Source organism: Anabas testudineus, chromosome 1 (genome assembly GCF_900324465.2).
Source record: "Anabas testudineus chromosome 1, fAnaTes1.2, whole genome shotgun sequence".
NCBI lineage: Eukaryota > Metazoa > Chordata > Actinopteri > Anabantiformes > Anabantidae > Anabas > Anabas testudineus.
Window position 1 is genome coordinate 6,153,444 of NC_046610.1, and position 114,202 is coordinate 6,267,645.

At 41.1% G+C, this 114,202-nt stretch overlaps 9 protein-coding genes and 1 long non-coding RNA gene across 15 annotated transcripts; 6 read left to right on the top strand and 4 right to left on the bottom strand.

The window, feature by feature from the left end:
* The first annotated feature begins 8,631 nt into the window (after nucleotides 1-8,631).
* On the top strand, nucleotides 8,632-18,999 carry si:ch211-14k19.8 (mucin-6). Its single transcript, XM_026359042.1, has 11 exons — nucleotides 8,632-8,921; nucleotides 9,203-9,577; nucleotides 9,953-11,791; nucleotides 11,871-11,953; nucleotides 12,059-12,117; nucleotides 12,488-12,651; nucleotides 13,518-13,683; nucleotides 13,797-13,988; nucleotides 15,571-15,792; nucleotides 17,553-17,712; nucleotides 17,801-18,999. The coding sequence occupies exons 1-11, from the start codon at nucleotides 8,879-8,881 to the stop codon at nucleotides 17,873-17,875; spliced, it is 3,378 nt and encodes a 1,125-aa protein (XP_026214827.1). The 5' UTR covers nucleotides 8,632-8,878; the 3' UTR covers nucleotides 17,876-18,999.
* Nucleotides 19,000-21,645: 2,646 nt separating this feature from the next.
* On the top strand, nucleotides 21,646-25,514 carry actb1 (actin, beta 1). The gene is made up of 7 exons (XM_026359105.1): nucleotides 21,646-21,764; nucleotides 22,772-22,897; nucleotides 23,006-23,245; nucleotides 23,783-24,029; nucleotides 24,122-24,313; nucleotides 24,467-24,648; nucleotides 24,841-25,514. The coding sequence occupies exons 2-7, from the start codon at nucleotides 22,775-22,777 to the stop codon at nucleotides 24,982-24,984; spliced, it is 1,128 nt and encodes a 375-aa protein (XP_026214890.1). The 5' UTR covers nucleotides 21,646-21,764; nucleotides 22,772-22,774; the 3' UTR covers nucleotides 24,985-25,514.
* Nucleotides 25,515-26,765: 1,251 nt separating this feature from the next.
* fbxl18 (F-box and leucine-rich repeat protein 18) lies at nucleotides 26,766-31,410 on the top strand. The gene is made up of 7 exons (XM_026359065.1): nucleotides 26,766-26,917; nucleotides 27,658-27,855; nucleotides 27,974-28,323; nucleotides 28,734-28,869; nucleotides 28,987-30,065; nucleotides 30,485-30,703; nucleotides 30,788-31,410. Exons 1-7 carry the CDS (start codon nucleotides 26,864-26,866, stop codon nucleotides 30,942-30,944), a joined length of 2,193 nt encoding a protein of 730 aa, XP_026214850.1. The 5' UTR covers nucleotides 26,766-26,863; the 3' UTR covers nucleotides 30,945-31,410.
* Nucleotides 31,411-32,826: 1,416 nt separating this feature from the next.
* On the top strand, nucleotides 32,827-36,737 carry ptcd1 (pentatricopeptide repeat domain 1). The gene is made up of 8 exons (XM_026359070.1): nucleotides 32,827-33,415; nucleotides 33,510-33,650; nucleotides 33,811-34,029; nucleotides 34,130-34,231; nucleotides 34,436-35,086; nucleotides 35,455-35,571; nucleotides 35,729-35,911; nucleotides 36,005-36,737. Exons 1-8 carry the CDS (start codon nucleotides 32,963-32,965, stop codon nucleotides 36,248-36,250), a joined length of 2,112 nt encoding a protein of 703 aa, XP_026214855.1. The 5' UTR covers nucleotides 32,827-32,962; the 3' UTR covers nucleotides 36,251-36,737.
* A 543-nt stretch (nucleotides 36,738-37,280) lies between these two features.
* On the top strand, nucleotides 37,281-43,450 carry zgc:112980 (uncharacterized protein LOC503706 homolog). Of its 3 annotated transcripts, XM_026359075.1 has the most exons (20): nucleotides 37,281-37,365; nucleotides 37,779-37,925; nucleotides 38,006-38,114; nucleotides 38,209-38,302; nucleotides 38,701-38,851; nucleotides 38,978-39,095; nucleotides 39,193-39,318; nucleotides 39,403-39,465; nucleotides 39,578-39,700; nucleotides 39,846-40,001; nucleotides 40,108-40,161; nucleotides 40,340-40,566; nucleotides 40,650-40,729; nucleotides 40,888-40,968; nucleotides 41,077-41,154; nucleotides 41,246-41,350; nucleotides 41,581-41,677; nucleotides 41,947-42,019; nucleotides 42,242-42,302; nucleotides 42,909-43,450. In XM_026359075.1, the coding sequence occupies exons 2-19, from the start codon at nucleotides 37,787-37,789 to the stop codon at nucleotides 42,258-42,260; spliced, it is 1,893 nt and encodes a 630-aa protein (XP_026214860.1). In that variant the 5' UTR covers nucleotides 37,281-37,365; nucleotides 37,779-37,786; the 3' UTR covers nucleotides 42,261-42,302; nucleotides 42,909-43,450. The 3 variants fall into 3 exon arrangements, with proteins under 3 accessions (XP_026214860.1, XP_026214861.1, XP_026214862.1); XM_026359076.1 differs by lacking the exon at nucleotides 41,947-42,019; XM_026359077.1 differs by lacking the exon at nucleotides 37,281-37,365 and having other exon boundaries at nucleotides 37,900-37,925; nucleotides 38,217-38,302.
* A 99-nt stretch (nucleotides 43,451-43,549) lies between these two features.
* On the bottom strand, nucleotides 43,550-52,009 carry smcr8b (Smith-Magenis syndrome chromosome region, candidate 8b). Of its 3 annotated transcripts, none has more exons than XM_026359050.2 (6): nucleotides 50,962-52,009; nucleotides 48,825-49,237; nucleotides 47,936-48,684; nucleotides 47,132-47,569; nucleotides 45,535-46,021; nucleotides 43,550-45,197 (listed from the first exon to the last, which is right to left on the bottom strand). In XM_026359050.2, the coding sequence occupies exons 1-6, from the start codon at nucleotides 51,151-51,153 to the stop codon at nucleotides 44,750-44,752; spliced, it is 2,727 nt and encodes a 908-aa protein (XP_026214835.1). In that variant the 5' UTR covers nucleotides 51,154-52,009; the 3' UTR covers nucleotides 43,550-44,749. The 3 variants fall into 3 exon arrangements, with proteins under 3 accessions (XP_026214835.1, XP_026214833.1, XP_026214836.1); XM_026359048.2 differs by having other exon boundaries at nucleotides 47,132-47,572; XM_026359051.1 differs by lacking the exon at nucleotides 50,962-52,009 and adding an exon at nucleotides 49,934-50,026 and having other exon boundaries at nucleotides 47,132-47,572.
* Nucleotides 51,430-55,856, top strand: LOC113161515. The gene is made up of 3 exons (XR_003298749.1): nucleotides 51,430-51,519; nucleotides 55,529-55,639; nucleotides 55,764-55,856. It is a non-coding gene; the product is annotated as an uncharacterized LOC113161515 (long non-coding RNA).
* Nucleotides 52,506-61,099, bottom strand: mief2 (mitochondrial elongation factor 2). Of its 2 annotated transcripts, XM_026359102.1 has the most exons (8): nucleotides 60,920-61,099; nucleotides 57,991-58,150; nucleotides 56,990-57,155; nucleotides 56,789-56,886; nucleotides 55,758-55,934; nucleotides 55,491-55,654; nucleotides 55,025-55,177; nucleotides 54,281-54,767 (listed from the first exon to the last, which is right to left on the bottom strand). In XM_026359102.1, the coding sequence occupies exons 2-8, from the start codon at nucleotides 58,126-58,128 to the stop codon at nucleotides 54,281-54,283; spliced, it is 1,383 nt and encodes a 460-aa protein (XP_026214887.1). In that variant the 5' UTR covers nucleotides 58,129-58,150; nucleotides 60,920-61,099. The 2 variants fall into 2 exon arrangements, with proteins under 2 accessions (XP_026214888.1, XP_026214887.1); XM_026359103.1 differs by lacking the exon at nucleotides 60,920-61,099 and having other exon boundaries at nucleotides 52,506-54,767; nucleotides 57,991-58,128.
* Nucleotides 61,100-61,586: 487 nt separating this feature from the next.
* alkbh5 (alkB homolog 5, RNA demethylase) lies at nucleotides 61,587-65,431 on the bottom strand. Its single transcript, XM_026359108.1, has 4 exons — nucleotides 64,064-65,431; nucleotides 63,893-63,973; nucleotides 63,692-63,814; nucleotides 61,587-62,959 (listed from the first exon to the last, which is right to left on the bottom strand). Exons 1-4 carry the CDS (start codon nucleotides 64,780-64,782, stop codon nucleotides 62,800-62,802), a joined length of 1,083 nt encoding a protein of 360 aa, XP_026214893.1. The 5' UTR covers nucleotides 64,783-65,431; the 3' UTR covers nucleotides 61,587-62,799.
* A 939-nt stretch (nucleotides 65,432-66,370) lies between these two features.
* Nucleotides 66,371-106,031, bottom strand: myo15ab (myosin XVAb). Its single transcript, XM_026359127.1, has 77 exons — nucleotides 105,767-106,031; nucleotides 105,002-105,139; nucleotides 102,624-104,871; nucleotides 101,995-102,338; nucleotides 99,025-101,241; nucleotides 98,317-98,436; nucleotides 97,892-98,209; nucleotides 97,444-97,641; nucleotides 97,081-97,313; nucleotides 96,305-96,698; nucleotides 95,981-96,063; nucleotides 95,368-95,431; nucleotides 95,144-95,253; nucleotides 94,923-94,997; nucleotides 94,584-94,674; nucleotides 94,455-94,460; nucleotides 94,266-94,369; nucleotides 93,086-93,149; nucleotides 92,660-92,773; nucleotides 91,625-91,786; nucleotides 91,384-91,497; nucleotides 91,236-91,294; nucleotides 90,781-90,904; nucleotides 90,584-90,679; nucleotides 89,775-89,906; nucleotides 89,030-89,155; nucleotides 87,823-87,900; nucleotides 87,425-87,576; nucleotides 86,701-86,746; nucleotides 86,405-86,529; nucleotides 85,774-85,891; nucleotides 85,510-85,685; nucleotides 84,766-84,850; nucleotides 84,650-84,682; nucleotides 84,420-84,501; nucleotides 84,110-84,240; nucleotides 83,854-83,949; nucleotides 83,604-83,732; nucleotides 83,407-83,513; nucleotides 83,132-83,310; nucleotides 82,827-82,899; nucleotides 82,492-82,683; nucleotides 81,757-81,830; nucleotides 81,599-81,672; nucleotides 80,818-80,926; nucleotides 80,624-80,692; nucleotides 80,466-80,530; nucleotides 79,973-80,380; nucleotides 79,282-79,363; nucleotides 79,046-79,141; nucleotides 78,786-78,846; nucleotides 78,557-78,650; nucleotides 78,295-78,406; nucleotides 76,785-76,900; nucleotides 76,609-76,668; nucleotides 76,293-76,368; nucleotides 76,071-76,186; nucleotides 75,865-75,983; nucleotides 74,692-74,833; nucleotides 74,314-74,425; nucleotides 74,138-74,212; nucleotides 73,167-73,372; nucleotides 72,971-73,089; nucleotides 72,571-72,640; nucleotides 72,408-72,480; nucleotides 72,119-72,192; nucleotides 71,884-71,966; nucleotides 71,662-71,792; nucleotides 71,470-71,564; nucleotides 70,674-70,751; nucleotides 70,476-70,572; nucleotides 69,673-69,833; nucleotides 69,451-69,584; nucleotides 67,704-67,837; nucleotides 67,330-67,463; nucleotides 67,050-67,190; nucleotides 66,371-66,918 (listed from the first exon to the last, which is right to left on the bottom strand). Exons 3-77 carry the CDS (start codon nucleotides 104,812-104,814, stop codon nucleotides 66,817-66,819), a joined length of 13,233 nt encoding a protein of 4,410 aa, XP_026214912.1. The 5' UTR covers nucleotides 104,815-104,871; nucleotides 105,002-105,139; nucleotides 105,767-106,031; the 3' UTR covers nucleotides 66,371-66,816.
* Nucleotides 106,032-114,202: the final 8,171 nt, after the last annotated feature.

Sequence of the window (114,202 nt, forward strand, 5' to 3'; positions counted from 1 at the left end):
GTTGCATATTTAGTGGTTTTAATGTCAAAGTAAATAATTTGTTCTGAAAATGTACAGCTAATCATTTAACTCTCCATTAACCAGCTGTCATGATGTCATATGATGTGGAAAGCAAAAACCAACCACAAGGTTACTATTCACAAACAACACATGTACTTTTATTACACATGTTAATAAAATACATGCAAAAGGTTTCTGCTGTTTTTTCTACCACAGTTTCCCGACCTTGAACTTTTTTTAAATTCTTAGCATGGATGTTGCACAGATAAGTTGTATAAACATGTTGGAGGTTTATTTAGATAATATAGTGCCAGAACACATGACCGACCACCTTGTTTACTTGGATTAAATGATGTACAAATGACGCCAGGCTGCGGCAAAATAACCACACACCCATATATATAAATATCTCAGCCTGGGCTGTTAGAACTTAGTATTCTCATGAACTCTGCCCACGCAGAAAGAAGCTCTGATCTCTCATATAAGTTGATTGTCACTGGTAAAGGTTTTTTTTTTTTTACATTTATACATCTATAGTGTTTATTAATGTAACCAAGTCTTTTATTTTCTTTGGAAAACTGTCTGTGTAACTAATTTTGTCTTTGTGAACCGACCGGATTTTCACTCTGCACAAATGTTGTATTGTATGATGCATGGTCCTTATAGACAAGTATATATATATAGTCTGTGTTTTTTATTTCATGTTGCCATACTGAGTTGTACTGAACATCAAACATGTCAAAGAAAATCTACATGGTCAAAGAAAAACGCAGATAAAGAGGTGGTGTCACTGTACTTCACAAAAAAGCTATTGTAATCAAACTACATGTAATTTTATGTGACTAAATTACAAATTAAACAGTCCACTTTCAGTATTTAAAATAAAATATATTTCTGGAGATTCAGTGTCTGTGTCGCTATGACACATTTAGTAAAACAGCAAAGGGCTCAGTAAGAGCCTCCCCAAAACCAGGAGAGAAATATACATTTACTAATTACACTCAACAACAGCCTTTCCAGCAGCGGTTGTGTTACACTCAGAGTTAATCAATTCATTTATTTATTAATTTAAATATTGTCAGTACTTATTGAAAAGTTTCTGAATTCAATAAAAATGTTGTGACAACAGTGGTTGTCTATGTCACAGTGGAGGGATACGAGGTCAAAACAGAGACCATCACCAGACAAAGTCCCTAATAATCCCTAATAATTACTTTCTAACAAGTACCGTCTTATTTCGAGACATCCAAGTCTGTGGAGCTCTAAGTATTTGTATTGTTATTTTTACGGAGACAAAGCCTGTCATGATTGTGAGACATGACATGTTTGCTGTCATCTACAGGTAAGTGGGTCCACACTCTTCTTCTGTCTGCTGAGAGGCACAAAGAGCTGAATAGGTGAAGTGCAGTGGCCTGAAGAGGTAATGGTTTTTAATATGCATGATAAAAGTCAGGAAATCTAAAGTAGGCCACAGTTCACTAAACCACAGATCTTGTTAATCTTCATTTATAACGAACAGCAGATGATTAAGATGCACTGATTTTCTTTTCTGCTTTCTGTCTTTCTCTGAAATATTTCAAGGCTCCCTTTGACTCCAGCCATGTGCTCCTTTTTAGCTTCACCTCACTTCTATCTGAGCCTCCTCCTATTTCTATTGTCCCACTCCCCTGTTCTATCCTGTCAGACTGGGACCCTCAGCCAATGTGAGTCCGCTCCCTTTGTACCAGGATACAGACTGGCGGGGCAGGGCTATGACGTGGTCACCTTGCAGCGTAAAGGAGCCTACATAATTGATGCAGAGACGTTTCTCAGTCCAAATGGCACCTGTACACTCTGCCCCAACTCTCATCAAGACAACAGGCTGCAGAAGGTATTTTAAATCAACAGGAGACAACGAAACACCTTTACTGGCAGCTGTACATATTATAAACCAGTAAACACAAATCCTTGACGTCTCACCCATTTCCCCAAACATGCTATTTTCAGGTCAAAATGAAGCTCTCCACTCAAAACCATTTACTAAACCAACACAAAAGACACAACCAATGTAAACATTGGCACATTTTTATTTATTCATGTAGTGCACAGTACAACACACAAAAAACAAAACAAAACAAAAAATATTCCACCTCAGCATCCTGTCTTTGATCTGGGTAAAACCAGCTTTAGTGACAGCTCAACAAATCTACCTTATGCGTTAAAACAGGAGTGGTGTTTAGAGTTTAGGGAATTATGTGTGCTTTTTGATAAATGGTGTTATTTATTTGAAATTTTAGTTCAAAAGTCCAGTTATGGTGTTTTAGCAATCTAGAAAAACTGTAATGTTTGCATGTTAACTGTAGTGTTTTTACCTTCATTTTTAGCTGCCAGAATCTGCAGTGGACTGGCATACGATCAGCCGATGTGATACTGGAATCTCCCACAAAGTACACACCTCTGTCGGGTATTGTATTACCGTATACAGCATTATGATCACTGTAATGTATTTATTTTTTAGATATTGTATTGTATATGTATGTATTCCCAGTGCCTCAAGACATGTCAGTAATTAAATCTAAGACAATTCAGTCTTTGTGATTTGATTCCTACCTAAATGTCAACGTGTACCTGGACAAGACCCAGAACCCTGAACCCTTGCTACTTCAAATGAGCCACATGTCCACAAAGAATTTCATATCCATTACAGCTGAAAGTTTTCTTTTGTATATTCGAAATATTTGTAAGATTGAAAAACAGAGTTTTTGAAAAAAACATAAAAATGTCCCTTTATTGTGATTCTTTTGTATTATAATTGTTTCCGCAGCTCACTGATTAACAGCTATACCGAAGAGGACAGTGACTGGAAGGTACGCATCTCACAGCAACCACTTATAAGATATGTGTAATAATAATAATACAGTGGTATCCATATAATATTCTGGCTTGCACCACCAGTAAACATTAGTTGATAAGAGGTGAGATGAGGTGATTCTTTTGTTTTGGAGAAACAGCCACATCAAAGACAGAAAAAATTTCCCCACTGTGGGACGAATAAAGGTTTATCTTATTTTATCTTATCTTAAAACTATACTATAAAACCATATTTCCAGTCAGTGAGGCTGATATAATCAGCTTTTAAAGCATGTGTTTGTTTGTTTTTTTACACTTTTATAAGACTGACATTCGTGTGGCTTCCGGGCATCATGTTGGAGGAACACGTTCCAAAGTTTATGACTTCGCTTCACAAAGGAGCAGAGAGGACCGCTACACCTTCAGCACACGTGAGGTCGTTTGCAAACATTACAGGTAGGGTTTAACAATCTCTGCGTCACCGCTAAGGTCAGATTGTTTCACTTGAGTGTGATTTGGTCTGTCTCTGTCCAGTTACCGTGTAAAAAAACAGCCCCCGTCTCAGTTCTGAGTTCACTAAGGATTTGGCAAAGCTGCCACGTGCACACAGTTTGTTTTATGTACCTTGTGTCCATACCTCACTGTTTTCACTGTTTTTTTTGTCCTTGCCTTGTCCCCTTGCTCATGTTCATAACTCCCTGCTTAATTTCTGTCTTCTCTGACCTCTTTTATCCAAGTTTGTACTGGTGTCTGCAATTTTGTAAAACTTTGACGTGTGCAACCAATTGTGTTTCATTTTGTTTTTATTATTACTGTTTGTTTGTTTGTTTGTTTTTGCCTTAACAACATTGTACTTCATTTCAGGTTCACCTTGGGGGGCGATTCAGGCGACAGCTTTTCGTACTTGTTTGTCAACACTGAATGGGCTGTCCTCAGAGAAAGTACACAAATCACACTCACCTACGCATTATTTATTACAACGTTTGTACACAATTAAAATTAACCAACTGGTATTGAGTAGTGGAATAACTGAATACATGAATAATGTCCAGAAAATGACTGACACCCTTATCTTTGGCATATAGTCATCTTTTGGTTTAATAAACATAGGAATCTAACATAAATTAATGCAGTCATGACACAATATACAAGATACTGATAATATATTTGACAATTTTCATGTTTTTTTCATAGATTTTCTTTGTTCTACTTATGAACACATTGGTCAGAAGGGAAAAGGTCATAGGAGTTTTATAACTTCTGGATGTATTATACAGACTTGGTATTCAATGATCAAATTATTCAATTCTATTTCGATTTTGCGTTAAATGTTTACTTTTCCTTAAAGTCACTTAATTAAAAAGCTAATTTAATTTATGCAGTGCACTATTATGTACGATAATATTTACTGTAGCTTTATGATCTGATTTGTTTCAAATATAGTTTGAGATTTCTTCAAGCTCTCTCCAGAGCTGGTTAAGTTTGGCTGGTGACTAGTTGAATGTTAACTTTTTTATTATAACTATTCATCGCTCTTAGTATAAAGATACTTAACATTCTGATACTGATAACACTGATAATATAATAATATAATATATATTATTAATATATACCCCCCTTCTGTCCTCTAGGTCAACAAGTGTGTACAACTTGGTGTCAATGTAGCCCTGGGGCTGGTGACATTACCTAGTGATCAGTCCTGCAACAATGTGCTTCATAACAAGGACGAAGCAACCGGGTATAGTGGAGGTCTCCACCAACACTACACAGAGGTGACAGGAGGCACTGGCTGGTTGGGGAACTTTGAACTCAACCAAGATGTATGCCAGGGCTATAAGAACTGGCTGAGTAGCCTTAAGGACCACCCAGACATTGTTTGGTACTCCCTTAAGCCAATGTTCGAGCTGATGACAAATGAGAAACAGAAGGAGGCGATGAAGGATGCCATAGAGCAATACATAACACAAAGTGTAGAGGAGGACTCACTTAAAGAACCTCAGTGTTCAGGGAACATTGATAATGTGGCTTCCAACTGCTGTCCTCAGCAACCCTGGAGAGGGACACTGGAAGTAAAGATCATCCGAGCCTGGGACTTGTACGGAGACTGGGCCGGAACGACGGATGCGTGAGTTGAATAAAGTTGAATGTGGCTTACTTTTGTGAACCACTGCGTAATTATAACATTGAATGAATGAATGTTATTGACCATCTGCAGTTTGTCACTTATTTAACTGTAAACTTAGAGGCAGCAAAAACTTGAAAAGTGTCTCTCTGTTCATTCTTGAATTTATAAAGCAAATTAAATAAATATCAAACTAATATGTCAGTTTAGTTTTAGCTGTTTTTTCTTGTTTTCTCTAATTCACAGGTACGTTAAAATGTCGTTTGGCTCCACCTTCCGCAGGACTGACACTGTCACGTCAGACAACCCCTATTGGTTTACCCGCTTTGATCTGGGCACGGTCAGTAAATTACCTCATAACAAATCAGCTCAAAAGAAAACAGAATAACTTTTAACCTAGTGTTTAGTCTCATGGACCGTAGACTACAGCAACCATATCTATGATATTTGTGTAGCTATAATTGATAAAAGGTTTTTAAAGGGCTCAGTTCACTCAAATTAGTTTTGGATGTGGGTTTTAAGCAGCAAAAAAAAACAAAACAAACAAAAAAAAATTATCCTGCATACAGGTAACAATCCATGCTACTACAGACAATCTAACTGTGAAGACTTATTAAAAGACCAACAAAAATAACATTAATTATAGATTATTTGTTGGGGTGGGGTGGCAAGAGTTTGTGTGGGAACTAGAGAGCAGATGGGCTGCAAACACTGCAATTGGAAAATAACGATGTTTAATGTTTGCGTTTGTGCAATCCTTTCCTAAGTAGCGTTAGTGCACTTGATTTATTACAAAAAACATCATTCACATGTTAACCTTCATTGGACGTCGATGTAAAACACTGTTCAAAGTAGTCAATGGCTATGTCTAAATTTAGCTTATTTCATTAACTAATACTGACATTTAAAATAAAAAAGGTCGGATAAGTTAAAATCTGATTAGATAACCAATTTATTTTTATTATTTTAATGAAGGTGGACACAAGCGACAGAATGAAGATTGAAGTCTGGGACGAGGACACGAGCGAGGACGACTTTCTGTTCTCATGTGTGATAGATCCAGAGCAGGGTGAACACTTGCACACTTGCAAGACCTCAGCAGGGGGTGTGCAGATCTGGTGCTCTCTGACCTGTGACCATCATCTGACTGGAAAATATTGTAACTGATACGAACCTTCCTCTGTGGTGTCATTCTTCCACCGATTGATTACAGCTATTCTTTCAGATGATTAGACAAAGTAAAATCCCTGAGAGATGATGATTAATTTCCTAACACTAAGAAATTACAATTGCTAAATGTACAATTAATTATTTTAGCTGTGTACATTTTCCATAGAAATCTTTCTTTATATTTACAGTGAGCCTTTTGTGTAGCATTCAGCCATATTCATGTGAGCACAAACACATGTTTAAAAACAAAATAGCAATGAATTCACTGAAATTTGTGAAAATTATTAATGCAGGTTTAGAATTTTTGTTATGGGATAGTTAGTTTGTATTTGTACTGCAGATTGTTTAACTGGTGAGGTTCAAATTTTGAGAACTTTTAACTCCATGTTTTCTCAATTATTGTGACTTTCTCATGCATTTTGTTTTGCATTTTGGTGAGGGGGTAAAATTTACACGGATAACTGGTTACACTGTATAGACTATGCCTTACAAGCTGTTAGTTGTTATTATTTTCTCATTTTTACGGTTAGAGCATAGTTTAAGATTCAATTAACTTTATTATTTCTGCAATTTGTTCAATTTCAATTTGAAATTTGTGTGAGGTCATCAGATATAGACAAAATGTGTGAGCTGTGTAATTACTGTCTTTAAATTTACAGAAAACTATGTAATTACTTCTTTTCTATACATGCTAAATATTGTGTGCAAGTAAGAAAAATAAACTGTCATCTTCACAGGTTTTTAAGATTGCTGTAGTCAACCTCTACTCAAAAAGTCTCTTTTTGACTCAGCAGTTTTCACCAATTAAAGACGTCGGTGAAGATTCCAGGTGGAGTTATTTGGAAGTTAAGTCATGGCAACTGGACTTCCTTTAGTTAAGTCCAGTCCAGTTGCCATGACTTAACTTCCAAATAACTCCACCTGGAATCTTCACCGACGTCTTTAATTGGTGAAAACTGCTGAGTTTTCACCAATTAAAGACCAATTAAAGACCAAAATCTAATCAGTTGTTAATTAGTCAAGTAATTATCTTTAAAATCCATTAAAAAGTACTTCTAAAGCAATTATGTTACCACATGCACAGAAATATCCTGTACAAGGATTTCCAGTCAAGAGTCAGAGTACATCATAGTAAAAAAACAGCACTTCAAAGTCACTAGTGATCTTCTCTTAGCGTCAGACAATGGACTGGCTACCATCACTTATGCCCAGCTAAGCTTCACTGACCACATCTCCTGCATTTCCAAGGCAGTCATATCTGTTGTCTAAAACATCAAAAAGATCCAACCCTACATCTCTGCCACCAACTTGTGCAGACACTGGTCATCTCTCATCTAAACTCCTGCAATATCCTGCAAAGAGGACTCAGCCCTCTTTCTGTACTGGTTTGTGGTGGCTGCACTCATCAAGTTCAAAGCTTTGACACTCACCTACAGAGTGGTGAACTTAATTTCACCATCCTACCTGAACACCCCTCAAGGCTGAGGAATGGCACCTGGTGGTCCCTACACCAAAAGCCACATCCACTCGAGCGCATTAATCAACCGTAGACCTAGTTAAAATTTATTGGAGAGCTTCAAAATCTATTCCATTTTTGTTTGTAAGTGTATATCTGCTCTGCTCCTCTTCTCCTGCAGTCTCCTTCTGTCTTTTAGATTGATGAATAGCACAAACAGGTTATTTAAACAGGGTTTTGGAGCTGTTGGGTGGCAAAGTTGCTAAGTTTGACAATTTGGAAGATTAAAAGATGATGCACATCAGAGCTGTCACTTGATGTCATGTAATTATGCCCCCATGTGGCCAAAAACTAATCCAGCTCAATAAATAGTTTTACAATTGTATTCTACAGTGATGTGACAGCAGCTAAGTGTTGCTACAAGCCCACACTGCATGAGTTACTAGGCAGAAGTTACCAATCACAGTGGGCAGGGGCCCCACACTGGGAAGGAAGTTCAAAAAGCTACAGATCCATCGGTCTCCAATGGTTGCGGAGAAATGTGTTGATAAAACGTCTTTAGTTAGAAATGCGTAAAGTTATTTGCATCAATGTGGTGATGCATTATGATCCATCTGGCCCCTTTCTCGTTCCTGCATAAAGCTGCGTTTAATCAAATTCCAAACTACGGTATATTACGCATTATTTCATCACCAGCAGGTCTGGTTGCACAGTATTTAACTCAGAGGCGGGGGTGGCACACTGCACATTTTAACCCTTAACAGTTTGATCCAGCCACGACCCTGACACACAGCGGGGTGTGAAGGTAAATGCGTTAATGAATGGCCCCCGCTCTCTCATGTTTTTCATGACTCCTGGGGAAGAAGTTTCCTGTGTACTGTTGTTGCAGCGCGTAAAAACAGGCTCCAGCAGCGACCACTGGATTCCTCCCTCTCATCTTTAGAAATGCCGATTGATTCAAAGACAGAACAGCCTGGGGGCGGTGTAAAAAGCCCCCCCTCCGTGTCTCTCTGTCCAGTCCAGCCTGCATTACAGGACGCGCTGTCTGGCACACGTGTATCTCATTTAGGTGACTGCGCGGCGCTGTAGCGCTGACAGCACCGCGGTTTCCGTTACAAGGAAATGATGGAGAAGGAATGTTTCTGACGCCTCTGCGTGTAGCTGGGACTGTCCGCAGGAAAACTGGAGATTATTTTCGTTTTGTTGGCTTCGTAGTAACGCGCAGATCCTGGAAATCAGAAAAATCTGTATGGATTTGGGATTATTACGGTTTCCGACACTGAAATGTCTCAGGATTGGAAATGCAGCTCCACGCCTATCTGTTCCTTTTTATCATTACAACAGGTAAGGAAATCGGCCATTTGACTCTGTATTAAAAACAGTTTTATTCGAGATTCCATTGAAATTAGAAAGTAGAGAAGGCTCTGTTACATAAAAACATTCATGTGTGATTTAATTTTCTCCTGTCTTAAATAATTTGTATTTATTTTATTTATCTTTGTAAACCTTAAAATTAGATGATCAAGAACTGGCTGAACTGCCCACTATTAATTAAACAGTTTTTACTAGAACATCAACGAGATGTCACAGATGTTTTTTAGCAGCATCTTATTTTCTTTCCTCAGATAAAACATTGGCTCTGTCGCACCATCACTGTGGTGGGAATCTCAGCCTGGAACAAAACGCTGCAGGACACATCAATCTCACTCTACCTGGACTTTATACTGACACCAACATCAACCAGACAAACAACCAACCAGATAAAAACCTTTCACTTTGCACTTGGCTGATAAATATTCCTCCGGGTAGGACGGTACATCTAAAGTTTGTGCAGTTGGAGGGTGGTTCGAGGATATCAGTGCGCTGTGTTTGGACCAAAGAAGATCATGAGCAGGTCCTGGAGAACGGTGGGATAGCTCTGCTCTCTGGCTGTGACAGAAACAAAGCCACTCTCACTTGGACAGGCTCCGGACCCTCCTCAATTCAGCTGGTCTATTTTGGTGAGAAGCCATTTTACTGAATTACCCAGTTTAAATGATTGAGTCGGCGTGGTCGACCCTGATCACAAGAGTGTGATCTAATAATCATAATAAGGTTTGTTTCAGTCTTGTTTTGGAGCCTGTTTTTGCTCTACGTATTTTTGTTTGTTTACAATAGAAGAAGATGGTTGTGGTTGCTTCGACTGCACGGTGGGTAACTGTGGAAACATGCTGTATTGTTCAAAATGAGCTGTGAGATATAAATCTGCCAGCTGGAAAATTCTTATCACACTCACTGTGGTGTGAGAGACTGAGAGATGTTATGTTGTGGTTTCCACTCTGTCTCTCTTCACTCTGACCCTCTCTCTGTTTTTGTGTTTGTTCCTGGTGACCCAGTCCAGGAAGATGAGAGGAATTCCACAGAGGACCGCACAACCCGCCAGCCAGACCGAGTCCTCATAAGTCAGACAGGAACCAGCTTTACAAGGACAGCTCCTGTAAGTCAAGACGTGGAGAGAGGGAAAGAAGGGGGCAGGGGTCGCCTCCACGAAGGTTTAGAGTGGAGTCATGGACCTCAGTCTGGGTCTGAACCGTCCTCTCAGGACCTGGGGCCACCGCACCCCACCACACCCCTGCAAGGTCTCGCTGTGGCTGGAAGAGCCGATAGGGAAACTCTCCCTCTTCCTGAGGAAGGACCAAACAATGGAGCGGATACATCTGGACCTGTTCACATCACCGATAGTCCCAAATCAGCCAGAGAGGGAACACACCCCTATTTTCACACACGGCATACTCTCAGTACAGACACATCAAACACAGTGAACATGGAAACAAAGTCCAGCGACGAGCTCACTCTAACCCAGATGACACTGACAGATGCGACAGCCAGTAATTCCAACACTACTCTAACCACAGATATCCACAAATATACAGTCACCCACACATACAAACATGTAACCACACAAGCTCCACCCACTGTCTCCAGCCTCAGCATCTCACCTTTGACCTCTTCTCTACCTGAGCTACCCTCCCAGACAACTAGGAAAAGTGGAACTGTCCTTCCTGCAAGTGGTGGAGCTGTTGGTGAGGAGAAACAACCACATTCCTCAAGAAGCACAGGCACATTTAACTCTGATCTGACCTCCGGTGTCACCTTTGACCCTTTTAAATCACACACCAAACCTCCGCAGGATGACTCAAGCAGTGCAAACACTGAAACTGAAGCCAGCGCATCGGCATCCTCCTCGCTGGGCCCCAGCACGGCTGAGTCTTCCACCACCCACATCACTGAGTTCCTCACTGGTGTTGGAGCTGTGACCGCAGCGGCACTTCATCCAAACACAAGTGGAACTGACTCATTTGAATCTACCACATCAGACGTTGCCAGTCAAACTGCTGCGTTTGAATCATCTGATGGGTTTGACAGCACCACGAAGCTTCACACTCCCACTTCTTCCACACAGGGTCAAACAAACTCTCTACAAAGTACAGAGAGCCTCAGACACTCTACTCACGCATCCACGGGTTTCGCTGAAACAAGCAAAGACTCACAAACAGTAACACAAAGTACTCAAAGGAATTTCAGGACGTTGGGAGAGGTATTCAATACCTCAGCTGACACAGGAACTACTGCTAAACCTTACAGACTGCATCCCACTCGCATCCACCCATCCACAAATTCACAGACTCCTCTCCCTCCTTTGCCATCCAGCACATCCATCCACCCATCTACGCCTTCATACACGCCCCAAACACACACAGTGTTATCTGATAGCTCCCACACCACTCACACACCCCTGCCTTTAACCCCCTCTTCCACTGTATCTGCAGCACAGACAGCCGTCATCAACCACAAAACCGTGCCTGTACCCTCACAAACATCCAGAACCAAACCTACACCTTCACACACACCGAGCCACCTGCTGCCACTGTCTCCTGCTACACCTAAACAGCTGCCCGACTATATTACTACTACACATATTTCTGTTTTCTCACTCACAACTGCAAAGTCGAGAGAAGTAGAGAAAGGCGATGACTCATGGCAGTGGTTTCCCAGCAGCACAACCACACACAGTCCCACAACTGGACCGCCACCTCCACCCGGGCCAACCGCACATCCCAGCCAAGAGACACCTACATCTGCTGATTCAACTTCTACACTCTTGAGGAGCTCCACGACTACAAGTCAGCCACCCAAGTTTTACATTGTGCCAGACCAGCCTGCAGCCATTAAAGGTAAAGGTTGTGTGTAATTGAATATCCAGGTTGCGTGTCTAGTCTTGTGGTAATTAAATTATTTGCTTGCTCTGTCCAGAGGAGACAATTAAGTTGCTGCTGCAGATAATTTTAGAAGACTCAGCTACTGCTCCTGGTTTGGAAGAAGACGCCGCTGCCTGGGTTAGGGGACTATGTTCAGTACACATACAACAAACTTCTCATTATACAATATTGGGACTTTTATTTAGAAGCTGTTGCAGAGCTCTTACTTCCTGTTTGTTTCAGGTGGGGCCATACCTCCAGAAAGCCCCGGGGTTTAGCAGGCTGCTGGGAACCTGGAGCAGGTGAGATGGTATTGATAGATGGAAGAAAGAAGGAATACAGGACAAGGTTAGGTGGCAGTTCATCCCGTTTTTGAAAAAAGTACAGTTGATATCTAAAAGAAATTAGGCTTACTGTTAATACTTACTATAGCATTTATATATATTTAGACACTTAAATCTGTTCCAAAACTATTTAACCATGTAAATGTAAAGATATCCATCAGCTACATCGTAAAAAAAAGCATTATATTATGTCATTATACGTGCTAAACTACAAGCAGTAGTTTTATTTGGGATGCTTCGCCCTGTGACTTGATAAAAGACAATGCAGTCTGTGGTCTATGTGAGGACATGTCCAGAAGATGAATCTTCTCTGCTGTCGTTGTTCCAGTGGCCATGCAGTGCAGAACCTGGTAGAGTTTAAAACCAGCGGGGCTCTGCAGTGGCTCAGCACGACAGGATCCAGATCACTGTTGGAACGTACAGGACTAGCTCAGGCCGTTCGTGAAGCAAAGAGCTTCAGTTCATCTAAGATCACCAACATCACACTAGGAGGTGAGTCCTGGTGGCTGAGGGCTTTAAGACCAGTCCAGCTGGTGAAGTTTGCTGTCATTCTCCTCCTCTGTGTTGTTTCTTTCCATCTCTTTACTGTCAATCCTTCATTTGTTCAAGGCTCAAATATAATGAAACTGCCAGGTCAGCAGTCAGCCACAGTGGTCAGGACATTTACCCAACAGGGAACGTTCTGTGTGGAATTTGCATGTTCTTGCTGGACCAGAGTGGGTTTCCTGTGGAGACTCTGGTTTCCTCCCACAGACCAAAAACATGCAGGTCAAACTGCCCATAGGTTTGAATGAATGAATGAGTCTCTATGTTCCATACTGGTGGTCACCCAGTCCAGTGTCAGCTGCGATTGCCTGCAGCACCCCTGTGAGAGTGAAAATCTGTAAAGATAACAGATGGATGAATTCCTCTTGACTTACTTACATATTTAACTAAGTTGCAAGCAGAGTCATGTAAACATCATAACTCAGTTAGATTGACTCAATTAAGCTCACTATCCAATTCTGAGAAATCTGATCAATGTGGCTCTGCCGCACTCAGACATACAACTTGTTGCTGTGGAATGTAATTGTCTTATCACGTGCACAGAATTAGTGTTGTGGCTGCATTTGAACTTGGTGGTAAGGAACAAACTAACCTCTTCTTTGTAGCAATAGGGCTACTGTTTGGATCAAATAGCGCAGTAAAAACAAAAGTCTGCCTGTTAACGCATCCCCAAACTAAACACTCTAACAAACCTGTATATTAGGATAATTTCCATGTAATCTGTGACATTATTACTATTATTAGTATGAGCAAATGTGTGTTAATCCTCAGATGAAACCACTGTACCACTTTTTTGATTGACATTCATCCAGGTCAGCAGGGTGAAGTGTGTGACTGGTTACTTCAGTGCCCATCTGGCTATAAATGTGTGTCCCAGCGGGGCTCGGCAAACTACAGCTGTTCTTCTCTCTGCCATTTTGACCACTGCCACCACCACGGCATCTGTACGCACCATCCAGGTCAACTTCCAGTTTGCCGGTAAGAATGTGCAGACACACAGAGGAAAAACATGCACACTAATTTCTCATATTTTAAATCCATCAAAGAATGTTTTGTGCACAGAAACATCTATTTGTTTGCGTATTCATTAGCTGCCTCGTGGGAGAGGACTTCTGGTACATGGGTCGGAGGTGTGATGTGAGGATGACTCGGGCACGACTGGTGGGCGCGTGTCTTGCCATCTTACTCATCGTGGTGACAGTCATCGGCCTTTTGGCCATTGTGGCAGTGCGACGCTACCGAGCCATTCTGATCCAGGCCAAAGTGGATCAGACACGCAGCAGGTACACACTCACTTGTTGATTCACGTCTCACAACATGCAACCTGTGAAACAAAGATTAATTCACTACAACACTGGACATAATACAAATAACAACATTTTTAATAGCACATGAAATACAATTCAATGCCAGCAGCATATAACCTTTAATTATTTCTAATTAATTAAAAATATTAAATAATTTCGGTTCAGTTTTTTACTGAAGAAGCACACACCCAGTATAAGATAACTTAAGATGTTTAGATGATGATGTAAGTAAGAGAAATATGATGGAAAAAAATAGAAGAGTGTGTGATAGTATGTGGTGAGCCACATGAGCTGAAAATAACACTTATATGGTAAACAAATGACTCTGGGGAATTTGGTATACATGGCAAAACCATAATAGGCACACAGGATGTGTTTTGTGAAGGGAAAATCACACACTGAGATGAGTCTGACTGCACCCAGAGTAAATGTAATTACAGGAATGTCCACCAGGTGTCACAATTCGGCTGCTGTAACACATACTGAAGATGAAGGCAGTGCTGATGACAAATGTTGAGACAGTCAGGGTGAATCTAAATGTCTGTCCTCCAGACTCACAGACAGCCTTCATGACTTTGGACATATTTGCTGTAAGAGCTTCACTGTCGTCATGCTAGTCTGTTAGGCTGCTGGATCCACAATAGTATAGTAACATGTTAATATTTTCTCTCACCCATCCCCAGTAATTCTTCTGAACTATTTTCAGGTTTGCAGACATTTGCATTCATGCATAAACCTCTCTAAACATTAAACTTACATTAAAATATAATAGCTATCATATAACAAATAAGTTCTAGTTCAGATGACTTGACTGAACTAAATTATCCTCCAAGTGAACTCTGGAGAAATCTGCATGCCAAAAGTCTGTTTGGAGCCTAATGGATTTGGACACTTCTTCAGCAAATACACTAAATAAAGATATTCATATTCAGCCTCTTATAACCACACTAGCCAAGATTTGTGTTGCCCCAACTTAGAGTAAATAGTGAAACTACGAGAGTGAAGAGTCACTCTTATGAAAGAGTTTCATAAGAGTGACTCTATTAAATTCTAATACTGGGTAATGACACAGACATTGAGAGAGTGACAGAGAGTGATCAATCTAAAGTTAAGCCTTAAATCCACAGTGTGTAAAAACCAGGCACTGAGCGTTCTGTGCAAGAAAGTTGGACTCATAAGATCAGAGCTTTACTTTCTCCAGCAGCCTCAGTCAGCAGGAGGGTACAGTTTACTGAAGTAACTTCTCATGACATGGTGTTCAGTAGCAACTGGACTTGCTTTAAGTTGTTTAAAATGTGTCCAGTTGCATCTTAACAGCATTTTTTTGGGGATGAACATGACCTGGATGACTGAGAATCTTCAGAAGTTAACATGACATAACTGTGGCTGCATGCTTGGGGTATTTGTCATGCAGAACAGTGAATTTAATGGTGAACATGATGGATAAGAATCTAAACATGTGTCTAAAACCTGCACAGTACTGCATATATTGGACTATAAATTAGGTCCAATTGAAGCAGGTACAACAGATACTTCATGCTTCGTTGTGTGTGTGCAGCTATCGCAGGTTCAATCATTTTGATGAGCTGTCAGGTCGGTTCTGGTTGCGGTCGTGGGCGGGATCAGCGGATTCACTGGACAATCCTGCCTTTACACGCTCTGATGAGTTACTGCACCTGCGGGCGCTCGACCGCCCCTGCTGTTACCATGACGACACGCTGTCACTGGCTTCCACCTGCCCCAGCCACGGAGCACGCATCAATACAATCTACCCCCACAGGTATACACACACTCACGAATCTCATATTAGATTAAATGCTGTGTGTTGGTGGAAATATGCGAGACAAATGTCATGTCTCTCTTTTTTTTTATCTCACTGAAATTTGGAACATATGCTGCTACACTGCTACACATACGAAGCACCATCAGATTTAAAGGATGAGTTTGGTCATTTTCTGTATTTTTGTTCCCACCAACAAATTCTATAAAGGGACTGAAATGTACACTGAACTGTTTCTACTCACTGTAATATCTGTAAATTCAGGACCTTACTTATTTGTCTCTGCCTCTGACTTCCACTATAATCATATTTAAGAAACATGTCACTCAGTGTGACTCACTGATGTGTTTAGATTCATGTTTAGTCTGTGATTTCTGGGAGTGGTGAATTCCACAAAGCCTGTCTTTGACAATACAGCATTCACAAGCAAAAATGAATACATGAAAAGCTAAACACTAAAACTCTGACCACAAGATGCAACACTGGTTGAGATTAACCACAGCTTTTTTCTAATGCAGTTCTTTCTGTGGTTGCTGCAAATTATTTACAATGCAAAGTATATTTGTGGTTTCCAGGAAATGTGAATACCAAGCTTAAATTATTTAAACTGCTCAAAAAAATCAAGATAACACTCAAACAACACGTCCTAGATCTTGATGAATGAAATCTTCCAGTTGAAAATCTTTATTCATTACACAGTGGGATGTGTTGAAAACAAAATAACATAAGGATGATCAATGGACACCAAAATCATTATCCCATGGAGGTCTGGATGTTCCCCTGAGGGATCTCCTCCCACACCTGGATCAGCATTATTCAACTCCTGGAAGGTCTGTGGACCTCATTAAGACCTGATGTTCCAGAGGTGCTTGATTGGATTCAGGTCTGGGGAACGGGCAGGCCTGTCCATAGCATCAATGCCTTTATCATGCAGCATCTGCTGACACATCCCAGCCACATTAGGCTTAGCATTGTCATGCATAAGAAGGAACCCAGGGCCCACTGCACCAGTATATGGTCTTACAATGGGTCTGAGGATCTCATCCCGGTACCTAACGGCAGTCAGAGCACCTCTGGCTAGTACATAGATGTCTGTGTGGCCCTCCAAGAATGCCTCCCCAGACCATCACTGACCTACCGTCAAACCGGTCATGCTCTCATGAAGTCTGTTTCTGACAGTTTGAGCAGGTCCTGCTGGAGGCCATTTTAGTGCTCCCAGAAGTGTGATGGCCTGGGACTTACATTGAAATTATTTTGTGTTCCTTTTATTTTTTTGAGCAGATCTTAACAAATCACTGGAAAACACCAAGTACAACAGGACACGTTTATAATATTTATAATACTATTGCCTCTCATATTATTACCTAATCCTAATCATTAGATCCATTGCTGATTAATAGAGCAGCTTCAAATACACAGTTGAATACCTCGGATCCAATTAATACAAAAGCAAAATACAAAGGGGTCAAACATTAAAGGTTTAATATAACAACAAAATAAACATTAAAGGTCAGTTGGTTAATAGGATTTGTATTAAAATGGTGATCATGATTGATTTTCCTAAACATACACTTTCCTTTTACTAGTCTTTATTTTCAGTTATTACTCCTTATAGCTCCCCTTATTGTTTTTCCTATCGAAAATATCATTATAACTGTTATGTATTATAAGTATTATAACACAATGACTGGTTAATGCATGAATAGTAATAATAATAGTAACCTACTAATGGCTACTGTGGCTTTCTGTGTTCCCTGTAGTTCTCAATACGCATGGAGGGGGAGTGAAATGAGTATGGGTGATGGTGTGCTGGATTCAGGTAAGGCTAGTGACCTTTCAGTGTGTAGCTGGCCTGTGGAACCTATTCAGTGGACTCCCTTCCCCCTTCTGCAGCAACTAGCTTCACACAGGACGCCAAAAGTGAGTGTTTGACTTTGTCTTAGAGAGTCTGGGAAAGGTGTGTATCTGGTTTCATTATGTGATGAGTTCTGTTCTCCCATGGAATTAGGTGAGGGTGTCCAGGCCGCGGTCCTACTGTGAAGGTATGGAGCTCGTAGACCTGGAGAAAAGCTGGACTGCATGACCCACACGAAGAGGAATTAAATCTGTTCTGACGCTGGTTTCTGCAGATCTGTATTGCATTGTAAATCTCCAATGTTCTTGTTTGGTTAATAAAACTTGGAAAAAAGTAAATGTGGATAAATTAATTTATGTTTTCAGTTTTAATCTACCATCTGAATAGCTCATTCAGATGGTAGTAAACGAAGATATGTTTGCAAAAGGCAAAATAGATTAAATCCTTAGATAAACATAAATCACTCTCAGAGGAAGAATATTGGATTGGATAGGATTTAAAAATGTTCTTGTAAATTTACCATACTGAGGTTGACAAACAAGGTCTGCTTATTTTCATAGCACTCAAACTCCCTTTGTGTATGTAAAGTGCTTCACATTGTGCTGTTTTTATTTTGCAAAAACCATTAACAGGGCTGCAATGTAACTTAATACATTTAGTCAGACACTTTTGATTCCATTACATGTCAGAAGGAAATATTGTCCTGAGAGCTTTGGTTTATTTAAAAAATTGTGTTTTTTATATATATAAATCATTTCATAAGCTTATTATGAAATGTGGAAACAGACATTATTAGATGTTTACACTGAAATGTAAAAAAATGGGGACTACGAAGTGAGTTAACTTTGCATAAAGACAACAGAAGAAACTGTGTGCCTGGCTCTGTCACAAGTCCAGATTAAAGATAAAGCATCATTTAGTGACCCTTAAGGTGCTGGTGGGAGGATCATGTTAAGTTTAGACAGAGCAGAAAGCCAGTTTCCATCTGTGTCAGTAGCTTCAGATTTCCCTTAAATAAGAGTGACATTTATCTTCTGTTACCCTCGTTAAGATTCAGTCTCATGTATGAACAACATGCAGCATTAACATTTGTAACCTGTGAGTTTTATAGACTTTATTTTCTGGTAAGGTTGAAATGTTTTCTTTGACCCATCTGGCAGTTCTTTAAAACACTCAACCTTTATTGTTCTGGGCTTACTCTCAGCACTTTTATAGAGTTGTTTGTGTCGGTGAGCACAGTGGAGCATTGAGCAGTTGATGCCAAATCAATGCTAATATTGTTCCATTTGTGTTTTGTGTGTAAATAGGCAACTTAAAATGTGAAATTTCAATATAAATTTGAGTTGTGATCACAGCTTGTTTCCTCTGATTTATATGGCCAATAAATTAGCAAATAAAGTCATAATTAAGATAGAGATAAGATAAGATTCTGAGAATTTTGCTTATGCAATTAGCTCTTCTCTGTTTTTGAGGGGAATTTCTGTCTAGAAATGAGCATCTTCCGATAATACATGTCAGAGTGTTTCACATACCCTCTTCCTCTCATCTCTCTCTCTCTCACACACACACACACACACACACACGAGCCACACCTCCTCTCAATACTGTGTATGAAGCTCAGCTGGAATGTGATGCCTTAAATGACTAAGAAGACTGGTAGAGAGTGAAATAGGCAAATATGTACACTGACCTTCTATTGAACTTCTATTATTGCCCCTGCCCTGGGACAATTAAAAGGGGAGTGATTCGCTCAGGAGAGATGGGAAGAAAATGAGGCGAGCGAATGTGTGTTTGAAAGCGAGCTGGAGATGGACGAGTGAAAAGTGGACAGAAGCTACCTGATAGCTTCTTCCATATACGGTCTTAGTCAGAGCCGAGAGCCAGGCCTGTGAGTTTCACTGTGTGAGTGAGCAATGCAGGGAGGGACGGTGTGTGTGTGTGTGTGTGTGTGTGTGTGTGTGTGTGTGTGTGTGTGTGTGTGTGTGTTGTAATGCATGAGTCATGCACGCGGCTGAGTTTTGAAATGTCTTGAAGAATGGTATGAGTGTCCAGTGGAAACACAGAAATTTCTGGAGAAGTTAGTAGATACAAATTCAATAAAGAAAATAAATGTTGATGTCTTTAAGTGAATACTAATCTGTGTTAACAGGTGAGGAATACAGAAATCAAAGGTTGAGAGGGAGGCAATATAAACCAGCATTCACACACACACACACTTACTTACTCACACACACACACACACACACACACACACACACACACACACACACACACACACACACAAATGCAAACAAGGCCTTAAAAAGGGAGATTCATTCATTTCCTCAAACTGGTCACATGACCTGAGCAGTGCATTCTTCCCCCCATGTGACCCGCTCCAATATCTCCTTATATGGACGTCATCCAAAGGAACTCTTAAAGGGATGGTTGTACTGCCATGGCTCTGTTCTTGGTGTGTGTGTGTTTGTGTGTTTGTGTGTGTGTGTTTAGTGTCTGTCTGAAGCAGGATAATGCCTGTCTGAAAAGCTAATTCCCTGATCAGTTCATTCTATGCCATGCTTAGTTGCTCCATACCTAATGACATATGGATGTATGTGGGTGGGTGGGTGTGGGTGTGTGTGGTCGCTTCCTGCATGCATCTGCAGAAGTGAGGCTCTGTGAAACCTACTTCCTGTCTCTTTTTGAGAGCCTGCTCCCATATATCCATATTAGGAACACATAGAGCCACTTAGAATTCCCAGTGTGAGTTTATGAGTCTTTGTCCGGTGCCCTTATTGAGTTAAAACAGCACCTCGACCCACCCACTAAGTATTTAGTCAGCTTTTTTTGCATAAGCTTTGCATGAATGTTTTTCAAGAGTGATATGATAAAAATAAATATTACATCTAAACAAGTACTTTGGGGTAGAAACACACAAGTTCCACTCTCTGACACATGAGGTGTGCACTAACAGGTGTGGCCATGCATATCTAAGCTAATCTCATTCCTGAATAATCATTTTATTAACACACCAAATATAGGTTTATACCGGAAACGACACACCTGTCTATTACCTTTGTAACTAAGCCAAGCAAGGGTTGCTTTTCCTCAGGCACTCTTACTTACACACATCATTTGACAGGTGATGAGAGATAAGAGATTCACAGCCTGTTTCATGTTTGCTGTAAACATACCTCAGCTTAACCACATGTAGTATCACTGTCACTCCACTCTGCATGTGTGTGTGGTGTGTGTGAGACGCTGCTATGCTGCGGGCAGACGTGTCAATCAGTGTGTTAACAGCTATCATTGACCCCGAGATTGTAACCCCCCCCCCCCACCCTCATGACCTGGCACTACCAGCCACGGGTGTCAGCGATGAGTGAGAATATTTTGCCTTGCAGCCGATGCAGTTGCACAACGTTCAGCCTGTTGCATTCCCTTGTGCCCTTCACTTAAATTAGATGAATTATAGATATGTTTGTCCAGTGCACAAAGACAATGAGCAGACTATAGCATTGATTTATTTAACCAAATGTGGTTGAGAGGTTGTGTAACGATAATACTATGTAGGCTCTTTCTTAACGTGGATGATGTCAAGGATTAAAGCTATTCAACTGTAAAATAAATCACATCAACATGTGCTTATTAACTCAGTGCACAAATAGCAAATGCATAAAAAAAGCACATTTTTCTTGTTCTATACTCTTGGACTTTGCTGTGTTTTGCAGCAAAAGCCCTGCGGTTTATTAACAATGTGTGCATCAAACACATAGATAATCACCGTTAAGATTGTAATAGTGATGCAGATAGAATAAAATGTGTTTTACTGAGCAGTAATCGAGCCCCTGTTGATGATTTTGATGGTGAACCGGTTCGTCTCCACGCTGCTGGTCCTCACTGTCCTGACAAGAGCGCAGCCGGTATCTGCATGCGCCACACCCAGTGGATGCGGCTGGACCAATCAGAAGGCGCCGTGCGGAAAGTTGTCCTTATATGGAGAGGGGCTGCAGCACGGGCTCCAATAAAACCCCGCCGCCCGTCGGCCTCCATTGCAGTGAGTGTCGGACCGTCTCAGTCCTCGGAGTGGAGCCCTCAGTCACAGTCGTCTCAACGCCGACAACCCTCCCTCATACAGGTGAGACAAGCTGCTCCAAGCTGCTCAACCGCTTTTATTGCATTTCTTTAACATTGGTGTCATCACATTTGGCGATGTGAGTTTTTTCTCTGTGCTGCTTGACTTCAGGTTAAAGCAGCCGTTGGGACATGAACGTCAACGTTACACCGACATTTCTGTTTTATGCTTAACTTAAATGCTTTTCACTTCATAAGAGAAGCCGCCAAGAAACTGTCATTTATAACTAATGTTATATGTGTTCAGCACGCTGTCGTTTATGTTGAACTAATAGTGTGGATGGCTCATGCTGTCATCGGGTTGAACAAATCCGACAGCGCTGAAAAGCTTCTTGACCTTCTCGCTTCCATGGAAGCATCTGACCTCCGGATCTGATGTCTCCTGTTTCACATCCACACACAGAGGATGATGATGATGAGATTAAACGGAGGAGACTCGCGAGTCTTTAGTTATTAAATTGTACCAGCTGTGATGCTAATTTGGCAGCACAGGTATAGTTGCATTTGCACAGTGTGACTTAGAAGTAGACTGTTCACCTTGTCACGACATAACACCTGATGACCGACAGGACATAGGGCAGAGAAGTTCATCCACTGTTACTACTGTCCACTGTGTGTGTACTGTTAAAACGGTCTTAAGAGAGATGTTGGCGATTTGTGGATGCTGGATACCGTTACGATGATCTCGGTGAAGGGAGTGGCTGGCTGTCGGTGTCATTTAAGGCTTAATGACACATGGAGTGGCTCCATGGGCCGGGCTGCAGCCGTCTCTAAGCTGCTCTCTCTTTGCCATATATGGCAATGGCCAGACCGACTGAGGAACCGCTATTGTTTCCCAGGTCTGGATTTGGACTAGATCCTGCGCCACTGCGACCTCCAGTGTCCAATCTCTGTAATGACGGGGCTCGAACTCGAGTTGATGTTTGCCAGATGAAAGGCAAACCTGTCACAGACCATCAGTTTTAAACAGTCTTCGCCCTTATTTAATCTCTCTTCTCCTTCTCTCTCCAGAAAATGGAAGACGAAATTGCCGCCCTTGTTGTTGATAATGGATCCGGTATGTGCAAAGCTGGCTTTGCAGGAGATGATGCCCCCCGTGCTGTGTTCCCCTCCATTGTTGGACGTCCCAGGCATCAGGTACAGTTTCCTCCAACAGATTATATACATCCTAAACTATAAATGTCCTATATTTTTTTACACTTCAGTTTTGATTTTAATTCGTAATCACACTTCTTTCCTTCGTAGGGTGTGATGGTTGGTATGGGCCAAAAGGACAGCTATGTTGGTGATGAGGCACAGAGCAAAAGGGGAATCCTGACCCTGAAGTATCCCATTGAGCACGGTATCGTGACCAACTGGGATGACATGGAGAAGATCTGGCATCACACCTTCTACAATGAGCTGAGAGTTGCCCCCGAGGAGCACCCAGTCCTGCTTACAGAGGCCCCCCTGAACCCCAAGGCAAACAGGGAAAAGATGACCCAGGTAACACTGGCTGACAACCTGACAAATCTCCCCAATCAGGAAACCTACTCAGCTCACCCACAGGGCCCAAAAACAGGACAGTGTATTGCTGCCCAGGCATTTCTTCTCTCGCAGTCTGTCAATTTCCTCCTGCTCCTTTAATTTCCAGGTTTCCTCTGCCCTGAGCTGATCTTTTCATCTCTGCGGATGCTTCAGGTTTCTATCTCTCTGCACTGTGATGCATAAGGAATGACTAGTTACAGCATGGTCGCTGCTGGTTTTTAATTAGGCTTGCTGTAGACTCGATTAAGGCATCTAACAACACTGGTGAATGCATGATTCAGCAGGTGATGGTAGAGCAGGTCGCAGCACTCCATTATGTACCATCAACATCTCAAAACTAAAGGACAGATTATTGTAATGATTAATTATAATATCATGTTTATACTCAAAACAGGCTGGTGTGTTGTGCTTTTCTTGATCTGACTATACTAACTCCTACAGCTTACTTCAAGTTATTTTGGCTCATTTAAGGACCGTCTCTCCTTTCTCCTCCAGATCATGTTTGAAACCTTCAATACCCCTGCCATGTATGTGGCCATCCAGGCTGTGCTGTCCCTGTACGCCTCCGGTCGTACCACTGGTATTGTGATGGACTCTGGTGATGGTGTGACCCACACAGTGCCCATCTATGAAGGCTACGCCCTGCCCCATGCCATCCTCAGGTTGGACCTGGCTGGCAGGGACCTCACAGACTACCTCATGAAGATCCTGACTGAGAGGGGTTACAGCTTCACTACAACAGGTTGGCACACAAATGCTGACTACAAGACATGCACATGTTTGAAGCCAGGGAAAAATTTGGAAGACTAACTGAAATGTTGTCTTCTCTTACAGCTGAGCGTGAGATTGTGCGTGACATTAAAGAGAAGCTGTGCTATGTTGCACTGGACTTTGAGCAAGAAATGGGAACTGCTGCCTCCTCTTCATCCCTGGAGAAGAGCTATGAACTGCCTGACGGACAGGTCATCACCATTGGAAATGAGAGATTCCGTTGCCCTGAGTCTCTCTTCCAGCCCTCTTTCCTTGGTAAGTTACAAGAGGAAAACGTAACTTTTAAGGCAGTAAATTATTTTAACAAAATCTAGGTAAAAAATGCCTACAATAAGACTTGAGTTTTAAATGTGCACAATGTTTATTGAGCACAGATGTAATATTTGACTTTACACCCTTTTTCCTCAGGTATGGAGTCTTGTGGAATCCATGAAACTACCTTCAACAGCATCATGAAGTGTGATGTGGACATCCGTAAAGACCTGTACGCCAACACTGTGCTGTCCGGAGGTACCACCATGTACCCTGGCATTGCTGACCGTATGCAGAAGGAAATCACTGCCCTGGCACCCACCACCATGAAGATCAAGGTAAAACCACAGTCGCATCCTCACTGAAGCAGTGATTCAGAAATGTCCCAGAAAGCTTTTTACCTCTGCTGCCACTTGGTGGACAAACACTGCTAATGCCACTACTCAATCAAAATTTAGATAGGATCAAGTGTACCTACCCACAGATGTGAACTGACTTAAGAAATAATATTTTTATCTTGCCATCTACAGATCATTGCTCCCCCAGAGAGGAAGTACTCTGTATGGATTGGAGGCTCCATCTTGGCTTCCCTGTCCACCTTCCAGCAGATGTGGATCAGCAAGCAGGAGTATGATGAGTCTGGTCCCAGCATTGTCCACAGGAAGTGCTTCTAAACAGACTGTCAGTCCCTTCCCCAAAACACACACTGCTACAAATCCAAACGACTGGCTCTGCATACATGCCTACACCAACACACTGGTGTGTGCTGAGCCCACAACACCTCTTCCATTTCCCTCATCACTATGGCTATGGCACCATGCCCCCTGATGGGGAGAAACTCTGCAGGAAGTACAGAGCATCCCAGGCGGTGTGAATGTGAGGAACATGATGTCCATTGTCGTGTTTGTGTAGGTCATTCCAGATGTCTTTGTTCACCACCTTATTTGCCTCTATGAAGGTTTATTCTCTGGTGGGCTCACCGCCCAACAGACCTGTAGTATTGCTTAATATGTAAATTATGTAATCTGAAACTTGTTTTGTTTTTGTACTTTCAGCCTTAAACAATACTTGGTCCAGTTTGTTTTTGTCATTATGCAAAAGACAAAGCTTCTACCTTGTATAGAGGTATTTGAAGGTTTGTGCATTGGGCTTCAAGCCTCTGGTGTACACAACAATCCAATAAAGCGCACATGTCTGAGTCTGACTACTTGGTTTTTATTTGTCGCACAAGTTAACCAAAGTACAGTGCCCATCTGCAATTTGTGTGTAGGTTAGACAGATGCTGCTTTAACCTCATCACTACATCAAAGTACAATACAGTGCGTTTCACCTAATTGAGCTATAAGCAGGTCTTTTATGAAGGCAAATTGACATGTCATGCCATTAGTTGCTATGGTTGTAGTGTAGTACAGACCTGTGATTTTACTGTTAAGGCCTATACTCAGGGTGAATGTAATGTCTAATTTATCAGTAGTTGCGCTGTCAACTAAGTATTGTCTATACACCAAAAGGTACAGCCTGTGCCTGTGATGTATCATTAAAATGTTAAATAATTTACAATTCTACCTTCTTACAGTTATTCTCTTAAGCTGAAATGAGTATCTTTTGTATAAATGGGTTAGACTATCTCAAGGCAAAGTGAGCATAGCTGTGACAACTGAAACAGAAATCACTTTACCTGTGATCACTGCAATTAAGGGCCACTGAAAAGCAATACAGAGTGAAGAGTGGAAGCCACAGATTTAAAACTTTGGCCTGAAGCATGTCCCATTTTGTCCAATGTAACATGGCTCCACGTGGCTAGGAGATGCCTGAGCAACTAAAACAAGGGAACATCTACAGGCTACTGAACACAGACCTAAATGCAGTGTAGAAAGTGACATTGTAACATACATAATAAATTACACCACATTATCAATTAGCTGTTTACACAAACGTGAATTGAATAACATAGGTGAGAACAGCTCTAGCTTGTTGCATCCTCTGCACATCCAAGCCAACCTGTGGGTTAATTAATGTGACATTATTATTAATTACCATGTTGAATTATTCACTTCCATCAGTCATTTTTTGATTTGTTGATTGATTGATTTGTTTGCAGATCAATCTGCAAAGTAACTAATAATTACAGTTGTGAATAAAATGTGGGCCTGGAATATTTCCATGTAAAGTGTAAAGTACAAGTATAAAGTATAAAGTAGTCATTCATAAAATGGAACAAGTACATGTGCCTCTAAGTTGACTTATATAGGCTACAGTCCTGAAGTAAATTTGTTTAGTTCATTTACACAACTGTTACTAAATACTACTTTTATGTCTGTACTGATTTCATTCAATAAAATTAAATAAAATTGTAGAATCATGAAACAAAAGGAAAAAAAATAAAAACAATGTTAGAAATTACTTCCACAGGAAGTTTGTCCGTCGCTGACCGCTTCCGTCATTGTGCAGCAGAAAATATTGTCCGTCAAGTTAACGCTTGGTTTAGAGTTGAAGCAGGTTATTAAAACATGGACTATTAGCGCAGGATGATAATTTAATGTCCAGCTTATCATGAGTGGGGCTGTCAGAGGGGTGGCAGAAGACATGGATCGACAAATTGTACAGGTTGGTGAAACGACATTTCTTAAAATTAGTATTTTCTTAACGGTAACATTAACGCTGAGCACAGCAGCTGAACTAGCTAGCTTAAGTTAAAGCTAAGTAAGATTAAACAAAGATTAAATTAGACAAATTTCAGTTCATCTGCAAACCAAGTTGGTCCAGTGTAGTACAGTACCATATCCCAGGCCTACGTTAACCAACAGATTAACAAGATTAAAAAATACAAATGTATAGCTCAGCGGTCAGACCACAGACTGTATATAATTGTAGTCAGACGTTGACATCTTTGCTGGTGATATTAATGCCTGCAGTCCACGATTTTGTACCTTGCTGCGAATTGATTTGCATTAGGATGCAGAATCTATATCTATATATTATTGCATTTTATTTCATTTTCCTTTAAATAATATGTTTTTCCACATAATAATGCATCAGCTATACTTAGCTAGTAAACGAGCGGTATCTAACCGAAGTTATCTGAGCTGAAAAGGAGTGGTGATGAAAAATATAAACTGTATGGTCTTACAGTATAAATAATCCTGTTACCAAGCTGTAATCCAGTCTAATGTAACAGCTTTGTTTCCGTGCTGGATGTTGACAACAAAATACCAAAAATTAGCAAATACTATCACACATTAACAGAAGGTTTGTGTCATATTTGTCATTGTGTTAATATTTTTAAAAAGCTGACTGTATATACAGAGGATCTAAAAGCTCCTACTATTGTTTCCTCTCCGTCTAAGGCTGTGTGTGACGAGGACACAATGTCTTCCACCTCGGTGGGAATGTCAGATTTGTCAGATGAGATCCTGTTGTGCATCCTTCGCCATGTTCCAGTGTGTGATCTGCTGCTAAATGTGGCAAATGTTTGCCACAAGTTGCACACACTGTGCCATGATAAGACCCTGCTCACAAACATCAGTCTGTCTGAGGAGTACATGGTAAAGCTACTGAAATAAACACTTTATTATCATATGTACTGACAAGTGATAGTTTTCTATTAATCTTTACATTATTCAGTGAAACATCAAATAAAATGCAATGTGTGTTTTCCTCTAGGCTGATGACCTGTTGGTGCAACACATATTAAAGCAGCTAGCCAATCATGTGCAGTCTCTCAGCTTGAACGGTTGCTATTGGCTGTCTGGCAAAACTATGGAGCATCTTGCTCGCTGCAGGATGGTGACGCACCTCGATGTCACCGGCTGTCGTCTTACCTCACGTCGTCTGTCTCGTCTCCTCTCCTCCCTCTCTTTACTAAGCTCACTTGCTTTTGATGTGACACCAAACTTCGACTTTGCGGATTTGACTTCAGAGGCAGTGGATTCGCTGAGCCGTCTGTCAGAGCTCAAACAGACACTATTGACGCCAAGCTATGGTGTGGTGCCATGCTGTGCTCAACTCCGCAAGTAAGAATCTGTCAGATCCATGAAATTCAATGAGTTGTGTTGAAAATCATTTGCACACAATGATTTTACCTTAAGCAATTTTATATGATTCAAGCTACCAGCTGTAGGATTTATGCAGCATGTGTTCTCTATAGAAAATCCAAATTTCTAGAATGAGCGAAAAAATGAACATTGACAATGCACAAGAAAGCAAAGTTTAACATGTGATTATGTGAACAAAAACTGCCGTCTTACCACATTCTTGTCAATTGGCATGTTTTAACAAATTACCCAGATTACACTTCATGACTGGTGTGTGCAATCACATGCTTGCTTCTGCATAAGATACATGTAGATCACAATATCTTGCTGTTTTACAGCTACAGTATTGAATGTGAGTCTTTGCTTGTGTGTGTGTCTCTGTACTCTAGGCTGATGTTGCAGTTTGACATCCCAGATGTGACGAGGGATGGTGTTGGTGTTTGTTGTCAGTTAATGGTAGGTCAGAGCAGTGTGCCACATTACCAGCATCTGGAGAAGTTCACTGCCAGGTTGGCCCCCGGAGAGGTGAGTTTGTCAGTGTGTATGTATATGAAATCTGTTTCATATACTGTATTTGCATTTTGCACTCAAGCGCTTTGTGTAGTAATTCTAACTGTTGTATATATGTATCAATGACTACAGGTGAACCAGACCTTGCTTCTTCTCTACCTGGCTGTGTTCAGCGTTCATATTCCAAAGCGCCTCCAAGTTTTTCTTGTATCGATTCCTGGCCCAAACCCTGCTCACTGGCCTGCAGCTCCGTCTCTGGCCCAGAGTTTGGGTCAACGAGGTGACCTAGAGGCCCTGCAGCTTCCTCGGTCTTGGCTTGATTCCTTGACACTAAAGAGAGCCCTGGAGGGAAACAGTCCCAAGCACCTCAGCTTCAGCCGCTGTCCAGCGTTATGGCCACAGGTGTTTCAGTCACTGCTGGAGGGAGGAGTCCGAGATGCTACCCAGTTGATCAGCCTTAACCTCAGCGGCATAAACCAGGTCCTTTACTCTGAATGCAGGAGTATGGAAGATCAGCTGGTTCCCGGGACAATGAGCCGACTGGCAGTTGGTTGTTTCAACATTAAACACCTAAATCTGATGCACACACACTACCATCATGAAAACTCTAATGGGTTGGGTGGAGAAAGGCACCTTTGTGCCAGCTTGGCCAAATTCAGACACCTGCGCTCTCTCACTCTGCCTGCCTGTGCTCTATCAGACGGCTTAAATACACATCACATGCCAACAATTAACACATCTCCCTCTCCGTTGTTCCAGGGGTTAAAGAAGGCTCCTCGTGTGGGGCTCCAGAATTACAAACCTGACTCAGAGAATTCTTTGTCAGGGGACAGCACATCAGGGCTAGCTCAGCTCTTAACTGGTTGCCCTTTTTTAGAGACATTAGAGGTAATTGGTCCTGGTTTTGTCTCTGTGTTGCCTCGGCTTGAGCCCTGCACACGTGCTAGTGTGGAACCTCGTGGAATGTGTGTATGGGCTAAAGGAGTTGGTGATGTGCATTTAGCTGCTCTTGAGGCTTTGCCTCAATTAGGTCGCCTGACCTTAGCTGGGCTTCCTGGGGTTTTGAAGGGGACCGGGCTGGTGCAGTTGGCCAGGCAGTGTAAAGACCTGCAGGTATTATCCCTTGCTAACATAGGATCACTAAAAACCATGAACTACACACCTGCATTGCTGGACACCCTTAAACAGTGCACACAGCTACAGGAACTCAGGTTAGAAAATGCCTTTATGTTCCCTTTATTTACTGTGATAAAACTAACCACTAGACCTTACAGTCATATTTATTATTAAATGCCTCTGCAATTAACAGATTTCCCTCATTATGATAGAGGCATGTGTTAATAGTTAGATAATGTTTTACTTATATAATATATAGTAATATTTATCCTGACATATTTTTTTCCTTTTGGATTTGTAAAATCACAACATTGCATGCTTGGCCCACCGAACATTGATTTTGTCTGAGAAGTTTCTGTTTCATGTATTTTCTTATTATAAATATCCCAGTCTTTTAGTATTTTACAAAGTGTGTTTTTGAAGAATTAAGCTCACTTAATATTATGTGGTAGGACACCAGTGACATAATTTGTTCAGCTTGTTATTAATTGAAAACTATGTGTCTGTTTTACAGGTTAGAGCAGCCCTACCTGAATGCCAATGCATCATTCTTTGAGGCTTTGTCCTACTGCTCTCGTCTGCAGCGTCTCTGTCTTATTTCGCGCAGCGGCACTTTTGACTCATCAGCCACAGAAACCTTCATGGAGCGATGCCGCCATGTTATCATGTTCCACATGTTTATGGGCGGCACCTTGTTGGCTTGTCGCACACTACAGAAAGCACTGCTGGACAGGTTGGTGCTTGTGTGTGGGACATACTGTAAATCTAAGACGATGAGGGGCAATCTCAAATTCAACATTTTGCTTTTCTCTCTTAGATTTTCAATGGAGCGTCCAGCCCTTAGTGTGGTCATCTATCCACTACAACATGAAGACCTGCCTTCTGTCATCAGAGATATACCACTAAGTCTCCTCGATCGTATAACTTTATTTCAGAGCCATGTGGCTCAACCTCCACATTTATCACCATTGTGACATCACTAGTAAGCTTTGCTGTGAAGGGTGCTCAGCAGCTGAGGTGCATAGACTGTTGATTTCATCATGAAATAAAACTCACAAATGATAAAGACTTCTCTACTGCACTCAGAGTTCTGAATGTGTGATCAACAGTTACAACAATGCATTAATAATGCCTGTTTACATTTCTATGACTCACTACTAACAGTCTGTAAAGGGACATTCATTTCAGCTCGCCTCCTAAGGTCAGACGTCAGGGTCAGCTACACATTAATGCTCTGGAGCTGGGAGGAATTTTTAATCTCTTATTTAAGGACTTTTCACATTTGGCGTCACGATGGCTCCAAGTGTGGCTTTTCAGTAAAAATCATTTCAACTATTTTAAATTTAAGTGCCAAAATATAAATTAAGGGATGTGTTTGTTCTGAACCTTCGAGGTCATGAATCAAATAATGCTGTAATAAAGTCCATATGTTATTTTTAATTGTTATCTGTGTGTCATTGTCTGTTAATGTCAATGTAAAAAAAAAAAAAACAACAGAAACATGCAGGTAATTTACTGTTTGTGTTCAAGTGTGAAATATGGCAGATAGGTTTAACACATTTTTATGTTCTAATTTTTCATGTATTTTTTAATGCTTGTGGTATGAAAGGTAAATGAAAATTTAGTTCCTTAAATTGCAGTGTGACAAGTGGATAATAAGGATCATGCTAATGTACTGGAGTAATCCATGTTTGTAATGAGATAATTGAGACGATCAAAATTGAATGTGTAATATAAAATAAAGAAATAAAAAATACGCTAAGTGGCAAATATGATTTAGTTTAAGGCCACAGCTCCAATTGTAGGATCATTGTAGTAATGTGTTACAAAAAGATGATAACTACCTCTTATCTCTTCTATGTGACGGGATCTGTAGATTTATAATGTAGAACTTTTAGTTTTCATGATAGTGAGTCAGTAAATATATTCACATGTGGTTGTTGAAGTATTTTGTGTGTATGCAAGTGTCCTATTCTAATTCCAGTGCCCTCAGTTACTCATATACAAATCAGGATTTAACCCATTATTCAGTCTCCTCCTGAGATGTCAACGTTCATCATACTTTTTCATTAAAACTATAAATCTATTTAGAGCTATACTTTAAAATGACAGAAGTATACTAGCTTTGCTTTTATTCGTTTCATGTAACTGTCATATCTGGAAGAAAATCAAAACCAGCATACAAATTAAACAAGTGTTTATGTTAATAATGCAAAACTCATCTCCTGTTCTGGGGCTAGTGTTGAGGTCTAGTTCTGCCTTACATTTTTATAGCTAAAGTTTGTACTGGCAAAATCTGAGTAGGCTGTTCCCCTTAAATGATGTCTTAACTGACTGTCTGTTTGTTTCCTATGGTTATAGTTGTGCCTGGTCGACCAACATCATCATCTGAACTAAAAACTCCTCCAGCTTAGCTCTTCTAGAGGAGTTTCTCCATAATAAGAGCAACACTTTAATATTAGGAAGGGAGACTGTGGAACCAAACTAGGATGTAAGATACAAATCAGTAAACCAGCCCTTTAACAAATGCACAATTTACCAGATTTAACTCAGTCCAAGAGGAGACGGAAGGTCCCTTTAATCAGGAGCAGAGGGGAGGAAGTAAGTCCATTATAAACAGCACAGACATACTAATCTACCGTCGATGTAGTCGATCCGTGTGACATCGGATCATCTGAATAGACACACTTTATTGTGTAATGTATGTGTAAACCTATGTAATAAATAGTGGTATAATATTTCAAATAACGTCTTTGTTAATTATATCCGAGGACAAAATCGACAAAACTTTATAACTTAATAAGTTTACAAATCTTGTTCGAATTCTATTATTCAGGTCTGATGTGGTTGGTGTCATTGAACATCGTGGTGCACAACATGCTTGGAGCTACGTGGTTAGCTAAACTTGTAGTAATGTAGCTATTGTGTTTGATTTAAAAACACTTACACCCGCTCCCTGCTCGTTAGCTAAAAATAGACATTACTGGTAAATATGTTAACGTCCTTTGCATGTTCGTGTGTGCGCCACGGGAGGAGAATCTCGGCCCCTGTTGCTAAGTTTTCCGGGCAGTCAGCTGTGAAGATCTCACCCAGGACTCTGAATCTGACCCCGGTCGAGGATTTGACACAACATCGGTCATCCAGGCTCCTCACACCGGGTTTCTGGCAGCTGCCCCGGCACCTTAGTTCAGGATCCCGGTCGGCAGCTTCCCATGGGGATGCTGACCCAGTCCCAGAGGAAGAGGAGAACTTCGGCTCCCTTTCCACCGATATGTCCTCCAGGAGGTTGTTCAAGAAAAGCAGCTCAGACATCCAGGACCTGCGACACCGAGAGGACAAAACCACAGAGGAAGAAGACCAGGTGAAACCTCGCAGGAGACCTGGGAGGAGAAACACACCGTACTGGTACTTCTTACAGTGCAAGAAGCTCATCAAAGAGAACAAGGTGGGTCTGGACTAACAGTGAATATACTGGATTATGTCTTTCTTCCTTTTTTGATTTCTGCCAGTGGATTTAAATGTGTTTGTTCGTCTCACAGCTGCAGGAGGCTTTGGATTTATTCAGCACAGACATGCTGCAGGGAGAGAGGCTGCAGCCGGAGGAGTACAACTACACTGTCCTGATAGGAGGCTGTGGTCGAGCTGGACAGCTCAAAAAGGCCTTTAGACTCTACAATGATGTAAGGATGTTTTATTTATTGATGTTAACACATAACATTTTGTGAACACATATCAATATCATTCCAAAGGTGTTTTAAAAAATGTTTGAGCTCTCCCTGGTGACGGGAACCGCGACCTCCTCAGATTGTGTAGTAATGTGTGGATGTATGTGTTTTTCAGATGAAGAAGCGAGGTCTAGTTCCTGTCGATGCGACCTACACTGCACTGTTCAATGCCTGCGCTGAGTCACCTTCAAAACAAGCTGGTCTTAAGCAGGCGCTGAAGTTGGAACAAGAACTCCGCCGCAAAAACTGCCCCCTCAGCACCATCACATACCACGCTCTTCTTAAGACACACGCCATCACCAACCACCTTCAAGCTTGTATTCACATTGTCAAGGTGCGACAGCTGCTCAGATTTATGTGGGTTTATAAAGGGCTGGTCCACTGAATTGTGTTAATACTTTTATATCATTATCGGTTTGTGTGTGTTTGTGTAGGAGATGCTGCAGAATGGCCATGTTGTAACTCAAGAGACCTTCCACTACCTGCTGATGGGCTGCTTGAAGGATAAAGAAACAGGATTCAGAATGACTCTACAGGTAGGTGCATCATTTCGAAAAAAACCTTTACCCATTAACATTATGGGCTGTCGGAGATGAAAATGGACTCTTATGACTCGCAAAATATTAACATGTTTAATCTCAATAATGGTCTTAGATCTCATTGTGAGACTAGTTGACTGAAATGCACATAGATAACATTGGCGAGACCACAGGTGGAATAATCTTTTGTTTCTGTGTCAGGTTTGGCGCCAGATGCTGAGGTCAGGGATTCTTCCAGACAAACAGAACTATAACCTGCTGTTGAGAACTGCAAGGGACTGTGGGATTGGTGATCCTGCACTGGCCACTGCAGTGCTGCTGAGACTCGACAGTGAGAGTCAGAAAGAGACAGAAAATTCAGATCTCAAGTCAGAGTCCAGATCACAGGATAAAATTGACATTGACCTTCTGGAGAGGCAGTTGTTCGTCCAACCTGATCCACACAGAGACAATGAGGAGTCCTTTAGCAGCCAAGAATCTTCCTGTTTGGTACCAGTCAGACAAGAAAACTATGTCCCAGCTGAATTAGTGGATTATTCCACAGCCCCAAACCTTCTGGATCTTTTTGAGGCGAGGAAGAGTGCCGTGGTTTCTCTCAGCACTGTGGATGGACCATCTGATAGACTCATGCTGATTGGAGGAGCTAAAGGTTTCTTGGAGAAGATGGTGGCTAACGGACTCAGTCCCGACCTCAGGACTCTGACCCTGTTGGCGGACACGATGGAGCCAGGACACGAGTCCCTGAGTCTGTTGTTAAAAGTTGCTAAACAACATAAAGTGAAGCTCGACGCTGCGTTTTTTAACTCTGTGATTCGCAGAGCAGCTAGAGCTGGTGACCTGAATGGAGCAAAGGTACGCACACACACACACACGCACACACACACACACACACACACACACACACACACACACACACACACACACACACACACACACACACACACCATCCACTCTCAGTTATCTGCAGTCTCCTCCTTCCTTCTATTCTTTCATGCAGAATTGCATTAAGGGGTCAATTCACAAAATATAAATAAATAAAATTCTCACTCACTTCTGGTGGTGGCATTTTTGGTTTCTGCCTCCACCCCAATAGAGTAGAGAGGAATGAAGTTTCTGTAAACACAGATACCACTAAAGTTAAGTTTAGAAATGTTTTGTTATAATTAGCTGCAGTCAGTATTTAGTTACACATGTTCTTCTGCACTTCTTTCTCTTTCCAGGCTGTGTTGAGTGTGATGCGACAGCGTAATATAAACGTGGACGTACAGACATTTGGAAGCCTTGCATTAGGCTGCGAGCGGCAGAGTGACGGCCTGCAGCTGCTAAAAGACATGGAGGTGATGACATACAATCTGAAAGTCGCCAGCTTTAGCATCAGTATTGAATTGGAACAGATGTTACACTTAGAACTGGTGATCGTTTGCTTGTACTAAAAGATTACTCATGTACAGGCAACTAATGTTATGGTTTGGTCTTTACATATGGTCTTCACAGGTGGCAGGACTTAGGCCCAACGTCCAGGTGTTCTCTGCTCTCATTGGTCAAGCAACTCGGAGACTGGATTACGTTTACCTGAAAACAATCCTGAAAACCATGAGTGAAATGCGAGTATGGCCTAATGAGGTTATCATCAAACAGCTGGAGTTTGCTGCGCAGTATCCTCCCAACTATAACCAGGTAAGTAAGAATCTGGTTTCCCAAACATCCTTGAGGCTGATAACGTTCCTGCCCAGCCTTGATTTCTTCCTTTCACTATCCTCTCCATCCTAGTACAAATCCAGGAGCAACTATTTGGTCCACATTGATGGTTTCCGGGGTTACTACCAGCAGTGGTTGAAATACATGCCTGCTCAGGGTGCTGATGACAAACAGGCAGAGCTGCAGACGGACTCTGTAGTGGTGAAAACAGAAGCTGCAGATGGACTGACAGAGTCTGAGAGGAACCAGAGAGCCAGAGCAAGGAGACATCATTCTCGTAACAAGGACAAGACGAACAGCACTGCAGCAGCTCTGTAACAGCAGTCCTAAAAATATCTCTTATTTATGTTACTGATCCTCATTCAGAATGGTCATGGTGTCAAAGCAGTGCCTTGTCATGTGGGCTTTGTCAGTAAAAGCTTAGTGAAATTTACTTTTACATAAAATATTAATGTTATATTTGTTCTGTCCCATTCACGTTGAAATACTCATAATGGATGACTGTTTGATTCAATTAAAACCTCACATTACTTAATTGTAAATATAAGGAGTCTAGGAAAGCAGATGGACAAAGAATTTGGTCATTTGTTTTCAAAGTCTTTGATCTCCAATGTATGAAAGCAGTACAGTAAAGATATGAGGTTGTCAGCTGCTACTAAGCCTAAAACATGAGGAGAAATGATTAAACTGGATTTAAAAGAGAAGCTTCAACGTTGGTTATTTGATTATTGTGACATAGACAATACAGTGGAACATTTTCCATATCAGTGTCAAAAAGTACAATAAACAAACAAAATATAAACTATCCCTAGTCCACCATCAATCATAATAGTCAGCATTAAAGGCAAACACATTATGCATACACCATCAGAAAAAGAATTAGGCCATGCATTAGTAGGTACAAAGGGACAACATAAAAAATATAAAAAATAAAAACTATCATTAAATCTCTATTTAAATACAGAAATAAATATACAAGTACAACAAACTGAAAGAAAGCTATACCTAGCACTGGACGGGGGCTTTCATCTGCATTAATAATAATGACTTATTGCATTGATCCCTTTTGGGAAATAGTTTTTTAAAAAGTTGCAAATATACTTATGATGGCACCACTGTAGAGTTTCTTGAGATGCTGCAAAAAGGAGTTGGGAGTCAACCCACTAAATTAACATACCAGCCTTATTAACTATTCAAATAAAATACAGATTTTTAATTTAATTCATTTTTAATAAATGTTATGATTATTACTATTATAAATAACTTTAACATTTATATATGTATTTATTATTTTCTTTATTGGTTCAGTCCGGGAGACGGAAACAATTAACACGACGACGGAGAAGAAGAATGCGTCACATCCGGTGACGGTGCGATTTGAGAACCCCGGCGCGAAACACAACATTTTAATTTTGTTTACAAGGAAGACGAAGGTAAGATAAATGCGTTTCCACATGACTATTTAAAACAAATATCTGTACAGTATACTTTTAACTAAAAGGCTAAACCAAAATTAGTTTACTTTCGGCCATTGTTTTAAAGGTAGTTAACTTTCGGGACTTCGGGACAGCTAGCAGCTGGCAGCTTAAAATTAAACAAAAAACAAAAGAGGTTTGGTTGGAGATTCATTTATACACTAAGTCACAATTCAGTTTATGATTTATACGATTTATTGTAAAGTAGATTGTCACATAAAGGGTGATATGGTGCAAAACGTTAAAAAGAGGAAGAAAACACGTAGGGCGTAATGTGTGACTCACTCGGGCTCAGTTCATACACAGAAACACAGATTATACAGCTGTAAGTTTGATTGTCTTTATGTTTATGTCTTTGCTTGATGAGGTAGACGTTCTGATGTGCACAACGGGAGACTGCGGAGAAATAATCATCCTCAGTGATGATGATGATGAAGATGATGATGATGATATTCAGGCTATATCATGCAGTGAATCTTCAGTTGTCATTGTGGAGGTGGAAGATGTGAAGAAGAACGGTAGCAACTTTAATTCATGCACTTGTTGTATGTGTTATATTAGAGGTTATTAATAGTCACCAGCTGCTGTTGTGTTTCAGATATTGTGTTACCTCAAAGTGCCTTGGATGAAGACCTGGTAGTAACCTTCTCCCGCCGTGCTGAGGTTCTGCCTCATGCACGCTATGACTGTCCCATACATCCTTACACGTGAGTATGATTACCACACACACACTTTCATACTCATCAGTGCCTAATTCCTCTACATTAAGGAAAATGCTGCCTATCTTTTTGTCCTGTTCAGGGCTACAGACTGTGAAGTTGAAGCTCCTGTGGCCAGTAATCAGCTTTTTTGCGATCAGTGTTTCTGCTACATCTGTGACAAGCTGGCATCATCGGTACGTGTTGATACAGTCTGTAAAGATGCTGGCGTTGGCTTCATTTGCCACACCTGTGAACTAACGTTTGGTAAAGTTTATATAAAGCTGGAGAAAACCCACAATACAGACACTGGCATGTATTATACTATGTCATAATAGTGAATCTCTCATTTTTTTATAACTGAACAATACAAGCTACACAAAGATTTTGTCGTATTTAAATTTTGTATTGTTTTAGAATATAAAAATCTTTTGTTTTCATATAACTGTCGGCATTTGCTGTAACTGAACCAGTCGATCTCATGCACTACAATTCACTAAAATCAACTGTTTTGAGCAAGTTTTTGACCACGGACAGACAAAAGTTTCGGACATGTTTTCTTCGCGTTGTTTGATGTTGTCTTGTGCGTGTTTAGTGTGCAGTGTGGAGTCAAAGCGGCAGGTGCCACTGCAACAGCCACAAAAAAAGCGATTTCTGGAACAACATCAGAAACGACATTCTGCTGGGAGGACTGAAGCATTTCAACCTTATTCTGTCAGAAATAGACACTCACCTCCGACAGGCAGGTACTTGTTCTCACATGCTGTCTATGGACATGAAGATGACATTTGCATTTGAAAAACATCAAACTGAATCATTTGTTGTGTTACTACATGTCACTAAGTCACTGGATTGGTCTCCCTTCTGTCTAGAGAATATGCTGCAGAGCTTCAGACAAGATCTGTGTGCACTGTTCTCCTCTTTTGTCAAGGGAAAGACATTACAGGAATATGGTCTTAATCTACTAAACCAGCAAGGCCTCATCCATGAGTGAGTCACGAAGCAGAGCAGTTCAGAATGTAGAAAAATAATGTTGGGGCTATTTTCTGTATGTCCAGACTGTAAATTTTTCTTCCCCCCCACCCAGTTACACACCAGTGTATGAGTTTGTGTCGTCATTCCTGACTAAAGCAGATAAACAGAACACCAGAGCTGCTGCCATCATGAGACTGGGAGCTGCTGAAGAGTTTATTCGACATTTTCAAGTCTCAGGGTACAAACACAAAGAAACATTTCCTGTTCTTGATTACTGGTTTCCTTCCAGTTAACTTTCTATTATTATTGATATTTTTTGCAGAAATTTCATCTTAACTTCTCCCATGGCAAATGCTGCTCAGGCCAAAGTGGTGCTACTGCAGAGGTAAACGCATACTCCAACTTGTTTTATCTCTGCAGCAAATTCATGTGATACTATATATTTTTATATTATTTATATATTTTTTCTGTGTGTGTGCACATGTCTGTTTTCCCAGAGTCATAGCATCAGTGCAGCGACAGATTGTGATGTTTGAATTTACTCCAGAATTCTCTAGCAAAATGCAGGAGTTTTACAAGAAATTATATTTCCCTGCTGATCTGAAGAGCATGAAGAACAGGTGTGTGTGTGTTTGTTTAAAATATTGCTGTTAACTAATAGCGGTTAATAAGAGTTTCTGTGTGTTTTCCTTTTCATTCCCCATTCAAGGCCACACATCAGAGTCTTTTTGTAAATGAATAGAACTTGATTTGGATGTGTTTCAGCCTGTGTGTCCGTCCCTGGGATGACGTCCTGCTCATGTCTGTGCTGAAGGGACAAAATGTGTCAGGCATTCGCAAAGATAAAGGCAAGAAGGACGTCCTGTTTGAACAGATTTCTGTGGTTCTGCTGAGAACAGAACTATTACAACAACAGCGCAGGTAAACAATGGATAAACACATCTTTTCATAATTATGTAGATTAAATGCACAAATCATTTTCTTACAACAAGAACTGAAACCAGACATGGGTGTGTTGTGCTTTTAGGTACAGAGAATTGTATCGATACCTACGGGTGATCCAGTCTGACGATTCCAAACTGTGAGTGTTCATTATCACATCATAATTTTATTATTTATTTTATGCTTTTCTTCACAAATGTTGCCAAAACACACTTTTAAAAATATGAACATGTCAGTACAAATAAAAATTAAACTGCATCTCACCATACCATCTCACACGTTGTTGACTCGCTCCACTCGATTTCTGTCTCCCACAGCTTGCAGCAGCTTCAGGACCTCATCCCTTTCTTCAAGTGCTTGGACGGAGACTTAATGTCAGCAGTTCACAGTTTGTTCCCCTCAGTAAATGCCCCCGCCACTCGCCTTACTCCGTTCCTCTTCCTCTTTTATCTCCGCATCTTTGAAACAGCAACAGCACCAAAATTGATGGTCAATCAGCCAGCACAGCTCTGCTGTTCTGATGCGACATGGGAGCCAATTAAAGGTCAGACAAAGATATATTATGACTTAATCACTTTACCTCGGGTATGTTTCCCTTTAAGGACTCAGACTCTCTCCTCTGTCTAGACGCTGTGCCACTGAAGCGTGTTGAGCTGGTGAAGTTTGCTCTCAGGGCTCAGAGACTCTGCTCTGCTGTGTTCTTTGATGTGAGTCTTCAGCTCTGCATCACAGTTTACTGTGCTGTTTAGAAATCTCATTAATGCAGATCTAATGATGCAAACTTCACTTTACACAACCCATCAACAAAAAATCACCTGTAGAGACCTGTAATTATTTATTAATTTACCTTTTGCTCTTGGTATAGTCTCAATGTTGGGCCCATTTACTCACAATCGTCAACTCACCCTCTGGTTCACTCTCTGCACCGAACCCACAGTTTCTGCACGTATGTATCTCCAGCTTATTTACAGCTCTTCCACCTTTTATATTTTTGCATTTATTATGGTTGTACTTGTGTTCATTCTGTGTTGTCTGCTCAACCTCTGGACTTCAGGAAGCAAGAGTTGTTGTAAATTCTTTACTACGAGACCTGGACGGGTCAAACATACAGATCCCACGGTTCTTTCAGGAGGTAAGTCTGTTTAGATGACACATGAATTTTCAAACTTATGGATGTCCCGAGTGGTAATAAAGTTAATAAATTTGTGTGTTCGTGGTTACAGGTGTACCCAGATCAGTCCTTGTTGCTGGTGGTAACTGGGGCTCTATGTTGGAGAATTCTTAACGCTCCCCTGAGCCCAGCGCTGCCTGTGCTCAACACTTTTAAGGTATTTTCCATCAGGTGTGACATCCTGTTTGTGGACATTTTATAAGTCTATGTTTTGTTTTGATGAATGCAACAAATATACACTTTACTGAAATAAAAGTCATTTTACATAAACATATACCGATACATATAATACAGTGACTTTTAGTCATCAGACATGTTCTTATTGTATCAAGGGGCCATTAAGCTGAAGCCAGTAAGATTTTATCTGTTGATTTTTCTGTCTCTCAGGAGAATATGTGGGCTCTCGAGTGGCTGTGGGACAGTTTAGGGCTACGCCTCAAAACCTTCTTACAGGAGATCACGCAGGAGATGGAAAACACAAAAGGTGTGTGGATGTCTTTTCTTGATGATGAGTCAGTGTACTGACCTGGTTGAATTCTTAGTACCTCAGCTAACATCTCTGCTCCTCAAAGCTTCAGTACACCTCAAATGAGGACTGCACTGGGACACAAATACAAGCATCCACCCATTTAAAATATTGTTCTACAGCACAAGAAGTGGTCAGAAACTCTTTAGTGTATCTGTAAATGAAGATGAAACAACGTGAAGAAGTGGAACACAGCCACATAACAACAGTCTCTTTGTTTCTGTCAGATCCAGATAATTTTTTACCCTTTCTTCACTCCATCGTATTCACTCTGTCTTCTTCAGCAGAGAACTGGGACCAGTGAGTCACATTTTATTTATAACATCAGCAGCAAAAGCACACAATCTTGAGCTGGGGGAAGAAGTCGGGTGTGTAATTCTAAGTTAGTAAGAGCCTGTAGCTCTGATAGGTTCTTCCCTCATGTGGTGTTGGTGATGACTACTGTGGTGATCTTTCACTATTTGTCCTTCATGCTCTGTTTTTTTTTTTGTTTTTAACCCACTGTGTTGTTTCCCCCTGCAGGCAGTCCAGTGGCCATTAACCTCTTCTCCTCTCAAATGAAGGGCCTATCTCACAGTCATCTGTAAGTCCCACAGCTCTCATCAGCCTTTCCTTTCTTCAAGTCTTGTGATTTCAGAATCCTCTTGTACAGGAAAAGTCTGTAGCGTCTTTTTCCTTGCAGCCGACTGTACGTTCAGGCTCCCTGTGGAGTTTTCACCCACTATTTGTCACTAAAACCTTTTGAGGGCTGATGAATGTGTTGAATGTGTTACTCTCTTCAGTAGTATGTATCGTTAATATCTCTTAACATTCATCTTCTATTCGCCCATTTCCTAGTGCACTGCTCCATTTTGTGACCCATTACTGCCACCAGGTGTTAATCAACAGAATAACATTGAACTGAGTCTTGACTCTTTGCGCTCATGCACTTAAATTTGCATCTCAGACATCTGTAGTCATGGGAATGTGTATCTTGCCCCAGTTTTTGTGGGACAAACGTGCTATTGAAACAACATAATAAGATCATTGCTTATTACATTATTAAATGACTTAAACTAATTCATCAATAAATCAGAATAGTTCTTCATACCAGTCTTGAAACAGTCTGAGTAGATCAGGATATAGTTTTTCCTCCCCTCAGGCTTGATGCTCCTTATTCCTGTACTTATTTCCCCTCTTGTGGTTGCAGATTGTCCTGATTGCACATCGATTCTTGTGGAAGAAACACTGATTGCTGCCTGGTCTCCTCTACACAGGGTCGAACAGTGTGGAGAGTTATCAGCTGCACGCAGACGTGAGAATATATCTCCAGACCAGTACAACACAGACTTGAAACACATCCTCACTGTTGTTCAGTATTTAACAACATGACACTTTATGTTGCTTTATTCAGCGTGCTGCTGGTCTAAACTGAACAAATTTAATTCTGCACTATGGGCTACTTTTATTTTAACTGAATGGTGTTTACGTTCATTTCTGAAAATACTTTTGGAGATTCACTTTATTAGAAATGTACATAAGAGGCAATTATGTAACACTGGTGAATAAATGAAAAACAGACCATTTTACTGACCATGTTGGGAAAGTTTTGGTTTGCTGAGTTATTGCTTAATTTGAAATCACACTGTAAAATGTGTTTTTTTCAGAGTAAATATACACAAAATAACAAAAGTACAGTGTTTAACAGATGGAGGCTGTTCTGTCATCATGTTGATCAGGTGTAGTTCAGAAATTAAGTGTCTGCAACAAACAATGGTGGAAGAAATACTGATCTTTTACATATGAAGAGTTCCATTACCGCAGTCTAGAAATACTCACAAGTAAAAATCCTGCATTAAAAATTTTACTTTATTCCATTAGTATTCAGTACACTAAAATATACATTAGGTACCAAAAGTGTGTACACATCACTTTATTGCGAGTAAAGGTTGGTAGGGCTAATTGGAACTACGTTTACGTACTGCGAGGCAGCTTAATCTGTAAGAACACCTCATAGTTTCTTTAAAGCTGCCACATAAACACAGTAGTTTAACGCGGACATGCTACAGTAAAGTACCTCATAATTGTATGTAAGCACAATAGTTGAGTAATTGCATTTAGAGATAAGTTAATAACGTTTACCTGCTCTCAGGTCTAAAGCTACCGTGCAAAATAACAAAGTACATTTACTCAAGTATTGTACTCAGATACACTTGGGATAGAAACTGCATTATTCCACTATGTTGATCTAACTCATACTGACTAGTTGATTTTTAGTATTTTATGTAAAATGCACATTTATAAGAACAATTGATGTGAAGTACATTTAAAATGATACTGAAAAAAGATATTTAAAAAAAAATCCATCTGTTCAACTCCAATCTCATGTCCAGTTTTGGCTACAGTTCACTTGAACCAGTGCTTGGTTTTAACAGCAGTGATGTTGATTGGAAATGTGCAAGTTCTGAAATAACAATTTTAAATTAACCCATGATGGAGCGTCACACATTTATATAAAAGTACTGAAAATACTAAAATACAGCATCTATACGCCTCAAAACCTCTGTGCCTTCACAGTACTCACAGATCCACACAGGTTTTGACGTGTTAAAATTGCACAGTGTACATATGTGGCTCAATTATCTTAAAGTTCACATGTGATTCAGAGATAAAAGTACATTTTAAAAAGAACTCAAATAAAACTCCAGCATCTATTAATTGGTGAAAGAAGCACTAATGCTTAATGATGCATGACACAAAGGACGATGCAGCTTGAATCAGCAGCATTTCGTCGTTCATCTTATGTGCATCTTTTACACACAACCACAACCCAGAAAATGTTTCTACTCTTCAAGTGATTGTATCTGGTTACCTTCGCTCAAAAGCTCTGTAGCTGCTGCTGCTTTTCTAACACGCTGCTGCAGATAAAACATTACAACCATTCTGCGATTCCTTCATCTAAACATGACAACTGAATGTGAATCACTCAAAACTAGAGACTGATTTGTAGCCACCACGATATAAGCATTTGTTCCTCCTGTGTCTTTCAGACTATGTTGCATATGTATTTCTGTGGAGATGCGCTGAGCTATAAGAGAATCTTAAAACCGGAGGTCCACGTCCTGCGTGGCTCCGTTTGATGAGGTCTGACAGGAAATGCATCACTCTCACGTCATTTTCACTGCTGCCATGTCCTAGTTTCAACAAAAGGTTCTCGTCTTCCGTGTCATTGTTACCTTTCCCAGTGTTTGGGCGCTGTAAGGCAGGAATGAATGTGTACAGCAGAGCCTTGTTTGCCAGCATAGTCAGGCAGCTCTCCAGGTGCAGCAGGTAGGTGATGCCTCGGCTGATGCCAGTATAAGGATCAGCCAGTTTGCCGAGGAGGGAGCCCGAGTATGACGGACAGCGCAGAGTCCTCTGGTCCAGATCCAGCAGGGCCAAGTAACGACTGTAGCGAGTCAGAGAGTGAATAATGCCGGAGGAAGAGCTGGAGGATGATCTGGTCAAGAAGAAAAATAAAACGTGTGCTGTATTAATGTTGTGTCTAATTTAAATGTAACATATACATTTTAAAGCTGTAATAGTTTTTTTTTTTTTTTTTAATCAGTCAGTGGGGGGGATGCTGTGTGAAGTCCTCCAAACTCCTGACTAACTCAATAGTAATAATAATTTGCGCTGAATTACAAGTCTGACTTTACACTGTAAGGCCCTGATGGTGCACCATTACAAGACCAGGAACATGATAAAGAAGAACTAACGCTTGACTGCAGCATCTGAACAATAAAAATTGTGATTTTGCAGTTAAAGCATGAGGATCTGCAGGTGATCCGGCGTACCTGTGTATTCCTATCAGTCTCCAGGTGAGCAGGTCGGTCAGCTGAAGGGGTGTGGTCAAACATGGCATCGCTGCGCTTCTATCAGGACCAGGAGCAGGCAGGTAGAGCCCCAGAGCATCCACCATTTTCCTGACCAACGTCTCGTCTCCTCCAATGACGACCAACGTCCGGCCGCTCAGGAGACAAAACACAGCATGCTGGGAGAAAGAGTTCTGTTTGAGGAACCTGAGGGCTCTGAGTGCAGCCTTTCTTCTTCTCCTCTTTTCTAAGTGGGTGCTGGTGTGGAAATTTTGGGTGGGTGAGGGCGGGTCAGAGGAGCCAGTGAAGCTGGTGCAGTCAGATGCTTCGTCGATGCTCAGCAGCCTGAGAGGACCGCAGGGCGGAGGCCACTGGTCGACCTTCCCCGGGGCAAGAGGTGGAGCAAAGTCCACTGACTGCACCGCCTGAGCGTTTTCAGAACGCTTTGGCATCAACTCCACCGCTTCAGCTGTGTAAAGTAAAAACAGTTGTGTACGATGCTATTCAAGTTTTCTCAGTAATTAATAAAAAGATTGATCTGAAAAGTCAAAAGTTAATTAACAAAAATAAAAAAACTCTGCTAGCCAAAGTTTGTTCAATCTACTTTTTGGAAGTAGTACAGAATACTTCAATAACAGGAGCAACACCCCCCACCCCCATTAACCCTGTTAAAAACAGTGAGTCACTACCCAGGAGATGCTACACACTGAAAAGAAGAGCATGTCGTAGTTGTTCAGGCATCTGATCAGGATCATGAGACACTTTTCTTTGAAGGTTTACCAGGCATGTCCAACTGGTAGGACGCCCCAGGGACAGACCCTCAAACACACTGGAGAGATTGTGTGCGATACTGTTCAAAGGTTTGGGGTAACTCCTTGTTTCCCATGAAAACAAGCATGTTGCAAAGGGATTTTCTAATTAGTTCGCTTTTAAATGTCTGCACTGTGTTTTGATTAATTTGATTTTCTCATCTGGCTGAAAACTCTGTTGGCATGAGAACATCTGGATTTCATGGTTTGCTGCCATCACAGCTCAGCCACAGATGACGGGCAGAGAATGGATGGATGGATTTGACAAGTTCAAGTTGAGCATGTGTATCTTCTGCTTTTATTTTTTGTAACTGATTTTGACAGATGTAAAAAAAAATAAAAAAGCCAATTTCTGTTCCAAGCTGCCATGTTTTACACACTGGACTCTGGTAACAAGCTAATGTTTCAACAGTTGGCTGCTGTTGACAGCTGCCAATCAAATTACCATCAGTTTCTGTGGCTGAGGACTGCAGAGTTTTCCCCTCTCCTGTCTGTCTGAAGCCCTCACAGCTCTCCTCTGTTTGTCAGAGCCAACAGACTGGAACTTTTTATCCCATATATTTAATTCCCATTTGGATTGAGTTCATTTCTCAGTGGAAGATGCAGTGATGCATTTACAAGTATGTACTACTCCCTCCCCTTTATTAAATCAAATGACTTATTTTATATAATCCTGGCAAAAACCAGTGTGGATGGATCTTTTTATCTAGTCACAACATATTTTAAATGCACCTTTAAAAATTAATATAGTGGAATTAATGTTGCGTTACCTCGTTGGGACATCTTCTGAGGGCTGTTGTCTTTATGAACTTGATTCTTCTTCAAACGCTCAATGGCCTCTTTGATTATAAAGCCACCAGTGACTGACATTTGTTTAATGGACTCTTCTCTGTCAGCGCCACCTTCATCTTCCTGAATGTTTCTGTTTTCGTTTTCTAAAGTGGTTCCATTCACTCTCTTCTCTTTGAGAACAGATTTAGACTCCGTGCGTGTCTCTTCTTTATTGTCAAAGCCGTTACTCAGAGGTTGATGCTCTGCTTCTTCCTCTGTGATGGCAGTGAGGTCGTCAGGAAAGATTGAGTCTGTGGTACTCAGCACCTCGATGCTGTCCTCGCTGTTGGCTCGTCGGGCGTACGCTCGCACCCGTCTAATGCCTACGTCTACAGCTGCTCGTCTGACGGAGGTGTCCATCATGCCAACCGGTGTTTCTGCTGAAGAGAGTAAACTATTGTTAGTTTTTCTCCAGCACCAGAGGATCGACAGCAGGAATTATCTTTTATTAACCTTAAGTAAGTTATGAAGAACTACTAATGTCAACATCATAGTGATGCTAGAGGAAAAGTTCATCGTGCACGTCTGCACAAAGTATTAAGGTCATCAAATAGCTGTGGCGCTGTTCAGTGTGGACCAAAGTGTTGAACTGATGGACAGATTGATACTGTACGATATTTTAAATTGTATCTGATCATCACTTTCAGCTCATGAGAAGCTGAAACTAGTGAATGTTTGGTTTTCTTCTTTGATAAATCAGTAAATCCACATCTTTTACCGATGGTCTGTCTGTGTGGACCTACCTCTGCTGTCACATCCAGCAACGACATGCTGTGTCCGATAAGACTTCTCAGTCCCCAGCACTTCGATGCTGTCGCCACTGCTCACACTTCCTGTCATCTCCATGGCAACACCAGGTTCAGGGGTCACTGTCCTAGCTACTTCTTGAGCCTCCAGTTTGATTGGGATCTCCTCCACACAGGAGCAGAATGACTCCAGGCTCAGTGGTTCTGATTGCAGCACATGGACACCACTCCTACCCCCCGTCGCCCCGCGTGCCTCTCTCTCAGCGCTCTCATCCTCCTCTTCGTCCTCTGGGTTCCACAGCTCAAACAGGAAGTTGGTGAGCTTGAGACTCCTGGACAGCCAACGCGTGACACGAGCAGTTCGCAGTACACTCCTGTCACCGCGTAGGCGTCGCTCTGTGTCTGCAAGCTGCTCCTTCATTAGGGAGAGAAAGTAGATGTTGCAAAGCTCCTGCAGTGGCTTGAGGCAGTGCTCTGACCTGCAGGATGTAGTGGAGGAGGATGTTGGACAGGGCTCAGGAGGGAGCAATGTAGTCGGACTGATGGAATCAGCTAGGTCGTAGGGCAGAAAGTCAGGCTGTTTGAGCTTCCTGTTCGGGTAGGAAGTGACCTGACGAAGAAGGTCCCTGTGATTTAAGATTAAATTCTCCACAGCTTCAAGCTCACCGGCCTTTTTTTCGACATCTGTGAACCTATTCGCTGCCCTCGGTTGTTCTGTCTCCTGTAGCAAAGTCAACCGTGTGTACCTGAAAGAGAGAAGACAGGAGTTACACCGAGCAGACGGCTGAAATGCAGCGACGGGTGCGCAAATCTTCATTGTGGTATCTCCAGATGTACAGAATATGTACAGTATATGAATATTATTATGAGAACATCCTCCTCTTACTCCAGCTCCTGTAGTTTTCTCTGCAGCTCCTTAGAAAACGCCTGTCTGTTTCCTGTCTTGAGGCTGTCAGATGCCTGAGAGAAGCGCGTTGACAGCTCAGAGTAGTTCTCCGTCAGCTTCGCCTGGTCCGAACACACGTAGGCCATGCAGAAAGGACGCACCATACCCCGAGCCTCCAGATCATATAGCGTCAGGTAGTGGACATATGCAAAAGCATCGTCTGCTGAATCTCCCAGGATCACTTTGGAGTCCTCGCTGAAGTTGAGACGAGGACCAGGAGGAGATGGATTAGTTTGGCCGGGGCCAGATGCCTGGTAGTCCACGGACATGATGCGAACAGAGAAGTGGTTGAGGTCAAAGGAGCCGATGACTCGGGGGTCGTCTGGGATCGTCAGCACAGGCTTTGGACCCACCTGGAAACACAGACACAAACATGCAGTACACAATCGAAATACTGAGCCAGTGTGGCCTAAAAAGACAATTTCAGTTGTTAAAGTAATTAAAGATAATCTTGTTATTTTAGACACTAAATAATCAATTAAATAATTAAACCATTTAATTCAATCTGATTAATCTACAATTAAAAAAATTAGCTGTTACCTTATCCTGCGTGCTCATGCTGCAGCCACTGCCTCTAAACAATCTGGCTCCATCTATCATTTGACTCACTGCTCTCACACTCACCACTGTGACAGTATTACGATTTTATTTACTTACTTACTTACTTAGTAGCGTCATAATGAATGAAAAGGCATCACAAACTACTGATAATTGATTAATCATTTAAATTATATATCAACAACAAACTGGCAAACATTAACCAATTGATAAATTATTGTGAGGAATTGACAATTTTCTGTTTCACTATAAAATGAAGCAAACAGTAAATTAAAATTCCTTTTTGGCTCATTTTAAGTATAAATGATTAATCAGAAAATTTCAATCTTTGATTTGTTAACCTTTATTTATCTGACAGATTTACTGACCAGTTTAACTGTATTTTGTAAATATCAAAAAAGTTTGGACAGAGGCATGTTGTCCATAGTGTTAGAACTCCCTTCTTCCATTCATGACACTTTCTAACCATTTGGAAACTGATGATACTAGACCTGCCCATTCTTGAAGGGTGCAAGACGTCAGCTGTTCAACAGTCCATGGTTACTGATGTGCCACATCTTCAGTAGGAGACAGCTCTAGTCTGCAGACTGATCGTTTCTCCATTAACAGTCTACATGGTCTTTTTCATCTCTGGCAGAGCAAACCTGACGTCCCTTCTTCCTGAAAACCAGCTGAGACTCATCTGACCACAGTAAATGTTTCCACTGTGTTTCGGTCCACCTGACATGAGCTCTGGTTCGGACAACTTGGCAGCGTTTCTGCACAGAATTGATGTTTGGCTTCCTCTTTGCATAGCAGAGTTTCTGGTTACATTTCTGGGGGCAGCAGTGGACTGTGCTAGGTGACAACAGTTTTACTCCTGAGCCCTTGTAGCTATATTTACCATGGTCCCTAACACACATGTCCCAGCTAAAAGAGTCATATTGTGCCTCTGTTCCTGATTTTTTGGTTTTGTTACAGACACCAAACTCTATATTGACTCATATTTATAAAATACAATAAAGGTGATCAATCAAAACAATAACAATATCTTCTTTGGACTTTTAACGCATTAAAACCTGTATGATCTTTGTTATATTGTTGTTTTTTTATTTAGTTATTTTGATGACTCCGACTCCTGAGACTTTGTCTCTTGCAAAACAGACAAACAGGTCTCAGTATCACTTACACTTCCTGAATAAATGCCACCACACAGTTACCAGGAGCAAACCTGAACGGTAGCATTCAGTTTGTTTAGTGATTTTATCAGCGTCACATCACGCGTCTTTAAAAACAGAAGTAAGAGGGAATAAAAATGAAACATGCTGTTCAGTATCTCGTGTTTGCCACATTTTTCTGTCTGTGTGTTGAAAACTGAGCTTTGAAGATCAGCACATCTGTCACATGAGTACTTTAACTTTTGCAGCTTTAAGTACTTTTACTTAATGTTACTTCTGTACTTGTATTTGCTGAAGTACTTAACTACTACTTCCTCCTCTGACAGATAAAAGAAACATGTTTATCCGGATTAAAAACACACCTGCTCTGAGAATTCAGCCACCAGTATGAAGTCCCTGTGAAACCGGGCGGAGGAGGCCCAGGGCTGGGACAGGGGCAGCAGGGGGACCGAGAGCTCTTCAGGGAGACCAGGACCCTCACACTCCTGCTCCTCTTCTCCCTCCCCAAACCCCTCAGTGCTGGTGAAGGCCAGCAGGTCCGGTGACCCGATCATCTTCCAACAACGAGCGGATCAACCCATGGATCACAGCGACTCGAGCCGCTTGGAGCCGCTCAGCGGGCGGGCTGAGCCTCTGGGTCGCCCCGGTGCCGCCACCCGGCCTCCGGTCGGTGACTCAGCTGTTCGCGCAACAACAACAACAACAACAACCGCAGAGTTTCCAACTTCTTGCGCAGTTCACTGCCTTCATTAAGCCGTGAAGCTGCGCTGAGCTCGGACGAGTCTCCCGCCCGCTCCCCGTCGACAGCTGCGGACGTTTTCAGGAACCAAAGTTCACGGAGAAGCGAAAGCTCGGTGCGGTCACACGGTCCACTGACCTTTGTCCGGGGATCTGTTCCTGTTCCTCGCAGCCAGCACACGGTAAGTTTGAGCTTCAAACCTGGGCCTCGGTGTCGCCTGTCACCTGTCGCCTGTCGCCTGTCTCACCGGCAAACTGAGTCCTCAGCATGTGACAGACGCCGGTGAAGGTTCTGCTGGAGAACCGGGTCCAAAGTGAAGCCTCCCGGGGGTGAAGACTTCCGGTCACCCCCTCCACAATAAAGGGCTTTATAAGAAAACATGCTGGGTGTCAGTTCATCATGTGCACAAAGGAAATGAAACACACAGTGTGTGCTGCTCAGTGTGTGCTGGTACTTCTCATACTGCTGATTGTGGCGCTGTTGTACTGCATTTCACTCCCAGATGTTTCTATTATTTTGTCCACCACCGTTATGAATGTACACACACTGCAGTGGTTGAAAAGGAAAGAAAGTATATTTAACTTTTAACTGTATTTTTTAAATTTTGATTTTAAATATGTTGCTTTTTATAATGTTTCAGTCCCTCGAGTGCTAAAGGGTGTTTTTGTAATCCTATGGGTATATATATTATTTTATTACCAATAATAGTAATAATAATAATAATAATAATAATAATAATAATAATAATAATAATAATTATTATTATTATAATAATATGATCAGTGATGGAACATAGGTGATGGTGAGAACTTTCTAAGAAATAGCAAAATAAATGAAGATAAAATCAATGACTCAATATTTAAACAGGCTTTCACATAATGTGAACACAACATTTGTCCATGGTTCTTGATCTCATGATTTATTTTTAAACATTAAAGCTTTGAAGAAATTTACATTAGGTCACCAATAAGAATTATATTACAAAATTTACAAATATAAGTTCTATGAGTTCAGGATGTCTGCCTGAGAGAAGCCTTCTTGCAGGTCGTCTTTTCCTTTGAACCAGTTATTAAATACAGTTTTCTGGTAATACTTTTATAACTTGACTCAACAAATTTTAAATGCAATACTTTTACTTGTAATAGTACTTTTAGATTGTGGTCTTCATCATTACAAGATCAATTCTGCTTCAATGTCTGCATAAAACATTAAGTGTTAGTGAATATTCATCTTCCACTGATATTCAGAGTGACCAAACAAAAAGACACATTGTGAAATAGTCAGTGGAAGTACTCAAACCACAATCTAAAAACACGGTTACAAATAAAAATCTTGCATTTAAAATTCTTTCAGAAATAGAGTAGAAATACTCTTTCAAAATGTGCAGCTTTCCAAAGTAAAAGTACTGATCTTGCAGAGTAGCAGCCTTTTTCATATGTGCAAGAACCCCAAGGACCTGAAGATGATTTTTAAAATTGTATTCTTGTAAATGTTTTGTAAAACAATATCAACAACAGTACTACTTCCGGACCTCAACAGCTCCCGCGTTGATCTTGTTTCGCGACAGGTTACACTCATCATCCTGATCCGCCACACTGGCCCTCGAGTGATCCTTTAATGTGAACACAGTGTAAGAAATGGAAGACAAAATCCACAATCCATACTCTGTGTAAACATGACTTTTAAAGGAAGTGCTGTGGTTGTATGTTGTTATTATTTGTACATATTAAAATGTTAATTCTTAAATTACAAAGTAATATTAGTTTAAGTTCCTAAATTTGAAACTACACAACTTTTTCCCCTCACAAGAGCCTCGGGTAATTCAATTTTAAGGCATAATGTGTCACTGTACTGTGACTGTATAGAAAGTGCAGTGAGAGGACAATAAAGCTCCTTGTATTAGGGCATATCAGTATTGTTTTAGGAACTCTAAAAGTCTATGTCACATGTTAGTACCCTCTTATTTATGTTGCTAAGGCCATCAGCTGACAGTGGCAATTATCAGCTGAAAAATCACATGAAGTTTCCCCTATACTGCAGCTACAAATACCTTTTGACAGCAGTCAGTGTTAAACACTGCAACTGATCAAGAATTTAAGTGCTTGAAGTTTTATTTGCAGTTTCACTGTTCAATCAAAGAAAACCAATTTGTCTTACAATCAGCAAGAAAACACAACTGAAGAAATGCCCACAACATTTATACCGCATTTAAAATCAACTGCATAAAATTAATAGGCAACTTTAATCAGGATTTACAGGGTTCCTTTACCCAAATAAGATTGGCAACAGACTGAACACTTTATAAGACAAAAATATGCACGCTTCACCCTCCAATATAATAAAATAAACATGCTGAGTTAAATAAGACCAAGTGCAGCAAACCAGATGGATTTCAGCACATCATTATTTTTATGCATAGTTAGAATAGAATAGAGGAGACTTAGGAAGTGATGAACACACAAACACAAAGAACGCAACACCATCAATCACCGGATAACTTAAGGAATAAACTGACTCCCTGTAAAAATGATGATCACGCAAACCTGCCATCTTGGCTGTGTTGTGTGGGGAGTTATGGCCCGGCACATCCTGAAGAAGCATCATTTTAAACATTAACACTCCCTCGACTCATTTCATTGGCACAAATTCTCTCCTCGCATGATTGTCACTTCACATTCATAGCCTCCTTGTAGTGTCTCCTCCTCCGGTGTAGACATCAGTCCATGGTGCCTGCCATTTTGTCATTACAACTGTACCCTGTTTCCCTGTTTCGAAGTGGGATGGAGGAGGCAAACGAGGAGTAGGCAGTGGGAAGAATCTTCTTTGCCTAGAACCAAACATGATGGATGATCACGATAATATGATGATAATTATCATGATAACATTAATCCCTTGATCTGTTTGCATGTCAGAGCTTGACCAATCTGACGTGTGTGCAGAGTTTATATGAACAGTATTTCAGGCTCTGACACAGCGCAGTAGAGCATGAAGCCTATCTGGTCCACCTCGTCCTCTGACAAGCTGCTTAGCAGATTGACAGCTGGTTTGAAATAACTGTGCAACGCCCCTTGTTCAAGGTAGCCAATCAGCTCTGTGATACACTGCTGGAATCTCACATTCAGGCTGACCTCAGACCAGTCACCCTGACTGTCACTGAGGTGCAGGATGAGATTGGCCAGCGGGGCGGCTTCGAGCGGTCGCAGGGTGGGGTTCAGTCTACACACTGCCTTCAGGATTTTAAGTGTGAGTCTCCGGTATCCGTCATCAACTGCGTCAAGCTGAGCCAGACGCTGGGTCTCCCACGGGTAGAGTGACAGGTGCCAGGCATTGACCCAGGGAGAGGTGAGCTCTGGTTCGGCAGTCAGGACCACGTCCCCCTCCCTCAGCAGAGGCAATATGGAGATAAACAGGGGCGGATCACTTCCAGGCCTAAAGGATCATAAAAGTCAATCAGAGAGAGCAACACACTAAATTTATCACCAACACAAACTTCATCATCAAAATAGGGATTAAATGAACTGGAACTTAATAGCGGGAAAAGATTTTTGTTAAGATCATGACATTATTTTTATTTATATTCTGCAATTCAGGTTATATTTTCTATTTGTGGTGTCAACTTGTGAGAACCAGCTGTATCTTATTTCCAACACTGCAACAACAAAATAACAGAGATAAAGCAAACGCACCGAATCTCCAGTCTCAGGTCTACTCCTCCCAGTACTGGTCTGACGAGACAGTCCATAGTGCCGCTGATTGATGGCCAGTTCATGGTCTCCATGACAGTTTTACTAAACATGTTCACAACAGTTTCTGCAGACAAATAACCGCCCACCAGGTACCTACAAGACAGGAGAAAGCAGTTTTACTGTGTTTTCTATTTCACTATTTAATAGTTGTTGTTGTTTTTTTTAAACCAGCAAAAAAGTTTTTTTTAAAGTAGATTGCAAGAAAACTTTTCTGAGCAAAAGTAGTAAAAAAGATTTACTAATTCCAGCTCAGACAAAAAAAAAAAAAATGTTTTGGATGAACAAAACATTAGTAGATTGCAGCTTCAGCTCTGCTACACTGTGATGGGTATTTTGATTGAAAAAGCCATCAGCAGATTAACCGATTTGATCTAGTTGTTGCGTTATTGTATGTGTGTGTGATCACCTGTCCCAGTAACTCTGTCCTCTGGGAAAATATTCCAGATTGATTCGTCGAACCATCCAGTGCAGCGGATGTGTGAGCAGCGTCTCCTCTCCCGGAATGAGACGCCACAGAGAAGCCTCCAGCTGCAGAGGCACCAGGAGACATGCATGGTCTGCACTGACCACCTAAACATGGAAATACAGCAATAAACTCATCTTACTTGTTATTATCACTACAGGCAAAACAGTGTGATTTTCCGTATCTATTTTCTTAATGTTGCATGTGTACCTGTAGGTCATCCAGTAGAGAACCTCCAAGGCTCATTTCTCCCAGTGGCATGTCAGGGTGACGGCTGTGCAGGAAACCCTGAATCTCAGTGCAGATGTCCAGGGCCAGAGACTGAGCCCTCTGGACCTCATGTGGTGCAAGAGCAGCTCTCGTGTGATAAAACTGCTGGAGACGATCCTAAACACAGTTTATAGAATTTGGTTTTAGTTTTTCAGGGAAGCAGAGTGCCGAACAAGTAACTGTTGTTCCGCAACATAGACGGGTACTGTAGTGGAACATATTGAAAAAATACTAATGGTATACTGAAATAATTTGAAAATAATCTTTTTTTTCCATAAAGGTGACTAATCCATGAAGTATAAAGTTGTATAGAGTTTCAAAGCCATACACAAAGCAGAATGACCTGAAAACACAAAACAAAACAGAAAAAAAGTAAAGTGGACCAAAGGCTAATGCACCACTGATCCTATGGTGGATGTTGAACCAATCCTAAAATCACCCGTCTGTGTTTTTGGCCAATAGAAATCTACTGTTCTGCTGTATTTCTACATTCCCAACATTCATTGCAAAATCAGTGCTCCCAAGAGGAAGAATAAATAATTAACATGTGCAACTGTTTTTCCATTGTTTCATATGCCCTCTTATGTCCAGTCATGCATCTGCAAATGCTCTACTAACATTTACTCAACAAATTATTTTATGTCGCTACTTACAGAACAATCCACCACCCTTCTGCTCATGTGGATGTTCTACACACTGACTAAAAGCTGTTTCATGCTTGTCTGACTTCTTCCATACAGCCACTGCACAAGCTCATAGTGTATTTTGATTATGCAGAGCTCTTGAGGCTCTGTGCCGCCTAGCTACTGCATAACAATGCGTAGCCTTCTAAGCACTGCACTTTACAAAACATGTTACACAAGCATAAATGAATGAGCCAACATCGCACAGAGCTCTTAGCAGTTGCTAAGAGTGAATGCATAATCTATGCCTTCAAAAGTTACTGTAAGGGGTGAAATATCAGATTGTACCTGCAGACTGAGGACACACAGCTGGACTCTCTTGGACTTGGATTCAGGCTTGGGCTGCACGTCCAGAGAGGACATTTCAGGTTGTTGGCCTAGGTCAGCTGAGTGGAAAAGAGGTTCAAACCGTGATTAGATATCTTTTACATTCAACATATTTCTGGTGCTAATGTGTGATTTTTGTGCATCTTTTCCAATTGTGGATACCTTTCTGCTGTTTTGCTGCCTTGGCAACATGTTTCATCACCACACCCTCTATGCCCTTCCTGATCATTGTGGGTGAAGCAGAGACCAAACTCAACTCCTCCCAGCTCTCAGCCATCTTCTGCTCTACCTTTTCATCATCGGCTGCACGGCCTGCGCGCTCTATCAGCTAAACACAAACAGTCATTGTAACATACATATAGTCATGCACCCACCACATGACTGACATTACACTGAACACACATAGAGTAAAGACTGTACGTCATCATCACCCACAGGCAAACAAAATAAAATTAAGAGACACAAAGATAACATCAGCCTTACAAAATGGTTTAAACGGAACAATTGAAGAGAAGTTTTAGTTAATCTTTTAGTCCATTAACTACAAGTGATATATTTCACGCTACTGTCCAGGTAGCAGTAATTTCGCATTCATAAATTCATATAATCCTCTCCATAACACATACAGACAAATACAGCTGGTTATTTTCTTGTTGTCTCTGATGCTCTCAGGTGTGGTGCTGATGTTAGCAAAGTTGGCTCCATTTCTTTTGCAGCTTGATTATTCAGTTGACACCGAGCTGTCAGAAGCCACACAGGAGAGACACTTTGTGGACAATTTAGAAATAGAAACCTGACGCTTTTACATCACAAGTGATAAGAAAAGATGCTAAAATGTGAGACGGACACATTGGACACAAGTTTAGTGTGGAGAAGACTATAGTATAAATAGAATGAGGCTGTGAATAATATATTTCTACTAACTATAAGTGATGTGTGAATTTAACAATACTAATGTCAATGTCAATAAAAATGAAAAAATACATTTAAAAAAACAAGAGGCTGGAAAAATAAACACATGACAAAATAAGAATAGTGTGCAGGAATTATGGCTCCAAATGTTTGCAGTAATTTGTGTCTCCAAATATGGATTTATTTTCCCGATTCAGAAATAGAGAATCTTGCATAATTCACTGGTACCAACGACCTCAAAAAACACTCACCCGTTTCACCACCAGCGTAGCAATTCCTAACATGGCAGCTCCTCCAACTCCCAGAACCAGCCGGGCGTTGGACAGGAGAAAGTCAATCACCATGGCGACACCATCTTCTCCTCGCCTCCGACTACTCTGGAAGTTCATTGCTTCCTCTTTTCTAATTCGCCTTGAGAAGGGAGAACACACACACTTAGAGAAGCAGAAAGTAAGAAGACAAGTGCTGTCTCATGGTGGCCTAACACTTCACTCAGACGATTTATTTAGCTTCTTCCTGTGTCTCCAAACGCACAAAGCATTTGTCACAGTGAAAAACAAGTTATAATCTTCTGTAAAACAAGATCACCCTCAGTTAAAACTGAATGTGAGCATGTAAAACTGTTACTTAAACAAAGCTGTATCTTCAGCGAAAAGTTTAACTGTTTTTTTCCATTCCTTTCAGGAGAGGGCTACTAATTACAAAAACAAGCTGAGTAGATCTAAGTGTAATTTATAGCATAGATTTGGATTTTATTGTCTTTTTATGTTACTTTACTTCTTACTCTATTCACGGCCTAGGGTGAGAGAAATTAAAAGGTTAAATATATTGTAAACTGAGCATTTCATGGATAACCTTAAAATTTCTGAACCAGCTTTATAAGGGCGAGTATAATACAGCCTGTGTTCTATTAAAACATGTAATAATTTTAAATGTCAAGTTAAGAGTGCATTGCTCTCCTAGGTAACTGCATATAGTGGAAAAACACATGCTTTCACAGAGAAAACTGTGAGGATGACAGTGTGGGAAGTAGATGTGAACTTAGTTTTTTGTTCAAATAAATAAAATCGCAAATACATTTCTCAACACCACACTGGGAACTGCTGGTGAAGCTTTGTCCCTTTTATTTGCAAATATAAAAAGAGCAGTCAGAGTTTTGATCAACTCACATTGTTTAATGACCCAATTAGTGCTCGGTTTAGAGATTTCCACACACTTAACAGCTTCACTCTGTATTGTGTCACTGAGTTTAAGCACAGAGTATTTTGGATCAGACTGCAAGTCATTAAAACCTATGATGACTCTTATTTTATAAAAACAGGAAGCTCAGGGCATAATCAGAAAGGGTTGGATGTCACGCTTTTGGTTCCTTTCTGCTTCTGTGCCAGAAAGTTCACTTGTTAGAAAGAGTCAGCTTGTTTAAAAGCACGGTTTGTGGACAGACCTATAACATCTGTCCTACTGACATAGCAGAAAAAACACAGGTGTAGATAACATTAGCAGCATTTCCAGTGAGCCAAATAGAATTCAACCATCATTAATAATATATTACACCTGTGACTTTCCTGTTGTGGCCCAGTGATAGAACTACTATGCTAGCTTGCTATGTCTGATCATAAAAAAAAATTATGTACAATACTTCACAAAAATTACTTAAAAAAAACAAACAAACTTGTGAATTATCTCATTCTGCATGTGACCATGACATACAGTAAATATAGTTTTATTTGTTGGATGCACTGTTATAATTAGCTTCATGCACGTAAAAGAAATGGCCACAAATAGCCACAGGTCATCTCCCTTTCTAGAATTTCAACAGATAATGTGTCATCTCTCCCTGCCAGCAGTACAGAATGCAGACATGCTCTATTTATAGACTCAATGTGTACCTGGGTCACACTGGTCTGGTCAACCTTCCTCATTAAGTTACAGCACAACCGACGTGTTCTGCACTTACAGTGGCATGTTCAACATCTGAGAAAAGTTTGTTTTTCCTCTTTTAATGTTACAAAAAATCAAAGGTCACCTGGTGTTGACAAATGTTACCCAATACTAGTTGAGCTGCTTGAAGCTGCAAACAAATGAAGCAACTGCTTCCCATACTGAAGTCAGTTAAGCATGCTGTTGTTTGTGGTTTCCAGTGATGGCACTGTACCATATACCAGCATTTTCAAAAAAGGGATTTATTGTGCAATTTTGGGTTAAAATGTACCACATATTTCTGCAAAATGATAACAACTATATAGCATCTTCATACACAAAGTCATTTTTACTTATCAGCTTTTATTGGCAGTAAGTAGAGAAGCAACTTCTCTACATGGGTTAGTGATACAGTAATAATCACACAATGTTAAATTTGGGGCTTCTTTGGTATTGTTTTCCTTGTGGCATGAAGATCAAGAAATTACTTAATTAGCAATTTGAACAAATAATCTGCAATTGTTATCTCCTATTTTAGAAGTTTCAGCCTCTCAAATGAATCATATTACTGCTTTTCATAATCATAATGTAAATTTAATATAGCCCTAAATTGAAGTTTTTAACTTGAAATTGTGTTTTTGATAGGTAATTTTTTCACTCTTCAATGTCATTTCACAGATTATATTATTAATCAAACAAGAAAGGAAGAAGGACAGTAATGGATATAATTGTTGCAGTCCTGTATTGTAGCCTAATGACCAAAGGTGGCAGCACTGCACCACTACAACACTGAGTCGTTACATAAGAAAACCGCAGAAAAAGATTATTCTTACTCTTACTACAGGAACCTAAACAAAGGGTTTCTTCAAGTTATCTTTTATTTTAAAACTATGTCATTCACATGGCTGGATTGGTGACATGTTCAGCTTAACACATTACATTTTATCATTCACTTGTTTATTATTTCCTCGTAACAGTAACACCTCCTCTCCAGTGTTTCGTTACAGCCCACAGTAACTTCAATGTAACGTCAGAGATTCACAAGATGACAGCAGCCTAATACGAGTAATAGCATGACTAACCACACCAAACATGAACAAGTGACCAACTGTTATTAGTTATTTTAAAGCATGAAAAACATCAGAACGACAGCTGGAAGCTAGCCGCTAATGTCAGTTAACGCTAAAGAAGCTAGTTAGCTAGCGTTAGCTACATTAGCAGTGACAGCTATACTTTTACTTTGCTGTTAAATATACTTACCACTCACTGCGGAGAGATGTATAACAGTCTCACCCCCACACATCAGCGTTTGTTAAAATACGTCTTTCGATGATTTTACAACAACAAGCCTACTAATCCTCAGCCACAACCATACAGGGTAAATATCATGTCAAATATAGCCCAACCAAGTAGCTAACAGCTTCTTCTTCTTCTTTTTAATTGCTGTTGTGACGATGCTAAAGAGCAGTAGCGCCCCCAACGGAAGCGCCGGAACAACAACTAAATAAAACTCAAACAATTGAATCACCTCTACAGGATATTTCCAAAAACTTTGTAGAAAGTTTTGTCAAAATAATAATGCACTTTAATAGTTTTAGAAAAATTAAATTAATTTAAAAAAAAAACACACAGATTGGTTTACAGTAGCCTATATTTCAGTTTAAAAGACCAGGAATTATCCCATTAATACTGGAAACATTTGGTTAATTATATATTTGTTAGTAGATACATTGAATTCATATTTAGCATGTGTAACTAACATTTTCCTCTAAATAATTGAATATCTAAGTATAAGCAGGTTCATTTCGGATGTTTTTAATCATGACAAATTATATAAAGCAATATAAAAAATACCTGAAGATTTTTTTTTTTCCTGATTCTTTAATAACCAGCTTGTTAGAAGGATAACAGTGCTTTAATAAAAAAAAAAAAAAACTAGCAAATCAACTCTGTGGAGACAATTTCAGTTTTATTTCATTCAGCCAGCACCATTTTAGTCAAAAACATGACAACTGAAACCCTTTAAACAACCTTATGTGCCACCACTGTCTACAGTATTGGATTGCAGTATTTGACTCTTGCATACTATTAACTCTGAAACATCTGAGCAGAGTTTCAGAAAACCACTTATCCTGAACAAAGGTTTATTTTTGTTCATGTCTAACACCAGACTAACACTGCAGACAGCTAATGGGTACCTCTGCCAAATATGGCTCAGAGCAAGGAACAAAACATGTCTGTTTGCCCTGCAAATCTCGTGGGCAAAAAGCATCTGGAAATTGAGTTTCTTTCTAGCATAATATTTAGACCAAATTTAACAAGCCATAATAGGACTGGTTTTGCTCAATTAAATTCTCACTGACCCAAACGATCACCCAATTTGAACAAGTAAAAATTAGATTTAATAGAGCATAGAACAGCAAGAACATGCTCTCTAACACTATGTAAGGTAAAGCAACAAGAGGCTGAAACAGGAGTGTCAAACAGGGCCTGAGTTTTTCATCACTCCATTAAGCATGAGTTTAGTTGATCCACCAAGGTGAGTCAAATACCTGAATCAAATGACACAATGCATGACGGCACATCTGCCAGTTGTTCCAACTTAAAATGTGGTAGAGAGACTGCAAAACAAAGATCTGGGATGGCACAGTAAGGGTATGCATCAGACATTTTGGTGCGAAAACAAAAAACAAACATGTCATTCTCATTCATGTCAAAAGTTCCCCCAATCAAAGACTATACAAACGTATTGTACATTATAACAAGTTAGATTACAGGTCAGGTTGTATACAAGTCCTTACCTACAGCTTCCTTTTAGTTCTTACGGTCTGTACATCTTGGTTACAAAAAATACATGCCATTTTGAAGTATCTATGAACATAGAAACAAGGATTGTTTAATTTAAGGTAACTGAACAGTTTAACAACAGAACCTAACTGCAGAAATTAACCTGCAGTTTCATCTGCCAAAACATGTATATACAATATTATCAAACGGATCCAGACAATATAACTGTGCTCTTTGTGCCAGACCAAACCTGGAGCGAGAAACTGTCTGATCAAAGAAAGTTACTTAGTAGGTAATACTGAAATACATAAAGAACAATATATTATATGTGTACATGTGTGAGTGAGAAAAGCTCAGTGACGTCTCATTTTGACTTTGCGTCCTGAAGTCTCCCGGTGTTTGTCATGGCCCCGATCACGTCTCCAGTAGTTCTCTGAGCTGATGCTGTGTCGATGATGACGAGAGAGCGAAGGATGTCTGTTCTCCTCTTTATCCATCTCGAGAACCCGTGGCCTGTTGGAGGTTGATGACAAGATAACAAATCATCTTCTGCTGATTTACACATTGCTTTATTCTTTTGCAATTTACATAACACCTGCTGGAAAGTGTCTCATACACAATTGAGTCAACTTGATCCCCAACAATAAACAAAGCCCAAAATGTTTATTATTATGTTATGTTATATGGCAGCAATCAGTTTATCTTTTATCACAACGATTGTGGGTGAGATATTGCCAGGAATGTGGGCTTGCATGTATCCGACTGGTGCATTTTGCCAGATGTCTGTGTTATAGCATCCTCGTTGACTCAACTCATCTCATGCAAATTAATGTGGAGGCTGTATTTTGTTTTCATGTGGGCCTATCATCAGTCCACATATAGCCTAATACTCAATAGAAAGTGGGGTCAAGCAGGTCTAACTCTAATAATGTGGTGTCATTTTCATCAAAATGTGAAATGAAGAGACTAAACTGCAAAAATGGTATTCTGTCAGTTTTTTTTTCCATGAAGCTTAAAAAGATTAACGTATTTTATTTTATTTAACATTACCCACCATTACACCATTAGCAAAGCAGCTTTTCAGATCAGATGCGACCATGCTCAGGCCTGTTTTTCAGACTATGTCTGACTCTGAAGGTACTTTGCAGTTTTTTTATCAATTGTGCAATTGTAGCGGGTTTTCCACAGATGTGATTTAAGAGGACCGGTGAAAATCCTGGTGTGTCTGTACATGTGGGTATATACCTGTGAGCAGCATCAGGGTCTGCTTTGCGATGAGAGCGTTTGGCTTTCAGAGGAGCAGGTCTTTCAGCAGGGGATGCACTTAAAGGGATGAGGGAGTCCAGTCGAGGAGCATCAGGTCTGGTTCTGGAGTGGAAACACATGGATCAGGCTGTGAACTTTTATAAAGGTAATTGCTTTTTAAAATATAGTACACAGACATACTTTCTGAGGATGATAACGGCACGCCGTTCTTTGATGTCTTGGGGCCGGATACAATGGGTGATGTCATCTGCTGCATAGCCACTGTGAGAGAAAGAAAAGGTTTTCAGTGACAACTTCAGGCATGAAAGAAACAGTAATCTAACCAATAACAGCAAACACAGCCATAATCACCTTAGTAATGTGACACTGCCTCTCCTCACAGGTAGGACAAACACAGGCTCAGAAACCCGGATCGGTTTGAACTGGAAGCGGCAGCCAAAGCAGAGAGCACTGTCACTGAAAAAGGACACTGAGACGATGGGCCGTGCAAAGATGTGCAGTGGATCTACATGTGACACAATGCAGCCACCTGGCTGATAATCATTGATGACCGCACTGTTGACAAAACCTTCCGGGATCACTCCATTGGACACCAGAGGATTGATGACTAGCTCATACACCCAGCTGGGGATCTCATCCACCTCTCCTTTGCGGTACAGCCGCTCCTGGCCCGGTCCACGCTTCTCCAGCTGGGCTCCATAAGTGTACCCCTCTCCGAAGAAGTACTTGTTGCGAAGGGGTGCCCTGTCCACAGTGTGCTCACGATAAAGTCCAGCCTCCCCTTGAGCTACCACCTGGTCAATCTTTTCCTCGATGAGGGTACACTCCTCTGGTGTGAAGATGCTCTTCTGCTGGATGCTGCTCCTCACCCTGTGGGCCTCCTGCTCCCGGAGCTCCGCGCTGTCATCGCTGTGCTCGTATTCTTCATCGTCTGACTCCCGGTACTTCCTCTTTCGGCCTTTCCCACTGCCATTACTTGTCCTGTGCACGTATTTATTTTTGTACTCGTCCCTGTGTGGAGTCATGGACTTTAACTTCTCCCTGAGGTCAGAGTATCCGCTGGCTGCCATGTCAGCCAAAACAATATGACTGGAGCGGAGTGCGACGTGAGCTATCAGCCTACAGATAGTTTGTATCAGCGCTGCATTTCAGCACAGGAGTAACTGAGTGTGGTTAAAACGAACGGACCTGGTGTCAAAATCAGTCTTGGATGATGACTTCAGTTTAATTCACTCACACAACGGTCTCCAACGCACCACACTAGCTAACATTAGCGTTAGCTCAGTTGCTCCACCGCCCTATGTGTGCATGAAAACTATCGCCTGCTGCAACGTCTAAACCTGGCCAGCTGTAAAAGCCACTACCAGACAATTACAAACAAGCAGAGCTCCGACAAACGCCCTGTCGACACCACACCACGCTGTTCCAGCGCGGAGCCTAGCTAACGATCACTAGCCGGGCTGCTAGTTAGCTAAACTAGCCTGGCTTGGTCTGTCCGTCGCCGCCTGGAAATACCGACAAACCACGCAGCAACATTTCACATGTCGCCGCTAAGTTACAAACCTCGCCGCTGCGGTTCCCACTCACGTTTTAACTCCACAAGTCCACAGAAAACATTGTAACTTTGGCACAGGGCCGGGCCGCGGTTGATTTACGCCACCTTAACGCGTCTGTAAGAAAATCGCTGGAAATAAAATCGTGTAACCTGCCAGAGGTGTGCGCATGCTCAGTGGAGTCTGCCAGTGTGGGGAGGGACTCTCATGTGTCCTGTCCCCGACCACAGGGGGACACACGGAGACATGCTGGGAACCTTCAGGGGACTTTTCACCCACTAGCTCTCTTTTACCTTTATAAATCAAACACGGTTCACTGAAGGGACCATGTTGGTCTTTGTTACCCTGTAATAATATAACTATATAATAAAACTAGTAAAATGTGAATTTCTGTTCCCAAACATCTGAAGTCATCTAGGGCTGTCTGCTTCATAACCAAGTCAAGTGAACCTGGTTTTTTAAACCCACAGTTATGGAATATGATGTCTGAATATTTTACCTTAGGTACACATAATCTCTGCAGGACAAACAGGTGCTTTCACAGCTTGACAAAAGTTAGAATAAACCTAGAATAAAATTAAACCAAAGACGTTAAAAGATAATAGTAACATTTCTAATAAGCTAGAGAAATAGTAAAGTGTATGTGTGACATACAAAGGTGACAGGCGCCTTTAAGCTGTACAATCAGGCAGAATCTGTAGTTATTTAGGTTTTTTGAGTTTGCTGGGAGCAATTTACTTTCTATGAAGAGAATAAGTGCAAGTACTTACGTAGACATATTTTAAATGAATTGCAAATGTAAATTAAGTTTCAAGAGGGGAGGGGGAAATTAAATTTTTATTAAATTATTATTAGTACAATTGTGCAATTGGTTCTCTGCACATGATTACTGTTGCATATTTAAAATAAGAAGTCTGTGCATGCATACACACTTTTTGCACTATTAACAAATCATATAGTTTTATACTGATACCTTCTATCAAATACTTGATCAAACGCTTTTATTTTTCAATAATTTAACAATAAAACACAGAAGTGCTTATTTCTTTTTAAAATAGCTAACTTTATTCTGATAAAATATTCTTTACAAAATAAGCAGGTTTATGCATTACTTTTGGTTGAATACAATTCTTTACACTAAAATCAAGTTTTACTGTCAAAAGTAGTAATAAAAATATTTAAAAAACAACATTTTACATGTAAGTTATAAAACTGACAAGGCACAGGCCTGCAAGGCTTGCTCACTGTACATTAACAGCTTCTACACGGATAAGTCCTATTTAATGTGAAATGTATTAAAACTGCAATTATCAGGGTTTGAACCTGAAAAGAAACACTGATCAGTATCGACATTCACTGTTTCTAGGCTGCACAATAAAAAAAGGAGAGAGAGAGAGACAGAATTCAGGGTCCATTTATGAATCAAGTGAGTCAGTGTGTGAGCTACACACAACAAAAACCTGAATGAAAGCAGAGGTAGGCTGATGCATATATATATACAGTATATAGTGTATATATATGTACTTGAGTAGAGTTAGGAATGTGCACGTGTTACAACATGGTGATTTCGCTGGGTGGCAGGGTGAGCCTCTTCTCCCGCAGAGACATCATGTTCTCCACCTGCATTGCAATGACTCGACACAGCTCTAGGCCCTGTGGATAAACACAGCCAGCATCAGCACTGTGACTCTGACACAGCGAATCCACTGAAACCTCTGCTCTGAGTACTCTGAAGTACGTCCTTGTATGCGTTTCTGTGTTGTTGTTGCTCTATTGGCTAATACCTGCTCCAGCTGCAGCTGAATGACCCGTTGTGTGTTCATGTCCCCCAGGGTCAGGTCCACATACGGGTAACTGGTTCCTGCAGTGGGCCTCTGGGTGCGGCTGGACTGCACTTCCACCAGGGGGACCACTGCCATCAGCTCCTGCACCACAGAGACCAAACATTATAACACACATTTGTTTACTTAAACTGTATAACTCTGCTTCTGGGCTCAAGTTTTAGTCACGATGAGCTGAGTCATTTAGTGCCTGCACATTGTGAATGCGTATGTGGTTCCCTACATGTGTATTTTTGTGCAGGAAGTGGAGACCATGTTGATTGACAGCAACAATACAGGGGGCGTAGAAGGTGGTGGAGCTGCTGCTGTGGATGTAGAAGAATGAGGAGCCGAACATGGGGAATGCACTGACCAGTCCTGTTCAAACGAGACAGTATTTAAAGCGTGAACACAGATTGTCACATAAAAAGGAGGGTACAAGAGCTATACCTATATGTAAATCAGTTTAATGTTATGTTTATTTTACAGTTCATGTGTCAAAACTGACCAGTTCATCAACTATCCTCCTGTCCTACAGTGTGATGAAGCCAGATTACATATACAGCAATAACATTTTTGGATGTAACCTTCAGCACCTGAACATCACCTGTCTCTTACCTAGAAACTGTGCTCTGGCCTGGTGCGGGTTCAGGGTCTGCACTTGCTGCATGTGCTGCGTCACCATGATAACCCACTGCTGGGGTGGCTGCTTTTTGAAGAGAGGCGTGGCGATGTACTCCGACAATTCATGTCTGGAGGAGGGAGAAACAGAAACAAGAGTCTAAAACAGATAAACTGATAAACAGACGTCTGCTTCGCTCAGGAATTTCCGACTAAATTCAGTGAGCGGGTCGGTTCTGCTGCTCGCTCTGTGTACGTGTGGGTTGTAAGAGGCAGCAAAACAGTAAGATCAACAAACAACAAGAGAGTTTTACAGATAGTGAAGGTGCTGTATTCATCAAACTGCTGAAAGTGAAATGTTGGACTTTAGGTGAAAAATAAAGTAAAGTAAAAGTAAAAATCCTTCACTTTTATTTTTATTTTATTTCATTTAAACATTTAATTGGATTTTTGGTATTTACTACATGAATTTACTACCATAACTGTAGTAAATTAGGCTCTTTACCTTCAATGACTCCACTGTGCTGGTTTTCTTTTTGCCTACATTTTATCCTAATGAATCCCTATTTATAGACTTATACTAATTATATTTTAAATAGTTAAATAATTAATAAAATTATAATTAAATTGTTCATTTGATACATTGATTGCTGAAAACTGTTAGCATGATTGCAATAATTAAGATTAAAATATAAATTATATGTTTTTATGACTAAAACATATAATTATATGTAAATAAAAAAGAATAAAATGGTACAGCATATTTACAGTTAGCTGTTTCTGTCCTCAGCATTTGTGTAAACTCCATATGATCACATAAGATTTTACGTGCAGATAATAACAATGAACAAAGTTTACTATGTTTTCTTTCCTATTTTGGTTATGCAAAACGTTTAAGTCTCTTAAAGCCATTATGAAAGTTTATGTGGGACCAGGCATAATTTGATATGGTTAAATATTTTCTTGAAATAATGGGAAAAATAAATAAATCTTTACATAGAAATTAAAAAAATATTTGTTCTGAGTGTATTTACAAAGGTTAGAGAAGCAGGCGTATGGAAAAAAGTAGTGGAGCAAACTAAAAGTGGGAAGACTTTCATGGACGTGTTGATTGTATTAATAGAACAGCTGTGCTGTGTAAACTCAAATCATTTCACTGAGGGAATGAAGAAAACAACATTGGGCCTCACGCAAGAGTCACTCGTGTGATCTGATTTGTTCTTAACTGTCACATATGATTTTTGAGAAACTGTGGCACCCATCCCTTTTCTTGAGGAAAGAACGAAACTCACAAGTGGTCCAGATCTGTCATTCCTGCCTGTCTCCACAGGGGGAAGACTTGGCTTGGCTTAGGAATAACATCGGCTTGATCTGAATGAATTTGGAGTTCGAATATGATATAGAAATTTGTTTGATTAAAATGTATAGTGTAAGCTTTATGACAAATGTAATGTTTAAATTAACATTCTTTTCAACACATCATCATCATCATCATGGTTGGATAATTTACTCAGAGAATCTTTAAATGTTTGTGACTTTTTTGGCCAATTTAATCAGAACAGCTTCTACATTTCTGCAGCTCACTGTCACTTCTTTCTCTCCCTGCTTTTAAATGGGTTTTAATGCAGGCTGCTGTCCAGTATCTAAGTCAGAAACATGGAAAAAGCAGGAAAAAATATATTAAAAAAAAAAAAAAAAAAATATATATATATATATATATATATATATATATAATTTTTCTTACATGCTGGGGATGAAGATGATATCTTTGGCTCTGTGCTGCAAAGCTGCCAGTTTGGAGATCTGGTGGAACTGTTGATCACTCACTTTTCCGTGTGGAAGAACGTTTAGCAGACCTTTACGGTAGTCCGGCAGGATCTAAACAAACACATACACACAGTCACATTCACATGTGTCTGACATGCACTGTACATATATACAGTATGTGAAACATCATCTGTTGTACCTGGTTATAGTGCATGGCGACACAGAGCTCATTGTCAAACTTCAGCGGTTGAGTCCAGACAACTCGTCTGAACCAGAAGCTGAAGTCTGAGTCGACTAACTCAGCCTCTGTGGCCACGTCGAGGATGTACTCGTGCTTGTTCAGAGGACGCACATTCTGACCTGGACACACACACAAACAGAATATACTTCATTAAACTATTATACAGAGTAACACGTAAGTAAAAAAGAAATTACTACTTCAACTGTAAACTACACAATTGTTGCTGCGCAGATTGACAGTCCAATACACGCTGTTACTGAATAACCCTGAAATGTCATGCAGATGCTTGTACAACCACATGTTGTGTGACCTGCTGTGCTTTGGAAGAGCACACTAGCAGAAGCAGCTGTTGTGGAGGTATGTAGTGCTAAAGGAAGAAAAAAAAGAGAAAAGGACAGAATGAAAAAGAATCTGCTATATGACTGTTTCACGGAAGAGAGCAGCATTTTTCACAACCCAAAACTACAGCATTATGAGTAGAAGCACAATGGAAAACAACATGAAAGCAACTTGTGGAAAGACATGGAAAGTTGTGTGTTTGTATCAGAAATGAAAGGTGGATATCGAGCCATCGCTTGTTATTTTGCAATGAATGCCCTATCGTGACTCATGATCATGAGTAACTTTCTCCCACAGCTAGAAACTAGAGAACAGACTGATACGTGATCCATGAGTGGATCTGCTTCACCGGGCAACGGAGATAAGACTGAGTGTGACAGAGAGAGATGTGCGTGTGGCGGTTCGTGTGTCCGGAGGATCACCTCTGTTGGTGACTAAAAATATGGCGTATTCTTCCATGGCCTCCAGTTTGTGTAAACCCATTTCATAACACAGTTCCTCAATCACCTCCAGGGCGACCTGAAAGAAACAACAACAAAACAACAACAGTGTCAACGGTTGTGTCTACAGGGACTGAGCTTCTCATACTGGTGAACTGCCAACAGTAGCTAAAGACCTACAGTGCATGTTTTGATTTTCACGTGACGTTCGATGCCTCCAGGAAAGAGGAACAGCTGACGTTTTGAGCTTCTGCCCGCCTGAGGAAATACAAACACACACACATATACTGTACATACAGTAGACATGCTGGATTGTTGCTTTCTGTATGTTGTTAGGATCTCCACAAACCTAAAACTACAAACATATGTGAGGAACACAAATGTTCAAGTATGGCTCTTAAATACTGTGCAACATTGAGATATTTGTGCTTTAACTCAAGATTTTACATAATATACTGTATTATTTTTTCTTTAATACGTTTTCAAAGTTAGCTTGCAAGTCTACAGTTTAATTTCCACTTGGGGAATATAAGGATAGGAAAATAAAAACAGCCATAAATAGTATATTTGTTGGGGATTATTTTCAGGCATTATTATAATGAGTCACCCTGTGCCTGCTCTCTTCAAGTGTCTCACTGATCTGTTTTTAATAGTTTTGTGACAACAACAAAGCTCTATGGTGCAAAACTTATTTTTTTTCGTGAGATGAAGTTATAATAGAAAAATTATTATTATTATGTTATCCTTCAAAATATGCTCCAATTAAAGCAGCTACCATTCATTTGCTGCTTATATCAACATTGGTGATGCAGTAATACTGCAGTTTAAGATCATACTCTGTAGTTCTAAATGTAGCTGTGATTATATCTGATATTTAAGTGAATTTTTCTGTCAATACTTTAATGCAAAAACTTACGGAATATCTTTACTGACAGTTTATTTATCTGAAAACAGATAAATAAGAGAGAGCACTGACCATCATGGCCTTCAGCTCCATGTTGTTGGGCGGGACCATGCGGCCTCCGTACTGGAACGTCTGCTTCAGGTTCTGTTCACATGCTTTAGCTATTCCTTTACATAGTTACAGAAAACATTATTACAGTACAATATTGTGTGTACAGTGCAGCACATTTACACATTGTGATAGTGGTTTTTGTGTGTTTTTTACCCTGATACTGTGCCCCAGCACTGCGGAAGGACTGCTGCAGGTACTTGAGCAGGAAAGGTTTGAGGACTTCAGAGCAGCGATGGAAAGCCGTCAGGATGTACAGCAGCCTCCAGCCACGTTGGCAGCTATCACTGCACAACACAAGACAGCGCAGACACACTCAGGATCACAGCTCAGTGAAGCAAGAGGAGCGCACTGTGTGCAGCAGGTTGGTAGACTTACGGTTTGGAGCTGGTGTTAGCAGTAAGCTGTTTGAGGAGCTGGCAGTAAGCCTCATCCTTCATCAAGGTGAACTCCTCTATGAGCTGCGCGGAGAGGGGACACACACACACACACACACACACACACACACACACACACACACACACACACACACACACACACACACACACACACAGTATTATCAAGCTGTCTTTGAGAAAGTAGTACCCTATCAAATAATGGAGGGTGTATTTACCTTGAGGAAATTGCTAACCACTTCCTGTTCTGTCATTCCCCTTAACGGAGCGTCACCCATGAAACGCATAACAGCTACACAAAATACACAACCAGGACACACACAAGGGTCAACAATATTTAAGTCTTGAATTGCAGATATTGTAGAGAATTCAGTTTCCCTCCTGAGTACTTAAAATCTGATACAACTCCTCATCTCATTTTAAACAGGGGATGGCTCGGAGCCCAGATGTAATAAAAGTAATCAGACGATGTAATTAGAGGAGAGATGAGAGAAGACGAGAACTTACACAGGAAGAGATCAGCTGCCACTCTGTTCATGGATGGATCTGTGAACTCTATCAGAGACTCAGTCAGAGGCGTCTGCAAAGGAGCAAATAATAATGAGAAGTGTCATTTAAACAGCTTAATACACCCTTAAACCCACACAGAGGTATGAATAGAGAAATGTACCTTGGAGAATTTGATCATTTCAGTGGGCTCCCGGGAAGCTCTGTTCTTGTTTTTGCTCTTCAGGGAATCCCTGTGAACAAAATCAGTGACAAAATACAGACTTTAGATTTCAACAATGGTAGAAAAAGCAGCAAACTACACTACAGAATATACCAATTTACAAGTAAAACCTCCGCATTAAAAAAAAAGAAATCCTTGGATTTGGTAAGTAATTCATACGTCATAGTTGTATTTCGTTGTGACAGAGCTGATTCTAAATAAACTGCTGGGTAGTTACATCAATACAAACCACGTAAAAAATAATAGCATAAAATGGAAATAAGTAAAACACTTCAGTACAGAACATGAATTGATGTTTATGTCAGTGTTGTTCCCTGTGTCTGAGTGCTTTTCTTCTCACCCCTTCCCACTGGGTCCCTGTCTGAAGTACTTCTTAGCGAACTCCAACATGTCATATTTACTGTCCAGCAGGGCCCTCTCATCCAGATCCCCATCAGCAAAACCATCAAGGGAAACTTTCTAAAAAGGAAAACAGTGACAGTGAAAACAAGCTGCCACTTGATTCTAGTTGAGCGTGTACGTGAGCACCTGTGTACCTCTATTGTTTGATCTATCTCATGTGCAGCCATTGTAGACGCCACAGCAACGGCCACGGCTGATGACACAGCGAACTGTCCCGCTCCTCCTCGAGGCTCTGACTTGCGATCGAGTGGCAGCGACAGGAAGTCAGGAGGAGCGACGGGATGGACGTGCTCAGCCGGGAATGCAGCGGAGCGGCCAAACACAGCACCGAACTTCCAACCTGACACACACACACACACACACACACAGAGGCCAGCAAATCCTCAGTAAAACCCAGTCTTAGCCCTAAAACTAAAGCTGCACTAATTAACTAACTAACGAGGCATCAAATGACTACAAATAAGAGAAGTGGCACCTTTAATGCTGAATTCACAGATATTTATCACATAATTGTGCAGTTCCTCTCATCTCTACAGGATAATTTAGCACCTTTTAGCTCATTATTTTTGTTCTGTTATTAAGGTTTATAAAAACGCTCTCCGTATAAACTTAAAGTTAAACTAAAGTCTTATGCTGCTAAGATCGTGTTTTCTCTCATGACATGGTGCTGAATTTCACATTCACAGTGAATAATATTAAGATCTCTATATAAAGAACTCTTGCCTTCATACACGTGGTGATAACAGATCTCAGATTTTAAAAGAATAATAAAAATAAATCAGAGTAGGTGCAGGTGCACTTTCTTTTGAGTATGTCCTGTACAGTATGGTGTGTAGTAACTTCACCTGTGATCCTATTTCATCCTTTGTGTCATCTAAAAAATGACATGGATGAATATTTTTCAAATTGCATCACCATCTGCTGTGTGGAAAAATAATTTTCTGATACAGTTTGAGACTGAGTTAGCTGTCACTTTAAATTGTCATCTTGTTTATTTTTGGCTGTTGGCCATGATGCTAACACCTGGGTTCCTCATGCAAAAATGTGAAGCACACAGATCTGGTTCCAAATCACAAAGAAAATACTGATTTTTATGGACACTCACCAAAGTCTTGCGTGTCTCTCTTCAGCTCCTCCAAAAATACCACCTTCTTCCTCACCACACAGCCATAGCTGTAACCTGAAGGAGACACAAAAGGACGCACACGCACATGCTTGGATCATAGGTGTTTGCAGAAGATAAGGTATACATTTTTCACAGCATGTGTCACAGTGTGTCACCTTTCTCCAGCCCGTCCATGACCTGCAGCTTGATGATGTCTCCTTTGTGGAAACTCAGCAGTGAGCGGTCGTCTGTCACAAAGTTACGTTCTGCAATCACATAGTCTGAGTCCTGAGAGAAGAAAGAGAAAAATACACCTGAATGTGTACTCCCACACTGTCACAAGTGGTCTGCATTTATTGGAACTCAGGTGTTTGTAGTTTTGGTGATAGAAAGTTCCCACGTTCCCTAAACCTGCCTCATCCGATTCCCAGTGGCTCCAAAGATCACCTTCGGACATATGAAAATGATGTGTGTGTATAATCAAACTAAGTTGAAGGTAGAGTTCTTCTTTAAGCTGACAGACGTTTTCATAAGTGTGTGTGTGTGTGCTGTACCTTTTTGATCTCGTTGATGAAGGTGTCTATGAGATGTTTGACCTGTGGGGCCTTGGCTGAGAACAGGATCAGCTTCTCGTTGGTCAGATTGAACTCCAGCATGTTTTCAGATGGGATGGTCACAAACAAGATGTCTGCATATCTGGAAAAACACAGTGTGACACACAGATAACATGTTGAGGAAGTTGCTTCACAAAGTGTGTTCAACATCATCAAGGCACATTTGACATATCTGGTTTTACTAATCAAAACACTGATATTTCTGAATAACTGGTCTCATGTAGTTTTAGTATAATCTGTTATTAAGAACAACGACAGCTCTGCAGATTTTAATTTGATATATCACATTATATTACATTACATACATTATTAATTCCTGTGATCAGCTAGTGACAGCAGTACTAAAGGTAAAATGATTTGGCAAAGTGAGCAATGCACAAACTATAATTAAAATGAAGATACAGAAAAGTTTGTACAAATCTTAAAATCTAAGAGTTTAAAAATATTGTAGGAATTTATAATTACAGTTGAATAAATTATTACTGTTTTACATATCAAGTCACCCAGGATATATTTGAAAAATAAAACGCTTATCATGCAGTACTCCCCAAGTCTGAGATGCTAATATTTATATATTATTATTATATATTTGTATATATTTGTACTTTACCAGCTGATCAGTGCCTATAATTACTGCACTGTACCAGCTAGTGATATAATAAACTGTCATGAAGTAAAAATTTGTGCTGCTGATTTTTTTTTATCTAGAGATGATGCAGTTTTAGCTCTTTTATGGTGTTTTTATTTACAGGTGTGGACAAAACCCCCCTGATCCTGACTAAGTTCAAATTTGACTTGCCCATGTTACCAGTAATATTTGTGATTGTTTTATTTAGTGTTGTAGCGTAAGTATATATTGTTATTGTCTTTATTTGTATGTTTGTATTCTTGTAATTTGTTCTCAGGTCTCTCTTGAAAGAGATATAGAGACCTGCCCCTGGTCTCTGTTTCGCCCCTGTCTCTGCTAAACACAAATCAGACTAAATGGTAAAAAATAAGGAGAGAAAATCTGAGTCAGTTTAGTTTTTATGTGAGTGGAAACACACCTGACGCAAAGTAATAAAACAGTCGTATGTTACTAATACACAGTAATACAACAAAAAGAAGACATACGTGTATGGTCTTAGGACTCTGAAGTAATCTGGAGCTGCAGCGCTGCTTTTTACGGTCTTCAGCAGCTTAATACCGCTGTGGGACACTGACAACACCTGCACACCTGTTCCCACACTACCCTGCACAGACACACACACACACACACACAAATGTGTCATTAAAATAATAGTAATCATCCGTTCTTATTATCCTCTCACTCCTCTCACCGAGGCAGGGAACAGTCGGGAGAAGTAAATTTCCCAAGTTTCTCTGGCTGCTGTCACGATGGTTTTCTTCACGTGCTCCTCCACTGGATCCACATTCTGTTCAACTCCGTGTTTAGCTGTCATTCACCCAAACAGACACAAGAATTCATGAATGTCAAAGAGATGGCTCTGGACTAAGCATAAGGTCTAAAAGGATGTCTCCGGGAAGAACAGACAGACTACCGAAAAGAGCTTTCATTTTCTGCCTTTCATCCCGGGTGATGCGAACACACGCCTCCGACAGAGTGTCATTCACTATCTGTGGCAGAGAACAGAAGAGACGAGAGGTAATGTTAGAAATGATTTAATTTGACCTTTGTGTGATTTATTTTTTGTTGTCGTGGTAGAAACACGGTGCACTACTGTGAGAAATGAAAAAGGTGAATGAACAAACAAATGCATTTCATTAAAAACACCAGCAGGCATATCAAACAAAGGCATTTATCTCTTGATGTTACATCCATTCATCCTGCGTTCATTCAACTACATGTGATGTTACCTGTTTGAAAATTAGGTCTAGCACCAGAGGATTGTTGAAGCTGTCTTTGGGATAAAAAACCTTAAAAGGAAAGAAATACAAACCATTTTACAGTGTATAATAATGATTTTTTTTTGTGTGTGTGTGTTTGTGTGTGTGTGTGTGTGTGTGTGTGTGTGTGTGTGGTATTTACACACCTCCTTCCTGAGGTAGAGTCTCCAGGGAACATTGGTGTAGGTGTAGTGCTCCTCGTTGGTGCCCTGATGAAGCTGTGTCTGGATGGTTTCTGTCTCTACTGGTAGCTCTCGAGCAACTGCAGAAAAAAGTTAAAATAAACATTGTTTCCCTCATGATTTCCTAATTTAGCTGATTTGTTCCCACTGTTCTGACACCTTCAAGCACTTGATTTAGCATCCACCAGATGCCCTCTGACTTCTTCACTTCTACCGCTCCGACCTCACTTGTTCCCAGTTTTACTGGCTCCAAGCTGTGGCCTTGCTTTTAGTTTGTTTGCTTGTTGGTTCAAAGGTGGCTGTATTTTTTTTATTTATTTGTTTTTTAAATGCTACAGATCTAAACAATCAGAGAGGCAGAAACAGCTGTCCCCACAGGCGTCACGTGAAACCTGCAGAGGAAGTGAGTGATAGTGGGTGAAGAAAGAAACACTTGGGCATTTGTGACTATCTGCTATATTCAAACGCAAATCAAAACGCCACCGGGAAATTACTCAGCCGAAGTTTATAGGGAAAGACATGATGCCCCTCAGCACAGTGAATAAGGATTTATGGCCTTGGTAAAAATACTGAACAAGAGGTACACCGTGCCCCTGTGCAGTTCAGCCAGACTGCAATAACGAAGCAGTACCAAGAATAATACAGCAAAAAGCAAATTGCATACTAAATCACAATATTGCTCTAAAAAAACGGAATTGGATTATTTTCCCATATTGTTCAGCCCTAACATGTGCCCTCTTTTTGTTCCCGCCTGCCTGCTGGCAAGTCTTTTTCATCGCTTCATTTAAACCTCTTCATTGCATCTGCCTGTCTGTTTATGTGCCTCCCATTCTCACTTTCCTCGTACCCCAACTTTGACATTCAGTGTCAGTTTTATTCGAGTCAACATAGTTATTTAGACATGAGTGGATTAATTGAGCAGCCAATCCTCCAGCCATTTGGAGTATATGGTCATAAATAATGCAAATTTTATGTAAATTGGTTCTGAACAGTCTGCTAGAGGACAGTGGGGAATCTGGGCTGTAAGGCTGATTAGCTTATTTGGTGGTTTGCTCTGGGTCAGAAACACTGATTTGCTCCAGTGCTACTACAAACCAGGTTTTCTGATATGGGAGTGTGGAGGGGGAGCTTGGAAGGAGATACCTGGGGCAAAGAAACCGGATGAGGAGGAAGGAGCAGGTGCACGCTGGTCTTAAAACAATAAGAGGTTACTAGTAGTAGTACTAGTGTAGTCTCACTAATATGCTTACAGTGGGTCTGACACACAACTTGTGTTACTGTGATACTAATACCTCTGAAGTCCACCACAAATACACAAATAAACAATAAACCATTCAGACAACAGGCTCCCTAGGAACATACTTTGCTTGCTGCTCATTTGACTTTTGGTGCTACCACCTTTAATTTAGGTTAGAAGATGTATTTAAATATAGTACAGTATGTGCATGAGTCCATGAGTACACTAGGTGAATACCTGGAGGAGGTATGGGGGGAGGATGAGTATGTGCTCTTGTCTTTGACGTCTTGACGGGTTTAAAACTTGCTTCTTTCATTCCAGAAGGCAAAGGAGCAACAGGAAGTTTGGGCTGGAGAAACATAAACACTTAAAACTGTCAGTGTTATAATACTTTCAAGCCTTGCATGTATTGTGTATATTATATTTGTACGTCCATGTTGCTGCTACATTAATCTATGACTGTGTATCCTGGAACATGTGTATGTGTGTGTTTGTCTACCTGTGGAGCAGGAGGGTTGTCCATCTGGGGTTTGAGGATCTGTAACGCTTCATCGCGTGCTGTCTGCTTCTTCCTAAACTTCCCCTCTGGTCTCCTAAATACATCCATACAGTGTCAACATCAACATTTCTGTGATCTCAGCCTAAGAAATAACATCCAACACTCAGAGTCTGTTTTGGATTTGGGCCTGTACCAATTTGTGCCTGAGTGTGTGTTTGTGCACTCTCACCTCTTGCCAGGTGGCAGCACGTCTGGTGGTGGAGGTGGGGAGTTGTACCTTTTGATGATTTCTTAAAAATATAATAAAATATGTAAACATTAAAGAGATAACACATTTCTTTTCACAGTTTATATCCAAACACAAATCAATGTCTATGTTAGATATCCAGAAATAAATAACTTTATGATCTACATGATGATCATTAATTCATGTTGTATAAAACTAATCACAGCGATGATCTAAATTTTGGCACTTTTAAATTCAGGTACCTTGTATGTCATGGCTTGGGATGATGTGATCTGAAATCTGAGCTGAGTACTTCACCACATCTCCAGCAGGGGGCGGAGGTGATGTCACTTCTGAAGCTAAAGCAAATGCACAACCAAACATTCAGAAAACAACACAATCAGTAAGAATCTGTGTTGTCTTAATGCAAAGCTTTCTTAAATTAGAATTTTATTTAATTGACTTTCTGTTGCTCAGTTGTTTTCTGTGTCTCTCTTACCAAACTTCCTGGTTGGTTTGTCTTTGTTTATGGGGATGCCCGGAGCCTTTCTCCGAGGGCCGCTGTCCTTACCTGACTGCCCCTGAAAAAGTCGCATAGAGAGAGCGGAGAGCTTCCTTTCAGTGTTTTGCAGACATTGTGTTTTTGCACATTGCACTGTGTCAATGCAGCACATTTCTTTTCCTACAAATAGCAGAACTGCAGGGAAAAATTAGTTAAAAGTGATAATCTGCAAATCTGCATGATGATACATATCACGTCATTGTTATTGTAGACTGCAGACAGAGATAAATCTGTTCAACTAAAACGGAGATATAAGAACAGAAGACAAGTTGATTCATTACCAGCTGTAAAGGCCACATCTTCATTACCCCACAGACTCTCTCATGTCTTTTTCAGGTACGCTCACTTTAGTGAGAGTGATTAGTCATAGACATCAAACTTAAGGCTTCCATTGATATATTTTATGTGGTGTTGTTCATTTTTTGTTCAGCCAGCTGTTGTTCATTATCCTAACTACACATCTCTTTTATTTCAGATAACTGCTTTATTCTTTCCACAAAAAGGAAACAGCTTTTTATTTTATGTGCCAACTAGTTGACAACAACAACCCTCGTGAATGTGGCAGAGCTGAATCATTGTGCAAGATGTCAGTTTGGACCATTACCTCACATGTCTCACAGTTACTGACCTGTGCAGCAGGGTTAGCTTTGGGCTGCGCCTGCTCAGTTTTGTTTGTTCTAGTGGAGCTCGGCTGAGATTTGAGGTCAGGGCGGGGGGCCTGAGGCTGAGCTCTGGGCCGAGACTGAGGCTCACCAGGACGCTGTGATGGAGTCTGTTCCTGTTGAGTGGTGGGAGCGTAGGGGCTGGGTGGGATGTGTGCTCCAGCATAGGGAGTGGGGGTGAAGTTAGCATAGGGGCTTGGGGGGATGTTAGCATATGGACTTGGAGGTATGACAGCATAGGGGCTTGAAGGGGTGTACGGACTGGGAGGATGTTGGAGCAGAGGGCTCATGGGAGGGCTTGTGATTGGGGAGGTGGGGGGGCTTGTCACTGGGCTGCTGACCATTGCCATGGCCTGCATGGTCATCTGCTGAGCCTGAGAAACAAGAAAATGACACATTCAATCCAAAACAAGAGCTGTGAAACACATAAGCAGACACAGCTCCAGACGGAGGGTTTACCATGATGATGGCCTGCTGGTTCACCATCGCCTGCTGCTGCTGGGACAAAACAGCCTGCTGGGCATCTGGAGGAGAGACACAGTAAACAGGATGAAGGGATGGAAAATGATGTCTGATGAGTTTTCCCTCTCACATTTCTCTTCACACTTGATACAAACCAGTTGTTACAGGTGCCACCGCAGCAACAGGAGGCGACATCACGCCTCCCACAGGAAGGACTCTCACAGCTGTGCATGGAAAAAAAACACACACAAACACATTTCTGTCAGATTTGAAGTGTGTGTGAGATCCTGCCAGTGTGAACACGGAGCATGTGTTTGAGTGTGGGGCGACAGTATGTTTTTTTACTGACCTCCTGGGGGTGGTGGGGGGCCGGTGGATGACCCCTGTTGATGCCACCCACCTCCAACACCCCCAGCTCCCTTCAACCTGCTGGACAGACTTGCAGCGGATTCTACTTCCTGTCAGGACACCACAACATAGATTTTAAAATAGAAAAATCCGCTCCCAACATGAATGTTTAGAAGACGTGTCAGACCTCTGTAATGTGGAAATGTCTTAAATGAGCAGCCATCCCATCAGAAATCAGTCACCCACCCATAAATCCACAGGACGGTGTGTTTGTGCCATGTCTCATTAAATAGTAAGCCCTTCATTTGCCAGAGTGTCAGTTCCACGTAAGCAGATCCGCGAGCTAGTGACTGTGGCAGTTACGGTAACTGGGTAACGTAAGAGGTTGCTGGGCGGGAGAGGTCTGTAGAACACATCTGATACATGCTAATTCCTGTCAGCCACATCCGATAGCATGGCTAACTATCACCACATCGCCGTCCCAGCTGAAGACTGATAGATGCAACACGGCCTGCATTCACTGCACCATTGCCCTGACTAAATATGTAAGGATTTATCTCAATCAACAGCCACCTGATATAACTAATACCTATGATTTCCACAGCTGCTGTACATTATGAGGAGAAAGCAGGGTAACTGAATGCACTGAAAATGTTTAACTGTATAATTACTTATCACATAAAACCTGCTTTGTACAGTAACATGCAGTAAATGTATGTCAGACAGAGAAATCCCTCTTTGTGTGGTCAAATGTGGCAAAGTGAGTGAATTATATAACTTACTCCAGTTCCGTCGGATAGTACAGGATCAAACAGGCTGTCGAGATAACGATCCATCCCTCTCAGAGGCTCCAGGTCTGGCAGAGGAGAGGAGAGCATTTATGGTTTACTATGAACAAAATCAATATGTGAGTGCTCATACGTTTGCCTTGATATCGTACCTTGGCTGGAGAGTCCATCAGTGCCAGAAGATATCACATCAGCATTCATGTCAAACCCACCACCCAACAGGCTTCTGGAAAACAATTAGAACAAACACAGCTTCTTACTAACATTTACAAATACTCCAAACCTTCACTTTAATGTTTTGCTTACGAACACTTGGTAACTAGTTGTGAACAGTCCAATATTCAGTCTTTTCATTGAGGCACAATGTTTTCAGGTTTTCTGTCCGTCCCATTCTTTTTAAACATGATATCACAGGATACAAACATCAACTCAGGGTCAAGGATGGATTGATTCGATTTCTGTGCTTAATGGTCACTGATCAGAATATGAGTCTGGATGTAAACTGCAGCTTGAGGAGTTGATGGAGGCAAAGAGTTAGTAATTCTATTTCAGCTTTGTTTTGGTGTCTCCTGAGGGAAAGATCTGTCTCCTTATTGTTACACTGTGTTTACCAGCTAGTCTCTACTGTGCTGAGGAGGGTTTTACAGCATTTTTGCTGAATTAGCAAACTGCTGCAGCTGAAAACAAGAGAACAAGAGCGGGAGGGTGAACCAGAAGTTCCACAAGTTGAGCGAACCGCATTTATTCAAGTGCAGCACTTGAATAAATGTAGTTAGATAATTACCACAACGGAAACCTCTGAGAGACAAACTCATCCTCAACTGATGTTTGGATGAGTTCATCAAACCTCGGAGATTTCTGTATCTGTGTATATGAGACTGACTCACATGCTGGCATTGGGCCGCACTCTGGTTGGTTCCTGTGCAGAGATGATGAAGTAGCTACTGCGTTTGGGGAAGTCAGCAGGAAGCTCGAGGTCCGACATCAAGTCCAGAACATAGTCTGAGCCCTCCAGCTCCACCCACTGAGCCGGCTCCTTCAGCAGCACCGACCAACCTCGATGGCCCTCCACTACACCCCTACACACACACAAAATAAAAAATAAAATAACACACACAAATATGTTCCCAGCAATGTTTGCTGCGTCTCCTTCAGTTTCCTTTTTCAAGATTTATTTGTCATCTAATCTGTGTGGTTAGCGCTGACGTCTGTAAGATGATACCTGTGTTGTAAGATGTCTTTGGCCATCTCTTCTCCTGTCGTCCAGGAGTGTAGAGGACACAGGAAGGAGACACCTGAAGGTGAATGAACACATTGTAGTTGTAAGAACAACCTCTGATATACAGTACAGCATTTCCTCCACAATATGCTCATCTGTGAAATGATGAGTTCTATTAACTTAAGAGCTATTACTCTACAGTTGGGTTATGGAATAATTAATTCAAACTCTGCCCAAACAGAAGTCACCAGTTTTAAAAGGTGACTACAAATCCTCTCTTTAATCAGTGTGTGTTTGTGTGTTCTTACCATCGAAGCAGTGGATATGCAGGACAGTGTGAGCCCTCTTGCGATTGGCGGTCCACTCCAGTAGGCAGGGCGGGTACGTACGGGTGTACTCTGGTCCGACATTCAGCCGCTGCAGGGCCTGGAGCAGACGATGCTGACACACGAAGTTGTAGCCCTCCAGCCCGTAATCCGAAACAAACCTACAATAGCAACATACATAAAGCAATAAAAACACTGATGCACTGGTAGAATTGCTGATATACATACGTATAGTTTTGTTTGTTTGTGTTTCTTACTTCAGAAGATACTTGGCCAGTCTTTGAGAAGGCAGGAAAGCAGAGAGACAGGAGGAGAGCAGAAGCCAGCCTCGTTCTGAATTCAAAATATTCGGGTTCCTCCACACCTGATGGGGGAGAGAAGAATAAGAAAACAAAGTGATAAACAAAAAATGATCTCTATTTTATGGGCTATAAGAGAAAGAGCTCAGTCTCACCTGATTGGCAACCTGAACCAGGATCTCATCTCGAAGGCTAGGACTGGCGAGTCCTCTCTGGATGATGTAGTTCCCAAACAGATTCTCCTGAGCTCCATTTAGGTTAGGATCACCCATGAATCTTAAGATCTGTCAGAATCAAAGTCAGTGATTTACAACACACAGAAAACTTTACATTATGAGTTTTGAAGACTTGTACACTTCCTCTTAGACTCTGTCTCTTTACTCGGTTTCCTAGTGGCCTACGTACCAGAACAAAAACATTCAGGGCTCCTTGTTTTAACTCCTCATCCAGACGAATCAGAGAACTCTCCAGCGGGGCGGTCAACATGCCAAACAACGGCTCCTATCACACACACATTGTTTACAGTTGGTCCACAGGTGAAACACTGTAATAACACCAACTTCTTAGCCTGGAGCCAAAGAAGTTCACCAAGGTTAATTAATGTTTCCCAGACATTTACATGTAGATACATCTTTACGTGTGTGTGCGTGTGTGTGTTTACCCTAAATATGGCTCGGATGTAGTGTGTCATGAGGTAGTTGTTAATATCCAGGGGCAAAGTCAGCTGGGGGTCAACCTGAACCTTTGGAGCCTGCACCACAGCGAGGCAGTCCGAATGCAGCTCTTCGCCTCCTGTACACACACATCCACATATCACAGGAATGCAATGGAGCAAATATTTCTGAACCCACCTGCAAACAAGGTGGAACACGTCTGTTGATGGAAGTTTATTTGTAGCGCTGAGTGACTGCACATCGGTGTGTTTACCTTCAGTAACCTGTGTACGCGTGAGTGTGTATGTGCTCACACACCTGAGGCCGCCTGCAGCAGGGCTGCCAGCTCAGCAGGGATAGGCAGGGTTGTCACATTTACCACTTCTCTGTTGATGCGATCCTACACACACACACAAACACACACACACACACACACACACACACACACACACACACACACACACATTATATACTCGTGCTACGTCTTCATCTTCTTCTCAAAATGTGTCCCTCCTCCACACTTCCACTTCATTTCCTCCACCACTCACCTCCTCTGCCTTCCTCGCAGGCTCCACCACTGTCTGAAAGAAAGACACAAGTATCACACTTCACACACCTGCTCGTTTTACACAAATACTATAAAGACACGGACACACACACATACCCTCATGTAACGCTGCTGGTTGACGATGAGCCGCACGATTGAGCGTAACTTAATGAGGTACTTCCTCCTCAGAGCAAAGTTTTTCCTGTTTAGGAAAAGTGTCAATCAGGGATGATGGATTATTCACACAAGAGAAACTGCAAATATGTAAGAAGTTGCTCAAATAAATCCTCATTCATCTAAAAACACAAACATCATCATAAAAGATGTAGACATGTTGAGTTGAATAGTCTTTATATATAATATCAGTCAGTGTAATTAGAATGGACAGTGTAATCTTTCATTTCATCACGCTGTGATATCTCTGACGTATCATTACAGATTCATAAAGCGTGATGCTGAGAGTTTTCACTATGCTCATTAAGCCACTAAATGAATTTTTTACGAATTTTAATGAAATGTATCTTTGTGTCACGTCTCTAGGTTTCGTCAGACTGTTTGATTGATGAACGCAGCTTGAAACCTCTGCTCACACTAAGGATAAAACAGGGCGTCCGTGAGAAGCTTTGACCTGCGTGACACCAAACATCAAACTCTAAATAGCTGACTCAGAATTAAAACCTCCAGAATCTCTCGTCTGTTTTTCTTGGAGACAAACTTTCCAAACTTTTTTTGTGTGTAATCACACATTACAATCCTCCACTCTGTAGAGCCTCTTTCTTGTAAGGATCCATCCCTTTTAATTTAGATTCAATTATTGAGGTTGCGTGTACACCAGCAGCTGATTTCTCAGGGGAACACTACCTGGCCAGGTAGCCTCTGCAGCGACTTTCAAACAGAGTCACGCGGTGCTTGAACTTTATAAAGTTCTTTCGGATAAAACACATGCGGGTGAATCTCTGCAGCGTGATGGCAGCGATGTTCAGCAGACGGTCCCGCTTCCCCTCCAGCAGCTGGTACAACTCCTCTTTTAGGAAGATCTAACACACACAAAGACGTATACAGTATTTCTACCACATGCGTTATGTTCCTTTAGGTCTATAACAGAACATGTTACTGAGAGCTCACCTTACTGACTCCCAGCTGGTACGAGCCGTTCTTCACTGGACCGAGCTTGTGGAGCATCGTGACACAGTGTTCTCCATCAGCAGGTGGAGTATCCTTCAAGCAGAGCAGCGCTTTATACCTGTGTGTGCACACAAAGCCCACATAAACATTTAACATAACGAAATTCAGTAAAAAGCATCCTAACTAGTGAGACTGGAAATCTTGGGTCATTATTGGCTGTGACCAAATGTGAGGCTAATTGTGATTTTGTGTATTCCGGGTTTTAGCGTTTGTTTGTGTTAAGTGGTTTCAGTGTGAATCTAATTGATGATTCCGTTTTTTTTTTTTTTTCTGTAATGTTGTCAGACGACTTTGGCAGCCGGTGGTCAGTGAGATCAATTGGTTTCGGTTATTTTTCTACTGCAGGAGCTGGCAAGTGGCAGATTGATATTTCATCATGAAGAAATTGATGTGTGAAATGTACTCTCGCCAAAAAAAATAAATCATGCAATTTTTGACAAGCTGGGAAGTGGTGAGCGGTAAGTAGAGACAGTTCTTTTTAGGGCAGAAAGTGGATGGATCAGAAATAGGGCTATATTTTAAATTACACAGACCTCAACGTGCTTAGTGTGATGATTCATAAGTAACCAACCTTGATAGGAAGGTGTGAAAGTGCAATCTGATTGGGTAACCCTCCTTCCTGATATGGATAGTCTCCATGATACCAGAGTAATGCAGCTGAGTGTTGATCAGCTCCATGTCAAACACTCCTGGCTCCTACACACACACACACACACACACACACACACACACACACACACACACACACACACACACACACACACACACACACACACAAATATAGACATATAAGCTGTGTATGGCAACATTAACTTTATGCAACTCAGCACTGCAAACCTTCACACGTCACCCGACTTGCAAAGATACCTTATGATGGTTTGGCTTGATGCATCGCACAAAATAAGGGTTACACCTGTCACGGATACAGTAGATAAAAATGAATTGATGGATAAATCAATGACTGCTTTACTGATGAATCATTGTTTTTTATCACAGAAGCAACATATTGTTGAGTCTAAAAGATCCAGAGACCTCTGTTACCATCAATTAGAGACACGACGGGGCTCGGGTTAAGCAAATAAAATGTATCTTCCGTTGATAAATGGCTCCTACAAACATAACTCACTTTTGTCTAATAATACATCAAAACAAATGAAAAACATCTTAAGAATAGTATGTGTCATGGGGCTGTGGAAGAAATCACTCCCTCTTTCACTTATTCCTTAGTGATCACCATACCATACACACTCTCTCTGTATCTTGCAGAACCTCGCAGTAAATTTCAGACTCACTGCATGACTCATTAGTTTGCGTCACCACTGACATGTGCAAGTGTCACATAAGTATAATTACTTGTCTGTCATTTCAGCAGCAAAGCACAGAGTTCATGTGGGAGTGTATGGGGGCACGACATTTAGCAATTTCACATTTTGAATTTAGACACTCTAAAAGAGGCAATTATAATAATATTCTTTGCCAAACAGGGAGCTCTTTCAAACACACATTTGCTATTTTACACTGACACTATGTGTGTTACAGCTTTCGACATTCTGCATAAATTAAAAAAGTGAAACTGCTGTTTTGTTCAAACCTTTCAATCTTCTCAACCAGCTCCTGCAGGCTGCTCTGGAACTTCGCGCTGACGGTGTTGGCCTGATAACGACGAGCACCGCTGCTGCGCCGCACATTAGAGCGCTGCTGGAACACAGACTCTGAGTATTTCAAGAAGAGGCTGGATACCATCTGTACCCACACACAGGACAAAGGGAGATGAGACTAGAGAATCATATAACATAATACATGCTGATGATGACATACTGTATGTAGCAGGTATTTACAGCATTGATACTTTTCAATTCTTCTGGTAAATGAATAAATAAAGTAAAAAAGAAAAAGTATTCAGCATTCGGTCAAGTGATTTTCTTTCCTAGCTCAAAACAAAAATGACTTAATATGTTTTCATATGTACAGTGTGTTTGCACATCTCACCCTGTTCTTGCTCTGGATGAAGAGGTCTAAAACATCCTGGCGGACAATGTCAAAGTTCTTATCCAAGAATTTGTGCACCTGCAAAACAAATCAACAGAAAAGTAAAACATCAGATTCAGTTACTATGGTATAAATAAGATTTAGTGGTTGTCTGCAAACAAGTTTATGGACAGCAGTAAAATGTAACCCACTCTTGGTTCTTGGGGATTTTTTTTATTTTTTAATATTCTTTTTTCCCCTTTATTTAGTAAATTGCTAGAAACAAAAAGGAACATTTTTAGAAATGCAAATAGTTCACGTTCTGTGTAAAAAGAAGAAAAGTAACCAAGTAACCAAACTAACAAAAAAGAAGAAGAAAAGAACAGTAAAACTTGTGTGGGCGTCTGCCTAAAGGTTAGAGAAGCAAGCTTGGGACTGCAAGCACGTCGGTTTAATCCCCCAGACCAGAAAACAAACAAACAAACAAACAAAAAGAAAAAGCATAATTTGGCCTGTTCTTCATCAGCAGCTCTGTAGTGCCCCTGAGCAAGGCACTTAACCACACTGCTCCGGTGGGGTTGGTCAGACACCAAAGGGCAGACTGTGGTTCTTGCAAATGTTTGAAGATGGAACATAGTTTATTTTGTTGTTTTGTTTATATATAAGGCCAAATAATATTATTATCAGTTCATATACCTGTCAATGTATTTTTATATAGTGTATTACAGGTGGACTATGATAAGTTTATGTTATGATGTTGTTATTAGTCTGTGCTAGAACATAAGTTAATTTAATTTATTTTTTTATGACAGTTGATAGTGCCATAAAGCAATTTGTAAAGCACATGGATGAGAAGTTGAGGAATAGCGTGGTACTATTGTAGATGCAGAGAAGTCAGCAAAACCTGATTGTGGATTAAAAAAAAGATTTTGACTGGGTTAATATGTTCACATGTGTTATGTATTACACATGTAAATACAGATATTAGGCACAATGAACACCTACGAGGTCCTAAAATAAATCCTTCTTCCAGTTTTTATTCTATCTGTGTTGTTGTGAGTTAATTTTTTGGGTTTGGGTCATAACAAGAGCTCTGCTGTCAAAACAGCCTGAGAGCTGGTGGCATGGTAAATGGACATAGAAGAGAACGACTGATGTAAAACACATCAAAAAGAAAAACAGACAGATGAAAAGGAAAATACACAAAGAGAAGGAAACAGAAATGCACCTGGTAGGTGACCTTCCCAGCGTAGTGTTTCACAGTAAACTCTGGCAGTGGCATCTTTGGTCTGGCATACAGCGGGTTGTTTCCATGGTGATAGTGGCACTTCTGAAGGAAGGTGTGGTCTGTTGCCTAGCGATGATTGGAGACGGTTAACGGTTGGTGATCCATGGAAACGAACTCTCTACAGCACAAAAACATGTTGCCTGTGTGTGTGTGTGTTCAACAGTTTGTACGACCGTGTTCATATTTCACTTTGAGCACCGGAGATGCTGCGAAAACACGTTTATCTCAATATGAGCTCAGTCGGCTTCTCACATTAGGAGCCCCGAGAATAATGATAGCAGCAGGTAGGCAATTAAATGAGCTTGTGGGATAGTTCTGTATCGATCAGAGCGGGCTACAATATACTTCAGTCTTGTGGTTTATTAGAAATCCAATATGTGAAATGTTTTTAAATACATTTTCTTTTGAAAAATGAGGTATAGAGTATTTGAACCATGAATTACTGTCAGCTGTTGCCTTTTTCACAAAATACTCATATAATACCAGACTTACAAAGTTATTTGTAACTCCATTTAGAGAACACTCGCTCACCACAGGAGTCTATGTCGACTGGATCTTTGAAAACATTAGGCTCTTTGCTTTCACTAAGCTCTCGCACTTGCTTGTATAAGTCTTATTTTCACTGACATTTCTATAAGCTCGGTGTTCATTATTACATTTCTGTGAATCTGTGGTGCAGAAATACCTGAGGGAAGCTGCACTGGTCGTCCAGGATGCGCAGGATCCCGTGCGGTTTAGCAGCAATGAGGTCAAGACAGGCCTGGTTGTGGCTGAAGGGCTGCTGCTGCCACTCAATCTGCTCCCGCATGTACTCCTCCTACACACACAGCACAAAAGTTCATGGTGGTTGGTTATATTAACATATCTAACTCCACTGTTGTTTTTTTTTCAATTTTTCATTTTACTTTTGCTGTGTATATCTTTTAACTGTTTATTTACTCAGTTTTAACACTAAAGAATGTTCAGTGATTACACTGATTGTGAGTTTTTACATCTCTCTATATATATAGAGCTGTATTCTGGTTGGTACAGAGTTATTTTCCATGTATTAGTAATGAAATGTAACTGCAAGTAGTGCAGTGAGAGTTCACAGCTCTACCTAAATTTAAAAAATACTTAACCTCAGATCCTTGAAAATATAAATTTCTAGATTTATAAGCTATTTTAAAAGTTTTAGTTTTGCTTTGAATTACATTAATCTTGAGTACGAGAGTGAATTTGTACATGTAACGACATGTGCTGCTGTCACAGCGATTCTTTGTCTGAAGTATTAATGATGCACATGCACTCATTTAATCTTTTTTTAATCCCCTACCCTGATTACAGGAACTGAAGTGCACGTGTAGTGCATGTAAACACCACTAAATAACTAAATATCAATGTGCAGCCAACCATTTCCCCCACTGGATGTTTCAATGCACAAATCTCCAAATAAATCATAAGCTATAAAATATAAATTAGTCTGTGAATATAATGACTTGTGGCTTCCCTGACCTGCTCCTCCTGGAAGACGACTCTGTTAAAGAAGGACTGCAAAGTTTCATTTGTGTAGTTGATGCACAGCTGCTCAAAACTGTTCACCTGTAGATCCTGGAAAGTAAAGACAAGACATATTAGGGGTCGTGTGGGTTATTTAACACAGGTCAGTCAGTGATGTGACATTATTGCATCAGAGTCTAGTTGAGCATGACCTCAAATCCATATATGTCCAATATGGAGATGGAGAGGGCTTCGTTGCGAGGGTAGACCCGTCCGTTGATGCGCTCCGTCAGCCAACTAAACAGCAGCGAATACAGGATCTTGGCAACTGCATCTCTATGAAAAACACACAATAAGGTTTCTATGGAAACAGAAAACCCGGTTTCTATGGAAACAGAGGACATCTGAAAAATCTTTCTTCCAGCCCTGACGTCCTTTGTCCTCACATGCCTCTATCAAAGATTGGGAGAGAATATCAAAGACTTTTCTGCCCCTCTCAGTAGTCTCCTGGTGTGAGTTTAGAGAAGAGGGAAAAAAATGTTAAAAATTAGGACATTAAAAACGCTCAAACACGACTGTCGGAAAGCTTTTTATTTCAGGTTATGCCAAGCAGAAGTAGGTGCGTACTATTTAATTTAACAGATACTATATTCAGACTTTTACTCACCTGGCATCCACAGCACTCTCCACAGTGAGCGGGGTGTAGATCTTCTCTCGTACTGTATCCTGGGGAGTCAAACTCATCTGTTATCTTTCTCTTTAACTGTTGTACAATGATTCAGGGTACATGTGTTTGTGAAGCGTGTTCTTCTCACTGTCGTTTTGAAGGTGACAGACTTCTGCAGGCCGTCAGGTGAGACCTGCAGCAGTTCAGCGACCACTCTGATCTCCTGTGCACTGACCACCGACGCAACCTCTTGACCCTCAGCCTGCAGGAACACAAATACGTGGAGGAATGCACATTCATTATTACCATCATCTATCAACACCATCATTATCGCTGTGAAACTATATGCATTTATGTAGCCTATTTGAGTGTGTGAGAGACAGGGAGACCTGGTGTGGCTGGAAGTAGACGTTCCCTAGATGAAGGACAGAGGACAGCATTCTGTAGATGCCATTTTGCTCCTCTGGGGTGAAACACAGGATGTCCATGGCACTGAGCAGACGTCTGAAGTCCTCCGCATCATCCTTCCCCTCTATAGTGCAGTCTCCTCCCTGCATTCATTTACACACACACACACACACACACACACACACACACACACACACACACACACACACACACACACACACACACACACACACACACACACGTGTACTGTTATCAGCAGCAACATATGTACTCTACCCTGTTTAATCACAGTACTAATTAAAGAGCATCTTATCAGCAGCTGAAGGTCTTGTCTTTGCCGACCTCCAGGGGTTCAAAGTCTCACCTTGATGTAGAGATGTAAAAGTGTACTTAAGGTCGTGGCAGCACACTCTGACATCGCTGCTGGGCGTTAATTACTGGTGCTACAGAGCACATTACCAACTAGAGAGGGCGGTGAAGCACTGCTTTCACGCCTGGTGTTAAGTTACTCTTATAAGTACTTGAACTCACACACTTTTAAAATACAATGCAAATTTTCAACAGAACTCAAGAAAATCTGCAAAATATAGTAGGAAAGCATGTGCTTTATCTTGCAAATGGATATATGAATATAATTTTAAAAAATAGAAATTACACTGGAACAGTTGAATGGAAACCCATCGACTGAGACCCACTGGTTGCTCTACAAAAAATTCTCTAGAAGATACATGCAGCATCAATATTTTGGAAAAAAACCCTATCAAATTAGATTTCACTCAATATATCTCAAATGCAGAGATTCCAGACTGCAAAGGTTATTCACTTTGTATTTGGGTACCACAATGAGCTGTATCTTTGTGCTATTAATCACTTAGGAGAATAAATGTCACATTTTCAAAGAATTGACATCTCATTTGTTACTTAGATTGTAAAATTGATTACAGTGACCACTCCTTACATGTGCTCTGTGCATGTGTGCGTCCTGGGCGCAGCGTATTTCATATTTGTGCACGCACCTGATTCAGATAATAGTATGTCTCAGCTTCCTGCAGGTACAGTGTGTGCTTCTCATGAGGAGGAAGACCCGCCAGCATCTCATAGAAGATGTGGTAGTTTCGCTCCGATTTGGCCTGTGGATAAACAAATGCAGATCAGTCACCACCTACGCACAGAATCACCTACACAATTAGAAAATCTCTATGGTTTAGATCTCTGGTAGTAGATTCACAGGGGTGGAAATAGTACTGTGAAAACACAGTGATAAATAAACGGATAAATGGATGGATGATGAACAGACTGGGCTGGGTGGAGATACAGGCTCAGTGCAGCATGTTTAACACCTCTCATGCTGTCGGCCTCTACAATCTCCTCTTTCCCTCTGTGACTCAATGTAACACGACTCCACCTGTCCTGCTGCATGTGTGCGTTGTGGACTTTTTCACCTGAAAGACAATGCGGGACTTCTCCAGGAGGTACTGAGACGTTATGGCACCGCTGATTACACCCCTGGTAAATGACACGCACGCAGGAACACACAAACATCCATGTGAAGACAAACACACACACAGACACACACATTAAATCCAGGTTAACTAACAGGTCATGCAAACGTAATGTGCTCAGATCTTCTCTGTCACAGACTCAGAGGATCAGCTACTCATCTAACTGTGTTACTAGGACATGTTAGCATATTCTCCACTAAACCCACTGTGTAAGTGTGTGTGTGTGACCTGATGCTGCACAGGTGCCTGTTAACAAGGACATAAACAACAGCAGATCTGCAGCCTCGTTGTCAACCTCAAGTTGTTCAGAAAATACTGTTGTGAAAATATTGTATATTTTTAATTGATGTGAAGAATATCCAACCATTTTATGTATTTCCTGGATTAAAACACCTTTTTTCAGCTGTACCTTTCTCTGTTATATGATTATAAGGGCCTTGCTCCAGGGCACCACAGTGTTGCTCCTGAGGGACAAGTACTGTTTTTTCACTTGTCCCCCCACGTTTAATAATAATAAATATTAATTAAACTGATATACTTTATTGATCCCCTTGGGGAAATTGTTGCTGGACAACTGCCAGACAGTAGATGATGGTGCTATTATGTGTTTTAAAGTGTCTTGTCCAAGGACACTGAAACATGTAGCCGAGAGGAACCAGGAGTCAACCTACTGGCCCTGGGGTGTGTAGATGACTGAGCTACTGCCGCCCTAACTTAAATCCTGGCAGTCTGGGGTTTCATTAGAGACCTGTCACAAGTTTGTTTTTCGATAATTACTGTACTACTACTGATTATTTATATATTTTTTTCATTTTGCTGATTATTACATGGCTGGTTCATTTTAATGGCTGTAGTGAGTATTGCTAAATAGAGGAAACTCAATTTCCTCATAGCACATTATACATGGCCCAATATATAAAACAATATTTCTTGAGAAAATCTAATTTTCTCTAGAATAATAGCAAATGTTTAGTTCTAATAAATGCACGTCTTCAGGCAACAAACTGAAGGTCAGTGAAACTTTCTACACATTAACCGATATTCTTAGTAACTCTGCTTGACTTGGTTTTAAAGTGTAGACTTTCAAACTATGACTATGAGCTACAGTGTGATAACTTACTCCTCCATGTAGATCTGCGTGTATTTGCCAAAGCGTGAAGAGTTGTCATTGCGCACTGTTTTGGCATTCCCGAAAGACTCCAACAGGGGTGTAGCCTCTAGGATCTGATTGATAACAACAGAAATATTGTTACGATCAAAAGGAATGATGTTTGCCATTAGAGCTAAAACAAGAAGAGGAGCACTTTACCTGTATCTGATGGAAGGTAGTTGAAAAGAGAACAGAAAGAAGGAAAGAAATAGCAGTGTTAACAGTGTTAGCTTAAAATAACCAAAGTTTGGACTGTATCTACATATATAAACATACATGTATATCTACCTGTTGTGTGATGTTGCGTTTGTGGTGTATGGCTGTCAGGTAACGCAGGATCAGTTTTGTAGCTTCAGTCTTTCCTGACCCACTTTCTCCACTTTAATTACAAAAACAGTTAACCTGAAATTTTCAGTAATCGAACGAACCCTTTTCTGCATAATGCATGAAAAGTATGTTTCATATTATGGACACTGTAATCACATTTTTTAGAAAATAAAATTATTAATTTAAGAAGAAATTTAATAAAAATGTGACTCTTGAGTTGCAGGATTTGTGCAGCTTTTTAAAACCATATTTGAGGCATTTCTCAGCCAAAGTAAATGTAACATTAAAAACATTTAATACCTGATCACAATGCACTGGTCCTTTTTGGCATCCATCATGGTGGTATATGAGAGATTAGCAATGGCAAAAAGATGACTGTAAGAAAACAAAATCATCTGTTATCAGCTTGGATGCTCAGCAGTTACAGTGTGCTTAATAATTGTTTAAATGTGCTTTTTTATACACAAAAAATGTTTACCACACACACACACACACACACACACACACACAATGGGTCTTACGGAGGGTTGTCACTCAGGCTGCGACCTTCATACTGAAGCACCATGTCTGTGCCATAAATGTTGAGCAACTTGTATGGGTTCACAGACACGAGGATGCTGCCTATGTACGTCTGTGTGAAAGGAAGACAATGAAAAAACAACACCAAGAATGGACGAGTGGATATACAGCAAGTGAAATTGAATTTAATGAGTTATTCCTTCAGTTTGTTAGAAATTAGTCATACATAGACAAGTTCCTGGTCAAAGCGCTTCTTCAGGTTCATCAGAACTGTAGTCTCATTCAGCTCACTGAAATTAAACACAGAGGACATTAAACACACCACATTACATACAGGGCACACACTGGAGCGGGATTTCCACACCTCCTTTTATATCCAACATTAACTACTTGCAATGACATTTAAGACCTTTCTCTGTGAAAACTGGTAAAATTATGTAAAGTCAGAGTCAGTTACGGAAATGTTTTTACTTGGGAGCTTGTCAATTGGAACGATTTCTTTCAAATACCTGTTTAAACAAAAATGTCTAATGTGGGGGTTTCCTCAGGATGTGAAGTGAAGATCATTCAACAGAGATCTAGTTTAGTGTAGAATTTTAATAAAATACTTATGCACTTAAGATACTTAGTGCTAGGGATTTCTCTCTGAGCTCCACACATTTTCAAGGATTTTCTAAACCTGCGGGCACACTGACACACTCACAAACACACTTGCAGAATCTGAAGGCATATTCAGTGAAATGAGCTGTGCTGCTCTACGCTGAAACAAAAAAACACTTATAAGTGTGTGACATGAGTGAATGAGCTGTGAGGCTGTTTGTTAATACTGAATTGCTTACGGCAGCTGTGTCATGTCCTCCATTCCCTCAGCCCAGCGTTTTACCCTGTGGCTTGTTGTGGGCATGCTTAGGATAGCGTAGATCTGGACACACACAGATAATGGTTTGTAATTAGTCCAATACTTTTCATGGAACATTGTTAAAGCTTAAGGGCTGCTATTATTAATTGATGCAGAGTGGATGTAAAACATGCAGAAATTTGGATATTTGGATGTTATTGTGGGACTTTCTGTGCTGTGCTGTGAAAAACTTCAATCCCCTAAACAATGGGTACATGTCACTTTTACAGACATACAAATAACATGAAATCCTAACTTTATCTACCTTATCATACCAGCTCTGACCAGGTACTTTGTCTCTGTCAGGAGCCCATCCAGGTTCTAGAGGCTGTCCGTCAACAAATTGATGTGCAGGTGAATATCCTTCTAACACCCCGTCTTCTCTGTACATGGACCATTTTGACAGGTGCTGAATTGTCCCATGAGGCAAAACCCTCTCAGCTGCCCAAACATCCTCCCCTCCTTCCTCTCCTCCACGAGCGTTCCTTGCCCAGTGGCCTGAGCGTGGCCCATAGGGAGGAACAACAGCATAGCGATTATCCTCACCCTGCAGGCCTGTTGGCACCCTGTATGAGGCATAGCGAAGATGCTGGTTTTGGATGGCATCAGACAGGCGTGGGTTGTGGAACCGACGTGTGAGAAGAGACCTGTCAGGGAGCCTGTAGGGCAAACAATAGTTCTATTAAAGTTCTATAAGAAAAAAACAGGACTTTAAAATGCTTTGTGCCATTGTGGTATAAATAACAATTTATGTATCTATGCCAACGTCATGTTGTAATTTGTCACTTGGTTATTTACCTGTGGTGGAAAAGCAAACAAAAGGAAATGCACAAAGGTAATTTGTTGTTTGTTAGTTTCTAAGTTAAATTCTTAATTCCTGGAACATTTTGGTTAACAAGGGCTAATATTTCATTCTCCATTGGTGAAAAGTTAATGCCTAGCTTGCAGCTTGATTTCGTAACATTTAATTCCGTGCAACACCTGGACAAGGCTATCAGGTCATTCTCTGTCCTAGTTTCCATTAATAGTAAAGTTTCCTACCTGTAACTGACACCACGGAGGTCCTCATTCTGCAGTGCAGAAGCAAGGTTGGGAGGGAGGGGCTTGGGCACGCCTGACAGAACAGAGTTTTCTGACAGATGATAGAGATCTGCAGAACGAAGTGCCTGGTTTCGCCTCAGAGCAAATTTAAGGTTGGGCTTCTGGCCAGGGATAACTAGGGATCCATCAGGGAGTTGGTATGATACATTACGAAGGTTTGGATTCAGAAGAGCCTATAGGTGCAGGAGTAAGACACAGTGTAATTATTTAAGACTATAATCACAAGTTGCCAAACTGTGCAAATTTATTGTAATATAAAAACCAGGAAAATGTATTGATTAGACTGCAACAAAGTTAAATTACTGAAGATAGGTCAGGGCCAACTGGTTTCCGTGGGTCAATGATGATGGTTCCATCAGGCAGGGTGTAGGACACACCCTTTAGATAAGGGTTCTGCAGGGCAGCTGACAGGGTAGGGGTCTTAGGTTTCCTGGGGTCAACTATAATAGTTCCATCTGGGAGGGTGTATGAAGCTCCTTTCAAGGCTGGATTATTGAGGGCCTAAATGTTAAAACAGCTGGTTTCAGTTAAGGTTAGCCTGACAGGTAAAACAAGTGCAATGCAACCTGCATTAGAATTAAAACAACATCTTAATTTGTTTGATTACCAGATATCATTACCAAAACAAGAGCAACATCAGTTTGTGAAAACAGCATAAAATCTCTATACCTGTGCCGTTCTAAGTCTTACTATTATTAGTCTAACACATCAATACACCTGTAAACAAAAACTGACTGTCTTCACAGCTGACCTTAGCCAGGTTTGGTGACATGGGTATATTTGGATCATGAACTCCTTCTGGTAGTGTAAAGGAGGCGTTCCGCAGGGCAGAGTTTTGAAGGGCACTGGACAGGTTTGGAGAGACAGGTTTCCATGGATCAATGATGATAGTGCCATCTGGCATAGTGTAAGTTGCACCTTTCAGGTAAGGGTTCTGAAGTGCTGCTGCCAGATTTGGGGACTTTGGTTTCTTGGGGTCAATCAAAATGGCACCATTGGGGAGAGCGTAGGAGGCTTCACGCAGTGCTGGGTTGTTCAGGGCCTTAGCCAGGTTTGGAGAAATTGGTTGCTAAATAGGTAGAGACATAAAAGTTATTACCAACTTTAACCATTAACGGATATTACAACACAATAAAAAGCTAATTCAATTAAACTGAAGGATCAGTCATGGGTTACTCGCTGTCTGGGGTCAACAATGGTGCCATCTGGAAGAGTATATGAGGCAGTCCTGACATCCGGGTTCTGCAGAGCTCTGGACAGATTAGGAGACATGGGCTTCTGGGACAGACGTGGGTCCTGTGTCAGTAGAGGTAGAGAATGATGATGATATTACATTTTTAAAAAATGGTTGTTGCTTTACTGTATGTAGGCATAGATCACAGTCCGTAGTTATACTTTCATAGACTTAGAGTGACATCCCTAGATTTCCAGCTCTGGTGAAACTGTATTCTGGGGGTGTGCCATGTTTGCCATGTTCATTTAGATGCTATACTATGACTGGATGGTGGTTTTCTAATATATCTAGCACTGCCAAACACACCATGCTGGCAATTTGTTTTTACAAATCATTCCTTTTTCTGCTCTGATAACTTAACATTACAAAGAAATAATAAATAGGCATTTCCAGCCTATTTACTAACTGAGACCATGGGGTAAGCTTATCCTGTGTTATGTTTAAAATTCTGTAGTAGTTATCTGGCTTTTATGTTTGCTGCCTCAACATTCCTCTTGTTGATGAATTTATACACAGCATATTTGTATAAAGTTGAGCTGTTGCTTTATAGTGGTTGTTTTGTCTCTGTCTTACATAGCAAGGTGCCAATGGCAATAAATGGCAGCAAGTGAGAGTGCCCTGTTATTTTGAGAAGCTTCTTTTATACCTACCCTGACAATTGATCCATCGGGTAAGGTGTATGAGGCTCCACGGACTTGTTGGTTTTGCAAAGCATGGCCAAGCAAAGGGGAGGAACGTGAACCTGCATACGGTGACACCAAGGTCCCATCTGGCAACCGGTATGATGCTTGCATTAACTGTGGATTTAGAAGGGCACTTCCTAACATCGGTGACGATGGTGGTGAAGGCCCATATGGGGAACGTCTTAGTTGCATAGGTGTCTGATAAGATGCTTGGCGGAGGTTTGGGTTCTGTTGTAATGCACTGTGAAGTTGAGGTCCAGCTGATGCATAAGGGTTACGGCGTTGCATCATTGGAGATCTTAATGATGACACACTCTGCAAATCAGATCGGTTCTGCAAAGCGTCGTGGAGCAGTGGTGCTGGGCCAGGCTCAGAGATATAATCATATGGGGTAACAACAGTTGGTCCATATGGTGAATGGAGCTGTGGAGTCTGGTAGGAAGCCACACCTCTAAGTGCCTGGCCATGCCTCATGGCTCCAGAGAGCATTGGAGTTGAAGGTACAGATGCAGGATATGGGGACTGAGGCCTCTGGAGAGGAGACACATAGGATGCTTCTCTCACTGCCTGGTTTCTAATCGCTCCTGAGAGCATTGGGGAAGAAGGGTGCAAAGGCTGTTCATAAGGTGATGCTGGTCTTTGTAGGGGTGAAACATAAGATGCATCTCGTAAAGCTTGATTCTGCAGAGCCCCAGAAAGCATCGGAGATAAAGGAGCCCTAGGTTCCTCATAGGGTGACATTGGTCTCTGCAGTGAAGCAACATAGGATGCATCCCGAATGGCTTGATTTTGCATTGCACCAGAAAGTGTGGGAGATGAGGGAAGATATGGTTCTATGTATTCGGTAGGCTCACCCATGCCTACCTCTGGACCTAGATGGGATGAGTAGGAGGCGTGGTGATAACCCTGGTTCTGCAAACCACCAGATAGAATGGGAGAAGAAGGGGGAATGAACTGTTCAGTAAAAGGATCCATACCTGATACATTCGTTTCGGAGACAAAAGTGGGTGGATGGGCAGCTTCAGGGCGGAGGATGGGGGAGTACTGTTGAGAAAGTCGAGGAGAGAGGTGTGGGGATGCAGCACGAGGCATGTGTTTAAGGGAGGGCTGAGGAGAGGCACGTGACAAACTTCTCATAGACTGCTGAGCCATAAGGGGACGTCCTCGAGCTATGGGGCGAGGACGAAATCTGCCAGATTCTCTCCTTCCCAGTGGAGCACGATGGACCATGTGAGGGGAGTGGAAGGGTGAAGAGAGGAGGGAGGAATCCACCGTGAGAACTGAAGACCTATTGCTTCTTATAGATGAAGCACGGAATGGACGCACATTCTGTGTGGGTGGTGGTACTGGACGCCCTCTGAGCCCCATAGGGGAGGGTCTGACTGTACCTAAAGGAACATTTCCTCCCATCCTAGGCCTGGCCAATGGGGTGGGTTCCCTGAGTAGTCTAGTTGAACGACGAGAGAGGGTTGGAGATGATGGGGCAGGACGGGGCCCTGAAGGAGACAAACTGCGATAAGATAAGGAGGGAGAGGGCGATGGTCTTCTACTGAGCTGTGGAGAAAGAGTCGGAGATGCACGATTGGGGGATAGAGGACGAGAGGGGGGCCCACGCATCTTTCTCCCTCCAAATGGGCTGTGAGCAGGAGTGGGTGAGGGTGGGGGACTTCGCCTCCTTATGGAAGCACGGGGTGATGCAGGTGGAGATTGTTGTCTTATCAATGCTCTTGGTGAAGGTGGGGGACTTCGTCGAACCATAGAAGCACGGGGAGAGTGAGGGGGTGAGGGTCGAGCTCGGGGAGACAGTGATCTCTGAGATTGCATTCTACGATGGGCATGGGGGGATGCCAGGGGAGAGGAAGGAGGTGAGAGCCGTCTTGACATAACAGAAGGGGGTCTTTGGGCATTAATAAAGCCACTCCTAATGGGTGCTTGTGGGGAAGGGCTTGTTCTGTGTGAAAGCATAGGAGAAGGTACTGGGGAAGCCATGGCAGGGGGATGGCGCTGCATCTGTGGGGAGGGCAACATAACAGATCGGCGGGATGGAGTTGGAGAGGGTTGAAACCGTTGTGCAGGAAGAGGGGACATAGTTGCTTGCTTAATAATCATGGCAGTGGGAGTAGGGATTGAGGGTGGGCCATAAACCTGCTGCTGTGGCATCATCATAGGGTCTGTCATCATCTGCTGCAAAACATAACAAAAAGTATAAACATAATAAATAGAGAATGAAAGTTAAGGGACCAATGCATTTGGTAAAAATGGGGCAGCAGTATTATATTAGTATTAAGGGTGTAATTTATGGTATTCTGATAACAAAAAATACTACTACTTGTGAATCCTATGTGTGACAAAATCTATTTTTAAAATTGTGAATGTAATGCCAATCGTAAGTGCGGAAGATTCTGCTTTAGATTTAACTATTCGCTTTGGAACCTTGGCAAACACTACAGAAAATGTTTTTATTATTTCAAGCAATGTATTGTAACACATAACTTGTTGCTGATGAGGGTCAGAGAAAAAAGGTTGCTGGTGGCAATACTTTAACCGAACCAAACCAAAAATACACAGTGCTTGTTGAACATGAACAAACATTAATACTTAATTAGATCACAGAAATATATTTAATTTACTCCACTACCACTATTACTGTGGTATATTTATTATATTTCACTCTGTAAAAAAATTGTATCCTGTTGTTCAGTATAATTAGCCAAAACCTCTAGAGTGGGATTATTTAGAACAAGGAAGCACAGGCTGCAACAGTGAAGTGGCAGCAGAGGTGTGCTGGATGTGTGCGCTCCACATTTAATTGTTACGTTTTTATATTGCCACATAAATAGGAATCATGTTGAAAGTTTGCAAAGTTTTACTTCTGTGACTTTTAAGCACTAAAGATAAAGTATAATAACATTCAATGTGTCAATGAACTCATATTACCTGTGGTGAAATCATATGTGGAGACATCACCTGTTGCTGTGGTAACATCATATGCTGTGACATCATCTGCTCTTGTGGTGATATCATTTGGTCTGACAACATATGTTGCTGTGAGATTATTTGCTGTTGCATCATCTCTTGCTGTGGGAACATCATTTGTTGCTCTGATGGCATCATTTGAGGGGACACACTGCGTTCCTGTTGTAACATCATCTGTTGCTGTGGTGACATGATTTGTTGCTCTGGTGACATAATCTGTGATGGCATCATGTGAGGGGACACACTGCGTTCTTGTTGTAATATCATCTGTTGCTGTGGTGACATAATTTGTTGCTCTGGTGACATAGTCTGTGATGGCATCATTTGGGGGGACACACTGCGATCTTGTAACATCATCTGCTGCTGTGGTGACATAAGCTGTTGCTGTGGTGACATCATCGATTGCTGCAATGTCATTATTTGGGACATATTTTGATCATGTAACATAATCTCCTGCTGTGGTGACATCATCTGTTGCTGTGGTGACAACATCTGTGGCTGTGGTGGCATCATCATTTGTTCTTGCAATGACATCATCATTTGTTGTTGTGGTGATGCCATCATTTGTTGTTGTGGAGACATCATCATTTGTTGTTGTGGAGACATCATCATTTGTTGTTGGGGTGACATCATCATTTGTTGTTGGGGTGACATCATCATTTGTTGTTGGGGTGACATTGCCAATTGCTGCTGTAATGACATCATATCGCTGGATTGACCTGGTGCAAGAGGAATCTGGTCTTCATACTGGATTTCTGACATATCCTCAAATTCTGGATCTGGTGGCAACGTAGGTGGAGGGGGCAGGGGCACATCTAGACGTTCTTTCCCAAACAGGCGCACTTGAGGTCTAGGAACTCTGAATGTCATTTCCCCTCCTTGAACTGCACTGGTATCATCCCCATATTGATCCAACTGACCTGTATACTGGTCCCCATACATGCCCTGTATCTGATCCATCCCTTGCCCTCCAAAGCCAAAGACCTGTTGGCCTGTTTGTGGAAATCCAGTGGCATCCTGGAAGCTGTGGCCTTTGTATGGCATGCCACTATCACCGTAGCTAAGTTGATAGTCTGGTGGAAATCCTGCTTGCATTCCCATGTTTGCTACGTAAGGATTCTCATAATAACCTGCCTGTCCATTGTCATAGTAACCACCCCCTTGTTCATCACCATAGTAAACTACTTGACCATTTTCATTAAAATAACCCTGAGGATCAAGGGATCCATTTACTTCTCCTGCATACATATGGTCCTCACCCATTAGTGCATAATAGTCCAGACCTTCATCACCATACATTGCCTGCTGTTGTTGGTAGCCATAGTAATCAACTTCCTGGTTGTATCCATGAGCAGAGGAATAATGGTTATAGTAGCCCCCCATGCCATCATCGTAAACACCACCTTCGTAATATTCTACATTGGGATCATAGAGCCTTTCTTCTTCGTAATAACCCATGTTTTGATAGTCTGCTTCCCCTGCTCCATTGGTATAGTAGCCAAATTGCCCCTGGTCTCCATATGCTGCTGCCTCATCAGCATAACCACCATAACCATTGTCATAGCCTACATAACCTTTCTGGTGAAATGAACGTCGCTGGCCGTATCCATGAGCCTCCTCCTCGTGGTCATAAGCATTGTTTTGGTGACCACGGAGATAACCTCTGGCCTGTCTGCTGTGTCCTCTACGCCCTGAATATCCTCGCATTTTAGTGGACAGGAAACGTTTGGTCAGCCAGTTAGTAACTGCTGCCACTTTACCCAGCAACATACTTCGGAGCTTGAAGTCTTCAGGAGGCTCATCACCATTTTTTCTTTTAAATAAGCCTTTGAAGAAGCCCCCCTTCTTCTCATTTGATTCTTTTCCTCCTCCCAGACGAAGGAGCATATAAGTTGGCTTCTTCCCACCATTTGCTGCTGCTCTCTCTTTAGCCTCTTTCTCCTTTTTCCTCTTTTTGCTGGCCTTGAACCTCATCATGAATCGGGACGTGTTCTTTAGCATTGACTTCCGGCGTTTCTTCTTAGCAAGCCGGGTCTTTCTCCTCCCCAATCCCAGAAACAAACGTGATGTACTTTTTAGCTTCTTTCTGCTGTTTCTTCGTCTTTTGAAACCAGAAAATTTCATGAACATCCTTGACATGTTCTTCAGACCTTTCCTTGGGATTTCCTTTACTGGCGCCTGTGGAGGTTCCTCTTTCATTTTGCCTTTTTTCTTCTTTGCATCAGCATCAGATTTGCCCCCTTTATGGTGCCGGTTATCTTTAGATTTCTTTTTGGATTTGCCATAATCGTCTTCGTCCTCATCCTCCTCCTCTTCATCTTCGTCTTCCTCGTCATCTTCCTCTGAGTCTTCCCCACGTCTAGACTTCCCCCCTTTCTTTCCCTTAGCCCCCTTGCCTCCTCGTCCCCTCCCTCTCCTGTCATCCTCTGAGTCTTCCTCCTCATCATCCTCTTCTTCACTTAACTCTTCTTCCTCATCACTCAAGAGATCCTCCTCTTCTTCCTCAGACTCAACTTTCTTACCTTTCCCTTTGTCTTTTCCTTTCTTTCCATCATCTTTCCCCTTGGTTGGCTCCTCTTTTCCCTTCTTCCCCCCTTTCTTGTCATCCTTTCCCCCTTTCTTATCATCCTTCCCACCTTTCTTATCATCCTTTCCCCCTTTCTTGTCATCTTTCCCTCCCTTTTTATCATCTTTTCCCTTCTTTTCCTCCTCTTTCTTTTTCTCTGGTTCAGGTTTTCCACCCTTCTTTGCGTCCTTCTTAGGGTCTTTCTTTGCGGGCATTTTGAGAAGTGGCTAGGAGCACATCATTCCCTCTCTTCAGGATACGATATTGTAAACCTTTAAAGACACAAATGTGACATTCACATTACAATGGAAGCCAATACTGTAAGTATATGTAAGATTAAGTCTAACATGAGTTTATAAATATGAAGCATCATATGAAATATGATATAAAATATAATCCGACCTCTAAAGGATTCCTTGGTTTAGATATGCCTGGATGACTCTGTGCCGGTGCTATATGCAGGTTCAGTATCTGTGTGAGGACAGGTCCACCTGGCCAAAGCAGTTTTACACTGCTCAAATCTGGTCCCCATGAAGACTCCTGTCCAGACATACATACATGTGAGCAATCTGACATCCCATACACACATAGATATATTATATATAAATCAGCTCTAGCACACACACAATAAAGCCAAGTGAATTTAAACTCAGATCACTGCTCATTCAGATACTTGGCTAAAATGTATTTACCAGAGTTGGATTTTTTAATCCCTAGTTCCTGATTTGTGACCACCATAAAGTGTTTTATTTCTATCAAGAATCTTCCATCCACAAGACCTCTGGCCAAGGTTGAATGTCCAACAACATTTTAAGGTTTAAAATCAAAGTGCTCAAAGTATGAGAACTACAAACACCGTATTCAAATCTAATTCAGCTTGTATACAGCATGCATACCATCAACTGTATTTTCACGCTAAACTTCACTGTGAACTCTTACTTAAGAGATTATTACTGTGTTGGTTTTGCTAATTTCCACACAGTATGATCCCTGCAGCATTTGCTTTCTGAAGAAAACGGATAGAAACATTAAACACACAAATAAACATGCAGCTGTTACTTCAGTTCAGTACTACCCCCTCAGTGGTCCAGTCTTTTTCCTGTAGACTAAAATACAAACTAATTGTCACCATGCTGATTCATCGAGACAGCTTTCCATGATAGTCACCTCCACATTCAATGACAAACAGTACAGAGGTGCAAAAGTGGTGGTCGCCAGGATCTCTGCAGTCTACAAATTCTTTTGCGTCCTTGCCAAAAGTTTCTTCTTTAGCGTTTAAAAAAAGCAAAAAACTCCAGGACGAAGTCTTGAGGTCATGCTCAGTTTCTTCCTCTGTTCTCTGTTGCTCAGTACAACACAGCACTTCTACTACTCTCCTACACAGTGTGTTACAGCCACTGTGTGTGTGCGAGGGGGAAAGAGAGTTTGTGTATATGCGGATATATGTGTATGTGCGTTTGAGGAGTTCCTTGCGGTGGGTTGTAGAAGGAGTCTTAATTTGTCATCTGGCTCTACAGGTGAAACTGGAGATCTCTGGGCAGCTGAGGGGGCGGAGCATAAATAATACAAAAGGTTGAGAGAGGGACAGAGACGGAGAGAGAGAGAGACAGACAGACATGGGATGTAGAAGATAAGCCTGATTGGCAGTAAGATGCCATCAAATTGGCAAATATCCAATGACTCACAACTTCAAATGTCTGTATCTGCATTAATGCTTTGCATGTATACTTGCATCAGTAGTCACATAGACACACCTTTTTGCTATCTGACCTTAAATCTACTCCTCCTCTTTTTCAAGAGTAAAATACTATCAGGTGTGTGTTTGTGTGTGTTAATTAGTGAGGCATCTATCGGGTGAAATGTCATTTTTAAATAGCATCAACATGAGCAATGCAGGCAGCCACCAACCTACTTCTACATACGTAACAGCAGGAGAAGAAGCGGGGGCGGGAGAAACACCCACTTATTATACAGTACATGACGTCTTCCCTCTAGGTATCAGTAACAGGGGAATGACTCTCACAAATACACATACACAGCCAGTGAAGGATCGGTAACAGGGCTGTGATTATTAGTGCCATCAACCAAATGATTTGTCTTCCAGGGGAAGGGGTCGGATTGCTAGTTCTGTCCTGTGACAGGGTATAGGTGTTCGGTTGCTAGATCCTGATCTTTTGGTCTTAGTTTGTAAGTCTATCTGATCATTACCAACCAGGAAAGAGCACATGTGGTGTATGTGCACTGTGCATGTTTGCACAGTGTGCTCATGCAGAGTTGTGTTTTTGAGTGGCTGTGTGAGTGCATTAAAAAGATTGAGAGCATGATTAAAGAGTATTTCCAACAGTTTGTTTCTAACCGTACATCCGTCTTTGAAGCAGAATGAAAAGACTTTATCAAATGTGAAAAGCTCTGAGTAACAGCCAGCCGCCCTCTTCCCAAAGCAATCACTGCTGGCAGGTGGTCCTCCATCTTTTGATAGAATTTGTAGGGAAGAGGCAACGTAGACAAACTGGGATACATGCCCAGGAGAAAAAAGCAGACTTATGACAGAGGTGGCATTCAGCATAAAGCATTCAGGTCCTAAGGGGGAGCAGTAGACCATCTTTGTCACTTTACCCACATGTGTACAAACAGCACACACACACACACACACACACACACACACACACACACACACACACACACACACACACACAGCAATCTGCTGCTATCTAGTGGAGCAGAATTACACCTGCAGCACTCTTAGTAGTGAGGAATAAGTTTACAGGCCTGTAAGTGGAAGGTTTGCAAAACAAACCTAACTAATCACCTTGTATGAGCTGCAGTGATGTAATGTTTGTCATGCAGGTACAACAGGCAGTCAAAGTCCTGTAGTCCTGCAGGAAAAAGACAAACCAGTGACGGAGTCAAGGGAAGGGAGGAGCTGTGGCTGCACCTAAAGCCCTACCTTTCCTCCGGCACACCCAGTCTCTCGGGTCGCTCATGTCACTGGAGCTCCGTAGTCACGTCTCTCCATCCTCCTGTGGGTCGAAAAGAAGAAACTCCCTGACTCCAACGAACTCCGTTTACATTTTCCTAATCTTAACTACACACAGCTCCCCAGCTCTGTGCAGCTCATCTGGGGAGGCTCAAAGCAACAGGGGTCGATCAGTAGGGAGGGAAAGTGTGCCACCGGGAGTGGAGGATGAATATTTAACGACCGCTATTCTTCGGCGACAGGCCGGGGGCTTGAGTTCCACACACTCCGGTGAGAAGTGATGAGCGCCGGGGGGGGTGGGGGGGCAGTGTCGGTCGTACACACTGATGCACACCGATGCAAGCAGAGGAAATAAAAAGGTGAATAAACATAAGCGACATAACATTAAATAATTATCTAATGTTAATATTATTATGTGTTTAGCCTGGATTAATTGATCAGCTGAGGAATAATAATAATAATAATATATGTGGAACAATATATGTGTACAGCTGATTTATTTCATCACTACGTGGCTGCTGGAGGTCTCACTCTGCTTTGGATATTTCCCCTCATCCACACTGAGCACGTTTGGGAAGTGTGTCATGAGATGGCTCAGGGGGTAAATGGAGCATAACAGATGAAGGTGAGAGTTAAAACAAGAAAATGGACCACCAAGGTCCCCACATGAGCAATCCTCCTGTTGCCCGCCAGATGGACCCGGCTGACAGCAAACTGCACAGAGTCGCAAACTGCTGCATCTCCACTGGAATCGCTCCATAACCCAGACGACCTTGTCGTCTCCCCCACATGACCGGCTGGCTGACCGCATCAAAACAGGCTTTGGCTTTGATATTGAGCCTCCTGTGGAGAACCACGGTGCAAGATCTCGCCGGTCTTTAGAAAAACAAGCCTTTGGCTACCTTGGAGCTATTTTTAGCACCGTTCCTGAAACAGTGACTTACATATACATCAACCAATAGGCAAATTTGCAGTGTTTTGGGAAAAACACGTTTTAATATTCTGTTGTCAGTCTGCAGCTGGCAGACAAACACTGCACCACCAGTCTTGGGCAGTGCACTCAGCTCTTCAGCCTTTCTACACGAAATTAGAGCACTTTTATTTTTTGCCAACTAACATCAGTGCAGCCAACACTGGTCCATCTATCATTTGGTCATACAGGAGGTTAGATTGGGTCAGTAGTTCCTAACCTGCTAGTCAGGACCCCCATTACTGTGGAAATCTGGGAGGTCATAAGGTGATTATCGAGGGCATTTGCAGCTTTAACAAAACACTGATTCCAGTTTCCTCAAAAAGGTCTTAATAAATTAAATAAATAAATATACAAACATATTTAGTTCACGTGTTTTCTCATGGGAAGCGATATTTTTTATAAAACAACATTGTTAGTGATTTAACCAACCTGTCTGAAATATGGGAATAAATTTTTTTTATCATTTTATAATTGATTGATATTATCATGTTTTTAACCACATATTCTGCTGCTTATAAATTATTGTACGTATTACAGCAGAGGAGTAATTATATATACTGTAGCTGGGATTGGAACGCATGACATGCCAATACATACTTAAGTTATTCTTGACCATATCATCCTCATTGCTTCTCATTGATATCTATCATACTTGTGACAATGGCACTGGTCATACTGATTCGCTGTGGTGTTAAAAACTCTTTAATTGAACTTGGTGAACCCTGCAAATACCCTGCAGGGCAGCAAAGCAGACAAATGACTAAACCTCTCTTAAAATGGGAGCCCACCTTCCCAGTTCAAACTAACCAATCGTGTCAGGCCTCTTTAAAGGACAGTGGAGCAGATTAAACACAATTTCACAATGTTTTCGTAAACATTTAACAGCGGCTCAGCCTCAGTTCATTATGTAATATATAGCTACTGTGCATCTTTAAAGAACAGATAATGTTTTATCATTTGTCTTAATTGATTTAAGTTAGTCATACATCCACTGTCCAATCAAATGTGAGAACCTGTAATAAAAACAGTGCTGCTGAGGCGTGCTTCCTCTATAAGGACCTGCCCAAGATGGCGTCCACAAAGGACTACCAGTAAAGTCAGACAGGTATCTGCTTTAAACTGCATGTTTTAGTATGTTTTTAACAAATAAACTGAAACTTCTGTTGTTAAGTACAGTTCTGTATCATTAGCAAATTATATTGTTTCCTCAAATTATTGAGGAAACTATTACGTTAGCTAATCTCACTTTTCAGTAAAATGGCTCAGCATGGTGCTTCCTAACAGCTGCTTGTTTCTTTACTTTCCTCCAAAAAGTCTAAAAGTTATTCAAATAACTAACGGGTAAAAATCATTGAACAAGGAAAACAAAAGATCTAGCTTGGTTAAAAAAGAAAATGATCCAAGCCCATGAATTAACACTGAGCTTTCGCTGAATCAGATAAATGTGGAGGGTAGAGGGTACCACTCCCTCTGTGGTTTGGTTCTGTTGTGATTTTGTAGAGCTACAGGGCAGCAACAGCTTCAAATATCAGTGTTATGTTATTCTCTCCGCAGGTGAACCTTACCTGAATTTGTTTTTGTTTTTTGAAGCCAGTGTTGTAACCAAGACTTTCTCCTAGAAATTCTGACCCTTCATAACATAACGCTTTGAAACCAGAATTTATTATTCCTGGCATGTTCCATGGACCCTATACTGTTCTGGGATTTGAATCTAGGCAAGCAATGACTTAATCCTGAAGGTACAAGCTGCTTTTTTTGAATTATTTAGCAAAACCTTGTTTCAGCAAGGAGGTGATGTTCTTACCTGGAAAAAGACTGAAAGAAAAAAAAAAAAACAAGCCAGAGAAGTGTCAGGAAAATTTTAATACTGTCCCTCCATTAAATCAAATCGGTATAGTGACCAGTTCATTTCACCAACATAAACTGAGAAATATGTTTTTAATTTAAAATTATAAAACTATGTTGATTCACAGGACAAATTGAAGTTTGGGAAACTTATTCAAATGTTTCCAGAGCACATCTTCAGGCCCCCTACCCAGCTTGTTTTCTTTGTCCAACTCACTGCTGATTATCTTGTGTTCAGTCAATCAGAAGCTGGAAGATACTGATTCACTTGGTCTTCCCCATGTCTTAGTTTATTAGCTTCTGATTGACTGAACATAACTGATCCAAGTAATCGGCAGTAAGTATGGCAAGGATAGCTGGGAAACGAGCAGGGCAGGGGGGCACGGGGGTCTGAGTTTGGGAACCACTGTATTAACCATTTGATATAATTATTTCTATTTACGCATTTATATTGCATTCAAATCTTGTGATGTGGTTTAGTGAACTGTTGATTTTGACATGAAGAGCTGTACGTGTAGCCAAAGGTGATCCACAGACATGTTACTATTTCTGATTGGATAATTGTGGGTGGCTTCTGGAAATATAGGTGCAATCATGTAATGCCTTCCCTAGATACACGTACAAGAGACTGAAACTGAATGAGGGAGTGTGCAGGAGTGTAACCATGTTTCTTTGCCACTGTATTTTCTGCAGCATCATACTCCAGCTGAGCATACAGCTGTGCACAGGATTATCCTCTGTTTGTTCTGTGCTTTCTTTGCCAAACAAATTTACTTTATTTTTTCAAGGTAGTTGGTTTCCTAAATTCTATTTAGCAAGTAGCTTTTCAGTTAAGTGACTCTAACTTGGTTTTAGTGGCCAACATTTGGAAAGAGTAAGTTCAGTTTACTTGTACAATTACATTTGAAGTTAACAAATAACAAATAAAACAAACCTATACTATAGTAAACAAACCTATACTATAGTAAAATTATTTCCCTATTACAAAACAATCTGTTTCTTAGATTAAGGTCAAGTTATCAACTTTTAGAACTAATAGTTAAACATGTAAGGAGCCTACTGGGTATGGTTTCACTGCTTCTGAGTTTGAAATGGATGCAGTTGTCCAGGATCAGCAGGGAACAGATCAGTGAGCAGATCACCAACATTAGTTTTCCTTCTGAAGCAGAGTCTGGAGCTGGAACAGCTGCTCTGAGACACCCTGTCTCTGCAGCAGGTCAGAGGGTGACTGTAGAAACGTCTCAGTGGAACAGAGATGCATGTGTGTGAGTGAGAGAGCAAGAAAAGGGAAAGCACAAATGCGTAGATAGATAGCATTGGACAGACATAAAAGCAGCAGGGTACATCCATCCACTTGATGGAAGCTCCACCTGCATAGGCTGCATAGTGGAGGATAGCGAGGCTGCTGGAGTGGGGAGAGCCCTGCTGCGTGTCCATCAGTTTCAGATAATCCCTGCTGTTGCAGAAGTGTCCTTGAGTCACATGTTGAACCCCTTCCTGTTCAGAGACTCCACTGACTGCTGTTGCACTCCAAACTACAGTGAATTGTGCATCTGTCTTTTATCCACAGGCAAGATTATGTCAACAGCTCGGCTGAAGTGGAGGCATGAAACAAACCTGTACTGAATCCACAACCGCCACACCCACTCCAAGATTGATATTGGTGTTTGTCTGCGTGTGAGGGCGTGAGGGTTCGTTGACAATGACAAATAATGGTAAAGAGGATAAGAAGCTGCATTTGTGCAATATTAGATAGAATGTCAGAGGAATATATGGCAGCAGGTTGTATTTATGAACTTGTGAATTGTAGGAGCGTTACAGTGCAGAGATGTTTAATCTTTGTGTTGGGGGAAAGTCACACAAAATCTCACCGCTGTATAGAGGAACGCCGGACATAAATCCAAATATAAACAAGAGACGGCAAAAAGAGTGCATTTTTATATGAATAAATAAATGGTGGTGGAAGGGAGGACATTGCCTTATGTGGATGGGAAAGTGTTTGTATGCATACAATTTTAACATACAGGCCACATAGTACTACATAGTAGATTGCTACAGCACCCCAGATAACGCAGCAGTTTGGATTTTTAAGAAATAAACATGTACACTAAAAATAGTCATTATGTGACTATTTTGATAGATTATTTAGAGCTTATGTGATAACCAATGTGATTAGATTGAGCAATATTGCAGGTACTGTATAAACTTATGGTGTATTCCATTGACCCCAGTGTCCTTGTGCTGTGGCTTTTTGTTGTACTACTGCTGTTCATCAGCACATAAATAATAAAGTTAAAAATGCTTAGTGAAAACAAAATGTACATATTACTGTTTTGATTTGTTTGTTTGTTTTTGATTTAGTTGTTTTCATGAGTGACAGAAAACAGAAAATGACAGAAAAATACACGATAAGCACAAATAGTTTGACATTGGATATAAATCTATGAAAATGAGTTTACTTAGGTTACACTAGTAGCTTATGAAAGATCTGTAGCCTTTGAGGAAATAAATTGAATTATGATTTGTATATTGACATTGAGTGTTAGGAATCCACACTACCTACTGCATACTGGTGGAGGTGATTTCCAATAGCTCTGCAGCAACATGGTTATAATTAGGAGTGATTTTTTTGGGGGATTTGCGACTGATTGGAAACCTCCCATCAGTGGATACAGACGCTCACCAAAGTCTGGATGAAAGTGCTTAAATGACAGTAACACACTTACAGAAATGAATAACTGATAATAATTCAGGTAAATGTGATTATAGTATTCACATAGAAATGCAAGTAATACAAAGTGGTGATATTGTCTTCCTCCAGATTTTGTTAAATGGGCTTTTACTCATTTCATTGTTATTTATTCACATTTGGAAGATTCACTGGACCAATATAACAGAATGACAGAGTATTTCTTTAAAAGGCAAACGGAAAACTACAGCTTAAAGATCTCTTCCCTCTGGGTGTTTTTGAAACACAGCAGTCTTAGGGTTTCACTTAGTTCAGCTTTAGATACTCACGTATGAGAGCAGAGGGGAAACAGATGAAATTACCATGTTGTTTTCTGAACAGCAGGTGATTATTTGATCACCACGAACCACTTGGTTCTGAGATCATGCTTTCATGTTTGTATGGTGCTGTGGAACAGAGATAACACCTGTGTTGGCACTTAAAATACAGAAATGCAATTTATATGAAAGCTAATGCACCTCATAAGCCTATTAGATGAAGCCAAATTACAATTTAACATCTTTTTAAATAGAGATAAGTGGGTAGTCCACCCCTAGTCGATATTTTCTTATTTAGACAGACACGTGGCGGAGGGGACACCTGCGGCCTCAGACTTGGCAGACTTGGTGATTTGACTAATTGTATTGCAATTTAAGACATTTATTCATATTATACATAATATGTGGAATATGCGTGGCTATAATTTATCAAATTGTTCTCTCCCCCTCTCTGCATACTGATGCTTTGTGAGCAGGCAATTTCCACAAATTTATATTCAGAAGCGCTGACTTCAGCAGACCTTCAGTAACCCCACACCTTGCAACTGACACTGTGAAAAACATTAAACAAAGTACTTCTGTATTGTTGTCAACGATACTGTATAATTATTTTTTAAATAGAGTATTTAAAATAAACTTGGCATTTTAAATTCCCTTAACAGGTGATGAATTTTAATGTGAAATTTAACATTTCGATGAGTTTGGATTATTTTGTGTTTAACCTTAACAGCCTGCAGTAAAACAGGAAGGATATTATACTATCCTCCAGTGCTCTTTATAAGCTCCCACTTCACTGTGTAGA

Excerpts from the sequence above, each read along its gene's own strand:
- alkbh5 (XM_026359108.1), bottom strand. The coding sequence starts at position 64,782 with ATGGCAGCCAGCGGATACTCTGACCTCAGGGAGAAGTTAAAGTCCATG. Across the intron at positions 63,974-64,063 it reads GGCAGTGTCACATTACTAAG|TGGCTATGCAGCAGATGACA; the intron begins GTGATTATGGCT and ends TTTCTCTCACAG. Across the intron at positions 62,960-63,691 it reads GACCCTGATGCTGCTCACAG|GCCACGGGTTCTCGAGATGG; the intron begins GTATATACCCAC and ends AACCTCCAACAG.
- fbxl18 (XM_026359065.1), top strand. The coding sequence starts at position 26,864 with ATGAGTGGGGCTGTCAGAGGGGTGGCAGAAGACATGGATCGACAAATT. Across the intron at positions 26,918-27,657 it reads TGGATCGACAAATTGTACAG|GCTGTGTGTGACGAGGACAC; the intron begins GTTGGTGAAACG and ends TCTCCGTCTAAG. Across the intron at positions 30,704-30,787 it reads CAGAAAGCACTGCTGGACAG|ATTTTCAATGGAGCGTCCAG; the intron begins GTTGGTGCTTGT and ends TTTCTCTCTTAG.
- ptcd1 (XM_026359070.1), top strand. The coding sequence starts at position 32,963 with ATGTTAACGTCCTTTGCATGTTCGTGTGTGCGCCACGGGAGGAGAATC. Across the intron at positions 35,087-35,454 it reads GTGACCTGAATGGAGCAAAG|GCTGTGTTGAGTGTGATGCG; the intron begins GTACGCACACAC and ends TTCTCTTTCCAG. Across the intron at positions 35,912-36,004 it reads ATCCTCCCAACTATAACCAG|TACAAATCCAGGAGCAACTA; the intron begins GTAAGTAAGAAT and ends TCTCCATCCTAG.
- si:ch211-14k19.8 (XM_026359042.1), top strand. The coding sequence starts at position 8,879 with ATGCAGCTCCACGCCTATCTGTTCCTTTTTATCATTACAACAG. Across the intron at positions 11,792-11,870 it reads CCAGCCTGCAGCCATTAAAG|AGGAGACAATTAAGTTGCTG; the intron begins GTAAAGGTTGTG and ends TGCTCTGTCCAG. Across the intron at positions 17,713-17,800 it reads CTTCACACAGGACGCCAAAA|GTGAGGGTGTCCAGGCCGCG; the intron begins GTGAGTGTTTGA and ends CCATGGAATTAG.
- actb1 (XM_026359105.1), top strand. The coding sequence starts at position 22,775 with ATGGAAGACGAAATTGCCGCCCTTGTTGTTGATAATGGATCCGGTATG. Across the intron at positions 22,898-23,005 it reads TTGGACGTCCCAGGCATCAG|GGTGTGATGGTTGGTATGGG; the intron begins GTACAGTTTCCT and ends TTTCCTTCGTAG. Across the intron at positions 24,030-24,121 it reads TTACAGCTTCACTACAACAG|CTGAGCGTGAGATTGTGCGT; the intron begins GTTGGCACACAA and ends CTTCTCTTACAG.
- myo15ab (XM_026359127.1), bottom strand. The coding sequence starts at position 104,814 with ATGCCCGCAAAGAAAGACCCTAAGAAGGACGCAAAGAAGGGTGGAAAA. Across the intron at positions 80,693-80,817 it reads CCCCCCACCACCCCCAGGAG|CTGTGAGAGTCCTTCCTGTG; the intron begins GTCAGTAAAAAA and ends TTCCATGCACAG. Across the intron at positions 74,426-74,691 it reads TCATCAACGAGATCAAAAAG|GACTCAGACTATGTGATTGC; the intron begins GTACAGCACACA and ends TTCTTCTCTCAG.
- zgc:112980 (XM_026359075.1), top strand. The coding sequence starts at position 37,787 with ATGTGCACAACGGGAGACTGCGGAGAAATAATCATCCTCAGTGATGAT. Across the intron at positions 39,701-39,845 it reads CTGAAGAGCATGAAGAACAG|CCTGTGTGTCCGTCCCTGGG; the intron begins GTGTGTGTGTGT and ends GATGTGTTTCAG. Across the intron at positions 40,730-40,887 it reads GCTCTGCTGTGTTCTTTGAT|TCTCAATGTTGGGCCCATTT; the intron begins GTGAGTCTTCAG and ends CTCTTGGTATAG.
- mief2 (XM_026359103.1), bottom strand. The coding sequence starts at position 58,128 with ATGAACTTCCAGAGTAGTCGGAGGCGAGGAGAAGATGGTGTCGCCATG. Across the intron at positions 56,887-56,989 it reads GGCAGCAAAACAGCAGAAAG|CTGACCTAGGCCAACAACCT; the intron begins GTATCCACAATT and ends TTTTCCACTCAG. Across the intron at positions 55,935-56,788 it reads TGTGTGTCCTCAGTCTGCAG|GATCGTCTCCAGCAGTTTTA; the intron begins GTACAATCTGAT and ends AACTGTGTTTAG.
- smcr8b (XM_026359048.2), bottom strand. The coding sequence starts at position 51,153 with ATGATCGGGTCACCGGACCTGCTGGCCTTCACCAGCACTGAGGGGTTT. Across the intron at positions 49,238-50,961 it reads TGGCTGAATTCTCAGAGCAG|GTGGGTCCAAAGCCTGTGCT; the intron begins GTGTGTTTTTAA and ends CTGTGTTTCCAG. Across the intron at positions 45,198-45,534 it reads AGACTGATAGGAATACACAG|ATCATCCTCCAGCTCTTCCT; the intron begins GTACGCCGGATC and ends CTTCTTGACCAG.